This window comes from Salvelinus sp. IW2-2015, linkage group LG25, assembly GCF_002910315.2.
Source record: "Salvelinus sp. IW2-2015 linkage group LG25, ASM291031v2, whole genome shotgun sequence".
In the NCBI taxonomy this organism is placed as follows: Eukaryota; Metazoa; Chordata; class Actinopteri; order Salmoniformes; family Salmonidae; genus Salvelinus; species Salvelinus sp. IW2-2015.
The window spans coordinates 16773199-16917377 of record NC_036865.1 but is presented as its reverse complement, the minus strand read 5'-3'; the positions used below and the strand labels follow the sequence as shown (position 1 = coordinate 16917377).

The window sequence follows — 144179 nt, the reverse complement described above, 5'->3', positions numbered from 1 at the left end:
CCAAATACACATTCGTGCAGTCAAGGTTATTTTGCAGTCTTATCCCGTAAATCATTATCAGATTGAATAGGGCCCTGAGTGATGTCAAACACATCACCATCTATGACATCTGAAAATGACCTCTGCCACAACTCCAATATGAACTTCATGCTTGTGTTCAATATTACTCTGTTAAGCCTCTGTCTCAGCATAAAAGGTCTCTGTATAGATAGTTATTATCTCTGTAATGATGATTGCATTTCCAAATGAACAAGAGCTCCTCAGAATCGGCAATTATGTAATTACTAATCAACCCATGACTGGCCTCCTGATAACAAGCAACCAGCACCGAGTGGAAAATGTTAGCCCCTATGGTTCAAATGATATTAAAGAGCTTTAAGTGCATGATGTCTTGCTACCAATACCGATAAAGTACTTTTAGCATTATCTGGTTATACTAATGGTACCACTCAAGCTCTGGCTGAAGAGCAGTTGATAATAATAGCTACAGATGTAGGATCTTAATTTGATCACCCTGTTCCATGAGAATTTGTAGGGTATTGGAGGTTTTGAAAAAGCTTCTGATGTTTTGTAATTTTCCTCTTTGAAATTTCAGACTTGATTTTCCCTTACAAAAAATGTACCATCAACCCATACAAAAATGAACATGAATTATAATCTACATAATAAGTCACATTTACAGTTGCTGCAGGATTATTTTCCTGCTGTAGAAAACTGGCTCAAATTACGATCCTATGTTTGTAGTATTCCATGCGTCCTCATTGTTGCAGATGTTTGAAGTGTGTTCAATCTGCCATTCTACCATCAACATCCTACAATGCTTTGATGACCTCTGAAAACTGATGGAGGGCTTCCAAAGCAGAGGCTGTTATTTGAAATTCATGTCATTGATATGGAGATTATGTTCATCCGTATTAAATATGCATTCCAGATATTTGGGCCAAACTAACATTTTATTTGAAGTTGACCATGCTGTTATTGTGTCTTGTGTTATTCATAAGTTAGATAACTCTTATTGGGTGTTGTGTTGAAGAGAGGGTAAAAGGCCTCTTGTAATGAGTTGTCATGACGGTGACCCTTAATAACCTCTTAAGTGTTCCACGTTTGTCATGCTGAATGACCTTAGTTATGTGTTCCTTTTCCTAAATGGCTTGTCCTTAGTTCATATCCTATTATTGTCAGTCCAATAAATCCCATTTATGGAAAAGTATCAGAAAGGGTCTGATAGTTGGGGTCAAGGATTATTGGCCTAAAAGCAATTTGTTTGAAAGGTTTGGAGGTCGGATTGCATATTTTTTTTCAGGACAGATTCAGACATGCTTTTTGTACTTTTGTGTGCGTGTGCTTGCATATATACCTGTCAAATGTATATTTCCCAGTTGTACTGCATTTCCAGACATAATCAAATACATATACCATCATTCTTGAGTTTGCTCTTGCTTACTGACATCAGTGACTGAATGTGTTGCCTCACATTCTTAGCATTTCTTATTAGGTGAAGATCCATAGTGGATGAAGTCAGAGCCCACATCTGTTTATGCAGAAGCCCTGAGTGCATCCCCGCAGCCATCTCCCTCCTCCCTACATGGGTTATTCAGTTAATCAAGCCCTGGATTCGGAGATGCTGTCTGATACGAGCCACGGCATGAATAACATGTACTGTTTTGCATAAGGATTAAACAAACTGGACAAATAGTGCTGCAGCACATTTCGAGAAAGATCACACCTGGCATTTCCAATGCTAGGCTATATTCTCGCTGTTGCCTTTAGGGAGGGTGTCAGTGAGTTGTTAGTCTATAATGCTGATTTGTAGGCTATACATGTGGGCCTTTTAGGATGGATCTTTGTGTTTTGAATGAAGATTGAAGGCTTTTCTAAAGTCTGTTGTGTAGTTTGCAATGGGTGTGTGATGAAAAGAGATGCTTACAGATGGATTAACTCTGGGCTGTCTCCTCTACGGAATACATGTGTTATTAATGATCGTTTGTTTGCATCACAAGATGCTTTACCAATACTCCAATCTTCCAGTGTTTTATAGACTTTTCAAAATATCTGTTTATTGGACATATTCCAGCTAGTTCCACAAACTACTGTAGTATACTTAAGCAATAAGGCCCGAGGGGGTGTGATATATATTCAGCCGCAAAAGCATTAGTAAGGTTGGGCACTGATGCTGGTCAATTAGGTCTGGCTTGCAGTCTGCGTTCCAATTCATCCCAAACGTGTTCGATGGGGGTGAGGTTGGAACCACAGAATCGTCTAGAATGTCATTGTATGCTGTAGCGTTAAGATTTCCCTTCACTGGAACAAAGGGGAATAGCCCGAAACATAAAAAACAGCCCCAGACCCCTGGTAGCGTTCTCCTGGCATCTGCCAAATCCAGATTTGTCCGTCGGACTGCCAGATGGTGAAGCGTGATTCCTCACTCCAGAGAACACGTGTCCACTGCTCCAGAGTTCAATGGCAGTGATCTTTACACCACTCCAGCCAACGATTGGCATTGTGCATGGTGATCTTAGGCTTGTGTTCGGCTGCTCGCCATGGAAACCCCTTTCATGAAGCACCCAACGAACAGTTCTTGTGCTGACGTTGCTTCCAGAGACAGAGTGTTGCAACCGAGGACAGACGATGTGTGTAGTATAGTATTCTACAGTATACTAAGAAATTCTTTACTATACATTTTTATTTATTTCACCTTTATTTAACCAGGTAGGCAAGTTGAGAACAAGTTCTCATTTACAATTGCGACCTGGCCAAGATAAAGCAAAGCAGTTCAACACATACAACAACACAGAGTTACACATGGAATAAAACAAACATACAGTCAATAATACAGTAGAAAAATAAGTCTATATACAATGTGAGCAAGTGAGGTGAGATAAGGGAGGTGAAGGCAAAAAAAAGGCCATGGTGGCAAAGTAAATAAAATATAGCAAGTAAAACACTGGAATGGTAGATTTGCAGTGGAAGAATGTGCAAAGTAGAGATAGAAATAATGGGGTGCAAAGGAGCAAAATAAATAAATACAGTAGGGAAAGAGGTAGTTGTTTGGACTAAATTATAGATGGGCTATGTACAGGTGCAGTAATCTGTGAGCTGCTCTGACAGCTGGTGCTTAAAGCTAGTGAGGGAGATAAGTGTTTCCAGTTTCAGAGATTTTTGTAGTTCRTTCCAGTCATTGGCAGCAGAGAACTGGAAGGAGAGGCGGCCAAAGGAAGAATTGGTGTTGGGGGTGACCAGAGAGATATACCTGCTGGAGCGCGTGCTACAGGCGGGTGCTGCTATGGTGACCAGCGAGCTGAGATAAGGGGGGACTTTACCTAGCAGGGTCTTGTAGATGACCTGGAGCCAGTGGGTTTGGCGACGAGTATGAAGCGAGGGCCAGCCAACGAGAGCGTTGCAGGTCGCAGTGGTGTGTAGTATATGGGGCTTTGGTGACAAAACGGATGGCACTGTGATAGACTGCATCCAATTTATTGAGTAGGGTATTGGAGGCTATTTTGTAAATGGGACATACCGAAGCGAGGATCTGGTAGGATGGTCCAGTTTTTTACAAGGGTATGTTTGGCAGCATGCAGTGAAGGCATGCTTTGTTGCGGACTAGGAGGCCAATCTCCTAGACTTTAACTTTGGATTGGAGATGTTTGATGTGAGTCCTGGAAGGAGAGTTTTACAGTCTAACCAAGACACCTAGGTATTTGTGTTGTCCCATATTTCTTAAGTCAGAAGCCATCCAGAGTAGTGATTGGACAGGCGGGCAGTGCAGGCCAGCGATCGGTTGAAGAGCATGCATGTAGTTTTCTCGTATTTAAGAAGCAATTGGAGGCCACGGAAGGAGAGTTGTATGGCATTGAACGCTCACCTGGAGGGTTGTTAACACAGTATCCAAAAGAAGGGCCAGCAATATACAGCATGGTGTCGTCTGTGAGAGGTGGATCAAGAGACTCCACCAGCAGCAACGAAGCGACATCATGTGATGTATACAGAGAAGAGAGTCGGTTTCAAGAAGTAGTTGGTGAACCAGGCGAGGCCAAATCATTTGAGAAACCCAAGGCTGTTGAGTTGCGATGAGGATGTGGTGATTGGACAGGTCGAAAGCCTTGGGCCAGGTCAATGAATAACGGCTGCACAGTATTTTCTTATCGCTGGCGGTTAGAACCTTAAGGACTGAGAGCGCGTGGCTGAGGTGCACCCATGACCAGCTCTGAAACCAGATGCATAGCGGAGAAGGTATGTGGGATTACGAAATGGTCGGTAATCTGTTTGTTGACTTGGCCTTTCGAAGACCTTAGATAAGGCAGGGTATGGATAGATATAGGTCTGTACGCAGTTTTGGGTCAAGAAGTGTCCCCCCCTTTGAAGCAGGGGGAGTGATCCGTACTGCTTTCTCAATCTTTGGGAATCCTCATGACGACACGAAAGATGAGGTTGAAACAGGCTTAGTAATAGGGGTGGCAACAATTTCAGCAGATATTTTTAAGAAGAAAGGGGTCCAGATTGTCTAGCCGGGCTGATTTGTAGGGGGTCCACGAGATTTTGCAGCTCTTTCAGTTACATCAGCTGACTGGATTGGGAGAAGGAGAAGAAATGGGGAAGGCTTTGGGCGATAGCTGTGGGGGTGCAGTGCAAATTTGACCGGGGGTAGGGGTAGCCAGGTGGAAAGCATGGGCCAGCCCGGTAGAAAATGCTTATTGAAATTCTCAATTATAGTGGATTTATGCAGTGGTAAAGTTGTTTCCTAAATCTTCAGTGCAGTGGGCAGCTGGGAGTGAGATGTTCTATTTCTCCATGGCACTTACAGTGTCCCAGAATTTTTGAGTTTGTGTTGCAGGAAAGCAAATTTCTGCTTGAAAAAGTAGCCTTGGCTTTTTCTAACTGCCTGTGTATATTGGTTTCTAGCTTCCCTGCAAAGTTGCATTCAAAGGGGCTGTTCATGCTAATGCAGGTCAGGTCTGGAGAGAACCAAGGGCTATATCTGTTCCTGGTTCTACAATTTTCTTGATGGGGCATGCTTATTTAAGATGGTGAGGAAGGCAATTCAAAAAAATCGGACCTCTACTGACAGGGATGAGATCCATATCCTTCCAGGATACACGGCCAGGTCGATTAGAAAGGCCTGCCCTCGCTTAAGTGTTTTCAGGGAGCGTTTGAACAGTTGGATGAGTGGAGGTCGTTTGTACCGCTGACCAGTACGGCTGCGGAATGAGGCAGTGATCGCTGAGATCTTGGTTGAAAACAGCAGAGGTGTATTTAGAGGGCAAGTTGGTTAAGATGATATCTATGAGGGTGCCTGTGTTTACGGCTTTGGGGTTGTACCTGGTGGGTTCATTGATAATTTGTGTGAGATTGAGGGCATCAAGCTTAGATTGTAGGATGGCTGGGGTGTTAAGCATGTTCCAGTTTAGGTCGCCTAGCAGCACGAGCTCTGAAGATAGATGGGGGGCAATCAGTTCACATATGGTGTCCAGAGACTTGTTTTTAGAGAGGTGGATTTTTAAAAGTAGAAGTTCAAATTGTTTGGGTACAGACCTGGATAGTAGGACAGAACTCTGCAGGTTATCTTTGCAGTAGATTGCAACACCGCCCCCTTTGGCCGTTCTATCTTGTCTGAAAATGTTGTAATTAGGGATGAAAATGTCAGAATTGTTGGTGGTCTTCCTAAGCCAGGATTCAGACACGGCTAGAACATCCGGGTTGGCAGAGTGTGCTAAAGCAGTGAATAAAACAAACTTAGGGAGGAGGCTTCTAATGTTAACATGCATGAAACCAAGGCTATTACGGCTACAGAAGTCATCAAAAGAGAGCGCCTGGGGAATAGGAGTGGAGCTAGGCACTGCAGGGCCTGGATTCACCTCTACATCACCAGAGGAACAGAGGAGGAGTAGGATAAGGGTACGGCTAAAAGCTATGAGGATTGGTCGTCTAGAACGTCTAGAACAGAGAGTAAAAGGAAGTTTTTGGGGCGATAAAAAAGTTTCAAGGTATAATGTACAGACAAAGGTATGGTAGGATGTGAATACAGTGGAGGTAAACCTAGGTATTGAGTGATGATGAGAGAGATATTGTCTCTAGAAATATCATTGAAACCAGGTGATGTCATCGCATGTGTGGGTGGTGGAACTGAAAGGTTGGATAAGGTATAGTGAGCAGGGCTAGAGGCTCTACAGTGAAATAAGCCAATAAACACTATCCAGAACAGCAATGGACAAGGGATATTGACATTAAGGAGAGGCATGCTTAGTCGAGTGATCATAAGGGTCCAGTGAGTAGAGGTTGGTTGGGGTCACGGCGATTCAGACAGCTAGCCGGGCCATCGGTAGCAAGCTAGCATAGGATGGAGGTTGGTTTTTAGCCACCTCGTGCATTTCCGTCAGTAGATTAGTGGGGTTCCGTGTGGTAGAGGGGATCAATCCAATTGGCAAAATAGATATAGTTATAGCGACCCAAGAAAAATTGTCCGATAGACTTATTCAGATAGCAGCCGGTAAGACAGCTAATGATTAGCGGGCCGCAGATGGGCGTCCAGGTAACGTCGCGACGGAGGTGCCAGTTGGATAACTCCCTCGGGCAGACAACGTCGGTAGTCCAGTCGTGAAGGCCCGGTGGGGCTCCGCATTGGCAGTAAAACGGGTCCGGATAGGTGATTGTAGCCCAGGAGTGGCTGATGGAACTCTTCAGTTGGCTAGCTCCGGAATAATTGATGTTTGCTCCGGGATCGACGTAAGCCAATAGTCACACGGGTAGCAGCTAGCTAGCTGCGAAATCCAGGAGTAAATGTCCAGAGTTTGCGGTAGAAATCCGGGGATATGGAGAAAAATAGGTCCGGTATGTTCTGGTCTGAGTCGCGTTGTACAAAAGTGGCGATAGATTTTCGAGCTAAAGGAATAGCTGATGGTTAGATTGAAATACTAACGTTAGCCAGTAAACTGGCTAGATTCTGGTTAGCTTCTGGTTAGCTTCTGGTTAGCTTCTGGCTAGCTTCTGGTTAGCTTCTGGCTAGCTTCTATTGTGGATTTCAGATTTGAGGTAAATAATACTTTTTTTATTTATTTTTATTGGCGATGCGGGTTGCAGGAAAGTGTTTTGAAGTTGAGTTTTTGGAAAAGAAAATATATAAAAGATATGCGAAGAAAGGTGTAAATATATATATATATACGGGACACGACAAGACGAGGACAAAAGACGTCTGACTGCTATGCCGTCTTGGACATGATCGAGGGATACTACAGTGTGGAGTATAGTATTCCACAATATACTACAGTTTACTTCAGACTTCTTTAGAATTCTATAGTACTGTATTATTCTATAGTAACCTATAGTAATTTTTCATGTGGGGTGTTTTGATAATGAATTCTGACTCATTTTTTGCAAACCATATGGTGCAGTAGTGGAATGTCCTTACACGTGGCAACAGAAATGTAAGAATCTCCTTATCTTATATTAATTAAGCACATTAAGACCTACAATTACATTTCTATAAGAGTAGCTTGCAGAGACATATTTATGTAGGTAAAATAAAAGTCAAACATCAAGCGCTCTCCCCTTGGCAAATACTCTGTACTTCTATTCAACAAACTGTGTGTTGGAAAAGGAGGACACGTTAGTAATAGAATACTAGATTGTCATTTTCTGAGTTTGAAAGTCTATTTACCCCAAGTTGCAGGTTCATTTTAGACAATGACATGGTTCCATCTTTGCCCCGACTGTGTCCGATCGGTCGGGAGCCTACTTACGGTCATAATCACCAAATGGATTCATCTCATTTTGTAATTTGTATTTGATATGTTCACTCACCCTACTTTTATTGAAGTCATATTTTTTGCAGGCCTGATACAAACCCGTCTGAGATTGGCATTTTTGTGCTGTGTTATTGATAGCGGCTCAACATTATAGAAATTGGGTAATTTTGAAATCGCTTTGCCTGTGTATAAATATGTTATTTTGCCTTTAAGGAACTGAGGGGAACTCCAACACAAGCTTGAAAGTAAATTACATTCCCTGTGAAGGTTTGAAATCACAGCCAAGATGTTGTTTGTTTCTGTATATGGTTCTACGTTGCGTGTTTGGAGGTACGGTATGTTTTAATTTGTACTTTCCAGTTTCCAGCTCACCATACCACATCCTTGCCACATACCACTGTTCCTCTGCTTTCTCCCCATTGCCCTGATGCTCTCTCCCCTGCTGTACGTTGACATTGATAGCACAGCATGCCCTCTCTTGAATCGATAGCTCTCATTTCACACCTCCGCTGAGGAAATGAACACGGTTCTCAGACATGCCACTGCTCTTAATTGGATAACAACAATAATAATAATTTATAAAATGTATATTGCGCTTTTCACAATCTTAAAGCACTTTAAACAAAAAGCAAGAAAAAAGCAATACCTCATCATGAGTAGCCTAGTTATATTTAGCTAGATCAACCATTACCTCATCATTAGTAGCCTAGTTATATTTAGCTAGATCAACCAATACATCATCATTAGTAGCCTAGTTATATTTAGCTAGATCAACCATTACATCATCATTAGTAGCCTAGTTATATTTAGCTAGATCAACCAATACATCATCATTAGTAGCCTAGYTATAKTTAGCTAGATCAACCAATACATCATCATTAGTAGCCTAGYTATAKTTAGCTAGATCAACCAATACATCATCATTAGTAGCCTAGTTATATTTAGCTAGATCAACCAATACATCATCATTAGTAGCCTAGTTATATTTAGCTAGTGTGACGGCCCCTCCCCGCTCTGTCTACTGGGTTTTACTGTGCTTACTTCCTGCAGGAGATTGGTGGGTGGAGTAGGAGAGGTGGGTGGGGTTGTGAGGGTTGTCAGTGCTGATGGGGCACACCTGTGTTGCATAAAGCCGCTGTTTCCCCATTCAGCAAGAGATTCCTATCTCCATGCGTGACTTTGGCAGTTGACACCTAATTTACTGACCTTCAAGCCTCATCTGATTATTGGGGTGTGTTTACTTTATTTATGGAATTATTTAATTTTGTTATTCCTTTACTCAGTGTGTGGTTTCCCATTGTTTGTTACAATCTTGATCCAGGTTGTAACAAGTGGGCGCCCCCACTTGTAGTTTGGCTGAAAACTGTTGAACTTCTTGGAGAGGTATGCCACAGGATGTTCAATTTCCTGGCCATCTGACTGGAGCAGAACTGCCCCGGCCCCCACATTACTAGCATCCATCTGCAGCTGTACAACTAGAGGCACTACACCTGTACCCACATACACGTTTTGGAGAGGCCAGATCAGGGCAAGAGCCGCCTTCACCACAGAGTAGTTTGGCTGATAACTGTTGAACTTCTTGGAGAAGTATGCTACAGGACGCTCAATTTCCTGGCTGACTGCAGCAGAACTACCCCTGCCCCCACCTGCAGTGTAAAAGGTTGCCCCAACCGCGGAGCGGCCAACACAGGAGCAGAACTGAGAAGAGCTTTAACATCCTCAAAGGACCGTTGACATAATGGAGACCAGACAAAGTCAGAGTTTGCCTGAGCAACTGTGACATACCTTGGTGAAGTTGTTGGTCAGGGGGAAGTACGGCCGGGACGCGTTAATGTTTTGGCCATTGATCACTACCCACCTCCAACCACTAAAGATCTCCAATGTTTTTGTAAGAATTGTTTGACTGTGGCTGCACCCCTTACTGACTTGCTTAAGGCAAAGGCCCTCTTTGTCTGGTCTCCATTATGTCAAATCAAAAATCAAATCAAATTTTATTAGTCACATACACATGGTTAGCAGATGTTAATGCGAGTGTAGCGAAATGCTTGTGCTTCTAGTTCCGACAATGCAGTAATAACCAACAAGTAATCTAACCTAACAATTCCACAACTACTACCTTATACACACACACAAGTGTAAAGGGATAAAGAATATGTACATAAAGATATATGAATGAGTGGTGGTACAGAACGGCATGGCAAGATGCAGTAGGTGGTATAGAGTACGGTATATACATATGAGATGAGTACTGTAGGGTATGTAAACATAAAGTGGCATAGTTTAAGTGGCTAGTGGTACATGTAATTACATAAAGATGGCAAGATGCAGTAGATGATATAGAGTACAGTATATACATATGAGATGGGTAATGTAGGGTATGTTAAACATATATTAAGTGGCATTGTTTAAAGTGGCTAGTGGTACATTTTTCATAATTTCCATCAATTCCCAATTTTTAAAGTGGCTGGAGTTGAGTCAGTATGTTGGCAGCGGCCGCTAAATGTTAGTGGTGGTGTTTAACAGTCTGATGGCCTTGAGATAGAAGCTGTTTTTCAGTCTCTCGGTCCCCTGCTTTGATGCACCTGTACTGACCTCGCCTTCTGGATGATAGCGGGGTGAACAGGCAGTGGCTTGGGTGGTTGTTGTCCTTGATGATCTTTATGGCCTTCCTGTGACATCGGGTGGTGTAGGTGTCCTGGAGGGCAGGTAGTTTGCCCCGGTGGTGCGTTCTGCAGACCTCACTACCCTCTGGAGAGCTTACGGTTGTGGGCGGAGCAGTTGCCGTACCAGGCGGTGATACAGCCCGACAGGATGCTCTCGATTGTGCATCTGTAGAAGTTTGTGAGTGCTTTTGGTGACAAGCCGAATTTCTTCAGCCTCCTGAGGTTGAAGAGGCGCTGCTGCGCCTTCTTCACAACGCTGTCTGTGTGGGTGGACCAATTCAGTTTGTCCGTGATGTGTACACCGAGGAACTTAAAACTTTCCACCTTCTCCACTACTGACCCGTCGATGTGGATAGGGGGGTGCTCCCTCTGCTGTTTCCTGAAGTCCACAATCATCTCCTTTGTTTTGTTGACATTGAGTGTGAGGTTATTTTCCTGACCCCCACACTCCGAGGGCCCTCACCTCCTCCCTGTAGGCCGTCTCGTCGTTGTTGGTAATCAAGCCTACCACTGTAGTGTCATCCCAAACTTGATTATTGAGTTGGAGGCGTGCATGGCCACGCAGTCGTGGGTAAACAGGGAGTACAGGAGAGGGCTCAGAACGCACCCTTGTGGGGCCCAGTGTTGAGGATCAGCGGGGTGGAGATGTTGTTACCTACCCTCACCACCTGGGGGCGGCCCGTCAGGAAGTCCAGGACCCAGTTGCACAGGGCGGGGTCGAGACCCAGGGTCTCGAGCTTGATGACGAGTTTGGAGGGTACTATGGTGTTAAATGCTGAGCTGTAATCGATGAACAGCATTCTCACATGGGTATTCCTCTTGTCCAGATGGGTTAGGGCAGTGTGCAGTGTGGTTCCGATTGCGTCGTCTGTGGACTATTGGGTCGGTAAGCAATTGGAGTGGGTCTAGGGTGTCCGGTAGGTGGAGGTGATAGGTGTCTTTGACTAGTCTCTCAAAGCACTTCATGATGACGGAAGTGAGTGCTACGGGGCGGTAGTCGTTTAGCTCAGTTACCTTAGCTTTCTTGGGAACAGGAACAATGGTGGCCCTCTTGAAGCATGTGGGAACAGCAGACTGGGATAAGGATTGATTGAATATGTCCGTAAACACACCAGCCAGCTGGTCTGCGGCATGCTCTGAGGACGCGGCTGGGAATGCCGTCTGGGCCTGCAGCCTTGCGAGGGTTAACACGTTTAAATGTTTTACTCACCTCGGCTGCAGTGAAGGAGAGCCCGCAGGTTTTGGTAGGGGGCCGTGTCAGTGGCACTGTATTGTCCTCAAAGCGGGCAAAAAAGTTGTTTAGCCTGTCTGGGAGCAAGACATCCTGGTCCGCGACGGGCTGGTTTTCTTTTTGTAATCCGTGATTGACTGTAGACCCTGCCACATACTCTTGTGTCTGAGCTGTTGAATTGCGACTGATTTTGTCTCTGTACTGGGACTTAGCCTGTTTGATTGCCTTGCGGAGAGAATAGCTACACTGTTTGTATTTGGTCATGCTTCCGGTCACCTTGCCCTGGTAAAAGCAGTGGTTGCGCTTTCAGTTTCACGCGAATGCTGCCGTCAATCCACGGTTTCTGGTTTGGGAATGTTTTAATCGTTGCTGTGGGTACGACATCGTCAATGCACTTCCTAATGAACTCGCTCACCGAATCAGCATATTCGTCAATATTGTTGTTGGACGCAATGCGGAACATATTCCAATCCGCGTGATCGAAGCAGTCTTGAAGCGTGGATTCAGATTGGTCGGACCAGCGTTGAACAGACCTGAGCGCGGGAGCTTGTTGTTTTAGTTTCTGTTTGTAGGCTGGAATCAACAAAATGGAGTCGTGGTCAGCTTTTCCGAAAGGGGGGGGGGGAGGGCCTTATATGCGTCGCGGAAATTAGTATAACAATGATTCGGGTTTTTCCAGCCCTGGTAGCACAATCGAATGCTGATAGAATTTAGGGAGTTTTGTTTTTAGATTAGCCTTGTTAAAATCCCCAGCTACGATGAATGCAGCCTCAGGGGTGTGTGTTTCCAGTTTACAAAGAGTCAGATAAAGTTCGTTCAGGGCCATCGATGTGTCTGCTTGGGGGGAATATATACGGCTGTGATTATGATTGAAGAGAATTCCCTTGGTAGATAATGCGGTCGACATTTGATTGTGAGGAGTTCTAGATCAGGTGAACAGAATGACTTGAGTTCCTGTGTGTTGTTATGATGATCACACCACGTCTCGTTAATCATAAGGCATACCCCCCCGCCCCTCTTCTTACCAGAAAGATGTTTGTTTCTGTCGGCGCGATGCATGAAGAAACCAGCTGGCTGCACCGACTCCGTTAGCGTCTCTTGAGTTAGCCATGTTTCCGTGAAGCAGAGCACGTTGCAATCCCTGATGTCTCTCTGGAATGCTACCGTGCTCGGATTTCATCAACCTTATTGTCAAGAGACTGGACATTGGCGAGTAGTATGCTAGGGAGTGGAGCGCGATGTGCCCGTCTCCGAAGCCTGACCACGAGACCGCCTCGTTTGCCCCTTTTACGGCGTCGCACAGGGTCGCCGGCTGGGATCAGATCCATTGTATTGGGTGGAAGGCAAAACACTGGATCCGTTTCGGGAAAGTCATATTCCTGGTAGGAACGATGATGAGTTTGACTAATCGTATATTCAGTAGTTCCTCCCGACTGTATGTAATGAAACCTAAGATTACCTGGGGTACCGATGTAAGAAATAACACATAAAAAAACAAAATACTGCATATTTTCCAAGGAACGCGAAGCGAGGCGGCCATCTCTTTTCGGCGGTCCTTTGAGGATGTTAAAGCTGTTGAAAGGCACAGTCAACTTAGTGTATGTAAACTTCAGACACACTGTAATTGTGATACAGTGAATTATAAGTGAAATAATCTCTCTGTAAACAATTGTTGGAAAAATTACTTTTGTCATGCAGAAAGTAGATGTGCTAACCGACTTGCCAAAACTATAGTTTGTTAACAAGAAATTTGTGGAGTGGTTGAAAAACAAGTTTTAATTACTCCAACTTAAGTGTATGTAAACTTCCGACAACCCACTCACCTTTTTACACTCGATGCAGTGTCCGAACCAGAGGTTGGTGCGGTGGTGTCTGTACCTTCAAGCTTTACCCCTCGAGGTTCGTCATATTAATGGGGCGGACAATGTTTTGGCGGATGCCTTCCTGTTTAGTACTGTGTTATTCCATGACAACTTGGTCTCTCTTCTGGTCCTTTTCTTAATTTGCATCCAGGCACCATGGTTGCTGGAGGTGTGGGTTAAGTGGTGGACCTGGGTGGTTGGATTTCCAGGGAGTGAAAGTATGTTTGTTTTGTTTTTATTAAAACATTTTGGTTTTGTTTCAGGGGCATAGGAGGTCCATGTTTTTATGGGTGGGGGTGTGACTGTCCCTCCCTGCTCTGTCTATTTGGTTTTGCTGTGCTTACTTGCTGCAGGAGGTTGGTGGGCAGAGCTGGGAGGGTCGTCAGTGCTGATGGGGCATAAAGCCACTGTTTCCCCATTCAGCAAGAGATTCCTCTCTCCATGCATACCTTTGGTTGTGGCAGTTGACCCCTTTTTTTTAACTAGGCAAATCCATTAAGAACAAATTCTTATTTACATTGACTGCCTACCCCGGCCAAACCCGGACGACACTGGGCCAATTGTGCCTATGAGACTCTCAATCACAGCCAGATGTGATGCAGCCTGGATTCAAATGCCTTAGACCACTGCTCCACTCAGGAGCCCACTATATTTATGGAATAAATTACATTTGTTATTCCTTTACTTAGTGTGTGATTTCCCATTGTTACAATCTTGAGCCAGGTTGTAACACTAGATCAAGTGTAACGGTTTTCTTCCTGGGATGAAGGAGAGGACCAAAACGCAGCGCGGCTAGTGTTCAACATAATTTAATAAAGAATATGTGAACACTACAAACAACAAAACAATAAATGTGAAAACCGAAAACAGTCCTATCTGGTGCAGAACACAAAGACAGAAGACAACCACCCACAATCCCCAACACAAAACAAGCCACCTATATATGATTCTCAATCAGGGACAACGATTGACAGCTGCCTCTGATTGAGAACCATATCAGGCTGAACACAGAAACAGACAAACTAGACACACAACATAGAATGCCCACCCAGCTCACGTCCTGACCAACACTAAAACAAGCAAAACACATAAGCACTATGGTCAGGACGTGACATCAAGCAATACATCATGAGTAGCCTAGTTATATTTTGCTAGGTCAACCAATACATGAGTAGCTTAGTTATATTTGGCTAGGTCAACCAATACGTCACGAGTAGCCTAGCTATAGTTAGCTAGATCAACCAATAGAGTCCAAGTATTTGAGTGCATGCATCCTCCAAATATGGAGATGGACAATTCATGGCTTGATCAGAGGAAGGTGGTCAGGGAGACGGTTGAAGAGTCTTAAGTGATGCAATGAACCTTTTCAATTCACTGGCAGAAAGAGCCTTTATCAATGATGGTTCAAAGCTCCACACATGCGCTACAGAAACAGACCCACGTGATAATGTTTGGCCTTTGAAAGGTATGAATTTTCCAACATTTGCTTTTCACTCAGTCAAACCCTAAATTCTAGCTTCATAGATTTGCTACACCACTTACAAACTAAGATTGTTGCCGTAAACTGCAATGATTAGCTACGTAAGTCAGATGTGACCTCGCCACACATTGGGTTTCCTCAATGTTTATTTTTTTCTATCCAACAAAGCCCCTCTCCCCTCACGGAATATGAGCAGGATTGATGGCTTTATTTATCTAACATTTAGGAATTCAGTGAGGGCCTGTGGTCAATTCTCTCTGATTGGTGCAGTAAGTGTGATGCATGAGCAATGGGACTGTCTTAGTAATGAAATCTCTACCTGCGGGTGGCTAAGAAGGGGAGAGGGATCGATAGGGTTAGCCCACTTGAGTGATGTGGACGGGCCGTATAATGAACACATACAGTGCTGTGGGAATTTCCGACCGCTGCGGAGATGGAGCGTTGATTGCCTGTGTCACTCACCATTCCTGTACTAACCCCTGTAACCTGTACTGTCTTAAACTTCAGACCAGTTCAATATGACTGAGCTGAAGCAGTAGGTCTCAGCTGTTCAGGGTTGTCATATTTGAGTAACAGTACATGTCAGGCTATGTTGGCCATTGTATAATTCTTTAAGTGGCATATAACATCAATTTTGAATCTGTGTTGAGCAGATGAGCTGACTGCAGTCACTGCTCGGGTCACTTATTGTGTCATGTGCTGAACACTCAAATCAATTATACCCACTGAACTTAGGAAATGCTGCAACAGACACACTGTAAATATGTGTGCATATTTGTATGCGTACATTTCTGTCTGTGCTCCATTGGTTTATAAAAAACCCTCACTGCTGAACACAGGTATTTGCATACAATTGATTGAGCCCCACACGTTGCGCTGTGGCCCTGTGATGGTAGTAAAGCCTGTTTGTATTCAGATAAAATGTTATACATAATGTGATTAGTCTCCATGGAACTGGGAAAGAAATGTGCCTCATGCCATTATTAGGCTCTCTACTCAAATACTAATCTGGAATGGTTTATTTAGCACACAGCAACGCTTATTTTATTTTGGGGTTGTATTGTGTTGTTCTTGAACTGCTCTTGAGGTAAAAGTTAGCTGTTCCTTGCTCTCTGCGGTGTCTCAACCAACCTTATTATTGACCTACCTCCCAGCACGACATCTATCCTTTCATTTTGTTCTCTTTCCACGTTGTGGTCGGTTTCCCCATCAAACACATCAAGCCTGAATCCTAGCTACTGCATGTACACCGTTTCCTTTACCTCCACTAGGATGGACATCAACTCTAAAATCACAGAACAATTCTCTTGGTTTCGGTTTCCTGTTAATTTCCTGTTTATTGGTGCATTGGAACAAGCCCCCTACTGTTTCCAGGCCACAGTAGGGGGCTTAATAATCAAAGCTTGATGAGTTGGTTATTTGAATCAGCTGTGTACTGCTAGGACAAAATACTAAACGTGCACCCGGGGGAGGGGGCACATTTGGGAAACCCTTAGCTAGTTTGACATTTGGGTCTGGCTCTCACTCAAAGCCATATGTGGTGCTGTATTGCTATTATAAACTGGTTACCAACGTAATTAGAGCAGTAAGAATACATGTTTTGTCATACCCGTGGTATATGGTCTGATATACCACGGCTGTCAGCCAATCAGCATTCATAGTTTGAACCACCCAGTTTATAATGCAATTTACACAGCATCATGAATCTGCCTTGGGCCTGTGCTGGGTGTATGAGCAGGATACCTGTGAATCCTTAGTTACTAAGGATGAGCTGGATCGATAGTCAGCGGAGGCAGTCGAGGGTCAGGTGCCATTGTGCTTTAAATTCTATAGGAAAGATAATACAGGAATCCAGGCCTGATGATTTGGCTAAGGGACCTTGGTCTGAGGTCAACCACAAAGTGGAGATAGATGAGATTGCAGGTACTATGTATTCTGTGTTTTGCAGTGTTACAATGTACAGTATATCTCAACCATTTACTCTGTACTATGTCAGAATATTTACAACAATCATGACAAATGGATTATATTTTGCTCAGTTTGTGAAAGGTTCAGGAAATTGATACAATTCTAAGTGATATGCAGAACAGAACATACAGTATGATGGTTTTCACTCCAGATGAGAATGCAGAGACCCTCACTATCATTGAGGAAGAGCAGCAAGAAATCCCTCTGTCCTTCTACTTTACAATATCATGGGATTACAATGGGACTTTGACAACGTCCATGTCATTGGTATTCACTTACTCTCTCCCTCCCCATGTCTAAAAAGCTCCACCTAAGGCACGTTCATGACTCACAATTCCTTATAGTACTGTACATATATTTGTCAAGTACACAGCATTGAAGTGGGTTGGTTATAAAGCCATCCTAAGAGACATATACACTATATTAAACCCTTGAATATGAAGCAATGAGTCACTCGACATGTTATTTATAAAGAATACAGCACATGTAATAAATGGTATCCACTGCAACTCTGTTGTTACTGAATCATTGGAAGAATGTGAGCTTTTCTGTTCTGCTGACTGCTGATGACTGCATCCGTTAAAGTTTCCTCTCAAACAAGTCTTATCAATATTTAATTGCCTCTCTCCTTTGTCGAACACATCCGAAGTTCACCTCAAGTGCAGAGGACTTGTAGAGGATGTTATTAGCCTCCTTGACTACAAGTGTTCAATTATAGCAGTATATCATTACGTTAGTAACCTTTCTTCTCACTTTTTCAAAAACATGATTAAGATTATTTCCATTCATATAATCATAAAGCTTTTTCTATTCGAGCAGAGGGATTGATTATTCAACACTTTGACCAAAAATCACACGAAGATGTACCCTTACATTATAAGGCTTATAGAGAAAATGGATGCTAGTGTGCCAGTCAGCCAGAGTAAAAAGCTGTCCCTGCACCTTCTGTACATACAGAAACGCAAACCCGGGTCGCTGGCGTGAAAGGCAAACACCCTATGCATCGCGCCAATAGGGTTAACCCACTTGGTGGGAATTGTAATGTGGCTCCCATAGCGAGAGTCACAACAATACATAATCAGAGTGAGACTCAGACATGCAGCAGAGGACTGTGACTTCTACATTTGACTTTCAACCACGTCCTGTCGGTCAGAGAAATTTAGTCGTGTGAAGCCATTGACAATTAGCTCAGTGAACAGTGGAGAGTGAACTATTACACATTACTATTTGTTTGTGTACTGCAAAGTCACTGTGAGATTTTCAAGGTGTATTAGGCTCTAGAGAACAGATGCATAAAGCTGACTGTTTTTCCTGGAATCTGTTAAAAATATCCAACCATTTAATTTGCTCTTCCTCCGTAAGAGGGATACATTGAGCAGTTTTTAGACCAAAAAGTGAATAGTTCTACATTAACCTATTAAACTTATGACCTCGAGGTTAAAAGTTTGACACTGTTTCACTAGTCCCCTGACACCTGCACCACCAACTCGGTTCCAACATTTTGTAGTATGGCTATTAAAAAAGCACATTTTCGTGGCTTCAGGATAAGCCCTAATGAATTAATTTGTACACAATTTATAGACAAATGATTCAGTATTGACAAATCTATACACTTACTATAGATTGACTAACTAAGGATCCCCTTTTCCAACCATTTAGAGATGACACTGTTACATAAAGAGTTACCATCAGAATATGTTAAACCTCCTAAATGGCCTTTGTTGCCATGCAACAATAAATGACAGTACCAAGGAGGAGGGCTATAAAAAGATATTGGTATCCTGGGAGATGGACGAGGCGGTGGTCCTGACAGAGCTAGAGGGCCGCAGTGGAAATCCCCTGCAATGCTGATGAGGGTTTAGAAAGCAATAGCTCATATAATAGGGGGGATCCTGGGAGACTTATCCAAATCTCTCACTCATCTTCCTTTATTGCTGTTCACTGTGTCCTTCACACAGACATCCCCCACAGTGGGACGTCTCCCAGCAGACATTTCAAATTCAATACCCATTAATTTGATAACTTGAGGTTCCTGCTTAGTGAAAGTGACAGTTTGAGTGGGAACTTTTTAATGATCTATATATGACATGTGGACAATGTTCAACTTCAGTTCAAAGTTGACTGAAGTCTAGCTGTCTCCCAAATGTGTTGAATATTACAAACGTTCAACTTTTTGCTTTTATCAGAGAATTATACATTTTCAGCCTTTCTTAAAGACGCACGTCTACAGTGGTAGATTTTTATATATATATATATTTTTTCATATATAGTTAGATGAATCTTTGCTAGTCATATCCCCTGGAATAAAACATTCATGTATTTGACAATAAGCAATGAGTTTAAGATGATGAATGCTGTGAACTGTTTTTAGCCTAACAGTCCTGGCTATGTAATTATATCATTTTGGGCCTAATCAACATTATTTTGCATTTTTCTATAGCTCATTAGATGTTATAATGCCATTAATTACTCTTATTGCCACTGTAGATCTGCCCGATCCAATTACATTGTCCCTTGCATGAACAGTTTTATATTTTTAATTTTGTCATCCCTCAAATTTTCTCCACTAAAAAACATTGTCTTTTAATGATGACTCAACAGTGACTCAGCATAACTGGCATATGCTTTAGGCACCACGTAAACGTGCATTTTTTTCATACTCTGAATAATACAGAAATATTCTGTCGTCTTCAATTTCAATACCTCGGAGGGGAGGGGGAGATTGCAGTATCAGAAGTTTAAAAAATATTCACGGTCCTCCTCAATCCCTGGGACATTTGATGTGAGCAGACGCATTCTGTTCACTGATGTTCCATGAATCCTAAACAAGAGGGACAAGGAGATGAGGTGGGTGATCTGAAATGTTCCTCTGACTGACGCCCACTCCTTGTCGGGCTGCCTAGCCTACTTCCTCTGCTGCCTGTCAGCAATCTTGATCTCTACGTACCTGCCATGGTGCTGTCTCCCTCCCTTGGCACCGGTCTAATGATTTTGACAGAGCTGACAAAGGGGGGAGATGTTGAGAGAGAGTGAGAGGGCTAGAGAGGAGTTGAGAGGGCTAGATTAGAGAGGAGTTGAGAGGGAGAGGGCTAGGCTAGTGAGGAGTTGAGAGGGCTAGTGAGGGAGGGAGGGGGCTAGAGAGGAGTGAGTGAGTTGAAGTGAGATAGTGGAAGGCCCACACAACTCATTTGTACCTTGAGGCCCTTGTCTCATTTCACCATCTTACTCTCTCCTCGCTCTGTTGTTCTTTCTATCATTTCTGATATAAGCACCATACATGCTTGATTGATCAAATATATTGCTTTAATGATACCTAGAAGGAATTATGCTGGAAAGCACTAGCCAAGCATTAATTGTCTGTTGATTAACCATAATGTTTGTGCTAAATAGCAAGGAACACTGTTAATTTCATACCCTTTTTCTCATCAATCCCCTAATATGGTCAAATCAATAGCTACAAGTAATTAAACTATTTGCATGCACCACGTGACTTCAAATGACACAATCAAGTGTCACAGAGTGATTTGTGAAGCTAACCCAGAGTCAGTGTCTTAAAGTGATGACGTCAGCAAATACAGAGGCCTTTATCGAATAACAGCAAGTTCAATAAGGAGGGTGAAGAGTCTGGAAAGGACACACACATGAGATTCCAACCTGTCTTATGACATTTGAAAAGATTTCCCCAGGATTGGTTCCTATTGTAATGTAGTTTGAGTGGCCATGGTCATACTCTTTCTTACAATTGTATAGTAAGTGATAACATCCTGTATTGGGATTGGGAATAATCACATGCTGTGGTGTTCTATAGTGAGAATGTGTGCCTGGTATAGTAAATTGCTGATAAATGGGGATAATAGTAATGTGATACTAAGCTATTGATAAAACCATATGAAACATAAAACATTATGTTATCATTAGTTATCATTCTACAGCCATGTTATCACTGTATTAATATACAGCCTTGAAACTGAGGGATTCCTCAAATGTGTTTTTCAAACATGGTAAATATTATATGAGCTCATGCTGATTCAGAGAGAGAATAAAAATCCTCATCAGAAAGCGGTAAAAATGTGGTGAAATCATATCCTGAGGACAAAGGGAATAAGCTCTACTAGACCTAGAGTTATGAGGTAAAAAGTGTAACATAGAGAGACAGAGTGCTTAGTAAGGGGATTGCATCAGACTTTGAACACATTGGATGATCCCATCCCACACAATGTACTGAAATCACTGACCGAACCACAACCACTGATTTCTAAAGCTATAAATCTATGGGTATCCACTTGAAATGGAAAATCCTCTGAGCATTACGGTATAGTGTTCTACAGACAAGGCTCTATATTTAGAGACTGACATTTCAAATGTAACCCTCAAACTTTTAGATATCTATTTATCCTCCCTCTGTACAAATGCCAAATGACTCTAATTTCCTGCTCTACCACTGTGTGTGTGTGTGTGTGTGTGTGTGTGTGTGTGTGTGTGTGTGTGTGTGTGTGTGTGTGTGTGTGTGTGTGTGTGTGTGTGTGTGTGTGAGTGTGTGTGTGTGTCCTATTAAAGAGAAGTGGGCAGCCTACTGTTTAATGACGGGGACTTTTCGACCTTTGAACAGAAGAGGTTTCCTGTCTCCCTGAGGCTGCTGGGATTTCTCCCAGGGAAGACAGCCAGCCATAGCTGCAGCGATATAGATGTTTGTCAGTAAATAAATCAGTAAAGGTCAGATCCCATCCCAGCTCAGCACTGCAATTAGAGCTGAGCCCTGAACTCCAGGGTCTCCCCAGCAGCAGGGCAGGGGCGGGCGGCACGGCTCTGACCCCTCATTCTCCCAGTCCAACACCACGGGACCTGCTGTATAGTACAGAGGCTGTGTGGGAGGCAGATTGAATGGGATGCTTAAGCTTTGTTTTCGTGTTGTATTGTGACTGAGTATGAGAGATGTTGACAGACATATATTCCTTCATGTCCATTGTTTGACTTATGGATTGTTCTGATTCTCAGTCTCCAAGTCCCAACTGATATGACTCATTCATTAACAGCCCTGTTAGGGAGTTTGCTGTCTGACCATGTTTTTGTGTTCTCTGTTTTAAGCCTGCAACTTATTTTCCCTGCATTGCCTTAAACAAAGCCTTGATTGTATGCCTGGGTACCTACAGTAGACAGCTTAGCTAGCTGCAGACTGTACTGTATCAATAATTCAAAGAACAGGATTTACATCAACTGAATCAGAGGTCACTCTTCATCACTCTAGTGTTCCCTGATTGTGTGTGTGTGTGTGTGCGCGCGCACTGATGAATGTGTTGCACTGTATTGTGGGATCTCAAGGACACGGGAGCATTTGTGGTAGCTGCCCCTATGATGAACCTGTATTACACAACAGTGATGCTCAGATTCCACTTCTTCTGAGTACATACAGTAACAGTACTTCATCAGAATGATTAACTCAATTAAAAAAGATTGAGCCACTCTGTCTCTTCTCTTTGAATATTCATTTTGTTTCACATTGAGAGAATAATTACTCATTGATTACCCATGATTTTACGCCCAAACCGATCGTTACTGTGTAGTGAGAAGAAAGGGGGATTTTAAAGCACTGGGATGTCTGCAACTGAAGTTGCAGCAGCCTTCAATTTGGTTAGGGAATGGAATGCAAAGGCGACCTGTGTTAAATTCTCTTTTCCTATACTTTTTCAGGTTTTCACGCTGAAAATCACTTTTTTATTGTTGAAAAACAACAATAATTTGATGTTCTAAGTCCACAACAATGCTTAACTCACATCAGAAGGCCATATTTGAGGTCTGGGCAAAATAAGAATAAAATACATTCGGGGGGTGTAGTTTCCCTTCAATTCAATTGTGCACATAGCAAGAGACTGGCTACCCTCCCGACTGATAGAAATCATCATGATATCATTCTGCCAGGTAGGCCTACGTTTTAGTCAACATTTAATTGGGCAGGTTTTTTGGGAAAGCCTTTAGAAATGTTCATTCAAACAGCACATGATGACTGATTTTCAGACAAGCCTTCGGACCAAACTTTTTCAATACCTGGTTTGCATACCCATTGCTGCCTTAGTTAGAATTTACTGGTAGATAACTTATTTCCTACCTACTCTACCGCAGGGCCACTGTCCAAATAAAATATTGAAATATTAATAATTTATTTGACCGAAAAGCGTGCCGACAGAAAGACGCATCAATCTCAGATTAAAGCATCCCAGCGAGTGAAACAGTTCCCCTCTTTCTCAGTATGTGTATCTGATGCTGTCTGGACAAAAACAGTATTGTATACTACGCTGATACTCCAACACACACAAACACAAAATCGCAGCACACACATGCATATTTACGCCACACACACACACACACACACACACAGACATATTCACATTCCTTCACGCTCTTCACATTTGCTGCTGCTACTCTCTGTTTATTATCTATGCATAGTCACTTTACCGCTACCTACATATACATATTACCCCGACTAACCCATACCTCTGTACATTGACTAGGTACCGATACCCCTTGTACATAGCCTGGTTATTGTTATTTTATTGTGATACTATTTTCGCTGTAGTTTAGTTTATTTGGGACATTTTTCTTACTTTAAAACTCTGCATTGTTGGTTAAGGGCTCGTAAGTACACATTTCACGGTAAAGGTCTACACCTGTTGTATTCGGCACGTGACAAATGACATTTGATTTGATGTCATACTATTTCTGTCCAGACAGCATCAGCTACATGGGCTACATATACTGTAGTAAGACAGAGGGTTGCTGTTTTGCTCGCTTGGATGCTTTCTCCAGTGAGATAGTTTCAGATGAGAGGAAGAGGCGAAGCGAGAGGGCTCACTCTCGCCAAAATCTGTCCAGAAAAAGCCTAAGATTTTTTTTAATGGGCATAATGTGCAGACCTAAACTTGTCGGCTGCCTTCCCGCCTTTGGGAAGACTCCCATTGTTATGGCGGAGACATGTCAGTGAAAAGCATCTAAAAAAAAAAGCATCTAAAATATTTGTGAAGATAACGTGTCTTGAGTATAATTTTAAATGTTGAGACAAGAAGAAGGTGGAGGGGTGCGTGGCGAAGATATGGCATGTGTCTCGTCAGAATGCATGCACTCAGCTCACCAGAATGCGCTCAGCTGTCTCCCCAAGCAGCTCTCATGTCAGAATTAGATGTTCATCCATGTTTCGCAAATGTCAAATTTCTAAGTTGTTCCAAACATCAAATTTCTAAGTGGTTAAGGTTAGGCATTAACTCTGAATGGTTAAGGTTTGGAATAGGCTCAAAACAAAAATATGAAAAACAACTTTCTATCACTGAATTTGAACTTGCAACCAGAGGCAGATGCTTACACCCATCTGCCATTACAAAACCGAAACCTACTTGAAGGTAACACCGCTCACTGCTGCCACTAGTGACCAGTTTACACGTAATCTCCCAACGTCCTCAGACATGGATGGAAGTCGAATACTGATTTGTATCACTGACGTGTATCACGGGTGACCTTGCTGGTCTCCTGCCAATTCTTACACATTCATTTTTCATTGTTTGCCCTTTTGATTGTTCATTTTGATCAATTCCTCATTTACATACTGTATGTCACCAGTAAGCCTAGTAAATGTGCTGTTAATCCCTGTCATTTGGTTACATTCATTTCTGTTAATGCATGTAGGCCTATTCATTAATTACAGTCATTTAGCCTACGGCTCTCAATCTCGGAGTGGAAATGTTGTTTGCAGAGTTTACAACCTGCTACATTTGTGAGAAACAAGTTTTGGTTTATTTCATAACCATCATTTACAAGTTTAGTAAATGTTTTCATTGTTTTGATTGGAGAGCAATGAGAGCAATGAGGAATGTGAGCAATGAGCATGTGTCTGGTTTCTCTGTCCTGATAACATTGAGGGTAGCACGCATAGAAGTAGGCAAAGCGTGCCTGCTGCGAGCAAATTTAGGAAAGTGCCCATTTTGGGGATCTCTGATTTCTGATTGTCTAAACTCGCCACTCCATCACTAATAAGCTGAGCTTCTCAGTCATTTTATCTTCACCTCACACAGTAAGTCAACGAAGTCTGTTTTTTTAACATACATTGCAATCATAATAGTTCATCACAGTATTTGAAAAATCTTTCCAACACTCTCCAGCCTCGATAATCACCAAGACTCGGTGTGAAAGATGAAAATATCTTGATCTGATGATCCCATATATCCAGGGGAAAGTCGTAAACAGCTGTCTGTCTGGATCTGGGCCCAGAATAGGCTAGTTGATACAATGTTGCAAGTTCTCTGGCTACAGCTTCTGGCAGGACCCAGTTGATTGATTTGATACAATTTTGCACTTCACTAGCGATAGCTCAAGTCAAGACAGAAGGAAAGGGAGGCAGACAGGCAGAGTAGAGAGATGAATGCAGTTGAAAGAACATTCATTTTTGTCAAGGTATTTTCTACTGTTTTTATTTGTCGGCTTTAGGCCCATGTACACTGAACAAAAATATACACGTAACATGTAAAGTGTTGGTCCCATGTTTCATGAGCTGAAATAAAAGATCGCCAAAATTGTCCATATGCACAAAAAGCTTAATTTTGTGCACAAATTTGTTTACATCCCTGTCAGTGAGCATTTCTCCTTTGCCAAGATAACCCATCTACCTGACAGGTGTGGCATATCAAGAAGCTTATTAAACATCATGATCATTACACAGGTGCAACATGAATTGAATGTTAATTTCTCTACCATAAGCCTACGTTGTTTTAGAGATCTTGGCAGTGCATCCAACCGGCCTCACAACCGCAGACCACATGTAACCACGCCATCCTAGGATGTCCACATCTGTCTTCTTCACTTACAGGATCGTCTGAGACCAGCCACCCAGACAGCTGATGAAACTGTGGGTTTGCACAAACTGTCTTCCATGCTCATCTTCCTCACCTGACTGCACTTCAGCGTTTGGGATGCTCTGGATTGACGTGTAAGACAGCGTGTTCCAGTTCCCACCAATATCCAGCAACTTCACAGTCATTGAAGAGGAGTGGGACAACATTCCACAAGCCACAATCAACAGCTTGATCAACTCTATGCAAAGGAGATTGTCGCGCTGCATGAGGCAAATGGTGGTCACACCAGATACTGACTTGATTTTCTGATCCACGCCCCTACCTTTTTTTAAGGTATCTGTAGATTAGGGCCTAATGAATGTGTCACGACTTCCGCCGAAGTCGGTCCCTCTCCTTGTTTGGGCGGCGTTCGGCGGTCGACGTCACCAGCCTTCTAGCCATCGCCGATCCACTTTTTATTTTCCATTTGTTTTGTCCTTGTCTTACACACCTGGTTTCAATCCCCCAATTACTTGTTCATTATTTAACCCTCTGTTCCCCCATGTTTGTTTGTGAGTGATTGTTTATTGTATTGCGGTCTGTATTTGTGGCCTTGGATTTATTGACGTGTATTGTGATTAATGTACGCAATTCTACTCAACAATACTCATATCTGCTGTCCTGCGCCTGACTCATCTACACCAGCTACACACAGACGCATTACAGAATGTATTTCAAATGACTGATTTACTTATCAATTGTAACTCAGTCAAATCTTTGAAATTGTTGCATATTGCGTTTTACTTTTGTTCAGTATATTTTACTTAATTGACGATGGAAGTTATAGGCCTACTGCTGAATTGGCCTATAGGCTATCTATGAGTTCTATGCTCTAATTTCTTCAGCTGCTAATGGATCAGAGTGTATCAATGTGTCCATATCGCATAGGCTGGTACTCTCGCAATAGTTTCCTTTTAACTTTGAGTTTTATCATTTTAATTCAGATTTTTATGATTAACCACGTGACAATTATTTTATGAAAAGAAAGCGCTATTATTAAAAAGAAAACAAAAATGCGCACTTAAAAATAATCTCAACTGGCACGCAGATTGGTAGAAATGGTAAGATAAATTGAAAGCTTCCCCAAATTTCAAAATCTAAAGACACTTATGGAAATCAATGTCCGTCTACCAATCTTTTGTGAGCTGCCTGTCAGATATACAGTATTTGAAGTGCTTTGCGTTTGTGTAAGCTACTTTTTGCATGATTTCTCTATTGTACTACATAATTGATATGGCGTATACCTCCAATACTCTACTTTGTTACAAATCAGTGGGGATTAAGAAGTGAGTATACACAATTTCCACTGCAAAAAAAAAGTGGGTATACGGTGTATTCCTGCATATAGCCCCAACTACACCACTGAATATGAGATATATAGATACACACAGTGGCTTGCGAAAGCATTCACCCCTCTTGGTATTTTTCCTATTTTGTTGTCTTACAACCTGGAATTAAAATTGACTTTGGGGGGGGGTTGTATCATTTGGTTTACATAACATGCCTACCACTTTGAAGATGCAAAATATTTTTTATTGTGAAACAAACAAGAAATAAGACAAAAAAAACTTGAGCGTTCATAACTATTCACCCCCTCAAAGTCAATACTTTGTATAGCCACCTTTTGCAGAAATTACAGCTGCAAGTCTCTTGGGGTATGTCTCTATAAGCTTGGTACATCTAGCTACTGGGTTTTTTTGCCCATTCTTCTAAGAAAAACTGCTCCAGCTCCTTCAAGTTGGATGGGTTCCACTGGTGTACAGCAATCTTTAAGTCATACCACAGATTCTCAATTGGATTGAGGTCTGGGCTTTGACTAGGCAATTCCAAGACATTTAAATGTTTCCCCTTAAACCACTTGAGTGTTGCTTTAGCAGTATGCCTAGGATCATTGTTCTGCTGGAAGGTGAACCTTCGTCCCAGTCTCAAATCTCTGGAAGACTGAAATAGGTTTCTGTCAAGAATTTCCCTGTATTTAGCGCCATCCATCATTCCTTCAATTCTGACCAGTTTCCCAGTCCTGTTGATGAAAAACTGCTGTGGGGATGGTGTTCTCAGAGTGATGAGAGGTGCTGGGTTTGCACCAGATGTTGTGTTTTCCTTGATGGCCAAAAAGCTACATTTTAGTCTCATTTGACCAGAGTACCTTGTTCCATATGTTTGGGGAGTCTCCCACATGCCTTTTGGCAAACACCAAACGTGTTTGCTTATTTCTTTCTTTAAGCAATGACTTTTTTTCTGGCCACTCTTCCGTAAAGCCCAGCTTTGTGGAGTGCACGGCTTAAAGTGGTCCTATGGACAGATACTCCAATCTCCGCTATGTAGCATTGCAGCTCCTTCAGGGTTATCTTTGGTCTCTTTGTTGCCTCTCTGATGAATGCCTTGTGGGTGGCCCTCTGTTGGCAGGTTTGTTGTGGTGCCATATTCTTTCCATTTTTTAATAATGGATTTAATGGTGCTCCGTGGGATGTTCAAAGTTTGTGATATTTTTATAACCCAATCCTGATCCGTACTCCACAACTTTGTGCCTGACCTGTTTGGGGAGCTCCTGGTCTTTATGGTGCCGCTTGCTTGGTGTTGCCCCGTGCTTAGTGGTGTTGCAGACTCTGGGGCCTTTCAGAACAGGTGTATATATACTGAGATCATGTGACAGATCATGTGACACTTAGATTGCACACAGCCAGACTTTATTTAACTAATTATGTGACTTCTAAAGGTAATTGGTTGCACCAGATCTTATTTAGGGGCTTCATAGCAAAGGGGGTGAATACATATGCACGCACCACCATAAATTTTTTACAAGTTATTTTCATAATTTCACTTTACCAATTTGGACTATTTGGTGTATGTCCATTACATGAAATCCAAATAAAAATACATTTAAATTACAAGTTGTAATGCAACAAAATAGGAAAAACGTAAAGTGGGATGAATACTTTTGCAAGGCACTGTATATACAGTGTGTTATTAGTGTTGTTTTGTGCCTTGTTCTAATGCAGGGTTTACCATACTTGGTCCTGCTCTTATGTTCCTGCTCTAAACCCTGCTCTAATGTATTGATAGAATACTTGACATGACTGTACTGTATGTGCACTTTCAACGTAACAGAAGAACAACTAAATGATGGATAATGTAGCAGTTTGTGGGTGCAGTAAAATTACAAAATGAAGCTTTGGTGAGCAGTGATGTGAATTGCCATCTGTTGGATGAAGCCAGCCATGACATTATGTAAGCAAAAAATATGATGTCAATAACTAACTGCTGACATAGGTCACACTTGAGGCATCTGTAATTACAGATTTGTTTATCATGCCTGCTAATCATTGTCCTGTAAAGAATATAACCAATGTGGGCCTCCTGAGTGGCACAACGGTCTAAGGCACTGCATCGCAGTGCTTGAGGCATCACTAGAGACCTGGGTTCGATCGCAGGCTGTGTTGCAGCCGCCCGCGACTAGGAGACCAATGAGGCGGTGGACAATTGGCCCAGTATCGTACAGGTCAGGGGAGTGTTTGGCCGGCCGCGATGTCCTTGTCCCATCACGCTCTAGCGACTCCTTTTGGCGGGCCAGGCGCATGCACGCTGACTTCGATTGCCAGCTGTATAGTGTTTCCTCCGACACATTGGTGCGGCTGGCTTCCGGCTTAATCAAACAGTGGGTCAAGATGCAGTGCGGCTTGGCATGGTCATGTTCCTGAGTCCGTACGGGAGTTGCAGCGATGGTACAAGACTGCAAATACCAATTAGGGAGGAAAAGGGGTAAAACGTACAACAACATTTTTTAAGAATATAACCAATGCAAAGTTAATAACACTTGTTGGTGTATCGTGAAAGGTGTACAAGATAGCTTCACTAAATGGCCCTCAATAAGAAATTCTGGTTGCCACTTTACTTGTGACTACTGTCACACACCAGGGTCCTCACCCTCCCTACATTTCTCACTCTCACCCCTCCCTCTTATCCCCCATTCTTTTTTAACCTTTATTTAACTAGGCAAGTCAGTTAAGAACAAATTCTTATTTACAATGACGGCCTTCACCGGCCAAACCCGGACGACGCTGGGCCAATTGTGCTCCGTCCTAGGGGACTCCCAATCACGGCCGGTTGTGATACAGCCTGGAATCAAACCAGTGTCTGTAGTGATGCCTCAAGCATTGAAATTCAGTGCCTTAGACCGCTGTGCCACTCTGGAGCATAACACTTTAGTCACTTCCCTACATGTCAGATTATCACAGTATAATCATGGAAGGGATCTGGTACCAGCAAACCATTTAAAAAATACTTGTCACATTAAAATAATGATGGTTTCAAAGTCTACAACTGGATTTAAACAAGTTCAGAAAGACATCCAGATGACCCTAAATGTCACGGATCCCTCCGGAACTTTCATCACGCACACCTGTACTCTATTCCCACTGATTAGTATTTGTATATATGTGCCCTTTGATTTCCATTGGGGGGTCGATTATTGTTACAATGTCCGTTGGTGCGTGTGAGTACCTCTGCTGTGTGTTTTGGGCTTTCGTGCCCTTGTGATTGCGCAGATGATTACGGGTCTCGTCCTGTGTGTTAATCATTGTGCGCATGTGTATTTATTTGAGGTACTCCTCGCTCTTTTGTTTGGGTTTCAACCCTGTGTTTTGTGTATGTGTTTGTTTGGTCTTCGTCCCCATGCCTTTACACGGCACGCCGTAATTTGGGCTGAGTAAAAAATAATATTACGCATTCCTGCGCCTGTCTCCCGAATCATCCGTTGCAACATGACACAAAATTACATTTTCTGACACTGAATGTCATTTAAAATCCAGTTTCCTGACACTAAATATGTTGTTATATGTCATATAAAACACTCCTAAACCCAAAACATCTTCATATTAATCTCATAGCTGGCTGGATAAAACAACAAGTTAAACACACTCAAGAGGCAGTCTTCAGTTGGAAATGCACTGCTTCACTCCATAAAGAATTAATCTAGAATTGTTGAACCCACTGAAAGCACTGATGTATTTTGGCACTGATGATTATCAAAATAATAAATAAAGGGGACAACCTATTCCTTTTGACACAGAATTAGTTATCAATCAGTCAGGACAGAGCAGTGGGTTGAGGCAGTCCTGCAAGATTTACTTCCACTCAAAAATCACTGAATACACACATTGTCCTCATCCTCCACCTCTTCACATCCACCCCTCAGGTGAAGGTTGGCTTTAGACCCGCAGGATCTCTAGGCAGTTGTTGTAGCCGATGGCGATCCAGTCAGGCTGGGTGGAGGCCCACTGGACGTTGTTGATCTCCTCTGCTGTGCAGGCCAGAATAGGGTCCTTGATGGCCCTGGGCATTTGCTGGATATCCCATATCAGCGCCTGGTGGTCTTCAGCTGCAGTGCAGATGTGACAGGAGGAGTGGGGAGCCCAGGCGAATCCGTTGACACATGCCCAGTGATTGTTGAGGCGGGCCACCGGCGTGCAGGGAACATGCACGTCCAGAATCACAACCTCCATGACGTCCATAGCCATGGTGGCCAGGTAGTTGGGGTCCTGTTTGTTCCAGCAGAGGTGCAGTAGGGGGTGGTGCTGGGGGTCTTCATAGATGATGGCGCTGTGCTCCAGGTGCCGCTGGTCAAACATCCTTACTGAGCCGTCCGCTCCGACCGACGCAAACATGTCCCGACCACCGCCTGCGTGGCTGAACGCTATGCCATACACCTCTTTGTCATGAGCAATGAGCTGGGTCTTGACTTGGCGAGATACGAGGTTGACTTTGCTCAGTACCTGGCCAGTCTCCAACCCCACGATAATACAGGTGGTGTCAATGCTGGAGGTGCCCAGTAGATTAGGATCTACTTCATTCCAGTCAAACGAGGTGAATGGTGCACAGAAGTCAGAGTTCTTGTTGTTATTCAGCAAGCATTCCAAACGCGTCTCTGTGTCACTGATCCCCCAAATGCGCAGGTAGTCTCCGCTAGTGGCAAGCAGGTCTAGGTAAACACCCTTGCTGTCCGGGATCCACATGATCTTGGTGGTGGGGTAGAGGTGGTCAAAGGTGTTCCTGCAGGGGCCTCCCGGGTGGCGCAGTGGTCTAGGGCTGCGCCACCAGAGTCTCTGGGTTCACGCCCAGGCTCTGTCGCAGCCGGCCGCGACCGGGAGGTCCATGGGGCGACGCACAATTGGCATAGCGTCGTCCGGGTTAGGGAGGGTTTGGCCGGTAGGGATATCCTTGTCTCATCGCGCTCCAGCGACTCCTGTGGCGGGCTGGGCGCAGTGCACGCTAACCGAGAGGGCCAGGTGCACGGTGTTTCCTCCGACACATTGGTGCGGCTGGCTTCCGGGTTGGAGGCGCGCTGTGTTAAGAAGCAGTGCGGCTTGGTTGGGTTGTGCTTCGGAGGACGCATGGCTTTCGACCTTCGTCTCTCCCGAGCCCGTACGGGAGTTGTAGCGATGAGACAAGATAGTAATTACTAGCGATTGGATACCACGAAAATTGGGGAGAAAAGGGGATAAAATACAAAAAGAAAAAAAGAAAAAAATTAAAAAAGGTGTTCCTGCAGATGAACTCTAAACTCTCCTCCTCCAGACACACAATCTGCATCTTATTGTTATATTCTTCAACGTAACCTCCAAGGGCCAGGCGAAAGCGCTTGTCGGGACGAACGCACCAGTTCATTGCATACACCGTCCATGGCGGTTCGTGTTTGTAGATCTCTTTTTGCTTACAGTGGAGCGACATAGCTCAATAAACAAGCTGTTATATCAAATCCTTAGCTATAAAAAAAATACAACTGTTTCCTTGGAACAAAATATACCCCACGGCTCCTTAAAGACGTCTGAATTGAAGATTTGAACAGTTCAAATGACAGCTAGCTGTCAGACAGCTAGCAGTCATTAGTGGATGCTAGACTAGCCCAGTTAACACCATTAGCTAGCTAGTAGCATGTTGTACCGCGTGATAGCTACTTCTGTCACACAACGAAAGCGAAGTTTATGCTTAAATTTAGCTTCAAGACACCTGTTAGCTGACAGGCAATAGTCTGAAATTGCTATTTATTTGATTTTGACAATCTGGGTGAGTGAGCCTGCTTTCGAATTGGGTCCCCTGCTAGCTTTGACCCGACCCCGACTTCAAGCCTCAAAGTGGCCTGTAGGTCATTCCATGTGCTAGGGTCACAGTAACTAAAAGTAATCTTTCTGGACTCTGTGGAGACCCACGGAACCTCTACAACCAGCCAGTGTTGAGAGCGAGTTTGACGATGGCTGGATTTCCAATTAAGAAGTGAGGTGAGGTGAGGTAGTATGGGAGTTTCTAGAGAACTGCTTTATATACAAATAGCAGACAATGTTGGGCCCTTCTGGTAGTCAGACTCCCAGCCAACAGAGCTATATAAAAGGCAGTGTTGTGTACAAAAATTGTCTCCAGTGATAAAATGCAAGGCTTTTTATAGGACTATTGAGGCCTTTCAATTTCAAGAGAATAGCTAGCATTGCCATTGAAAAAAATATATATTATTAATGATATAATTTTTTCTTTAGTAGGCTAAATAAAACAGAAATGCAAGTCTCAACAGTCAAATAGGATGGCTGTAGGAGCAATAGCCCTTGATCCATTATTATCATTATTATTAGCAATAAGGTTTAAATGACCTTAAAACATGTTTAGGTCATTTTGTATAAAGCATTTATGTGCTCTATACTATGTAAAAAATAAATAAAAATAATGTATGTACAGGAAATGCAGTCTGTTAAAGATCTTCACAATAATGAATCATGGCCAAAAGGCCAAGTCCTCCATGGGAAATAAGTTCAGTAGCATAAATGGAGGTGAGAAAAGAAAAAACTAAAAGGAGTCTATTGTACACAGTAGTACAGTAAAAATAGTAGGGGAATAACCTTCAATTTATATTGCCATATTTAGCCCATATTATAGGGATGCAATGCTCTGTAGTCCCACAAGGAAACAGCCCCAGTCTGTTTGACACTTCAATACAGTGCCTTCTGAAAGTGTTCATACCCCTTGACTTATTCCACATTTTGTTGTGTTACAGCCTGAATTCAAAATGGATTACATTAATGACAAAGGAAAAACATGTTTCTAGAAATGTTTGCAAATTTATTGAGAATGAAATACAGAAATATATCGTATTTACATAAGTATTCACAGCCCTGAGTCAATACTTTGTAGAAGCACAGCACAGCGATTACAGCTTTCTGGGTAAGACTCGAGGAGCTTTCCATACTGTCACGCCCTGACCTTAGAGAGCCTTTTTATGTCTCTATTTGGTTTGGTCAGGGTGTGATTAGGGGTGGGCATTCTATGTTTTTGTATTCTATGATTTTGTATTTCTATGTTTTGGCCGGGTATGGTTCTCAATCATGGGAAGTTGACTTTGTTAGAGGCATCATAGCCTATGTTAAGCTTCACGGTCGTGTCATTGTTTTGTTGGTGACATTTACCTCAATAAACAGAAATGTACGCTCACCACGCTGCGCTTTGGTCTACTTCAGTCGACGGCCGTGACACATACCTGGATTGTGCAACATTTGCCCATTATTCTTTTAAAAATTCTTCAAGCTCAGTCAAATTGGTTGTTCATTGCTAGATAACCATTTTCAGGTCTTGCCCTAGATTTTCAAGTAGATTTTTCTTCTGTACAGGCTTCCTTCTTTTCACTCTGTCAATTAGGTTATTATTGTGCTGTAATACAACAATGTAGAAAAAGTAAAGGTGTGTGAATACTTTCTGAAGGCACTGTATATTGTCCATTGTTCATTTATTGGCGTGGTGTCATCCTTGTCTAAATGTCCTGGACAATAGGCAATATAATAATGAAGTCCAATGATCAGCAATAATAATAATAATTGTCCATAGGCTAGGCTGTGTGATTGTGCATGGATAGTATACCTGAATAATGAGCCAGTCAAATTGGGGTTAGCTTAGATCTGTCGGCTTGTCCCCTTGTGTGATGTGCTTCTCAAAGAAGTCTTGAGCCTCCTTGGCAGTGGAAATCGTGTGTGTTGTATTCTGGAAGATCAAGATGAGTATTGCTGAGTGGATGAAGCCGCATCTCAGATTTAGCTTGTTTCAGCAGTTCGGCACTCAGATCTGGGTAGATGCTGATCCTCTTCTCTGCATACATCAGAGCAGCCTGATTCTGCTGCGAGTTGAACAATTTGCTGTTTGACTTCAAAACTGTGGATTCGTACAATCCTACACGAGCTCTGTTGCGGAGAGGACCCATGTGGTGCGCAATGTTTATCAGTGGCATTGGACCCAGCTTCTCTTGCCCAAACAATTTATAGAAAAGATTGCTTATGAAGGAAATTGGGTTGACGCTTCCACACCAGGTTCAAGTCCTGTGACCTGCACATTGAATTTACGGGAATGATTTTCGAGTGATTGTTTTTTTTGGAGTCTGATTTCACTTTCTAGCTTAGTTCACGCTGTTTTCGCCCCTCTGACACATTGGCCGCTGGCTCCAAACTTTCTACTTTCGTTGAGTAGGAATCCACTTTAGAAGTGAGCAGTGCAAGATATTCATTTACCGTGTTTAATTGTAAGTCGAGGGAAGAGGTCATTTCCTCACAAATAATCTTTAGAATAGTAGTGGCCAACTCTTTCTGTTGTCGGGAGTCGCCATGTTGTCGGGAGTCGCCATGTTGTCGGGAGTCGCCATGTTGTCGGGAGTCGCCATGTTGTCGGGAGTCGCCATGTTGTCGGGAGTCGCCATTATGTCGGGAGTCGCCATGTTGTCGGGAGTCGCCATGTTCCCACTGGTGAATTGTGAATGGACAGAATATGCCAGCTGCTGGAACGAAATATACCTGCTATTGTTCCTTGTAATACAGTGAACATCCCACGCCTTAATATGGTGTTATAGGTTGACAATTATTTGAAAATCAGTATGTTAATTCATAGTTAGGGAGCGGTCGAAATTTACGCAATTGTTACCTGGAGGAAAATGGGGGTATTATGCTATCTCAATTTCAGTAAGCAGGAGGGTTTAGTATTTTTTTTTAATTTAGTCCAGGGGAGGGTCATGTAATTTGTAATCTATTAAATGTCATATTGCTCAGTGTTTGAAAATGAGTTGTTTATTATATCTCGATGTGTGCAGAGTGCTGCCCATCATCCCTGATTCTCTGCTGGGTGCTCAATATCAAGTGCGCGTAGTGTGGTCTCAGTCAAATGATCCATAGCCCATACCAGGGGTGTCAAAGTCATTCCATTGAGGGCCGAGTGTCTGCGGGTTTTTGGTTTTTCCTTTCAACTAAGACCTAGACAACCATGTGAGGAGAGTTCCTTACTAATTAGTGACCTTAATTCATCAATCAAGTACAATGGTGGAGCAAAAAGCTGCAGATACTCGGCCCTCCGTGGAATTCGTTTGACAACTCTGGACATCGAAGCCAGTTCCACTGCATTTTTTTCATTGTTCCCCTCTAATCATGGACTGATTTTAGACCTGGGACACCAGGTGTGTACAATTCATTATCAGGTAGAACAGAAAACCAGTAGTCTCCGGACCTCGTAGGGTATGCATTGAATATCCCTGGTATACTATAGGCCTAGGCTAGCATTTCCCAATCTTGGTTCTGGAGACCCCAAAGGGTGCACATTTAGATTTTTGCCCTAGCTCTACACAGCTCATTCAAATAATCAACTAATCATCAAGCTTTAATTATTTGAATCGGCTGTGTAGTACTAGGACAAAAAATAAAACCTGTACCCCTTGGGGTCCCCGGGACCGAGTTTGGGGAAAACTGGCCTAGGCTATATGAAGAGCATGCTCTCAGAAGCACAAGGCAAGTTATATTTCTAAGAAAATGTACTTTCTTCCCTATTTTTTTGCGCTGCTGGGATGGTGTTTTATAAAACTAGGCTACACTGCATTACACACTACATTGGATAGGCATTCCCAGTCAAGAGCCTCGGCCTGCCCTGCTCTTGCTGATGTAAACCCTTTTGTGCTGCTTAAAACTAATGACTGTGCTGTGTACTTCAGGAGGCGCGTCAAAGGCTTCTTCTGAAAATAATAGTTTTATTTGTCCAAAAATGCAATATCTGTGCGTGCGGTCTTGGCCTACAGGTGTCCTGTTCAGTTTGAGAGGGAAAGAGCGAAGATGAGAAGGAGAACAGAAGGTAAGCTATAACTGGAGGTAAACTATAATAGATTTTTATAAAAACTAGATGTTCTGTCACCCATAATGAAGCTATTTATCAGAGTTATTGACCTTAGAATAAGCCATATTTGAGTAATTTACGCAACTTACATTACTATGAAGTGGCAGCCGAGGAGATGGACAGAGCATGGGTGCTAAAAGTAATTTAAGAAGGACTAATTAATTTAAACAGTCTTCATTTTAATTTGACTTTAGGCTACTAACGAGGGCTTTGTGTTGGAGCCTATTTCTTCCTATTCAAGAAATAAGAGGTAGGCCTACCCGTTTGACAGACAAAATTGCAGTTTACTATCCATAGATTTTGTCAGCTAATTCCTTCGGTCACTAAGCATATATCCATGTCAGTGAAGGGCTTGGTGTGTTAAGTGAAAATTGAGGGTGTATGTGAGTAGTTGGCTTTTGTTAAACAAAATGTCTGAAAGCATAGCTTAAGGCCTAAGATTTAGAAGAAAAACCTGATTATATAAATCGATCTATATTGATGCTTTAGTCCGCAATGCTAGAAACAAGCTGTAAAATACCTGGGAAAGATGTGACTCTGATGCATATGGAATATCATAATCCTGGACTATCGGACCACCATTTTATTACGTTTGCAATCGCAACAAATAAGCTGCTCAGACCCCAAAGGCGCATCAAAAGTCGTGCTATAAATTCTCAGACAACACAAAGATTCCTTGATGCCCTTCCAGACTCCCTCTGCCTACCCAAGGACGTCAGAGGACAAAAATCAGTTAACCACCTAAATGAGGAACTCAATTTAACTTTGCGCAATACCCTAGATGCAGTTGCACACCTAAAAACTAAAAACATTTGTCATAAGAAACTAGCTCCCTGGTATACAGAATATGCCCGAGCTCTGAAGCAAGCTTCCAGAAAACTGGAACGGAAATGTCGCCACACCAAACTGGAAGTCTTCCGACTAGCTTGGAAAGACAGTACCGTGCAGTATCGAAGAGCCCTCACTGCTGCTCGATCATCCTATTTTTCCAACTTAATTGAGGAAAATAAGAACAATCCAACATTTATTTTTGACACTCGCAAAGCTAACTAAAAAGCAGCATTCCCCAAGTGAGGATGGTTTTCACTTCAGCAGTAATAAATTCATGAACTTCTTTGAGGAAAAGATCATGATCATCAGAAGGCAAATTACGGACTCCTCTATAAATCTGCGTATTCCTCCAAAGCTCAGCTGTCCTGAGTCTGCACAACTCTGCCAGGACCTAGGATCAAGAGAGACACTCAAGTGTTTTAGTACTATATCTCTTGACAGAATGATGAAAATAATCATGGCCTCTAAACCTTCAAGCTGCATACTGGACCCTATTCCAACTAAACTACTGAAAGAGCTGCTTCCTGTGCTTGGCCCTCCTATGTTGAACATAATAAACGGCTCTATCCACCGGATGTGTACCAAACTCACTAAAAGTGGCAGTAATAAAGCCTCTCTTGAAAAGCCAAATCTTGACCCAGAAAATATAAAAAACTATCGGCCTATATCAAATCTTCCATTCCTCTCAAAATATTTTGAAAAAGCTGTTGCGCATCAACTCACTGCCTTCCTGAAGACAAACAATGTATACGAAATGCTTCAGTCTGGTTTTAGACCCCATCATAGCACTGAGACTGCACTTGTGAAGGTGGTAAATGACGTTTTAATGGCGTCAGACCGAGGCTCTGCATCTGTCCTCGTGCTCCTAGACCTTAGTGCTGCTTTTGATACCATCGATCACCACATTCTTTTGGAGAGATTGGAAACCCAAATTGGTCTACACGGACAAGTTCTGGCCTGGTTTAGATCTTATCTGTCGGATAGATATCAGTTTGTCTCTGTGAATGGTTTGTCCTCTGACAAATCAACTGTAAATTTCGGTGTTCCTCAAGGTTCCGTTTTAGGACCACTATTGTTTTCACTATATATATTTTACCTCTTGGGGATGTCATTCGAAAACATAATGTTAACATTCACTGCTATGCGGATGACACACAGCTGTACATTTCAATAAAACAAGGTGAAGCCCCAAAATTGCCTTCGCTAGAAGTCTGTGTGTCAGACATAAGGAAGTGGATGGCTGCAAACTTTCTACTTTTAAACTCGGACAAAACAGAGATGCTTGTTCTAGGTCTCAAGAAACAGAGATCTTCTGTTGGATCTGAAATGTAATCTTGATGGTTGTACAGTTGTCTTAAATAAAACTGTTCTGGACTTTGGGACTGTGAAGAGACCTCTGGTGGCATGTCTTATGGGGTATGCATGGGTGTCCGAGCTGTGTGCCAGTAGTTCAAACAGACGGTTCAGTGCATTCAACATGTCCATACCTCTCACAAATACAAGTAGTGAGGAAGTCATTATCTCATCCACTTTGAGTCAGGAGAGATTGACATGCATATGTTGACGAACATATCAAGACTGTTTCAAGGACAGCTTTTTTCCATCTACGTAACATTGCAAAAATCAGAAACTTTCTGTCCAAAAAGGATGCAGAAAAATTAATCCATGCTTTTGTTACTTCTAGGTTCGACTACTGCAATGCTCTACTTTCCGGCTACCCGGATAAAGCACTAAATAAACTTCAGTTAGTGCTAAATACGGCTGCTAGAATCCTGACTAGAACCAAAAAATGTGATCATATTACTCCAGTGCTAGCCTCCCTACACTGGCTTCCTGTTAAGGCAAGGGCTGATTTCAAGGTTTTACTGCTAACCTACAAAGCATTACATGGGCTTGCTTCTACCTATCTTTCCGATTTGGTCCTGCCGTACATACCTACACGTACGCTACGGTCACAAGACGCARGCCTCCTAATTGTCCCTAGAATTTCTAAGCAAACAGCTGGAGGCAGGGCTTTTTCCTATAGAGCTCCATTTTTATGGAATGGTCTGCCTACCCATGTGAGAGACGCAGAGTCGGTCTCAACCTTTAAGTCTTTACTGAAGACTCATCTCTTCAGTGGGTCATATGATTGAGTGTAGTCTGGCCCAGGAGTGTGAAGGTGAACGGAAAGGCTCTGGAGCAACGAACCGCCCTTGCTGTCTCTGCCTGGCGGTTCTCCTCTCTCCACTGGGATTCTCTGCCTCTAACACTATTACAGGGGCTGAGTCACTGGCTTACTGGTGCTCTTTCATGCCGCCCCTAGGAGGGGTGCGTCACTTAAGTGGGTTGAGTCTGGGTTGGCGCCCCCACTTGGGTTGTGCCGTGGCGGAGATCTTTGTGGGCTATACTCGGCCTTGTCTCAGGATGGTAAGTTGGTGGTTGAAGATATCCCTCTAGTGGTGTGGGGGCTGTGCTTTGGCAAAGTGGGTGGGGTTATATCCTTCCTGTTTGGCCCTGTCCGGGGGTATCATCGGATGGGGCAACAGTGTCTCCTGATCCCTCCTGTCTCAGCCTCCAGTATTTATGCTGCAGTAGTTTATGTGTCGGGGGTCTAGGTCAGTTTTGTTATATCTGGAGTACTTCTCCTGTCTTATCCGGTGTCCTGTGTGAATTTAAGTATGCTCGCTCTAATTTTCTCTTTCTCTCTTTCTTTCTCTCTCTCGGAGGACCTGAGCCCTAGGACCATGCCTCAGGACTACCTGGCATGATGACTCCTTGTTGTCCCCAGTCCACCTGGCCGTGCTGGCTGTTCCAGTTTCAACTGTTCTGCCTATGGAACCCTGACCTGTTCACCGGACGTGCTACCTGTCCCAGACCTGCTGTTTTCAACTCTCTAAGACAGCAGGAGCGGTAGAGATACTCTTAATGATCGGCTATGAAAAGCCAACTAATATTTACTCCTGAGGTGCTGACTTGCTGCACCCTCGACAACTACTGTGATTATTATTATTTGACCATGCTGGTCATTTATGAACATTTGAACATCTTGGCCATGTTCTGTTATAATCTCCACCCGGCACAGCCAGAAGAGGACTGGCCACCCCTCAAAGCCTGGTTCCTCTCTAGGTTTCTTCCTAGGTTTTGGCCTTTCTAGGGAGTTTTTTTCCTAGCCACCGTGCTTCTACACCTGCATTGCTTGCTGTTTGGGGTTTTAGGCTGGGTTTCTGTACAGCACTTTGAGATATCAGCTGATGGAAGAAGGGCTATATAAATGCATTTGATTTGATTTGATTTTTGCTTTGTGTCTATGACATTCAGAAGAGCGCATTTCAACAACACATTAACAACAGCACTTCAATAACATGCCTATACATTTTGCATTTAGGCAATATAAAATGTAATTTTAAAAAGTATTACTACAGACATTTTACAGTGCCTTTAAATGTACTTTTAGAAACAGGAATTTGACCAGTCTTTGGTTTGCAGGGTTTGTTTGCTCTTATATTCCCATGCCCTAATGAGTCAACATATCTATTTTGTAACAACAATATAATGGAATAAATTAGAACATGAAAGTTTCCAAGATTTAAAAAAAGGGCTGTAGCATGCGCTTATTCATTGTCATGCTCTGTTTGGTATTACAAAATATTCTGCTCATCTTCAGTCATGTGAAGTAGAATTGTATGAAATGCATTTATAAAAGGACTCACAAATAAAATGATAGATTCGTGAAGTCCGTTTATTATAATGGAAATCTTTTCACCTACCCTTGTCTGCGAATCCACAACCTTCTGGCTGTTTTGCCATGTAATACTTACAAAATGAAGAACAGTTTGTAAAACTGCGTATCTAAGGTTTCTAGTCTGTCTTAAGAGTGAGGGTAAACGGTAGGCATGTTCTCTGCTGTCCACTTATTTTGGGGTATAGGGGAGAGTTGTTTTAGTTTTTTTTCAAGTATATATATTTTACTGAAGGGAGTGCCATCCATTTTAATTTCAGAGAGTTCCAATTTTTTCCAGGTATCCCCGTTATAAATAATGTACAGTCCCTTATTTTGATAAATAAAACCACGAGAATGCCACGAGTTTCAATGCATGCCACCGGAACCGGAAACTTATGCCACTTTTAAAACATGTTTTTGTTATACTATTTTAATATTGAATACTACATTGTTGGGAAGGGCTTGCAAATTAAACATTTCACTGTACTTGTGACAAAGTCGAAACCAAATGTAGAACGGTAGAACTGTTCCCCTCAATGGTTTAGACTTACCCAGCGACAGTAGTTGATGGATGTGATGATTACATCCCTCTATCATTTCACTTGGGGACAGTCCCTGTTCTTAATCATTGAGAGAAGAGAGAACCAGAGTAGAGACTCTCTCGCTCTTAACTAATCATGTTTTATCTCTCTTTGGACAAGCACAGGACTAAGCCAGTAAAATGGAGAGCGGCACAGATACACTACATCACCAAATGTACTGTATGTTGACACCCCTTCAAATTAGTGGATTCGGCTATTTCAGCCACACCCATTTCTGACAGTATATAAAAATCGAGCACACAGCCATACAATCTCCACAGACAAACATTGGCAATATAATGGCCTTACTGAAGAGCTCAGTGTCTTTCAACGTGGCACCCTCATAGGATGCCACCTTTCAAACAAGTCAGTTTGTCAAATTTCTGCCCTGCTAGAGCTCCCCGGTTAACTGTAAATGCTGTTATTGTGAAGTGGAAACGTCTAGGAGCAACAACGGCTCAACCGCAAAGTGGTAGGTCAGACAAGCTCACAGAACGGGAATGGAGATCCAAACTGCCTCTGGAAGCAACGTCAGCACAAAAACTGTTCGTCGGGAGCTTCATGAAATGGGTTTCCATGGCTGAGCAGCCTCACACAAGTCTAAGATCACCATGTGCAATGCCAAGTGTCAGCTAGAGTGGTGTAATGCTTTCAGCCATTGAACTCTGGAGCAGTGGAAATTATGAGTGATGAATTACGCTTCACCATCTGGCAGTCCAATGGACGAATCTGGGTTTAGCGGATGCCAGGAGAACGCTTCCTGCCGAATGCATAGTGCCAACTGTAAAGTTTGGTGGATGAGGAATAATGGTCTGGGAGCTGTTTTTCATGGTTCGGGCTAGGCCCCTTAGTTCCAGTGAAGGGAAATCTTAAAGCTACAGCATACAATGACGTTCTAGATGATTCTGTTCTTCCAACTTTGTGGAAACAGTTTGGGGAAGGCTCCTCCTGTTTAAGGATCTCAATGACCCTGTGCACAAAGCGAGGTCCATACAGAAATTGTTTGACGAGATTGGTGTGGAAGAATTTGACTGGCCTGCACAGAGCCCTGACCTCAAACCCATCGAACACCTTTGGGATGAATTGGAACACCGACTGCGAGCCAGGCCTAATCACCCAACATCAGTGTCCAACCTCACTAATACTCTTGTGCCTAAATGGAAGCAAGTCCTCGCAGCAATGTTCCAACATGTAATGGAAAGCTTTCCCAGAAGAGTGAAGGCTGTAATAGCAGCAAAGGGGGACCAACTCCATATTAATGATTCATGTCCATAATTTTGGAATGAGATGTTCGACGAGCAGGTGTCCACATACTTTTGGTCATGTAGTGTAAATAACTTGCATGATAGGCCAGAGTTATTTAATGGGAACATATGTTTCCCCTGTTAGACTGACATCACATCATTCTCCAGTTCTCTGACGGGAGAAACAGACTCGCTGCAGATGGTCAACGTGCTTCCGGTCATCATTACCAAGGCCCAAGTTTAGAATGTTCTAGATTGAAGGTGTGCACTACATTACCTGCTATTGCTGTTGGAACATGGGAATTGTGATGTGCCAGGTAGAGTGAGTTAAAAGGCTTACGTAGGTACATGCCAGTGCTTGTTAACCGAGATGATAAAGCAGGATGTGTTTGCATGAGTGTAAGGGTAACCTTTAGATTCTCATTGCCATAGATTGCCTCTACAGACAGTGAGGCAGTGGACATTGATCAACCTGCACATTGTGCAACAAACAGAGACAATTGCAAAAAAAAAAAAACATTATCACTCCCATAGATGGGCCGGGTGGAAATACTTCTCTTTTTTCTCTCTTCCTCCACGCAGTTGAAAAGATGAATCTCTCTATTCAGCACACTCAAATTCCATTCTTCCTCCCAGTGTAATGCAAAAACCAAAGGCCATTCATCAAGTCTTTGCATTGCACTGTACTTGTGATACTACTCATCAACTATACATACTCACGGGTCAATACAACCTACCATTTCCTGGCTGTAACACTCACATCAGAGCTTGCTTCTATTTCCACTCCATTCTGCTCTGCTGTCAAGATTCCCAGTTTCATTAACAATACTGGAGTTATGTATTTACTGTGTCTAGAGTCTAGACATTGGCAGGAATCTGCAGTTTTGCTCTCTGTAAATAATATTGATTCAATATTGGATACTGCTGATACCGCTTCAGAAATCTCAAAATGTTTGCATTCCATCATTGTTCATTCCAGATAAGGTTTGATAAACAACAATTTGGTGATTTAGCCCTCAAAACCGCCAGGTTGTCATTGATGCCAAATCAAACAGAAACATTCACATCCCCTCAATGTTTGAGTTACTTGTACCAATACCCATGCAAGTTCATTTGACATAAAAGAATCTCCTCTTATCTATGCCTGTACCCCCCTAACAGATACACTGAAAGTTAATCCATCTGGGTAAACAATGGTTTTGGCCTTCACCCATCAACGTTGTTCCCAATCTCAAAGCAATACATTTTCTGTGATGTAATCTAGCCCACTTCACCTCAGTACACAAGGGGTGTGGGTAGGCCTAATGGTACTCGCTGTAAGCCAAATTATATGTTCTGTATTATTGCCTCCTATTTGGCTGTTTAGTGATGTATCTACAGTTTATCAGTGTGTTTAGTGTTGTTGCAGTACCAGTTTAAAGGGGTTGAAGCTGAAACCTTGCTGGCAAAAGATTTCACTGCGAGCCAAAAGAAAGAGTTTGCGATTTCCATGTATTTTTCTGACTGAAAGTTTCACCCTCTCTCTACAGTATGTGACAGTTGTAAGCGGAGGCTCCGATGTTGTATTTGCTCTTTAATCTGAAACAGTGGAACAGCTCATGGGTGGTATTAAAGGGCTGTATAAAACCAGAGTGTAGTGAGTCATCTGCAGTATGACCCCCTTCGGCTTGTCCTTATCCATTCACATCATGTCTTACCAGCCACACCTGAACGGAGAGCGAGCGAGGTGTTTTAACCTGTTCAGGAATAATGGCTTGATCTTCCAGATGGGTGTGTGGCTATACCCGGATTTAATACATTTCCCTGAGAGCGCCATGAACAATAACCTAGTAATGTTGCATAGTGCCAGAAAGATACAAATCTCACCTTTCTGGTAAAAAAATATATATAATAATTAAACACAACAATGAACAGGCTGTTGTAACAATGTAGGCAGACAATAAAGCCATATAAGGAGTCAATACAGCTCTATGCTAAAAGATTGAATAAAGAACTCAAATATTGTGCTGTAGGTAGTGCACAGGTTGTAGTACAACCTTTAAGGTATTACAATGGTCTGATTACATTGTATCCTGATTTCAAATCAATTTATATTTGTCATATGCTTTGTAAACAACAGATGTAGACTAACAGTGAAATGCTTACTTACGGCCCTTCCCAACAATGCTGAGAAAAAAAGAGAAATAATAGAAAAATAATATCACAAGGAATAGATGCACAATGAGTAACAGAGTACCAGTACAGAGACTATGTGCAGGGGTACGAGGTAGATATGTACATATAAGTAGGAATAAAGTGACAAGGAAACAGGATAGATAATAAACAGTAGCAGCAGCGTATGTGATGAGTTAAAAGTTTGTGCAAAAATTGTCAATGCAGATAGTTAAATAGTTAACCAATTGCTACCTGGACTACCTCTTTAGCGGTCTTATGGTTTGTGGGTAGAAGCTGTTCAGGGTCCTGTTGGTTCCAGACTTTTTGCATCAGTACTGTTTGTCGTGCGGTAGCAGAGGGAACAGTCTATGACTTCGGTGGCTGTAGTCTTTGACCATTTTTAGGGCCTTCCTCTGACACCGCCCCTGAATGGCAAGGAGCTCGGCCTCAGTAATGTACAGGGCAGTACACACTACCCTCTTTAGCGCTTTGTGGTCGGATGCCTAGCATTTGCCATACCAAGCAGTGATGCAGCCAGTCAAGATACTCTTAATGGTGAAGCTGTATAACTTTTTGAGGATCTGAGGGCCCATGACAAATCTTTTCAACCTCCTGAGGGGGAAGAGGCGTTGTCGTGCGGACTAAATCACCAAACTGTTGTTCAATGCAAAACACATTAAAACAACACAAAATAAACTTCCATTCTCTATCTTCATAAAGATATTCTTGCATACACCTCTCAAATCAAGGATTACGAATACAATTGTGACTATAGAGCAATGTTTTCTTTTATACCATTTTTTTTTTTACTTATGTGCTACATTGTTGAAAACAAACAATGACTGACATTATTTCAAGTAATAAAACATTCCTCTGGAACAGACTAGACATATAAGAATCTGAAGTAATCCGAATCCATTCTACTCCAAATGAATAATTTGAACAGGACCTGCCTTTGGTACAATTCCTTGACAGTTTTGAGTGGTGTTATTAAGGCTTGCTGTGTACACACAGAGGAGAAGGCACCCAATGTTTCTCTTCAGTCAGCGTGGCATGACTGCTTAGAAGCCTTTTAATGGCTCTGGCAATTTTCAGTCATTATGTTTCCCTCTTTTGTGAGTGTATTGAATATTTATCAATCTCTGTGTTTCTTAAATTAACATGAAGGAAACACAGAACACTCAAGTAGGATGCCCCAGAGATACACCTCCAACAAACCTATGGGCATTTCCATGTAAAAGGACCCATGAGCACCAACATGTGAAGTTCATAGGAGTATATCAAGTTGGGTGTCAAATGAAAGCTAAGTATACATATCTGTGAAATGAAGGCATAGGTGCATTTTTCTAACATTTTCCATCTTCAATTTTTTTTGCATAAGTCAAAGCTTTGATTTCTGGATAAACAGATGGAAAAGAAAACATCTACCAGAAAAAGTCTTAATAGGTATCATAAATAGATCACACAATAATGTTGATGCAAAGACCCCTGCCAACTAATATCAACACTTATATTGCATTTTACCTTGTGTAAGTTTAAGAAATATTGCCTTCCACTTGTAATTCTGTTACCAAAAAGCCACATATCTTCAAAATATTTGATAATTTCTCACCCTCATGAGGGAGGATATTGAAAGTTAACAGAAGTAACAAGTAATGGTAGACCTACTAATCAGTTAGTGATTTTACTGATATCTGTTTTGTTTATAAATTACTGAGTGATTAAAACTCATAATTGTGTTACAAAATCAGTAATGGAATTACTGCAACTGAATGGGTCACTTGCTACTCTCCTCCCTTCCACTGGCATACTGTTATGTTCAGCTGATAATGGTTTTCTTCCTCTTTCTGTCTTCTGGTGGCCAAAGCAAGAGAAAACCGTCTGAGTCTCTCCCTCTCTCTCGCGCTGCCTTTCTTTCTCTCCAGTTAATGTCACCTCTCCCAGCTCTTACTCACACCTACCCATGAGCCCCTTCTCTTTCCATTTATTTTAACCAGCATCCTCACCCACTGAGCACCGACACCAGACGCCCATGGACGCTGAAAAATAGTTGAAATCTGGTCAGTCCACCCTGGACTTGATATTAATGTCCACATACGGACCAGACTGGACCAAATCTGAATCTATCATAGACGTACAGAACCAGTCAAAAGTTTGGACACACCTAATCATTCCAGGGTATTTCTTTATTTTTACTATTTTCTACATTGTAGAATAATAGTGAAGACATCAAAACTATGAAATAACACACATAGAATCATGTAGTAACTAAAAAAGTGTTAAACAAATCAAAATATATTTTAGATTCTTCAAAGTAGCCACCCTTTGCCTTGATGACAGCTTTGCACACGCTTGGCATTCTGGGGATTTGAGTATGTCATTTTAGGCGGAAATTGAAAAAAAGGGTACGATCCTTAACATTTTTGAATGACTACCTCATCTGTACCCTATACACACAATTATCTGTAAGGTCCCTCAGTCGAGCAGTGAATTTAAAACACTGATTCAACAACAAAGACCAGGGAGATTTTCCAATGCCTCGCAAAGAAGAGCACCTATTGGTAGATGGGTAAAATTGAACAAAAAACATACATTGAATATCCCTTTGAGCATGGTGAAGTATAAATACACCTAGTCACTACAAAGATACAAGTGTCCTTTCTAACTCAGTTGCCGGAGAGGAAGAAAACCACTCAGGGATTTCAACATGTATGAGAGAACTGAGGATGGATCAACCACATTGTAGTTACTCCACAATACTAACCTAAATGACTGAGTGAAAATAAGGAAGCCTGTACAGATAAAAAAATATGCCAAAACATGCATCCTGTTTACAATAAGCCACTAAAGTAAAATTGCAAGAAAATGTGGCAAAGAAAGGAACTTTATATCCTCAATACAAAGTGTTATGTTTGGGGCAAATCTAACAAAACCCATCACTGAGTACCACTCTTCATATTTTCAGGCATGTTGGTGGCTGCATCATGTTATGGGTATGCTTTTCATCGGCAAGGACTAGGGAGTTTAAAATAAATTAAAATAAATGTAATACAGCTAAGCACAGGCAAAATCCTAGAGGAACCTGGTTCATTTTGCTATCCAACATATTCTGAGTCACAAATTCACCTTTCAGCAGGATAATAACCTTAAACACAAGACCAAATATACACTGGAGTTGCTTACAAAGACAACATTGAATTGAATGTTCCTGAGTGGCCTAGTTAGTTTTGATGTAATCGGCTTGAAACTCTATGGCAAGACTTGAAAATGGCTGTCTAGCAATGCTCAACAACCAACTTGACAGAGCTAGAAGAATAAATAAATAAATAAAAAAGTAAATATTATACAGCCCAGGTGTGCAAAGCTCTTAAAAGATTTACCCAGAAAGACTCACAGCTGTAATAGCTGCCAAAGGTGATTCTACCATGTATTAACTCAGAGGTGTGAATACTTATGTAAATGAGATGTATTTCATTTTCAATACATATGCTAAAATTTATAAAACCATGTTTTCACTTTGTCATTATGGAGTATTGTGTGTAGATTGGTGATTCAGGCTGTAACATAACAAAAATGTGGAGTAAGTCAAAGAGTATGAAAACTTTCTGTAGGCATTGTATTTCAAGGCCCAATATCTGCCCTGTTTCCCCCCAACTCTTACTAACCCTAAAATATAGTCAAATAAGCAGTGGACTTAAAATATAGGCAACAAACATGAGCTGGTAGATTTGCATACATAACTTTATGCCCTGATATATGATTTATGATGATAGTGGAGAAACAATGATGTGAATCCATGGTTGTAATGTTGTGTGGTTTTGGAGTCAGAAACTATGCTTCAAATGCTATGTATGAATACCCTCTCTTATTTAACTGTGCTTTTTAAAAATGTAAAAATTAACTGGTCTAATATACCTTATCTTTGTGCCTAATGTACCCTATCTTTATATTGATGAAGACAGATACTGAAAGATGTTGTTTTCCCCTTACCATTGGTGATTCATGAATGATTATGATGCCATAGCCTCATCACCTTTTAGCACCCTCAGTCAGTTTCCTGTTGCCATGAGATGCAGCCTACATGAATAGTTAAGTATACACATAACAAAAAGGTGAAGCCGTTGCCAGAGTCTGACATGACGCAACCTGCAGAGAGACATCAATGGACGGTTACAATAGAATCGCCTGAGCACGCTATCATAGTGTCATGGCTGCCAATCTAGCTACATAGAATCAACCACGTGATCACATTCAATACATACAGTCCAGTACAGCAGTCCTTTGAAATTAAGTTATTTTATGTCAAATACGGAAATGTCACTTTCGCAGTTATGTAGTGAACACATTCAGCTACTGAATAAACTATGTCGAAGCTAGCTAATGTATCTAGCTTCCGAGAAAACCTACTAACAAGGGACGAGTGTCACTTTTCTCGTTGACAACAAAATCATACCTTGGTCTGCTTATTCTGATTTAACATCATGTTAATGACCATTACAAAGAACACTCTCGTTTTTCCATCCTGTCTGCAATTAATGTCCAGTGAAAGATATTTTCAAAACCCCCAAATATCGTATTTTCAGCCATTGTTACTGGTAAAAAAAAATGCTAAGGCAAACATTTAATTTAGGAACGGGGAGCATAGAAATAGTGCACATAGAACGGATCTAACGCTTCTCAGACTCACTTTCAATGAAAATGACAGATCTATAACTCGCATTCTATGGGAATTTGGTTGGATCGCCCAAAAAGCTACATACTGCGCCTTTAATTCAAATTAAAATGTGTTTATGAATATCACACAGTTGAAAGGCACTTGCACAGAAGTTGAAAAGTTAATCATCATCCTGGCATGGAGCTCAAGGACAGCCGAATGGAACCACTGTGAATTTGCACAGACCACTAAGCCAAAGATAACCAAATGTGAAATGGGTCACGCTTCTTACAGTTTTTTCACCTCCAGGTTCCAAGTGGGAAAATTGAATTTGTGTGTACCAAAAGGGGCAGTGCAGTCAAAAATGTAATTTCCATGTGTTCGATTTTTCCACACTGAGGTTGGAATAATATTGTGAAAATTGTGATAATGCACTTTTAACAGTAAGAGCTGTTTGAAAAGACCGCCTGAAATTTCATCTTGTTTGGCTGGGTGGGGTTTTGGACCATGCGATAAATTAGTTAATAGACCAATAACAAAGAGTTTGCCCTCTGCTCTGCCAATAACAGCTCATTTTCAGGTTACACATCCCTCCTATTAGGATCCTACAGTTAGGCCCCTCTCTCAGACCACTCCCAGACAGTCCTAGCAAAATTCTTGATTGAGAAAATGCATTTTACTAAAAAGCTATTTTGTTTCTTTTTGATCATTTTAATTGAAAGCAATCACAGTAAGGTACTTCATTGTTACTCAGAAATCATTTGATATTAGGATATTAACTGCTACATTGGACCTTTAATGCAAGATCACTCCTGGTTTCAGGAACGAAAAGCAGTCATTTTCATAAGAGGATGTGCCAATTGGAAAGGTCAGAAGTGTCTATAGAAAACAAATTAAGCCAGTAATGGTCATTCCTCAAGCCTTCCACAGACACATAAAAACTAGCTGCCTGTCGGAATCCTGATGATCAGCTCGGAGACAAATAAAATACAGGCACCTGGTTTTTAACAGCTCATCTTATACTACATTGATCAAATCACACTGTCATACAGATCTTTCGAGTTTAAGAGTTCTTCATTTGTCGATAGATTATACAGCAGGAGTTACGCTTCCGCATGCAGGAAACCTACATTTCAGAACCAGAGATATACAGAATATCATTATCTAAGTGTCACAACAACAATGTTCCCACACCCCCAAATAATCTTTGCCCGCAGACAGTCACCAAGTGCCTCTCACATTTATTTATTATATTTTAGAATTCGTTAACTATGTGACAAGACTGTTTACTATCAGAGAAAGTGTTCACTGGCCCCTGTCCTGCTTGGCGATCTCAAGGTCGTCAATGGCTGTGTGTGAAGCTGTTTGTTAGGGGGATTATGGACAGCGCTCAGCTCTAATGAAGGCCTCTGATGAGGAGGTTGCATTGTCTCCCAACCACAGATCACACGCTGTCATTTGCATTTTTATGGGTGCCCAAACGCATCGCCAACGGAATTTCCTTTCTGATTTGTTGATCTATGTGCACTATTGTGCATGTGTGTGTGTGTGTGTGTGTGTGTGTGTGTGTGTGTGTGTGTGTGTGTGTGTGTGTGTGTGTGTGTGTGTGTGAGAGAGAGAGAGAGAGACAGAGAGAGAAATACAAGATGGATTAGTGTGTGATCCTGCCTAAAAATAGATATTTGTCTTAGTAAAATGCATGTATAATCAAATGTGTAGGGATCTGTGCACAAAAATATGACAATACAGTGCATTCGGAAAATATGCAGACCCCTTCGCCTTACGTTACAGCCTATTCTACAATGAAATACATTTTTTTAAATCCTCATCAATTTACACACAATACCGCATAATGACAGAGAAAACAGGTTTTTAGAAATTTTTGCAAATTTATGTAAAAAAAAAGAAATTGTTACCTTATTGTAAATAAGTATTCAGTTTCCATTGATCATCCTTGATGTCTACAACTTAATTGGAGTCCACCTGTGGTAAATTCAATTGATTGGACATGGTTTGGAAAAGCACACACCTGTCTATTTAAGGTCCCACCATTGACAGTGCATGTCAGTGCAAAAACCAAGCTATGAGGTCTAAGGAATTGTCCGAATAGCGCTGAGACAGGATTGTGTCGATGCACACATCTGGGGAAGGGTACCAACATTTTTCTGCAGCATTGAAGGTCCCCAAGAAAACAGTGGCCTCCATCATTCTTAAATGGAAGAAGTTTGGAACCACCAAGACTCTTCCTACAGCTGGCACCCGGCCAAACTGAGCAATCGGGGAGAAGTGCCTTGGTCAGAGAGGTGACCAAGAATCCGATGGTCACTCTGACAGAGCTCCAGAGTTCGTCTGTGGAGATGGGAGAATGTTCTAGAAGGACAACCATCTCTGCAACACTCAACCAATCAGGCCTTTAAGACCAGACTGAAGCCACTCCTCAGTAAAAGGCACATGACAGGCTGCTTGGAGTTTGCCTAAAGGCACCTAAAGGACTCACAGACCATGAGAAACCAGATTCTTTGGTCTGATGAAACCAAGATTGAACTCTTTGGCCTGAATGCCAAGTGTCACGTCTGGAGGAAACCTGGCATCATCCCTACGGTGAAGCATGGTGGTGGCAGCATCATGCTGTGGGGATGTTTTACAGCGGCAGGGATTGGTAGACTAGTCAGGATTGAGGGAAAGATGAACGGAGCAAAGTACAGAGATCCTTGATGAAAACCTGCTCCAGAGCGCTCAGGACCTCAGACTGGGGCGAATGTTCACCTTCCAACAGGACAACGACCCTAAGCACACAGCCAAGAAAACACAGGACTGGCTTCGGGACAAGTCTCTGAATGTCCTTGAGTGGCCTATCCAGAGCCCGGACTTAAACCTGGTCGGACATCTCTGGAGAGATCTGAAAATAGCTGTGCAGCGACGCTGCCCATCTAACCTGACGGAGCTTGAAAGGATCTTCAGAGAAGAATGTGAAAAACTCCCCAAATACAGGTGTGCCAAGCTTGTAGTGTCATACCCAAGACGACTCAACACGGTAATTGCTGCCAAAGGTGCTTCAACAAAGTACTGAGTAAAGGGTCTGAATACCTATATAAATGCAACATCTCTGTTTTGAATTTTTTATACATTTGCAAAAATGACCAAAAACCTGTTTTTGCTTTCTCATTATGGTGTATTGTGTGTAGATTGATGAGAGGAAAAAACAATTTAATACATTTTAGAATAAGGCTGTAACGTCACAAAATGTAGAAAAAGTCAAGAGGTCTGAATACTTTCCGAATACACTGTATATCTATCTACTTTATCATTCACATGGTTAACTAGCAAATATATTTGTTTTCCCCTCGCATCTAGCCTGATGAAGCTAGCCAGTTGATAGTGGCTAGGATGAATGTCAGAGGCCAGCTAGCTAACGCAATAGTGGCTGTCAATGCAATGACTGGTCTGGAGTTTGTCTGTAATGTATTATTATATTTCATATGATAAACAAACTACTGTCAAGGCTTTTCACAAAAAAAGAGACAATTACCTTCAAGATCATTTTGGTTTTATTTACCTCATCCTCTTGCTCATGTGGGCAGCTACTTCCTGAGATTTGATTGATGGAACTATCCAGCCAATGGTTTTGGCAGTGGGTATGAATTGGTCAGGAGTAAAAGGTCCTGCCCCCCGAGCTGCATAAAGCCAATTTTAACTTGCAAATCTATTTCTACAAACTCTCACAACTTTCTACAAATGATTTCTACGAATCTGTTGGTAACGTGGCAACAGAGACAGAACATGAAGCGTGCTCAGATTCAAAATTTGCAAGTGTATTTTTGATTCACAGCAGAATATTCATAGACGTAAATGGCCTAAATTCTGAAAATAAATTGCTCTTACAAATCCTATTGAATCTATTCAAATGTGAAGTTACAAGTTTGCAACGGTTGTTAAATTTCACACATCATGATACAAGCTTGCAAAATGAAATTACACATTTGCGAATCGTACTAGCAACCACGAATCTCAATGTGCGGCCACTAAATTCAAAATACAAACTCACATAGTTCTGTCATCATTATAATCCTATAGAAATGTAACAAACCTAAGCTGAAGTATTTAATATGTTGAATCATCATAATTATGTTGAAATGTCCACCTTGCATCGTGTCACGATCGTCAAAGGGACTGAGAGAGGACCAAGGCGCAGCGCGTGGAAAGTACATCTTCTTTTTATTTAAAGGAAAAAACAAACCAACAAAACAGACGACCGTGAAGCTATACAAACATAAGTGCTGACACAACACTTCGACATAGACAATTCCCCACAAACAGCTAAAGCCTATGGTTGCCTTAAATATGGCTCCCAATCAGAGACAACAATAACCAGCTGTCTCTAATTGAGACCCAATTCAGGCAACCATAGACTTTCCTAGATACCTACACTCAACCATAGACACAGCTAGACTTCTATACTAAACATAACCCAACTACTCTAATAAACCCCCTAAACCTTACAACCACCCTAGACACTACAAAAAACACATACATTCCCCATGTCACACCTGACCTACTAAAATAATTAAGAAAACAAGAATACTAAGGCCAGGGCGTGACATAACCCCCCCTTAAGGTGCGAACTCCGGGCGCACCAGCACATAGTCTAGGGGAGGGTCTGGGTGGGCGTCCGTCCACGGCGGCGGCTCCGGCACTGGTCGTGGTCCCCACCCCACAATAGTCACTACCCGCTTACGTAGCCTCCTCCAAATGGCCACCCTCCACATTAACCCCACTGGATTAAGGGGCAGCACCGGACTAAGGGGCAGCACCGGACTAAGGGGCAGCCCCGGGACTAAGGGGCAGCCCGGACTAAGGGGCAGCACGATAGGAGCCGACTAAGGGGCCACCGGACTAAGGGCAGCACCAGGATAGGGGCAGCACAGGATAAGGGCAGCACCAGGATAAGGGGCAGCACCAGATAAGGGGCAGCACCAGGATAAGGGGCCGCACCAGGATAAGGGGCAGACCAGGATAAGGGGCAGCACCCAGGATAAGGGCGCACCAGATAGGGGAGCACCAGGATAAGGGAGCACCAGGATAGGGCGCACCAGGATAGAGGGGCAGCTCCGGACTGAGGACGGCACTCCGGACTGAGGGACGGCAGCTCCGGACTGAGGGACGGAGCTCCGGACTGAAGGGACGGCAGCTCCGGACTGAGGGACGGCAGCTCCGGACTGAGGGACGGCAGCTCCGGACTGAGGGAACGGCAGCTCCGGACTGAGGGACGGCAGCTCCGGATGAGGGACGATCCTGGCTGGATGACTGCTGCTGGCGGATCTTGGCTGGACGGCTCTGGCGGATCCTGGCTGGACGGCTCATGGCTGGCTGACGGATCTGGCTGCTCATGGCTGGCTGACGGATCTGGCTCCTCATGGCTGGCTGACGGATATGGCTCCTCATGGCTGGCTGACGGCTTCTGGCAGATCCTGTCTGGTTGGCGGCTCTGGCAGATCTGTCTGGTTGGCGGCTCTGGCAGATCTGTCTGGTTGCGGCTCTGGCAGATCCTGTCTGGTTGGCGGCTCTGCAGATCCTGTCTGGTTGGCGGCTCTGGCAGATCCTGTCTGGTTGGCGGCTCTGGCAGATCTGTCTGGTTGGCGGCTGCAGATCTGTCTGGTTGGCGGCTCTGGCAGATCCTGACTGACGAATGGCTCTAGCGGCTGTGACTGACTAACGGCTCTGACGGCTCGGACAGACGGGCGGCTCTAATGGCTCGGGACAGACGATGGTCAACGGCGCTGGGAGACGGATGGCTCAGACGGCGCTGGGAGGACGGAGGCTCAGATGGCGCTGGGAGAGGATGGCTCAGATGGCGCTGGAGACGGATGGCTCAGATGGGCTGGGAGACGGATGGCTCAGATGGCGCTGGGGAGACGGATGGCTCAGATGGCGCTGGGGAGACGGATGGCTCAGATGGCGCTGGGGAGACGGATGGCTCAGATGGCGCTGGGGAACGGATGGCTCAGATGGCGCTGGGGAGACGGTGGCTCAGATGGCGCTGGGGAGACGGATGGCTCTCTGGCCGGAATAGGCGCACTGTAGGCCTGGTGCGTGGGCCGGAACTGGTGGTACAGGCTGGGGAACGCATCTCAGGGCTATGCGGGAGCAGCAACAGGATGCACAGGACTCTGGAGACGCAAGGAGGCTTGGTGCGTGGTGCCGGAATTGGTGGTACGGGCTGGAGACACGCACCATAGGACGAGTGCGTGGAGGAGGAACAGGGCTCTGGAGACACACTGGAAGCCTGGTGCGTGGTGTAGGCACTGGTGGAACTGGACTGGGGAGGGAGGTGGCGCCAGAAATACCGGACCGTGCAGGGTACTGGTTCCCTTGAGCACGAGCCTGCCCAACCTTACCTGGTTGAATGCTCCCCGTCGCCCTAACCGTGCGGGGAGGTGGAATAACCGCACCGGGCTATGTAGGCGAACCGGGGAACACATGCGCTCTACTGCGTAACACGGTGTTCGCCCGTACTCCCGCTCTCCACGGTTAGCCTGGGAAGTGGGCGCAGGTCTCCTACTGCCCTCGGCCCACTACCTCTAAGCCCACACCAAGAATTTTTTTGGGCTGACTCACAGGCTTCCTACGCTCGTCGTGCCTGCCTCCATTCGCCGGTATCCTCCTCACACTGAGCCAGAGAATCCCAGGCTGGCTCCGGCACTCGCCTGGGTCGATCGCCCACTGTCGATCTCCTCCCACGTAGTGTAGTCAATATTATGCTCCATTTATTCCTCCTTGCGCTGCTCCTGTTGCCGCTTTTCACGCTGCTTGATCCCGCATTGGTGGGGAATTCTGTCACGATCGTCAAAGGGACTGAGAGAGGACCAGGTGCAGCGCGTGGAAAGTACATCTTCTTTTTATTTAAAGGAAAAAACAAACCAACAAAACAGACGACCGTGAAGCTATACAAACATAAGTGCTGACACAAAACACTTCGACATAGACAATTCCCCACAAACAGCTAAAGCCTATGGTTGCCTTAAATATGGCTCCCAATCAGAGACAACAATAACCAGCTGTCTCTAATTGAGACCCAATTCAGGCAACCATAGACTTTCCTAGATACCTACACTCAACCATAGACACAGCTAGACTTCTATACTAAACATAAACCCAACTACTCTAATAAACCCCCTAAACCTTACAACCACCCTAGACACTACAAAAAACACATACATTCCCCATGTCACACCCTGACCTAACTAAAATAATTAAGAAAACAAAGAATACTAAGGCCAGGGCGTGACACATCGATTAAGGTTCAAAATGTTATGGCCCCCCTAAACTGGGTCTGTGTCCCACCTTGGCCACCACATTCAAATATACCCACACTGTGAAAGTTAAGAAAGCACTTTGTCATCAAGCACAGTAACTCATGTCTGATCTGGCATTTGTGCCGACATAAAGCTAAAGAAGAGGGATTCGGTGACAATGGTCACTTCAGAACAACTTGTCTTAGCACCCTACTTCTGAATACTTTCATTGTGCATTACAAGTGAGCGTGGGCATTATATATACTGTAGCTCGGCTAAATATTTGAGGTCTTTAAACAACAGTTAATTCTACCAAAAAGCAATCAGTTTTGGACCACTGGTTTGTTTCTTTGCTGAGGCCAAAACATGCAGCATGTGTCATTGTGCCTTTTATATCACACATAAAAATGTAAAGCAAATTGAATTTGCAATCTCCTACACTGAAAACACTCCCCTTTAGAAATAAAAAAAAATAGATATAACTCAGGGGTTATTTGGGAGTGTAGTCTATTTAGCTACATTCCATATGTGTTATTTCATAGTTTTGATGTCTTCACTATTATTCTACAATGTAAAAAATAGTAAAAATAAAGACAAACCCTTGAATGAGTAGGTGTGTCCAAACTCTTGACTGGTAATGTATGTCCCTCTCAAAAGGTCTCCTGGACCCTTAGGGGAGTGGATGTACTCCATTGCATCTCAACCCTTTCTAGACCATGTCTTTCTCTACTGTAGTGATATTTCCACAGAGCCAAAGTGCTGTGTCACTGTGATGACAGTGTGAATGTCTCCACAAAAGTCTGAATCTTTCAAATTTGCGTCTAACTGTTTATGATGGGTAGGGCTGTGACAGTCATGGGATTTTGGATGATGTTAATTAGCCAGCCAAATGACCGCTGTCTCATTAATAATGTTTGAATATCCTCCTTTCCTCCGCTCCTGACTGCATCTGCTGCCATAGAAATATAATGAATTGAACGGAGGTCCCCATTCAAGTCAATGAAGACATAATGGGTGTACTGGCAGCCATTGCGAATGTACCCATAGGAGCAAAGCAGGAAGTAAAAGCAGGAAGTGTACCCATCCATATGTGCTGTGATTTGTTGATTCAACTCAACTGACATTACAAAAAATACATTCCATTGCATGTGCCAGATTTGTTAACAATTTGAATTAACATTCTACATTACTACGGAGATTATTGCCTCACAATACCAGTCAGCCATTGCCGTGTACCCATGAGTTTAACAGTCAAATTTCCAGGGTTAGAAGTTCCAAACCTATTATTTTAATCATTTGCTACAACCCCTTGCTTGTTTAGGGAGAGCAAAGTTTCATCATGTTGTTAAGAGTCCATATTGCAGAAAGGATTCAACCGCACGAATACCCGGCAGTCCCATCTTCAGTCAGCTGTTTTTTTACGGTTATGATCGTTATTATTATTTTCATGGTCTTCATCCATAACCGTTAGTTATACAGTAATTGTGTCAGCCGGGGATAACGTTACAACCCTTTGACTTTTACCAGTACCAAGGTTTGCCACTGTAAATAACTGTGTGAAGGATTACAAGTTTCTTACACTACATTATATTGGGATCATCGGTTAATGTTGTGCGTTCAGAGCAGGGGTGTTGATTCTCTGGCCGTCATTGACATTAATTAGTTCATCACAAGTAAGAGATGGAATTAGAGTTGTAATTATATGGAATCAGCTGACATTGTGGCTCTCAGAAACTAGAGCTGAGGACATCAGACAGACGAAAGCCATAATAGTGTCACACAAATGTTGACCTCTACTAAATGCTGCATTGACATGGTATTATACAAAATACTCAGGGGAATCCCTATGCAATTCCTTACATCATCAAAATACATTATCAAAATGAGGAACCTACTTATCACAAGGTTCTCAAATAAGTAGTGCTTACTTATACTGAACATACTGTTGAAAAACAGTTTTACTAGGTTAACACTGCCCTCGTCTGGCACATGTTATGTACTACAGACAAAATCATTCTGATGCCCTGAATGAATGTTGAATTTGTCAGCCATTAGACAGGTACAACATCAATCATTCCAAGTCTGATATAGCACATATTTCAAACTGATCTGGATGTATAATACTTCCACTCCCTGTCATTCATCTCCATTGCTGTCATATTGTTATGTTTTTGTCTCTGCCTGAGATTGGTAGGTGGGTAGGTAGATATGCTGAATTGAAACCAGACAACCTGGAATGAACTCCTGGTATCAGAATGACCCCGAGAAGAGCACCTTGATTGGCTGCAGACTACTAGAGAATCGTTCTATGACATTGGAGTCTCAATGGTTTGTGTTATCCCTTATTGCATAAAGGCCTACAGCAAATTAGGTTTAGTACTAATCTAACTCTAATACAAAACTGTGCAGCTGTATTCATCGACCTGGCCAAGGCTTTCGACTCTGTCAATCACCACATTCTTATTGGCAGACTCAACAGCCTTGGTTTCTCAAATGACTGCCTCACCTGATTCACCAACTACTTCTCAGATAGAGTTCAGTTTGTCAAATCGGAGGGCCTGTTATCCGGACCTCTGGCAGTCTCTATGGAGGTGCCACAGGGTTCAATTCTCGGGCCGACTCTTTTCTCTGTATACATCAATGATGTATTGGATGCAGTCTATCACAGTGCCATTCGTTTTGTCACCAAAGCCGCATATACTACCCACCACTCCAACCTGTACGCTCTCGTTAGCTGGCCCTCGCTTCATATTCGTCGCCAAACCCACTGGCTCCAGGTCATCTATAAGTCTTTGCTAGGTAAAGCCCCGCCTTATCTCAGCTCACTGGTCACCATAGCAGCACCCACCCGTAGCACGCACTCCAGCAGGTATCTTTCACTGGTCACCCCCAAAGCCAATTCCTGCTCTGGTCCCATCTGTAAATAGCCCATCGAACTACCTCATCCCCATAAAAAAAAATGTTTTATTTTTTTGCTCCTTTGCACCCCAGTATCTCTACTTGCACATTCATCTTTTGCACATAAGTGATTAATTGCTAAATTGTAATTATTTCGCCACTATAGCCTATTTATTGCCTACCTCCCTTATCTTACCTCATATATAGACTTTTTCTCTATTGTGTTATTGACTGTATGTTTCTATATTCCATGTGTAACTCTGTTGTTTGTGTTGCACTGCTTTGCTTTATCTTGGCCAGGTCGCAGTTGTGAATGAGAACTTGTTCTCAACTAGCCTACCTGGTTAAATAAAGGTGAAATAAAATAACAAATAAATAAAAATGTAAACAACAACAAAAAACAGTCTAAAAACAGACCACAACAAAGCATTCATTTGACCTGGCATTTCACAATAGCATCTACTATCCATCAAGTGTTAATTGGGAGGTGTTGTGGCAACTGGTGTTGGGACAAACTCAACATGATGGCTTAATTCCTAACCGGACATGAAGAGAGTGAGGGTGTAACACCAACCTACTTGTGGTCTGACCTCAAAGTGTCCATTTGATTAAGGCAGCAAACTGTGTCTATGTCTGAGGGGGAGTCCCGAATTAGGAGTCGGGTTGAAGTTTCAGTCTCTGTATCAGTGTTTGAATAACTGCTCTGCTGCTTGATAGTAAGCATTGAATCTGTTATTTTCTGTTGGCATTATGAAGGTTATTTGGTGCCATAGATATGTGCTCTCCACCTTTTCATACAGACTTATATCCTGGATTTAAAGATGGTTGATTTGTGCATAAAAAACGAACATACAAGAATCTACAGTTAAGTTATGATGTACAGAATCTCTCTGCATTAAGATTCTAGGGGACTTCGGGTGAAATTGTTGCTTCCGTACAACTAAGAAAATGATTCTCTAAAAAGGGATCATGCATTTATACATTTGGATTGGAGCAATTTCATGCTCCACCCTCTCACTCAGGTTTAAAAGCATATTAACCGCATATCAGCATTACGCATAATTACTGAACTCCTCTGATTCTGTGAATATTCATAGAATGACTGCTTTTCAAGCAGCACGCAATTGCAAAATGATACTAATGATGCAGTGGGTGAAACTTAATCTCCCCAGTTTCAGTAAGATTCATCTGGAATGTTAAATATGAGTAAGGATGAGAATATTCAATATGAGAAAATCATGGTTGGTATGGTTTAAATTAGGCCTATACAATTTGAGAAGGAAGTGTAGGCCTGCAACGTCATCCATTTCACTTATATTTGCCACCAAGCAGATTGAAACATGCATAAGCTACTTATGCATTAGTTACTTGCCCACAGGCTCATGACCAATGTAAATTGACTAAGTATTAGGCCTCTGATGTAGGCTACATAAATAAAGTGTGTGTGTGTGTGCCTGTGATGACGGCCATCATCATGTGACTGTAGTGCACCATTTTCTCTACTCTGTGTAAGCTACACTTTACACTGAAAACATTTTGTTGAGTGTTTTGCAGCGTTTTACCGGCTAATATTTAGTTAATTTGGCTACATTTTTGCATAGATTTTTCAAACGCTTTTTGCAACTAATATGAGCAAACTGCGATTTGCAACATTATGTCTCAGCCATATCCTTTGTAGCCCATTACAGTAATGTTTTTGTTGATATAGGCCTAATTGCATTTGAGTCATTTGAGTTACCATTCCAGTTTTCAAGAAAAAAATCTTACCTGTATCATTACCTTGTTCGCCAGAGGTAATTTCCTTGGCGTGCACTCCCAGAAGAGCGTGGGTAGTAGTTTGGGAATAGATGCGGAGTCAATGGAACACAGACGCAGATGTTCCATTGACCAGATTGGCGCACAGTCAACAAATCTGATCTAGCGAAGTAGATATTTGTCAAATCTGTCATGATTTATGTATTGGAACTGGCCCAGAACTTCCGCCTAAAATGACATGCCCAAATCTAACTGTCTGTAGCTCAGGACCTGAAGCAAGGATATGTATATTCTTGATACCGTTTGAAGGAAACACTTTTTGTGGAATTAATGTAGGAGAATATAACACATTAGATATAGTAAAAGATAATACAAACAAAAAAACATGTGTTTTCAATTTTATTTTAATCTTAGAAATGCAAGAGAAAGGCCATTCAATCAGATACGAGTTTAGGTATAATTTAGAGTCTGACTGATCCTGTGAAGCATTACATTACTATACTATATTTTGTATCAAGTCTGCCAGGAGCATGCCCAAATGTGCCGAATTGGTCAATTGATATATGTGACTCACCACCTGGATTCGGTCTTATGTAGCAAAATTTGAAATGTTTTTTGTTTTACATTGGATAAAAGTAGAGACTCAGAGCTACAAAATGATATATCCCACACAGCATTTTTGAGGAACAATGGGAAAGTAATCCTACTTTGAAAGTTGATACACTTGTAAACTCACTTTTGAGAAAAGGGCATTTGAATATTTTGGTACATACTGGAGAGCTCTCCTTTGTCTACACCCATTCAGCATTGTTCAGATCCTCTTAAGACATCCCCAACCATCTCTTTGAGGATTCACATAAACAGTGAGTAGTGTAGTAAAGAATAAGACTAAAAGTGGTAGTTGCCTACAATAAGGAAAAATTCCAGGTAAATGGAAAGTGTCCAGATTAAAATTACCCAGATACACTTGTCGAAATTGATGGGTCATGTGAAAGAAATGCTATAACCCAGAGTGGTGGAAAAAGTACTAAATTGTCATACTTGAGTAAAAGTATAAAACATTTCAAATTCCTTATATTAAACCAGACGGCACAATTGTTTTTATTATTTTTTATTATTGACAGATAGCCAGGGGCACAATGTACTTAAGTATCAAAAGTTAAAGTACAAATATAACCCATTTCAAATTCCTTATATTAAGAAAACCAGATGGCACAATTGAATTATTTTTAATTTTTATTGATGGATAGCCAGGGGCACGCTCCAACACTCAGACATCATTTACAAATGAAGCATTTGTGTTTAGTGAGTCTGCCAGATCAGAGGCAGTAGGGATGACCAGGGATGTTCTGTTGATAAGTGAGAGAATTGGACAATTTACCTGTCAAAATGTAACGAGTACTTTTGGGTGTCAAGGAAAATGTATGTAGTAAAAAGTACATTATTTTCTTTACAAATGTAGTGAAAAGTTTCAAAAAATAAAAATAGTAAAGTAATGTACAGATACCACAAAAAACTACTTATGTAGCACTTTGAAGTATTTTTACACCACTGCCCAAATGCCTTCACACCATTTACATTTACATTTAAGTCATTTAGCAGACGCTCTTATCCAGAGCGACTTACAAATTGGAAAGTTCATACATATTCATCCTGGTCCCCCCGTGGGGAATGAACCCACAACCCTGGCGTTGCAAGCGCCATGCTCTACCAACTGAGCCACACGGGACCGGGACACCAGTACATTAGCATGCTTTATATACTGTTACACATGCACTTATCACATAGTATTCCAAACATAAGTTAAGGCCATGCAACCTGAGTTGAAACCTGAGTGGGTTGTTTTTTTGCACATGTACAGTATATAAACAGATGCATGCACCATATATTTATGTGGTGGACACTTGATACGGTCACATGATATTGTTGTGGTATACATAACACAAAATCATGTTACGACCAAACATATCAATATTCATTTTATATATCAATATTTTGCTAAGTGGAGGGTCTCTACAGAAGGTGTAAACGGTACAGCCAAATGGTTACTTGCATTGTAGCAATATCAGAAATAGTGTCAATATATATCAAATATACAGTATGTACAAGAACAATATCAATAACGATATCAGTGATAGACGAGGTAGTTATATGCATACAATCAGGGGTAAAGTGGTTGAGCAGCAGGATAAAAACAAATAGTAGCAGCAACATATGGCGTGTGTGTGTGTTAGGAGAGAGTCATGTGAATAGAGGCACTGCAGATAGTGCTGATGACTGGTCCGTCCAAACCACGCATGAACAAGGGAATCTATATTCGGCGAGCCTGTTTCTGTTCTGCCCTTGTTTTTGGTGCAGGGCATGTGATCTTGTCCCTGATCTTGTCAAAAATATAGTTTGACTAGCTGTGTCCAGTCCAGGTGGCGCTATGGGAGGAAGGATGTCAGCGTTGCGCAGCAGCTGAAACCTGGTGCCGACAGTCCAAAAGCTCCTTGACGACAACACCAGGCTACAAAGCATGAAAGCTGTAAAACAGGGAATAACAAAACAAAAAATCAGGAGACATTACAATCCTGCACAACATCAATTCATCTCCCAAGTTTAGATAAGAATAACCTCATACAATGAAAATAATTTTTTACCTGAAGTGCTGGTACTGCTTGATCTGTGGCAGCGGCCTGAAGTACGGAGTCAGGTGTTGTTGACAGCCATAGCTTTCCACCAGCACCGTGCCATCCTCCAGTCCAACCAACTGTGTGATATTGACCCCGTCACAGTGCTGTCCTTCACAACACCAGCAATCTCAGACAAAGTGTTCACTCTGGTCTTTCTGATGTGCTGCTTGATGAGGCCGAAGCACCAGTTAGGGGGCAAACTTGGTGTGGCCTGTGATCAGAAAGTGAAGGTCCGGTCCACCAGGCACAATACCAGAGCACAAACGTGTTCTTGTTTTGGCCACTGCAGTTATCACATTTCAGGTCCACATGTGTTTCCCCAACTCAATACTTGCATGCATAGTTGATGACTCCGCTGCTGCCTTTGCTTGCTTGTGCCAGCTCTCTTTTTGATGACTGTATGGCTGGTGGATTAGAGTCAGGCATGTTCTACTAATTGAAGCTGAAAGACAAATTCCAGATACAAATATTTTAGCATTATTATACAAATAGATGTGAAATGGCATTCTGAGATATGACTACACACAGTTCATACAAGTAATGTTAGCTACTGTAGCTAACATCTAACCTCAGCTGGCTAGCTAACAGCAAGCATTAACTAGCAATACAAACTGATTGTCATAGCTATCTAAAGTTAACCAATAGGTTCAATGTTAGCTAGTTAGCTAGCTAACATTAGGCTATAAAATGGTATTCTGAGAAAACATCACTAACGTCACACACACCTCATACACTTAAGTTAATGTTAGCTAGCAAGCCAGCTACCTAACCTCAGCTCACATTAGCTAGCTAACAGCAAGCTGGAGTCTTTTGTTTAGACATGTCACGTTGACATTAGCTAGCTAAAACATGAACTATAATCCCAATCCATAGAGTAGCGTTACTAGCAATACAAACTGATTGTCATAGCAAGCTAAAGTTAGGTTCAAATAATGTTAGGTTCAATGTTAGTTAGCAAGCCAGCCATACATCAAACTCCAGCTCGCTAGCTAACAGCAAGCTTTAGCCTGCAATGAAAACAACTTTCTGACCAAATTAGAAATGCATATTATCTGTAGCTAGATTCTTACCTGTATACATGGATGAAAGCTTCACGGCATGCTGCAACCCCTTTAATCAGACATCCTGTGTTTCCGTTTAGTTTGCACAGCTTGTTTGGCCTGTGTTCCACTGATTTCAAAATGTGTTATTTTCAGGGTGGGAGAGAGTCAGCATTGCATGGCAGACAGCAGGGATCCAAACTGTAGATCCCAGTTCCTACATTTAAATATAACAATTGATTTTATCAAACAAAACTATGCTACATTTTATCTCTGGGACCCTCAGGATGACAAATCAGGCCTCTGAATGTAAGTACATTATTTATCTTGCAGTGATAAAAGTGTTTTGTTGTTGTGCACTCTCCTCAAGCAATAGCATGGTATTTTGTCACTGTAATAGCTACTGTAAATTCGACACTGCAGTTAGATTAACAAGAATTTCAGTTTTCTGCCCATTTAAGACATGTCTATATCCTGGAAAGTTGTCTGTTACTTACAACGTCATTCTAGTCACATTAGCGCACAAATGTCCCGGTTTAGGGACACCGATCCCGTTTATGTCCAATTTGGATATATTTGCCTGTTTTCACTGCAGAACAATGAATGGAATTAATGAATGAATATTTTTCTATTCGTGTCAAATTGCCAATTAGCAACCCATCCCTTATGGGATTAATTGACACATAAACAAACATTACAATAATTCACTATGGTAATTAAATGATCATTCTTCTTCCGGTGTTCTCTATATTGCACATCGCATAAAAAGTGAAAAAAGGGTCAAAATCAATACATAATAGTAAATAAGGTTATCCAAACAATATTAACATCCCTAGAGCAGTAAAATAATATACATGCATACATACACACACACAGATACACACACTGTATGTATACATACATACATACATACATACATACATACATACATACATACATACATACATACATACATACATACATACATACATACATACATACATACATACATACATACATACATACATACATACACAAATTAGCTTTCGTATGTACATGGAAGGTAAAAAAAATTAAATACCAAGATACATAAAGAACAAACTCTCAGCTTTAGGCACATACAGCAGATTTAAACGGTGTCAGCACTGACAACTCAGTACTCAACTAACGCCTCTCCCTTTGGGTCAACGTCAACAGCTGAAGGTGGAACAGAGGACAGCAAATGAGGGAATCATATTCATGTGCAAAACCAAACAAACAGGAAGTGCATACATATAAATACAGAAAAAAGGAAACAGAAGTCATTTGAACCCAGTCTGGTAAGAGAAGATTCATGTAGAAGTTGTCCCTTTCAGGTTTAGAAGAAGTGACTGCTAAATGCTAATGTAAAGGATGTCACGCTGCTTGCTTAGTGAGTGCCAGTCGGCACCAAGCAGAAAGCTAGCTAATCGCTGGTGCAAGTGGGGACAGTTCAGGCACACACATCCCCATGTGCTACATTCACCCCTCAAACTTACTCGACAGCAAAACCAGCGCAACTGTAGATCTGAGTCCTGCAATTCTACGTATTTTGACATGGCTTAGGCCTATGACCAGGGTGGGACATTCTTTATAAAAACCACAGTTTAGGTGTATTCAGGATTCTTGGAACATTAAATTAACACACAAAATGTGACTACTTTTAGATTTTTGGGGAATTAAATTTAAAATATGCTAATATTTTTTAGGTGGTTTGACACTTTACTCAAACAGTAATGAAATAAGACAGGCAAATGGGAGTAACAGTGTGGAGGTTGGAAGCAGGGACTGATCCCGGTTCTCAGGTGGAAATTATGCCATACGTGCCGGGGAGTGTTACCACTACCTCAAGGCTCTGCACAAGAAATAGCTCTGCTAGTATTAATGGTTGTTGGCAGTGGGTAACAAAATCATAGATTGCAGTCTCCTTGGCCATAGACTGCTTGCAAAGTAAGGACACAAGCATTTTGTAAGAAAATCCTGCTTGCTCCCCAGGAGGGTTGGCCACGCCTGATCTATGTTTCCCAAGTACTAGGTGTTTGAAAATGTTCTTGTTCATGTTCATTTCTCTAAATCACCTAACCTTCAAGAAAAATATAATGAATATCAATATTCAGGTGGTTCATGCCTACTAGTTGAAGATCCTTTGCCATGATCTTACTCTACATAGACAAAATATGATGTGTTTATGAGTTGTGAGTCCCCTTACCACCTAGCATGTGCACAATACTAAAATGTCAAATTATTTGATTCTAGGAGCATTTAATATCCAATGCTTATTTGTATGACTTATTCAAAACTGTCCATGAACGGCTGCAAAAATAAATTTATGATGTCAAAATTGTGAAGAAGTGGAATAATAAAATAAGTGTGGGGAATAACAGGAATGTTCTTGCTGACAAGCACACTAATTACCATATATTTTAGCCCATTGTTAAGAATGAAATTGTTCCACTGATCAGACTAAATAAAGTAAATAAAAATTAAAATCTCCTGATGACAAGATGACAATCTGCATCTCACTCTAACCAAATAATTGTTATATTTATTGTCCCCCCTCTAAAAACGTATACTTTTGGGTTAGACAAAATTATGTTCATTGTTACAAATCACGTCACCCTACCAAACTTCCCTGCTAATACATACAGTAGGTCTCTGTCTGCTGCCTTTTTTGTTGTCTCAGCATAAATGCCAATCACTAAACAAGGGGACAAATTTACACATTTATTTAACCTTCATTGAACTAGACAAGTCAGTTAAGAGCAAATTCTTATTTACAATGATGGCCTACCCCGGCCAACTGTGCGCCGCCCTATGGGACTCCCAATCAAAGCGGAATGTGATGCAGCCTGGATTCAAACCAGGTACTACACCTCTTGTACTAAAATGCAGTGTCTTAGACCGCTGCGCCACTCGGGAGCCCCTAAATGCAAGTGTGGATTAAATCGACTTTAGTACATGCTGTCAAAAGGCTGCATTCTTCAACAGGGACGGGTGTAACAGCAACCTAATTTTGTTGACAACGTTGTACATAAAACTACGGAAGTCCAGAGAGGTCATATAAAAAAAGATATATTCCTTGTTATGTTTGCTTGCATGTGATTGACTGTGGTCTTGGGGGTGGCACACAGCCTGGGAGACAGTGCTGCATGTCAGGCATGTTCACTGCTTAGATGCCCCATGAGGGCTTAGTTACCCCATGAGCTCTTAGCTCAAGGTAAGGGACATTTAACTTGCTAACATTCTAACGTACAATATAAACGGATAAAGAGCTCCAAACACAAATGAAAGCATGATGTTAGCATGAAATGTACCATCCCTAAGTGTGGCAATCAATAAACGTATGCACTGATCGACCGTGGCCTCTGCTGCCTCAGCCATACTGTCAATCTATCATCAATAAGCCCACTCCTATTTATAGTTTATCTCGTGATCTCGACAAAACAACTTTTGTTATGTTGTGATCATGAGAAATAATTTGATCTTGACATAACGAGGGAATCATTTTTAAAATTCATGTCCTCTCTGGACTTCCGTATAAAACAGTGCTAATGTGCTACTCTTTGTACAGTTTTATAAACTCAGCGGAGAATATTCTCTCACTCCATTCAGCTCCTCTGTAGTCTTGAGGGGCATTTCTTTAAAACATGCATCCAATCCCCTTGCTCCCTTGCATAACTAGACCAATCATATGCTTCAATGTGCCATGACTGACAGTGCTGTGGCATGACAGGACAATGATAGACGTTCCGCTCTGGATATTTATTACATTTCAGGTGCAGATGCTCTGTTTCAAAACGATTTGGAGCACAGTTGAAAAGTTAATGAGCTTACTATAAAATGGACTAAAAGCAGGACATTTCAATGCGTGAGATATAAGAGGTGTGCCGTGAGAGCGTGAGAAGAGGGTCAATCTCCCAATGCGGGAGAGTTGGCAGCTCTGCTACTTAGCCTACCTGATGCAACCTGTTTACAGAATGGGGATAGTAGGCCTACAGAGTACCACAGTAGAAGTCATAATATCCATAAAACCGAAAGGTCAAACAGGGAAATGGTTCCAAAAACATTTCTCCAATAAGAGATTTTAGAAACAATTAAAATAAGGGCTGTGTTTCGTGTAGACTTACCCTGGTGTGATGTTTTGATAACCGTGTAAACCACTCTATGCAATTGAGATTGCAATTGACGTATGCAATTGAGATTCTCCCACAGTAGACCTATCGTGTGTGTGTGTGTGTGTGTGTGATGTGGGGTGGTGTTGTGTGTGTGTGTGTGTGTGTGTGTGTGTGTGTGTGTGTGTGTGTGTGTGTGTGTGTGTGTGTGTGTGTGTGTGTGTGTGTGTGTGTGTGTGTGTGTGTGTGTGTCAAATCAAATATAATTGTATTGGTCACTTACGCTTACACATACTGTATTTTTGTTAATGCTATCACAGGTGCAGCGAAATGCTTATGTTTCTAGCTCCAATAGTGCAGTATTACCTAACAATACACACATATAAATAAAAAAATATCAGTACGAGCAAGTCTGAGTCCGGAATAAAATGAGAAAAAAAATACAAATATATATACAGTATATACAGTACCAGTCAAAGGTTTGTACACACTTACTCATTCAAGGGCTTTTCTTTATTTATATACAGTATATATATATTCCGGACTCGGACATTGCTCATTCTAATATTTATTTAAAAAAATGTGTATTGTTAGGTATTAATGCACTGTTGGAGCTAGACAAATAATAATTTCGCTGCACCTGCGATAGCATAGGCAAAATACACTACATGACCAAAAGTATGTGGACACCTGCTTGTCTAACATCTCATTCCAAAATCATGGGAATGAATATTGAGTTGGTTCCCCTTTTGCTGCTATAACAGCCTCCACTTTACTGGGAAGGATTTCCACTAGATGTTGCTGCGGGGGACCAACTGCTGCTTGCTTCCATTCAGCCACAAGCATTAGTGAGGTCGGGCACTGATGTTGGGCCATTAGGCTTGGCTCGCAGTAGGCATTCCAATTCACCCCAAAGAGGTCAGGGCTTTGTGAAGGCCATTCGAGTTCTTCCACACCAATCTTGGCAAACCATTTCTATATGGACCTCGCTTTGTGCACGGGGGCATTGTCATGCTGAAACAGGAAAAGGCCTTACCCAAAATGTTGCCACAAAGTTGGAAGCACAGAATCGTCTAGACTGTCATTGTATGCTCGAACTAAAGGGGCTACAGTAGCCCAAACCATGAAAAACAGTCTCAGACCGGTATTACTCCTCCATCAAACTTTACAGTTGGCACTATGTATTCGGGCAGGTAGTGTTCTCCTGTCATCCGCCAAACCCAGATTTGTCTGTCAGATGGTGAAGCGTGATTCATCAGTCCAGAGAACGTATTTCCACTGCTCCAGAGTCCAATCGCAGCCAGCTTTACACCACTCCAACCAAAGTTTGGCATTGCGCATGATGATCTTAGGCTTGTGTGCGGCTGCGGAAATCCATTTCATGAAGCTCCTGACTAACAGCTCTTGTGCTGACTTTGCTGTTTGGAACTCGGGAGTGTTGCAACCGAGGACAGACAATTTTACTCGCTACATGCTTCAGCACTCGACGTTCCCTTTCTGTGAGCTTGTGTGGCCTACCACTTTGCGGCTGAGCTGTTGTTGCTCCTAGACATTTCCACTTCACAATAACAGCACTTACAGTTGCCCGGGGCAGCTCTAGCAGGGCAGATATTTGACGAATGGACTTGCTGGAAAGGTGGCATTCTATGACGGTACCATTTTCAAAGTCACTAAGCTCTTCAGTAAGGCACACTACTGCCAATGTTTGTCTATGGAGATTGCATGGTTGTTTGCTCTATTTTATTCACCTGTCAGCAACAGATGTGGCTGAAATAGCTAAATCCACTAATTTGAAGGGGTGACCACATACTTTTGTATATATTTTTTTATTTTACCAGGCAAGTCAGTTAAGGACAAATTCTTATTTACAATGCCAGACTACCGCGCCAAACCTTAACCCGGACAACGCTGGGCCAGTTGGGAATCCAAATCACAGCCGGTTGGGATACAGCCTGGATTCGAACCAGGGTTTGTAGTGACGCCTCTAGCACTGAGATGCAGTGCCTTAGACCGATGCGCCACTCGGGAGCCCCATATATAGTGTATGTGTAAGCCTATGTGACCAATAAAATGTGATTTGACACACACACTGTAGGCCTACTGTGGGAGAACCTAAATTGCATTCTCCTCGCATCCTCTCTCCTCACCTCCTTCTCAAACTCCATTGTAGGAGAAGATCAGAAGGGAGGGAATGGCTTCCTCATCCAATCGGTTTTGAGAAGGAGGCGATTGGATGATGGTGTGTGTGTGTGTGTATGTGTGTTGCATAGTTGCTCTCGATTTAAGTAGGCCTAATCCTACCAGCAGATGGCTCTGTTGATACTGTAGTATAGGTTTTGTATGAGAACTGGATGACAACATTAATTATCCTTGAATAAACTTGATGTAGGCTAATAATTAAGTGTGTAGCCTTAATTACTTATTAATATACAAAAACTTTAGATAGGCCTTTACATAAAACAAAAACGACACATTTAGGCTACCAAAATAATAATCTCATTTTAATTTGCTTCACTTTGGGCTAGGCCCGTGTGCCTTGTGCCGGTTTATAATATATTTATTACACTTATGCTGGTACTCGTGCGATATCACTTCAAAGCGTAAGGCAAGGTGGTTACAGCAAAAATACTTAATCATAGAGATTATCATGGAACATCCAAGATCCTATCAACATCAGAAATGTGGATGATGCGATGCTCTGCTGCGGTGCTCATTTACAGATTAATGTATGCACCCCGGGGAGGGACTAGTTCGCTCGTATTTGTAACGTAGGGACTGTCATAAGACTTCTCTATCGGCCGAATAGCAAGATAAATCCTCTCCTAAGAGGTTTGTGTCATGGAAGATAGGCTACATTTTAATATCCACTTCTCATAAACACCAGTGAATAAAAACATTAACAGAGCTTTTATTTTCTCAGACAAGAAACCATATCATTCCTCAAGACGCCGCGAGATCACATTTCCTACATCTACGGTAAGAATGCCTCTGCTTTGATGATGCCACTGTTATTCATATGCCAGCCTGAGCCTCGTTAGCATAAAACCAATTGAAATTGTATTATTGAGATATCACTCTAATGTAGGCTATCCATAGCCCACCCAATCATGTTTGACAATTAAATCCGTGTCAACGAGCTCTGTAAATAGGCCTACCGCATTAAGGCTAACGTTATATGGCAAATGTCAAAACATGTATTATCAGATTGTCCATGTAGCCTAGGTATATTGTGTGCTATCTTCGAATGCAACGTGAATCAATCGATATGTTGCATACCGCTGTTCCTTAAATTGGCATGAGACAGAGGTTACCCCATGTAGGCAACGCCTACACACAGCCATACAGTAGCAGCCTACGCTACAGTAAATGTGGGTTAGTGGAGCAAGCCCGCGCCGCTTGCTCCCACCAAGAATATTCACAAATGCATTCATTGATAACGTTTGATAACTGTGAATCTAAACATTTTTAAATGGCACATTTCTGAGCCTTCAGTAGCTCATATTCACCAGCAGTAGACTCTCACAACCAGGGCCGGCTCCAGGCATAATCAGTCTCTTTGGGCCCCCGCAACTCAGTTTGGGTCTCAATTTACAGTTGAGCGTTAGAATAGGAGAGTACACAAAGTTCAAGTTCAGAATTTGGTTGTGCATCAGAAGTTGTACTCTTGTTTTGTCAGCTGCTGACAGTCGCTCAATTAGCCATGTCAGCTATCCATTTTTAGATTGGTTAGTTAGTCTAGCCAATTATCTACACTTTTAGTAAACATGCCCTAATACCGACCGGGCACACAGGGCACATGCCCAGGAGCCCTGACATCCAGGGGGTCCCCATTTTGATTTTGTGAGTTATCTCACTCAGATATCATTAATATGGCATAAGTCGTGGCAAAATGTGTAGAATTGCAGGAAATTTGCTTTAAAACTGCAAAAATGTCTCTCAACCCGATGGCAAAATATGTACAATTGCAGGAAATTAACTTTAAAATGTACATTTTTCTCTCCGCTGTCAAGGGGGGGACCACAAAAATATTTGCCCGCTTGGTGGGAGGGCCTCTCAACCAAATATTGCTTAGGGCCCCCAAAAGGCTAGAGCCAGCCCTGCTCACACCTTCAGTGAAGGAGGTTGAGGTTAGTCCACCTGGTCTAGACAGAGTTGTGAAGGCGTGAGGAGCAGAGAACACATTAATGCATATTTATTAGTAGGCTATCGAATACCGCAGGTTGCCTAATGTCTAGCTGTGCGTCTAAAAATGTGCTTGATACTGTAATTGTTCGGGGTGCAGTAGATATGTTATTGTCAAATAAGTATTATACAAATGATTACTCTTAATTTTTATTGTCAGTTAAGAACAAATTCTTATTTAGAATGACGGCCTACACCGGCCAAACCCGGACAACGCTGGCTGGGACAATTGTGCGCCACCCTATGGGACTCCCAATCACGGCCGAATGTAATACAGCCAGGATTCGAACCAGGGTGTCTGTAGTGACACCTCTAGCACTGAGATGCAGTGCCTTTGACCACTGCGACACTCAGGACCCCCAAGTACATAATACATAAGGACATGGAATTGTGTAAATACTTCAGCAATAACTTGTGCTCAACTCTGCATATGTTTATGTGTGCTCATCAGTGAGGTAATATTGACTTTTCCATCTTGTGCATAACAGGAGCCTGCATTTAGCCTATCAGACAGCTTTCGGGGGGATTGATTGATTGAATGAGTGAGTGAGTGGATTTGTTTGCATATCTTTCTAAAAATCCGTTCCTCTTAACAAAGGCACATAATTGAAAGGATATACCATATGCAACGAGTAATTGCTCTGTGTAATGTAAGGAAAACTCTATTAGCCTGTATAACAGTAAATAGACTATGCGGCCACATTTGGCAGTAATTGGTCCATTATTTGACGTAGGCCTAGCATTCAAATGAATCAATGTTCTCACGCATGAATTATAGATGTTGTTCATTCACAATATCAGTGTAATGTCCTTCAGCACTATCCCTGATCAAATGACCCAATAAAGCTAGATAATTTTAGACTGATATACAGACGCTTTATCCAGAAGTCTATGAATAATATATTGGCTGTGATCTTCTTTCTCGACCTGGAAATATGTGGGATGGGATTAGATACAATGTGTTGCTCAAATGGAGATGATTAATTTCATAATTACTTTTTTTTCCCATGTCCTGATTCACAGTCCGGGGGTTGGTAATCACTTCAATAACAGTCTTGCAGGTTTGTCTTTTGCTCAATTGCAATCCAGTTAGGCTGCGTTTAGACAGGCAGCCCAGATCTGATAGTTTGTTTTTGCTAATTGATCTTTTGACCAATCAGATCAGCTCTGAAAATGTGATTGGAGCCTTAAATACTTTATCTGAGACATTTCAAACAAATGGCATAATACGTGTATTTTGTGGTGAACTTGGACCTTTGCAAATGCATACTATTCCCATGGAGTAACAACAATACCCTTTATGCTTTTGCTTGGACAAAAGATTTTACCAACTGGTTTGGTATCTCCTCAGCATTCAATATACTATGTCTACTCTTACAAGAAAGCAGAAGGAAAGGCTGATTGAAACAGCTTAGCAGACGTGTCTATTGGTTTGAGTTTCCTCAAAATGGTTTAGCATTGAGTAAGCCTACCGTGTCTTCAGAAAGTATTCACACCCTTTGACTTTTTCCATATTTTGTTATGTTACAGCCTGAATTTAAAATTTATTAAATTGAGATTTGGTGTCACTGGCCGACACACAATACCCAATCATGTCAAAGTGCAATTATGTTTTTAGACATTTATACAAATGAATTTAAAATTAAAAGCTTGAGTCAATAAGTATTCAACCCCTTTGTTATGGCAAGCCTAAAAATGTGCTTAAGAATTCACATAATAAGTTGCATGGACTCACTCTGTGTGCAATAATATTGTTTAACATGATTTTTTAATGACTACCTCATCTCTGTACCCCACACATACAATTACCTGTACGGTCCCTCAGTCGAGCAGTGCATTTCAACCACTAAGAACAGGGAGGTTTTCCAGTGCCTTGTAAAGAAGGGCACCTATTGGTAGATGGGTAAAAATAAAAAAGCAGACATTGAATATCCCTTTGAGCATTCTGAAGTTATTCATTAAACTTTAGAGGGTGTATCAATACACCCAATCACTACATAGATCCTAACTCAGTTGCCAGAGAGGAAGGAAACTGCTCAGGGATTTCACCATGAGGCAAATGGTGACTTTAAAACTTAGAGTTTAATGGCTGTGATAGGAGATAACTGAGGATGGATCAACAATATTGTAATTACTCTACAATATTAACCTAAATGACAGAGTGAAAAGAAGGAAAATATCCCAAAACATGCATCCTATTTGCAATAAGGCGCTAAAGTAAAACTGTTTTAAAAAATGGCAAAGAAATTAACTTTATGTCCTGAATACAAGGTGTTATGTTTGGGGCAAATCCAACACAACACATCACTGAGTACTACTTCATATTTTCAAGCATAGTGGTGGCTGCATCATGTTATGGGTATGCTTGTCATCGGCAAGGACTAGGGAGTTTTTTAGGATAAAAAAATGGAATAGAGCTAAGCACAGGCAAAATCCTAAAGGAAAACTTGGTTCGGTCTGCTTTCCAACAGCCACTGGGAGACAAATTCATCTTTCAGCAGGACAATAACCTAAAACACAAGGCCAAAATTACCCTGGGGTTGCTTACCAAGACAACATTGAATGTTCCTGAGTGGCCTAGTTACAGTTTAGACTTAAATCAGCTTGAAAATCTATGGCAAGACTTGAAAATGGCTGCCTAGTAAAGATCAACAACAAACGTGACAGAGTTTGAAGAATAAAACAAATAATAATGTGCAAATATTGTACAATCCAGGTGTGCAAATTTCTTAGACTTACCCGAAACACTCACAGCTGTAATCGCTGCCAAAGGTGATTCTAACATGTATTGACTCACGGCTGTGAATACTTACAGTTGAAGTCGGAAGTTTACATACACTCAGGTTGGAAGCATTAAGCATTATTTTTCAACCACTCCACAAATTTCTTGTTAACAAACTATAGTTTTGGCAAGTCGGTTAGGACATCTACTTTGTGCATGACACAAGTAATTGTTTACAGACAGATTATTTCACTTATAATTCACTGTATCACAATTCCAGTAGTTCAGAAGTTTACATACACTAAGTTGACTGTGCCTTTAAACAGCATGGAAAATTCCAGAAAATTATGTCATGGCTTTAGAAGCTACTGATAGGCTAATTGACATCATTTGAGCCAATTGGAGGTGTACCTGTGGATGTATTTCAAGGCCTACCTTCAAACTCAGTGCCTCTTTGCTTGACATCATGGTAAAATCCAAAGAAATCAGCCAAGACCTCAGAAAAAACATTGTAGACCTCCACAAGTCTGGTTCATCCTTGGGAGCAATTTCCAAATGCCTGAAGGTACCACGTTCATCTATACAAACAATAGTATGCAGTATCAACACCATGGGACCACGCAGTCGTCATACCGCTCAGGAAGGAGGCACATTCTGTCTCCTAGAGATTAACGTACTTTGGGGTGAAAAGTGCAAATGAATCCCAGAACAACAGCAAAGGACCTTGTGAAGATGCTGGAGGAAATAGGTCCAAAAGTATCTACAGTGAGGGAAAAAAGTATTTGATCCCCTGCTGATTTTGTACGTTTGCCCACTGACAAAGAAATTATCAGTCTAAATTTTAATGGTAGGTTATTTGAACAGTGAGAGACAGAATAACAACAAAAATATCCAGAAAAATGCATGTCAAAAATGTTATAAATTGATTTGCATTTTAATGAGGGAAATAAGTATTTGACCCTTCTCAATCAAAAAGATTTCTGGCTCCCAGGTGTCTTTCATACAGTAACGAACGAGATTAGGACACACTCTTAAAGGGAGTGCTCCTAATCTCAGTTTCTTACCTGTATAAAAAGACACCTGTCCACAGAAGCAATCAATCAATCAGATTCCAAACTCTCCACCATGGCCAAGACCAAAGAGCTCTCCAAGGATGTCAGGACAAGATTGTAGACCTACACAAGGCTGGAATGGGCTACAAGGACCATCGCCAAGCAGCTGGTGAGAAGGTGACAACAGTTTCTTGATTATTCGCAAATGGAAGAAACACAAAAAACTGTCAATCTCCCTCACCTGGGGCTCCATGCAAGATCTCACCTCGTGGAGTTGCAATGATCATGAGAACGGTGAGGAATCAGCCCAAACTACACAGGAGGATCTTGTCAATGATCTCAAGGCAGCTGGGACCATAGTCATCAAGAAAACAATTGGTAACACACTATGCCGTGAAGGACTGAAATCCTGCACGCCCGCAAGGTCCCCCTGCTCAAGAAAGCACATATACATGCCCGTCTGAAGTTTGCCAAATGAACATCTGAATGATTCAGAGGACAACTGGGTGAACGTGTTGTGGTCAGATGAGACCAAAATTGAGTCTTTTGGCAATCAACCCAACTTGCCGTGTTTGGAGGAGGGAGAATGCTGCCTATGACCCCAAGAAACCATCCCCACCGTCAAACATGGAGGTGAAAACATTATGCTTTGGGGGTGTTTTCTGCTAAAGGGACAGGACAACTTCACCGCATCAAAGGGACGATGGACGGGGCCATGACCGTCAAATCTTGGGAAAAACCTCCTTCCCTCAGCCAGGGTATTGAAAAGGGTCGGGGATTATTCCAGCATGGCAATGACCCAAAACACACGGCCAAGGCAACAAAGGAGTGGCTCAAGAAGAAGCACATTAAGTCCCGAAGTGCCTAGCCAGTCTCCAGACCTTAATCCCATAGAAAATCTTGGAGGAGCTGAAGGTTCGCAGTTGCCAAACGTCCCTCGAAACCTTAATGACTTGAAGAAAGATCCTGCAAAGAGGAGTGGACAAAATCCTCCTGAGATGTGTGCAAACCTGTTGGCCAACTACAAGAAAACGTCTGACCTCTTGATTGCCAACAAGGGTTTTGCCACAAGTACTAAGTCATGTTTTGCAGAGGGTCAAATACTTATTTCCCTCATTAAAATGCAAATCAATTCAAACATTTTTTGACATGCGTTTTCTGGATTTTTTTGTTGATATTCTGTCTCTCACTGTTCAAATAAACCTACCATTAAAATTATAGACTGATCATTTCTTTGTCAGTGGGCAAACGTACAAAATCAGCAGGGGATCAAATACTTTTTTCCCTCACTGTATATTCACAGTAAAACGAGTCTATATCGACATAACCTGAAAGGCCACTCAGCAAAGAACAAAGCCACTGTTCCAAAACGCCATAAAAAGCCAGACTACGGTTTGTAACTGCACATGGGACAAAAGATCGTACTTTTGGAGAAATGTCCTATGGTCTGATAAACAGAAATAGAACTGTTTGCCATAATGACCATCGTTATGTTTGGAGGAAAAGGGGAGGCTTGCAAAACCGAAGAACACCATCCCAACAGTGAAGCATTGGGGTGCAGCATCATGTTGTGGGGGTGCTTTGTTGTAGGAGGACGGGTGCACTTCACATAATAGATGGCGTCATGAGGACGGTAAATTATGTGATATATTGAAGCAACATCCAAGACATCAGTCAGGAAGTTAAAGCTTGGTCGCAAATGGGTCTTCCAAATGGACAATGACCCAAGCATACTTCCAAATTGTGGCAAAATGGCTTAAGGACAACAAAAGTCAAGTATTGGAGTGGCATCACAAAGCCCTGACCTCAATCCTAGAGAACATTTGTGGGCAGAACTGAAAAAGCGTGTGCGAGCAATGAGGCCTACAAACCTGACTCAGTTACACCAGCTCTGTCAGAAGGAATGGGCCAAAATTCACCCAACTTATTGGGAAGCTTGTGGAAGGCTACCGAAACATTTGACCCAAGTTAAAACAATTTAAAGGCAATGCTACCAAATACTAATTGAGTGTATGTAAACTTCTGACCCACTGGAAATGTGATGAAAGAAATAAAAGCTGAAATAAATCACTCTCTGCTWTTATTCTGACATTTCACATTCTTAAAATAAAGTGGTGATCCTAACTGACCTAAGACAGGGAATTTTTACTAGGATTAAATGTCAGGAATTGTGAAAAACTGAGTTTAAATGTATTTGGCTAAGGTGTATGTAAACTTCCGACTTCAACTGTATGTAAATTGTATATTTCTGGCGGTGGGGTGCTTTGGATAACTACTGGCTGTATGCGAACGAGTGATGTGCGTTTGGACCAATACTGGCTGTATCCAAGGCTCAGCCAATCATTCACATATAAATAGAATGCAGCATGCGACTGAAGAGAGAACAAACAATCAATTTGCTAGTTACAGCATCAGCGCGCATTCTGGAAAGTGGAGAGTGGAAAGGCAGTTTGCCAGTTTAAATCTGTTTAGGCGCATAAACCGCTAGCGGGACACCTACGCCAACATCCGGTGAAATTGCAGAGTGCGAAATTCAAAATACAAAAATCGTAATATTAAACATTCATGAAAATACAAGTGTCATAAATAATTTAAAAGCTTAACTTCTTGTTAATCCAACCGCGTTGTCAGATTTAAAAAAAGGCTTTACGGGGAAAGCATACCGTACGATTATCTGAGGACAGCGCCGCACATCAAAATACTTTTTACAATGTGCACAGGCGTCACAAAATCACAAATAGCGATTAAATAAATCACTTACCTTTGAAGATCTTCCTCTGTTTGCAATCCCAAGGGTCCCAGCTACACAATGAAACGTTGTTTTGTTCGATAAAGTCCTTCTTTATATCCAAAAAGTCTGTTTAGTTGGTGCCAATGATCTCAGTAATCCACTTGTTCAACATGCATACAAACAAATCCAAAAAGTTACCGGTAAAGTTCGTCCAAACAAGTCAAACGATGTTTCTAATTAATCCCCAGGTACTTTAATATCTAAATAAACGATAATATTTAAGACGGAGAATAGTATGTTCAATAGGGAAGATAAATAACGAAGTGAGCGCAACTCATTCACGCGCCAACAAGACTACTTTTCTAATGAGAGACACCTTGTAGTTTGTCCAACTACTTGCTCATTTTTCAAAAACAAGCCTGAAACCCTTTCTAAAGACTGTTGACATCAAGTGGAAGCCATAAGAACTGCAATCTGGGTCCTATCTATTTGTATTTCCCATAGGCTAGCACTGAAATGGCCTGTGACCTAAAAAAAAAAAAAACTGGATGGATTTCGCCTGCCATATCAGTTATGTTATAGTCACAGACATTCTCTTAACCATTTTAGAAACTTCAGAGTGTGTTCTATCCAATGCTACCAAGTATATGCATATCCTAGCTTCTGGGCCTGAGTAACAGGCAGTTTACTTTGGGCACGTCAGTCATCCGAAATTCCGAACAATAACCAGTCTCCCAAAGAAGCAGCAGCGAGTCCCCTGAACAATACTGAAGAGGTAGGTGAGAAGCCTGACCACGGAGACGGGGGTGAGAAGGTGATGAAGCCTACCTCATGAGCTGTAACCGAAAAACAACTGGCATTTGTAAAGTTTGAGGTGAGGGAGAAAGTGTGGTGGAACAAGTATTATTAGCATTGTTAAGTATCTTCCTAGCTGGATCGAATTCTCCGTTAGCTTGTCAGAGAAATGTTGAGCAACATTAGCCAACGTTACAACATCAGATGAGCTAATGCTAGTAACCTAATACTCTAATTCGCTATAGTATTAACTGGTATACGACTCCTTGCTGTTCCTCAAGTTATAACGCGTTAGTTGCTTACTGGACCCTGGCAATCTGTGTGAAATGTTAACTAGCTAACGAACTAACTACTATCTGTGAACTAATGTTTTTCCTCTACAGTATGTGGTTAATTTTCAGAATGAGAGAATTAGGTGAAAATGAGGCTTTGCTTGTTAAACAAGTAGATTCAGAGATCAAGTGTAGCTGGAGCTGGGCCTGGCTTTGGCTTAAGCTGGATGTCACTATAGAGTTGAAAGGAACACCACACACTTTCCCTCTTTCTCACTTTTTCAATACAGTGGATGAAAAGGTGAATACTCTCTGCCTGAAAGAGATCAATTATGCCAACAAAGGTTATCATTCTCTGCTGGCACATTGTAGAACAGATGTCCACAGGCAGAACGTGTACAATGTAATAATGTGCAGTGTAGCCCAAATATATATATTTTTTTTGTTTAACTTGACAATAACCCGTGTGTGATTGAGGGGGGATTATTACATTTTTACTCGGTGAACGTAATTTTTTTTTTTGTAACACAACAAAATGTGGAATAAATCAAGGAGTATTAATACTTTCTGAAGGCACTGTATACACTTCCTCTTTTTGACTCAAGTAACCAGTGACCACATTAAGGCTGAACCATCAGCTACACCCATGCATGAGTATGTCAAATGTTTTAAAAAGGGGTTTCCTGTCTTCATCTCCTTTTCTTTATCGGCACCAATTTGACAACACAGAATAGGTTAAATACATGTGTAGTTGAATGAATCCCTTGTTGCTCTTATCTTGAGAGTAAAGGTATCATTACTCGTTGTTTACTACAGTTTGTTCATACACTGAAACACATACAGAACACGCCCATGGTTGCACAGAGTTGTTATATGAATTTCAAGATCCACTTCCATGCTCTGACATTGTTTGCCAAAAAAATTCAGATTGCAATCTGTCTGAAGAATAATTCAATGGTTGCCATAGATGTGCAATTATATTACAGCTATAAAATCTCTTCCTGCTGCCTTTACAGTCCCATCAGGCATGAGGCTGGACAATAGAGCATTAGGGTTGGATGGATGAAAAAGGTATGGTAGGGGAGGATGAGAGGGAGAGATTAGATGAGAGGAAGTGGATATCGATGAATTGGCCATCTCTAAGGAGAATGAGTCTAGAGAGAGGTCAAACAAGCCATTTTCCATGCTAATCTGAAATGGGAATTGGCTGTAAACTCAATCAATCAATCAAATGTATTCCATGATATGTTGTCAGTGTTATCAGATTTACAGACAATAACACTAGGGAGGACACTGGGAATCATGTTGACATCACTGTGTTTGCAAATGGCAGAAAATAAACACAGAGGCTACCTCATCCATCTGTCATTATTCGTATTTTGTGTTTCAGTCATTCAAATCTTTGCAAAGATTGAGTTGCATAGTATTGGCAGGAAGTGTTAAGGTGGCTCGCTTATATCAAAATTGATTAATTGTCAAGGAAAATTGACCTTTTTATTTTTAACTGCCCTGTATACCCAAAGGCAAATATTGCAGACCATACGTATTGAGTGACGCTTGCAAACCACCCTGGTATGTGTTCTTCTAAAGCTGACATAGGGGGTGCATCTGAGCTTATTGCTACTTTCAATCTGTCTTTGAGCGGCTGGTAATTACAATTGGGAGGATAAAGTTAAGAGGCTCTAGAATGTTGTTACGCATTTGATTTAGTCTGCCTTGCGTCATTGAAATAAGATGCTCCTGTCGATTAGGAGGCCTGTTGGCGTGAGGGAAAGAAGAGGGAGAGAAACCTTGTGTGCACTTGTATGCATGTGCATAGGCTACATCTGTTTATGGGGGAGTGAAAACATGACACGTTGAAGTATCAACCTCAATGTGCATTTTACAATGCATTAGTCACCCTGGAGCAAACCAAGTTGATGAGGTACGCCTGGCCTTGCACTGTCCCTGTGGTATAAGCCGTGGGAGGAGGTTGGCTTGCCAAAGGAACACACAACAAAGTTTCCCTGTTGTCATAATGATACATTGTGTGGGAATGGATTTGCTCCATTTGCTCCATGTTCCTTATATGGATTGTGGGACTGGGATGTGTTGGTGATACCAACCCTATATCCTCTGGTATAATAAATGGACCTTGCCATAACATTACTGTAATAGACAGTTAGTAGCAGCATCACAGTGAGGGGCAAGGTCATCAACAGGATGACCACCGTCAAGTCGTGATTTCATGTTGTGTGTTTTACATCAGATATCGTTCAACAACTTGATGTGTGCTGATCTGACTCAGTGGAGAGGATGTTCATTAATAGGGGATGCCAGTGGTTTCAGTGAGTAAATGACGGGGGAGAGAAGGAAATGTCTATTCACTTTAATGAGCCCGTCTGCATCATAACACGAAGAGCTGTTTAGCAGTCATGAATCCCAACTGTGAGAAGCTAACTTGGAACATTAGAGACTGAAACTGTAAAGTGTGTTTCATGATTATGACACTAGTTACCATGCATTTCTGTTCAAGTTGAAACCCACATTGTAGGATGATTTGTTCAATCAATCAATCAATCAATCAATTTTATTTTATATAGCCCTTCGTACATCAGCTAATATCTCGAAGTGCTGTACAGACACCCAGCCTAAAACCCCAAACAGCTAGTAATGCAGGTGTAGAAGCACGGTGGCTAGGAAAAACTCCCTAGAAAGGCCAAAACCTAGGAAGAAACCTAGAGAGGAACCAGGCTATGAGGGGTGGCCAGTCCTCTTCTGGCTGTGCCGGGTGGAGATTATAACAGAAACTATGCCAAGATGTTCAAAAGTTCATAAGTGACAAGCATGGTCAAATAATAATCATGAATAATTTTCAGTTGGCTTTTCATAGCCGACATCAAGAGTTGAAAACAACAGGTCTGGACAGGTGGCGGTTCCATAACCGCAGGCAGAACAGCTGAAACTGGAATAGCAGCAAGGCCAGGCGGACTGGGGACAGCAAGGAGTCACCACGGGCGGCAGTCCCGACGCATGGTCCTCGGGCCCAGGGCCTCCGAGAGGAAGAAGAGAGAAGGAGAAAATTAGAGAGAGCCAAGATTTTCAAAATGTTCATAAATGACAAGCATGGTCAAATAATAATCAGGAATAAATCTCAGTTGGCTTTTCATAGCCGATCATTAAGAGTTGAAAACAGCAGGTCTGGGACAGGTAGGGGTTCCGTAACCACAGGCAGAACAGTTGAAACTGGAATAGCAGCAAGGCCAGGCGGACTGGGACAGCAAGGTGTCATCATGCCCGGTAGTCCTGACGTATGGTCCTAGGCTCAGGTTCTCAGAGAGAAAGAGAGAACGAGAGAATTAGAGAGACATACTTAAATTCACACAGGACACTGGATAAGACAGGAGAAGTACTCCAGGTAACCAACTGACCCTAGCCCCCGACACAAACTACTGCAGGCATAAATACTGGAGGCTGAGACAGGAGCGGTCAGGAGACACTGTGGCCCATCCGAAGAACCCCCCGGACAGGGCCAAATAGGAAGGATATAACCCACCCACTTTGCCAAAGCACAGCCCCCGCAACACTAGAGGGAAATCCTCAAACACCAACTTACAATCCTGAGACAAGGCCGAGTATAGCCCACAAAGGTCTCCACCACAGCACAAACCAGGGGGGGCGCCAACCCAGACAGGAAGATCACGTCAGTAACTCAACCCAATCAAGTGACGCACCCCTCCTAGGGACGCATGAAAGAGCACCAGCAAGCCAGTGACTCAGCCCCTGTAACAAGGGTTAGAGGCAGAGAATCCAGTGGAGAGAGGGAACCGGCCTGGCAGAGACAGCAAGGGCGGTTCGTTGCTCCAGAGCCTTTCCGTTCACCTTCACACTCCTGGGCCAGACTACACTCAATCATATGACCTACTGAAGAGATAAGTCTTCAGTAAAGACTTAAAGGTTGAGACCGAGTCTGCGTCTCTCACATGGGTAGGCAGACTGTTCCATAAAAATGGAGATCTATAGGAGAAAGCCCTGCCTCCCGCTGTTTGCTTAGAAATTCTAGGGACAATTAGGAGGCCTGCGTCTTGTGACCGTAGCGTACGTATTGGTATGTACGGCAGGACCAACTCGGAAAGATAGGTAGGAGCAAGCCCATGTAACGCTTTATAGGTTAACAGTAAAACCTTGAAATCAGCCCTTGCCTTAAGAGAAGCCAGTGTAGGGAAGCTAGCACTGGAGTAATATGATCAAATTTCTTGGTTCTAGTCAGGATTCTAGCAGCCGTATTTAGCACTAACTGAAGTTTATTAGTGCTTTATCCGGGTAGCCGGAAAGTAGAGCATTGCAGTTAGTCTAACTAGATAGATAACAAATGCATGGATTAATTTTTCTGCATCATTTTTGGACTGAAATTTCTGATTTTTGCAATGTTACGTAGATGAAAAAAGCTGTCTTGAAACAGTCTTGATATGTTCGTCAAAAGAGAGATCAGGGTCAAGAGTAACGCCGAGGTCCTTCACAGTTTATTTGAGACGACTTTACAACCATCAAGATGAATTGTCAGATTTAACAGAAGATCTCTTTGTTTCTTGGGACCTAGAACAAGCATCTCTGTTTTGTCCGAGTTTAAAAGTAGAAAGTTTTCAGCCATCCACTTCCTTATGTCTGAAACACAGGCTTCTAGCGAGGGCAATTTTTGGGGCTTCACCATGTTTCATTGAAATGTACAGCTGTGTGTCATCCGCATAGCAGTGAAAGTTAACATTATGTTTTCGATAAACATCCCCAAGAGGTAAAATATATAGTGAAAACAATAGTGGTCCTAAAACGGAACCTTGAGGAACACCCAATGTACAGTTGATTTGTCAGAGGACAGACCATTCACAGAGACAAACTGATATCTTTCCGACAGGTAAGATCTAAACCAGGCCAGAACTTGTCCGTGTAGACCAATTTGGGTTTCCAGTCTCTCCAAAAGAATGTGGTGATCGATGGTGTCAAAGCAGCACTAAGGTCTAGTAGCACGAGGACAGATGCAGAGCCTCGGTCTGACCCATTAAAGGTCATTTACCACCTTCACAAGTGCAGTCCAGTGCTATGATGGGGTCTAAAACCAGACTGAAGCATTTCGTATACATTATTTGTCTTCAGAAAGGCAGTGAGTTGCTGCGCAACAGCTTTTTCTAAAATCTTTGAGAGGAATGGAAGATTCAGTATAGGCCGATAGTTTTTTTATATTTTCCGGGTCAAGGTTTGGCTTTTTCAAGAGAGGCTTTATCACTGCCACTTTTAGTGAGTTTGGTACACATCCGGTGGATAGAGAGCTGTTTATTATGTTCAACATAGGAGGGCCAAGCACAGGAAGCAGCTCCTTCAGCAGTTTAGTAGGAATAGGATCCAGTATTGCAGCTTGAAGGTTTAGAGGCCATGATTATTTTCATCATTGTGTCAAGAGATATAGTACTAAAACACTTAAGTGTCTCTCCCGATCCAGCCCTCGCAGAGCTGTGCAGATCCAGGACAGCTAAGCCCTGGAGGAAACGCAGATTCAAAGAGGAGTCCGTAATTTGCTTTCTAATGTCATGATCTTTTCCTCAAAGAAGTTCATGAATTTATTACTGCTGAAGTGAAAGCCATCCTCTCTTGGGAATGCTGCTTTTTAGTTAGTTTCGCAACAGTATCAAAAAAAGAATTTTGGATTGTTCTTATTTTCCTCGATTAAGTTGGAAAAGTAGGATGATCGAGCAGCAGTGAGGGCTCTTCGGTACTGCACGGTACTGTCTTTCCAAGCTAGTCGGAAGACTTCCAGTTTGGTGTGTGGCGCCATTTCCGTTCCAATTTCTGGAAGCTTGCTTCAAAGCTCGGGTATTTTCTGTTATACCAGGGAGCTAGTTTCTTATGACAAATTTTTTCGTTTTTAGGGGTGCAACTGCATCTAGGGTATTGCGCAAGGTTAAATTGAGTTCCTCAGTTAGGTGGTTAACTGATTTTTTGTCCTCTGACGTCCTTGGGTAGGCAGAAGGAGTCTGGAAGGGCATCAAGGAATTTTTGTGTTGTCTGGAATTTATAGCACGACTTTTGATGCTCCTTGGTTGGGGTCTGAGCAGATTATTTGTTGCAATTGCAAACGTAATAAAATGGTGGTCCGATAGTCCAGGATTATGTGGAAAAACATTAAGATCTACAACATTTATTCCATGGGACAAAACTAGGTCCAGAGTATGACTGTGGCAGTGAGTAGGTCCAGAGACATGTTGGACAAAACCCACTGAGTCGATAATGGCTCCGAAAGACTTTTGGAGTGGGTCTGTGGACTTCTCCATGTGAATATTAAAATCACCAAAAATTAGAATATGATCTGCTATGACTACAAGGTCTGATAAGAATTCAGGAAACTCAGAGAGGAACGCTGTATATGCCCAGGAGGCCTGTAAACAGTAGCTATAAAAAGTGATTGAGTAGACTGCATAGATTTCATGACTAGAAGCTCAAAAGACGAAAAATGCCATTTTTTTTTTTGTAAATTGAAATTTGCTATCGTAAATGTTAGCAACACCTCCGCCTTTGCGGGATGCACGGGGGATATGGTCACTAGTGTAACCAGGAGGTGAGGCCTCATTTAACACAGTAAAATTCATCAGGCTTAAGCCATGTTTCAGTCAGGCCAATCACATCAAGATTATGATCAGTGATTAGTTCATTGACTATGACTGCCTTTGAAGTGAGGGATCTAACATTAAGTAACCCTATTTTGAGATGTGAGGTATCACGATCTCTTTCAATGATGGCAGGAATGGAGAGGTCTTTATCCTAATAAGATTGCTAAGGCGAAACACCGCCATGTTTAGTTTTGCCAACCTAGGTCGAGGCACAGACACAGTCTCAATGGGTATGGCTGAGCTGACTACACTGACTGTGCTATTGTGCAGACTCCACTAAGCTGGCAGGTTGGCTAACAGCCTGCTGCCTGGCCTGCACCCTATTTCATTGTGGGGCTAGAGGAGTTAGACCCTATCTATGTTGGTAGATAAGATGAGAGCACCCCTCCAGCTAGGATGGAGTCCGTCACTCCTCCAGCAGGTCAGGCTTGGTCCTGTTTGTGGGTGAGGCCCAGAAAGAGGGCCATTATCTACAAATTTCTATCTTTTGGGAGGGGCAGAAAACAGTTTTCAACCAGCGATTGAGTGCTGAGACTCTGCTGTAGAGCTCGTCACTCCCCTAACTGGGAGGGGGCCAGAGACAATTACTCGATGCCGACACATCTTTCTAGCTGATTTACACGCTGAAGCTATGTTGCACTTGGTGACCTCTGACTGTTTCATCCTAACATCGTTGGTGCCGACGTGGATAAACAATATCTCTATACTCTTCACACTCGCCAGATTTAGCTTTAGCCAGCACCATCTTTAGATTAGCCTTAACGTCGGTAGCCCTGCCCCCTGGTAAACAGTGTATGATCGCTGGGTGATTCGCTTTAAGTCTAATACTGCGGGGTAATGGAGTCGCCAATGACTAGGGTTTTCAATTTGTCAGAGCTAATGGTGGGAGCCTTCGGCGTCTCAGACCCCGTAACGGGAGAGTAGAGACAAGAGAAGACTCAGACTCAGACTCCGACTCGCTACATAATGGGGAGAACGGTTGAAAGTTTCTGTCCGGCTGAATGAGCGAACACCGGTTGAGCATTCCAACAGCATTTCCCTCCAGAAGCCATGAGAAAGTTGTCCGGCTGCGGGGACTGTGCGGGGGGATTTATACTAACGTTACTATCTGTACTTACTGGTGGCACAGACGCTGTTCTTCCTTTCCTACACTGAAATTACCCTTGGCCTAACGATTGCGTCTGAAGCTGGGCTTGTTAGCACAGCTATTCTCGCCGTAAGGCGATCGTTCTCCTGTATATTATGAGTACAGCGACTGCAATTAGAAGACATCATGTTAATGTTACTACTTAGCTTCGGCTGTTGAAGGTGTTGACGAACCATGTCCAGATAAAGCGTCCGGAGTGAAAAAGTTGAATGAGGGAAAAAAGTTGCGATGGAAAAAAAACAAAAAATATAAACGGTAATTAAAAACAAAAACAAAACAAAAAAACGTAAAGTTGGCAGCTAGCAAAGTAAAGTTGGCAGCAAAACGCACAGCAACAAAACGCACAGCAACACGTCTGCAGATTCAACAGGAAGTGACGCAAACAACACTGTGTCCGTATCGTCTGTTATGTGTGAGGAGTAATTTGTTCAGTTGTTATGCTAATTATCATGTTTTCCTTTTCCTGGTCCTGCCTTGGCTGTGGCCTAGAAGTGTCATTTTTGGTCCGCTGAAACTCAAGGGTGGGGATCTCTGGAGTCAGCGGTTGAGGTTTGCTCTTCCATCCACACTCTAACTCAATCACAGTCATTCATGACATGATATGCAATATCTGTGATGATAAATATGTATACCGTTAGCATTTAAAATGCACACATCCACTTTGCAAAAACTCCACAAACTTCTCCACACATCCACTTTGCAAAAACTCCACAAACTTCTCCACACATCCGTGTTCAGTATCTCTCTTGAATCGGCAGACCACAACTACAGATGTTAGTAGCTTATGTTATGACAAGGAATGTTAGACACCTTTCATTTACTGTAAAATACAGGTTCAGATTTGTCCTCATACATGTACTGGGATGAGGAGAATCTGAACCTGTATTTTACAGTAAATTACTGTGTAACTTGTTTATTTGCATGTCACAAATTCTGCTTGGTAACTGCTACTCCATTTTTGCTGTCAATCTTCATTACCATTTCACAGGATGGAATTATATACACGCATCAATCAATATCGCAGTTCTTATCTTGTCATTGAGGTTTGGACCATGAGTAAAATAGCAAATCAAATCAAATGTTATTTGTCACATGCGCCGAATACAACAGGTGTTGACCTTACAGTGAAATGCTTACTTACAAGCCCTTAACCAACAATGCAGTTTTAAGAAAAATGGCTACAAAAAAATGAAATAAAAGGTACAACTAATTAAAGAGCAGCAGTAAAATAACAATGGCGAAGAAATATACAGGGTAGAGATCGCCCGATTATGATTTTTCAACGCCGATACTGATACTGATATATATATTTGTAATATATATCAGTATTTGTAATAATGACAACTACAACAATACTGAATACCGGCTCTGGCAGCTCCGGACTGACGGGAGGCTCTGGCAGCTCCGGACTGACGGGCGGCTCTGGCAGCTCTGGACAGGAGGGCGGCTCTGGCAGCTCCGGACTGACGGGCGGCCCTGGCAGCTCCGGACTTGAGAGAGAACCTGGAGGGAGGAGACGGAGAGACAGCCTGGTGCGTGGGGCTGCCACAGGCCCCACCAGGCTGGGGAGACCTACAGAAGGCCTGGTGCGTAGAGGAGGCACCGGATAGACCGGGCTGTGGGGGAGCACTGGAGCCCTGGTGCGCAGCCTTGGCACCACTCCTCCAGGCTGAATGCCCACTTTAGCCCGGCCCCTCCAGAGTGCAGGCACAGGTCGAACCGGGCTGTGGGGGAGCACTGGAGATCTGGTGCATACCACTCGCACCTCTCCCTTAGGCTCAATGCACACATTCGCCCGGCATGGGCGGAGCGCAGGCATAGGGCGAACTGCACCCTCCCAGCGCCCCGGAGACACAGTACACAAAGCCGGCGCAGGATACCCTGGGCCGAAACGGCGTACCGGAGACCAAACACGCTGAGCTGGCACAATCCGCCCTGGCTGGATGCCCACTCTCGCATGGCACTTGCGGGGGGCTGGCCTATAGCGCTCCGGGCTATGAGCGCGTACTGGTGACACCGTGCGCTTCACCGCATAACACGGTGCCTGACCAGTACTAAGCTTCTTCCGGTAAGCACGGGGAGTTGGCTCAGGTCTATCGCCTGACTCCGCCAATCTCCCCGTGTTTTTGGGGGGGCTGCCTCTCGTGCCTGTTGCGCTGCCTTACCTCATATCGCCGCCGCTCAGCTTTAGCTGCCTCCAGTTCTTCTTTGGGGCGGCGATATTCCCCAGCCTGTGCCCAGGGTCCCTTGCCGTCCAATATCTCCTCCCATGTCCATTTCTCCAGATAGCGCTGCTCCTCCTTACCACGCTGCTTGGTCCTTTTTTGGTGGGTAGTTCTGTAACGATCGTCGTCTTCTTCAGATGAGGAATAGGAAGGATCGGACCAAAACGCAGCGTGGTAAGTGTCCATGTTAATTTGAATAAATAAACTGAACACTGCAATAACAAAATAACAAAAGTGAAAAAACGAAAATCGAAACAGTCCTGTCAGGTGAAACAAAGACAAAACAGAAAACAACTACCCACAAACACAGGTGGGAACAGGCTACCTAAGTATGGTTCTCAATCAGAGACAATGATAGACAGCTGCCTCTGATTGGGAACCATACCAGGCCAAACACAGAAATACAAAAAATAGAACAAAACATAGAATGCCCACCCCAACTCACGCCCTGACCAAACCAAAATAGAGACATAAAAAAGGAACTAAGGTCAGGATGTGACACACTATAGTATTGCCAGCCTAATCTCGTGAGTTGATAGGCTTGAAGTCATAAACAGCGCATTGCTAAGAGATGCTGGCAAACACAGTAAAGTGCTGTTTGAATGAATGCTTACGAGCCTGCTGCTGCCTACCACCGCTCAGTCAGACTGCTCTATCAAATATCAAATCATAGACTTAATTATAATATAATAAACACACAGAAATACGAGCCTTTGGTCATTAATATGGTAAAATCCAGAAACTATCATTTCGAAAACAAAATGTTTATTCTTTCAGTGAAATACAGAACCGTTCCGTATTTTAACGAACGAGTGGCAACCCAAAGTCTAAATATTGCTGTTACATTGCACAACCTTCAATGTTATGACATAATTATGTAACATTTTGGCAAATTAATTACAGTCTTTGTTAGGAAGAAATGGTCTTCACAGTTCGCAATGAGCCAGGCGGCCCAAACTGCTGCATATACTCTGACTCTGCTTGCACTGAACGCAGGAGAAGTGACAATTTCCCTAGTTAATATTGCCTGCTAACATGCATTTATTTTAACAAAATATGCAGGTTAAAAAAAATATATACTTCTGTGTATTGATTTTAAGAAAGGCATTGATGTTTATGGTTAGGTACATTTGTGCAACGATTGCGCTTTTTTCGCGAATGAGCTTTTGTTAAATCATCAACCGTTTGGCGAAGTTGAAGTAGGCTGTGATTCGATGATAAATTTAACAGGCACTGCATTGATTTTATGCAAAACAGGACAAGCTAGTTAACCTAGTAATATCATCAACCATGTGTAGTTAACTAGTGATTATGTTAAGATTGATTGTTTTTTATAAGATAAGTTTAATGCTGGTGAGCAACTTTCATTGGCTCCTTCCAGCCACAGGTCCTTTTGATGCTGCATTCGCGTAACAGGTGGTCAGCCTGCCACGCAGTGTCTTCGTGGATTGCAATGTAATTGGCAATAATCGGCGTCCAAAAAGGCCGATTACAGATTGATAATTAATCGGCCATGCAAATAGTTTGGGTAGCCATTTGATTAGAAGTTCAGGAGTCTTATGGCTTGGGGGTAGAAGCTGTTTAGAAGCCTCTAGGTTACCAAATTATGGTAACCTCTCTAAGTATACTTTATGCCACGTTCTTGATCAAGCTAGAGGTTCAGAAATGTGAGCATGTAATATATTAATATTACATGAGAGTATATCACAAAAGTATGGAAGCATGTGACTTGCATAAACACTTACCATAAGATCAGCAGTTCTCTGTGAACCTATAGCCTGATTTCCTATTCTGCTTTCCAGAAGCGTATGGACAATTGCACATGGAATAGCACTTTTAACTCTTACTTCAACTAGCAAGACACTTCCCATAAAATAAAACAGAATCGTATGTCATTAGCTAAGAAGGCTATAATGCCTTTTTAATCCATCACCGGCATGTAAAATGTCACCATTATTCAGAAATATTTCCTAACAGATATTTTGGCTGCTATGTGTAGGCTACGCATGGCTTGTGCACTACTTAATGCTGCGTGTTTGTGAGTATGAATTAATAATTGAGTCACAGAGGAGTGCTGCATGATGACTGCCACATGTCCTCTCTCTTTGTCAATGGGCAAATGTATTCATTATTTTGGGCTATAGCACATGCCTACTGTACACTGTAAAACTTTTCCCTGTAAATTTACAGCAGTATACTGGCAGCAGAGTTGCCAGCTAAATACTGTAATTTTGCTTTATAGCAGGGATGCTGTAAAATGATTTACAGTGAAAAAACTGTGCTGTATTATACAATATAGCATTATATTGTAAATGAATGAGCATACAGAAATGCAGCCACACAGCTATATTATATAATTACAGTAATTTGCTGGCAACTCTGCTGCCAGTATAATGCTATGATATCTTGTTGATGTCACCTGTTAAATCCACTTCAATCAGTTTATACAGTATACGAAGGGGAATTGACAGGTTAAAGAAGGATTTTTAAGCCTTGAGACAATTGAAACATGGATGCATATGTGTGCCATTCAGAGAGTGAATGGGCAAGACCAAATATTTAAGTGCCTTTGAATGGGGTATGGTAGTAGGTGCCATGCGCACCGGTTTGAGTGTGTCAAGAACTGCAATGCTGCTGTGTTTTTCATGCACAACAGTTTCCTGTGTGTATAAAGAATGGTTCACCGCCCAAGGAACATCCAGCCAACTTGACACAACTGTGGGAAGCATTGAAGTCAACATGGGCCAGCATCAATGTTCCCTCCAATGTTTTGGGGGCCCTGAGCAAATTTTAGGTATTGTGAGCGGAAACTTGAATGTTGTGAGAAGACAGTAGCCAATAGGCTATTCTGGCTATTTGAGCATAATATAGGCCTACCAACAAAACCAATGGAGCAAATCCCATAACATTTTCACATGGAAAAAGCTTTTGATTTCAATAATATATCCTACAGTAGCCAGTATGTGATGTTCAACGCAGGCCTACATTGCATGAGACTTTTAAAAACCTTTTTACATTATGAAGGGCTTGACATTAATTCATGTTTTTTTTTACTGGTCTGTAACACCACGGGCCAAATAGGTGACTGTAACAAATGTGCACACTCACAGCTCTGCGCTCTGATCTGAACGGATCTGAAAAACGTATTCACTCACTGGTGATTGAAAGACCGTTAGTGGGCTAACCCAGCCAATAGGATTCTACTCTGTTGCGCTCTGGCTCTGCCTAGAACAAAATCACAGACTTAATCTTGCAACAGAAATATCTAATTTACTTAAGTATCCACCATAAGTATTTACATAGACACACCTTTGTCAGCAATTACAGCTATGAGTCTTTATGGGTAAATCTCTAAGAGCTTTCCACACCTGGATTGTTAAAAATCCTTCAACCTCTGGTTGTTGATCATTGCTCGACAACCATTTTCAGGTCTTGCCATAGATTTCAAGTAGATTTAAGTTAAAACTGTAACTCGCCCACTCAGAAACATGCACTGTCTTCTTAGTAAGCAACTTCAGTGTAGATTTGGCCTGGTCTTTTAGGCTGTTCTGCCTTACCAAGCAAAAAGACAGTAATTCCTCATAGCGTGGAACTGAGAAAATGGCTTTTATTTACCTTGGTTTCACAGTAACTTTACACAGTTACTACTAACATGACCCCAATTTTCTCCAAAACACAGTACAATAGAGGCAGGATTAAACATGATTGAACATGTATTTAGTGTAGCAAAAATGACATTAGCTCATTTTCGACCAAATGAGCAGTTACTGCAGTTTTGCTTGGTCGGGCAGTATTGTCCTGCTGAAAGGTGAATTCATCTCCCAAGTGTCTGGTGGGAAGCAGACTGAACCAGGTCTTCCTCTAGGATTGTGCCTGTTCTTAACTCCCCATGTCCTTAACGTTTACAAGCATATGCATACCTGTCACGTTCCTGACCTGTTTTCTGTTGTTTTTGTATGTGTTTAGTTGGTTGTATGTGTTTAGTTGGTCAGGGCGTGAGTTGGGGTGGGCATTCTAATGTTTTGTGTTTCTATGTTTAGGTCGTTGGTAATTAGCCTTATATGGTTTCTCAATCAGGACAGGTGTTTGACGTTTCTCTGATTGAGAACCATATAAAGGTAGGCTGTTCCACTGTTTTGTTTGTGGGTGGTTGTCTTCCGTGTCTGTATGTTTGTGTTCGTACCACACGGGACTGTAGCGTTTGTTCGTTCGTTTGTTGTAGTCTGTACCTGTTCTGCGTTCTTCGTGTTATATGTAAGTTCTCATGGTTTAGGTCAGTCTACGTTCGTTTTGTTATTTTGTAATCATTCCAAGTGTTTGTGTTGTTTTCGGCAGTTAATAAATTCATTATGTTTCAAACCCGCTGCATTTTGGTCTGATCACTACTCCTCCTTTCTTCCGAAGAGGAGGAGGACAACCGTTACAGAAACCACGCACCAATCCAGGACAAGCAGCGGCAGCAGGAGAGGCTGAATTATTTGGAGAAATGGACATGGAGGACGACTAGAGGCAAGGACCCTGGGCACAGCCAGGAGAATATCGCCGCCAAAGAGGAGCTGGAGGCAGCTAAAGCTGAGAGGCGGCGATATGAGGAGGCAGCACGGAAACAAGGCTGGAAGCCGTAAGTCAAACCCAAAATTCTTGGGGGGGGCTCTCGGGAAGTGTAGTTGGGTCAGTCAGGAGACGTGAGCCAACTCCTCCTGCTTACCGTAAGGAGCCGGTGAGGGCGGAGTTGGAGGTGAGTGACGCAGAGACAGTAAAGGAGTTAATGGAGAAATTGGAGGGAGAGAGTTATGAGGGATGTACTGGTTTGGTGCTTTAGGCACGGCATCCGTCCGACTGAACGTGTTGGTGAGTTGATGTCACCGGGTTACGCTGCTCCATACTCGTCCTGAGGTGCGTGCTAGCCGTCTGGTTAAGACAGTGCCTACACCACGACCAAGCCTCCTGTGCGTCCTGTTACTGCTCCCCGCACTAGCCCTGTGGTGCGTGTCTCCAGCCCAGTACCACCAGTGCTGATACCACGCACCAAGCCTCCTGTGCGTATCCAGAGCCCTGTTCCTCCTCCACGCACTCTCCCTGTGGTGCGTGTCTCCAGCCGTGCCTACAGTTCCGGCAACACGCATCAAGCTTCCTGTGCGTCTCCAGAGCCCTGTACGCACTGTTCCTTCTCCCGTACTCGCGCTGATGTGCGTGCCCTCAGCCCGGTACACCAGTGCCGGTACCACGCCCCAGGCCTATAGTAGCGCTTGAGAGTCCAGTGTGCCCTGTTGTTTGTTCGCGCACTAGCCTGATGGTGCGTGTCATTAGCCCGGTACCTCCAGTTCCGGCACCACGCACTAGGCATACAGTGCGCCTCAGCCGGCCAGAGTCTGCCGTTCATGAGTCAACCACAGAGATAAGAACGAAAAGAGCCTCGCACCCTCCCCACCACTCTTCGATTCTCCATTTCTCCAACCTCTCCCCTGTCAATATTCCTCTCCCGTGTTCGGGTAAATTGCATCTGCCCAACGGGCGTGAACTGACGCCCTCGGTGGCTCTTGCGATCCGTTGACAGCTGCCGTCTGCTCCAGCGGAAGCCTGACTGCCAGATCTGCTCAGAGGGGCGCGTAGAACTGCGCGCGTCTGGCCCAGTGGAGCTGCCCATGCCAGCTACTGCGGCAAACGCGTCTGACCTGTCGTCTTGCAAGCGCGCATGACTGCCCGTCTGTACTGAGCTTTCAAACGCGGCCCGTCTGTACTGAGCACTTATGGGCGGAAGAGCAGCATACCGTCTGCCATGAGCTTCGAGCCACTTCCGCAGACCAGGAGCCGCTAGATGCATTCCGCCAGAACAGGAAGGCCGCTAGAAGCCTTCGCCACGGAGGACACGCTAGAGGCCTTTCCGCCAGAAAGGATCGAGCCAGAGCCTTCACGCCAGCAGGGATCAGCCAGAGGCCTTCCGCCAGACTAGGATCAGCCAGAGCCTTCCCAGAAGGATATCAGCCAGAGGCTTTCCGTCAGATTCAAAGGATCACCAAGAGCCTTCCGCCAGACAGGATCAGCCAGAGCCTTCCGCCAGACATGAGCACCAAGAGCCTTCCGCAGCCATGAGCAGTGCCAGAGCCTTCCGCTAGCCATGAGCAGCCAGAGCCTTCCGCTAGCCATGAGCAGCCAGAGCCTTCCGCTAGCCATCGAGCTGCAGAGCCGCCAGCCAGCCAGGACTGCCAGAGCCGCATGCCAGCCAGGAGCTGGCCAGAGGCCGCCAGCCAGCCAGAGCTGCCAGAGCCGCCAGCCAGCCAGGAGCTGCCAGAGCCTTCCCGCCAGACAGGATCAGCCAGAGCCTTCCGCCAGACAGGACAGCCAGAGCCTTCCGCCAGACAGGATGCAGCCAGAGCTTCCGCTAGCCATGAGCAGCCAGAGCCTTCCGCTAGCCATGAGCAGCCAGAGCCTTCCGCTAGCCATGAGCCGCAGCCAGCCAGGAGCTGCCAGAGCCGCCAGCGCAGGAGCTGCCAGAGCCAGCCAGCCAGGAGCTGCAAGAGCCGCCAGCAGCCAGGAGCTGCCAGAAGCCGCCAGCCAGCACCAGGAGCTGCCAGGGTCCGCCAGCCAGCCAGGAGCTGCCAGGGAGCTTCGCCTAGAAGTGCCAGACTTCCGCCAGACAGGATCAGCCAGAGCTTCCGCCAGACAGGATCAGCCAGAGCCTTCCGCAGCGGATCAGCCAGAGCCTTCCGCCAGACGGAGTCAGCCAGAGCTTCGCCAGACAAGGTCAGCCAGAGCTTCCGCCAGACAGGATCAGCTCAGAGCCTTCCTCCAGACAATAGATCAGCAGGCCCCCAGACATACGCACGCAGATGCTTACGCAGCCATGAAGCGCCCGAGCCTTCTCGCTAGCAGAGCGCCAAGCCTCCTAGCCATGATGCACCAGAGCCTTCCGCTAGCCCATGAGTTGCCTAGAGCGCGAGCCACAGCTAGGAGCTGCCATGAGCCGCCAGCCTAGGCTTCAGGCTGCCAGAGCTCTCGCCAGCCAAGCGCAGGCAGAGCTAGGAAGCCGCGCAGAGTCAGACTGAGCCAGAGAGCATTTAGCCAGAGCCCATCCAGAGTGATCAGCGGCGATTCGGTCAGACAGCATCACGCCAACGATTGTCGCCAGAAGATCCACCAATTCGCAGCCATCGAGCTAGCCATGAGAGAAAGCAGAAGCTTACCGGCAGCCAAGTTGTACTAGCCACGAGACAATTCACGCTGGCTTCCGTAGACCAGATGCCCCGCGAGGGAGGCGGTGCAAGCCGCCAACGGCGCCAGAGCCAGGAGCTGCCAGAGCGCCAGCCAGCCAGGAGCTGCCAGAGCCGCCAGCCGCCAGGAGCTGCAGAGCCGCCAGCCAGCCAGGAGCTGCCAGAGCGCCAGCCAGCCAGCAGGAGCTGCAGGCGTCGCCAGCAGCCAGGCTGCCGAGCCTTCGCCAGACGGATCAGCAGAGCCTTCCGCCAGACAGGATCAGCCAGAGCTTCCGCCAGACAGGATCAGCCAGGAAGCCTTCCGCAGACAGGATCAGCAGAGCTGCCGCTAGCCATGAGCAGCCAGAGCCTTCCGCTAGCCATGAGCAGCCAGAGCCTTCGCTAGCCATGAGCCGCACAGCCAGTGCAGAGGCCGCAGCGCGAGCTGCCAGAGCAGCAGCCACGCCGCCAGACGCAGCCGCCAGGAGCTGCCAGAGCCGCAGCAGCCAGCCAGGAGCTGCCAGGGTCGCCAGCCAGCCAGGAGCTGCCAGGGTCGCCAGCCAGCCAGGAGCTGCCAGGGTCGCCAGCCAGCCAGGAGCTGCCAGGGTCGCCAGCCAGCCAGGAGCTGCCAGGGTCGCCAGCCAGCCAGGAGCTGCCAGGGTCGCAGCCAGCCAGGATCCGCCAAGAGCCGCCAGCCAGCAGGATCCGCCAGAGCCGCCAGCCAGCCAGGATCCGCCAGAGCCGCAGCCAGCCAGGCTCTCCAGAGCCAGCAGCCAGATCCGCAGCCAGTCCGGTGCTGCCTTCAGTATGAGCTGCCTTCAGTCATGAGCTGCCCTTCAGTCAGAGCTGCCTTTCAGTCATGAGCTGCCTTTCAGTCATGAGCTGCCTTTCAGTCATGAGCTGCCCTACATCATGAGCTGCCTACAGTCATGAGCTGCCCTACAGTCATGAGCTGCCCTAACAGTCATGAGCTGCCCTACAGTCATGAGCTGCCCTACAGTCATGAGCTGCCCTACAGTCATGAGCTGCCTACAGTCATGAGCTGCCCTACAGTCATGAGCTGCCCTACATGTCCGGAGCTGCCCTATAGTCGGAGCTGCCCTATAGTCCGGAGCTGCCACTCAGTCCGGAGCTGCCACTAGTCCAGAGTTGCCCCTCTGTCCTGAGCTACCCTCTGTCCTGAGCTACCCCTCTGTCAAGCGCTACCTCTCTGTTTGAGCTACCTCTTGTTCTGAGCTACCTCTCTGTCCTGAGCTACCTCTCTGTCCTGAGCTACCTCTCTGTCCTGAATTATCTAGGGGGACCGGTGTGAAGGTTCCTAGACCAGGGTTGGGGCGAGGATCGCCACTCGGAGGACGCTAAGGGAGGGGACAAAAATAATGGTGGAGTGGTGTCCTCGTCCTGCGCCGGAGCCGCAACCGGGACAGATGCCCCCAGACCCTCCCCTTGACTTTTTAGGGGTGCGCCCGGAGTTCGCACCTTGAGGGGGGGGGTTCTGTCACGTTCCTGACCTGTTTTCTGTTGTTTTTGTATGTGTTTAGTTGGTTGTATGTGTTTAGTTGGTCAGGGCGTGAGTTGGGGTGGGCATTCTATGTTTTGTGTTTCTATGTTTAGGTCATTGGGTAATTAGCCTTATATGGTTCTCAATCAGGGACAGGTGTTTGACGTTTCCTCTGATTGAGAACCATATAAAGGTAGGCTGTTCACACTGTTTGTTTGTGGGTGGTTGTCTTCCGTGTCTGTATGTTTGTTCGTACCACACGGGACTGTAGCGTTTGTTCGTTCGTTTGTTRTAGTCTGTACCTGTTCCTGCGTTCTTCGTGTTATATGTAAGTTCTCATGGTTTAGGTCAGTCTACGTTCGTTTTGTTATTTTGTAATCATTCCAAGTGTTTGTTTTCGTGTTCGTTTTCGGCAGTTAATAAATTCATTATGTTTTCAAAACCCGCTGCATTTTGGTCTGATCACTACTCCTCCTCTTCTTCCGAAGAGGAGGAGGACAACCGTTACAATACCATGATGCAGCCACCACTATTCTTGATATGGAGAGTGGTACTCAGTAATGTGTTGTATTGGACGCTTAGCATATAGGACAAAAAGTGAATTGCTTTGCCACATTTTTTGCAATATTACTTTAGGGCCTTGCTTCAAACTGGATGCATGTTTTGCAATATTTGTATACTGTACAGGCTTCCTTCTTTTCACTCTGTCAGTTAGGTTAATATTATATTATAATTACAATGTTGTTGATCCATCCTCAGTTTTCTCTTATCCCAGTCATTCAACTCTGTAACTGTTTTAAAGTCACCATTGGCCTCATGGTGAAATCCTTGAGCGGTTTCCTTCCTATCTGACAACTGAGTTAGGAAGGACGCCTGGATCTTTGTAGTGACTGGGTGTATTGATACACCATCCAAAGTGTCATTTATAACTTCAGCATCTTCAAAAGGACATTCAATGTCAGATTTTTTTATTTTACCCATCTACTAATAGGTGCACTTCTTTGCAAGGCATTGGAAAACCTCTCTGGTCTTTGTGGTTGGATCTGTGTTTGAAATTCACTGCTCAACTGAGGGACCTTACAGATAATTGTATGTCCATGCAACTTTTTGTTTGACTTGTTAAGCAAATTTTTACTCCTGAACTTATTTAGGCTTGCTATAACAAAGGAGTTGAAAACTCATTGACTCAAGACATTTCAGCTTTTCATTTTTAATCAATTTGTAAACATTTCGAAGAACAGAATTCCACTTTGACATTATGGGGTATTGTGTGTAGGCCGGTGACCAAAGAAATCGATTTAATCCATTTTGAATTCAGACTGTAACAACAAAATGTTGAAAAAGTCAAGGGGTGTGAATACTTTCTGAAGGCACTGTGTATACACATGAATATTTGGTCTTTAATATCACTTGCACTTCTAGAGGAATGAAAAACTATCTGACTTCTAGAGGCCTTAACAAACGCTTCCAAAGTTGCCGTGACTACAGGGCAAAACAGACCAAGGACATTGCAAATAGACGTGTTAGCTGCCGAAAACGATGTGCACGCTTCAATGGGGCAGAAGGCCGTGTGTTTTGATTTTTGAATGGCAAGATCGGGCCAGATAGCTAGCAACAATGACAAGAAGCTGCCATGTGAGGAATCGTGGGTGGCTCGTTTCGGCTAGTTTTATCTTGACCATGATAACATGTCTTGTTTTCAGGTGTTTTGACTGATGTCATGTCTATGCTAATATAGCTAAAATTCGCTATCTCAGGGGTCTTCAACCTTTTCCTGCCCAGGGACTCCCTCCCAGGTAAACCGGCGACCTAGGGACCCCCATCATACATTAGCAAAACATTTTTTTCACATGTCTTGTCATCAGGTGAATGATAATTTCAAGGAGTAATCAACATTTTAAAATGAATTGATTTGGTAGATAGTTTTTCATTATTTTGAACTCACCACATTATAATTGGATGAGGAAGTGTAACTCTAACATAGCCTATTAGCTAGACTGTTAGCCCCAAACACATTTTCACTTAGAGCAGCTGTTTAGCTGGTTAATCATAGGTTAGCCATGTGTTGGCAAAAATTTACTGTATGTTCAAGTCAAGAAAGCTTACCAGCAGCTAGCCTCTTAGCTACGGGAGACATGTATAACGTTACACATTGATCTGTAGAGATCTCTCAGAGCGAAGAGGCTAACCAACAATCAGAGGCACTTGCCGCACTCGGGCGTCATGCACCAATTATTTTAGAGGTGGCACGAAGTACGTGAGGATGAAGCGAGGGTGTTTGGAGATTTTTTAATTTTCAAAAACCTGAAACAGCACTTTCCTGCAATCTAAAGCCACAATCATTATGACTAATTCTATGTAAAAAAAAACAACATATTTTTCTGCATAGGTTATCTAAGCATACCTATTTACCTGTTCAATTGTGATTTTAATGAGGGTGTCATTCGGATTGTTATAAATCACACAGTATTAATCTGCAGGTAAAGTTAACCAACCAGCTAGCTAACAGTAGGCTTTAAATAGCAATGCAAATGAATTTCTGACAAAATGAGATACGATTTATAACATTAGCTGGCGTTAGATACCAAGCAACTAACATTAGCTAGCTAGCTAGCTAGCTATGTTTAATGTTGGCTAGCTAACATTAGCTAGCCAGTCAGTTAACATTAGCTATCTTGCTAACAGTAGGCTTTAACTAGCAATGCAAATAACATTGTAACAAAATTAAATACAAATATTATCTGTACACGAAGCTAATGTTAGCTGTATACGTGAATTCTTCCCCAGCAGACTGGAACTCATTTGATTAAGGAAAATGACCTCTGTCTGCTCAGCTTTTATCATGTTTTTCCTTGCTTGTTATTGTTCATCTACAATTTCGTTTTTCACAGTCTTGTATGGAGTGTGTCAGTAATTACTATATTTGTGACTTTCAGTGCTGTTGTACTTGTTTGAAAAACTCACTTATTTGTCATGGGGCAATCCTTTTTATGTAATTATGTTGCCATTCCAAAAACTCAACTCACAGAAAGTAAAATCACACCCATCTTTTTCTGTGGGGGGTCCAGGGAGATTATCTATGCTTTGGCTATCCAGAGTATTTCATTAATTGTTAGAAACATCCTTTGTCATGGTATAGAAACAGACATGCACAACAGACACAATGTTGTAATGTGTATATTTAAATCCTTAGGACATATACAAGGACCTCATCGTGATTTTTAGTAATGTTGCTAAAATGTTTATTTCATGTGTTCAATGTTTCAATGTTTATTTCATTTATTTCATACATTTCATTTATGTTGTAGTCTCATCAGTAAACTGGTCAGATTAAGATATGGACTTAATCCACACTGCTTCAATTAGAAAAATGTATACTTAAGGCCAAAAAATGATTACATTAAGAATATGTAGATTTATTAGTTTATATATTTTTGTTCTGCGATTAGTCAGTGTACAAAGATGGGAAACATTCAGCCAGGGTCAATCCACTTAAAACCATTTTAAGAATATAAAGTAAGTTTTATGTTTTCATACATTGAAGAATGTAAACAGCTGTCTTATGTTGTGTAGCTAAATATAGTGCATTCGGAAAGTATTCAGACCCCTTGACTTTTTCCACATTTTGTTACGTTACATCCTTATTCTAAGATGTATTAAATATATTAAAATCCTCAGCAATCTACACACAATACCCCATAATAACAAAGCAAAAACACGTTTTCAGAAATGTTTGCACATTTTTCAAAATAAAAACAGATATACCTTATTTACATAAGTATTCAGACCCTTTGCTATGAGACTCGAAATTGAGCTCAGGTGCATCCTGTTTCCATTGATCATCCTTGAGATGTTTTTACAACTTGATTGGAGTCTACCTGTGGTAAATTCAATTGATTGGACATGATTTGGAAAGGCACACACCTGTCTATATAAGGTCCCACATTTGACAGTGCATGTCAGAACAAAAACCAAGCCATGAGGTCGAAGGAATTGTCCGTAGAGCTTTGAGACAGGATTCTGCCGAGGCACAGCTCGGGAAAGGTACTAAAAAATGTCTGCAACATTGAAGGTCCCCAAGAACATTGTGGCCTCCATCATTCTTAAATATAAGTTTGGAACCAACAAGACTCTTCCTAGAGCTTGGGAGGTGACCAAGAACCTGATGGTCAGTCTGACAGAGCTCTAGAGTTCCTCTGTGGAGATGGGAGAACCTTCCAGAAGGACAACCATCTCTGCAGCACTCCACCAATCAGTCTTTTATGGTAGAGTGGCCAGACGGAAGCCAATCCTCAGTAAAAGGCACATGAAAGCCCGCTTGGAGTTTGCCAACATGCACCTAAAGACTCTCAGACCATGAGAAACAAGATTCTCTGGTCTGATGAAACCAAGACTGAACTCAATGGCCTGAATGCCAAGCGTCACATCTGGAGGAAACCTGGCACTATCCCTACGGTGAAGCATGGTGGTGGCAGCGTCATGCTGTGGGGGTGGTTTTCAGTGGGAGGGACTGGGACACTAGTCAGGATCAAGGCAAAGATGAACAGAGCAAAGGACAGAGATCCTTGATGAAAACCTGCTCCAGAACACTCAGGGCCTCAGACTGGGGCAAAGGTTCACCTTCCAACAGAACAACGACCCTAAGCACACAGCCAATACAATGCAGGATAGGTATATTCAGGAGGTACCAAGTCTCTGAATGTCCATGAGTGGCCCAGCCAAAGCCCAGACTTGAACCCAATCGAACATCTCTGGAGAGACCTGAAAATAGCTGTGCAGTGACGCACCAACCTGAAGTGACGCTCCCATCCAACCTGACAGAGCTTGAGAGTATCTGCAGAGAAGAATGGGAGAAACTCCCTAAATACAGGTGTGCCAAGCTTGTAACATCATACCCAAAAAGACTTGAGGCTTTAATGGCTGCCAAAGGTGCTTCAAGTTCTGAGTAAAGTACTGAGTAAAGGATCTGAATACTTATGTAAATGTGATATTTCAGTTTTTATATTTAATACATTAGCAAACATTTCTACAAACTTGTTTTTGCTTTGTCATTATGGGGTATTGTGTGCAGATTGCTGAGGATTTTATTTATTTATTCAATTTAACAAATTTTGGATAAAGTCAAGGGGTCTGAATACTTTCCGAAGGTCCTGTATGTGTTTAGTCTGACTCAATCAAATCAAGAAGGCCAATGAATAGTGAATTGTACTTAAACACAATATTGTGTTTTCAACTATTGTGCAATGTAATTTTTGTTTACTGATTCAAACCAATGGATGAGAACCTGGGACAGAAAATAAGTTTATATTGGGTACTATCAACTGGGATAAGTAACTGTTTTTAGCAGCTTTGGAATATGAGAAACCTTATCATGTAACCCAATATAAGCTTATTTTCTGTCCCAGTTTCTCATCCATTGGTTTGAATCAGTAAACAAAAATTACATTGCACAATATTCCCACCTCGGGTTGCAAAGGGATGGAATTTTTACTGGAAACTGTCTAAGTTTACCAGTAAACTACCGGAACTTTGGTATCTTTCATGATTTTATGGAATTTTTCATCTCATACCAGCCACTAGGTGACACTGGCTACATAGCATATAATAAAGTAGGTTTTCATATGATTTACAATTTTAAAGATGCACTATGCAGAAATGGCTTCCCCATTTCCTGGTTGCTAAAATTCTAATAGTTCGCCTAATTTCCATTCATGTGACAAACCAAACAAGTATTGTGTAGAGAGCAATGCTCCCTCTAAGCCGTGCACCTCCTCCAGGACTGCCACGCAGAAGAAATGCCAGGCTGCACAGATACCCAAGAGATTGAACTTCACTGAGTTCGCCCCATATGTTTTTACTATATAGATTTAAAAAAAAATCTGTGATCAAATAAACATTATATCAGCCCCTTTTCAATGCAACAAACCAAAACAAATCTAACTTTGCAGGATTTAGTCTGTTTTGTTGTAGGCAAAGCCAGAGCGCAATGGAGTAGAATTCTATTAGGAGCTGTCTTTCAATCACAAGCAAGTGAATGTGGTTCTCAGATCAGTTCCGGTCAGAGTGCAGAGCTGCAAGTGTGCACATTTGTTGACATTAGATCAGCAATGGGGAGTTACTCCTTCATACTGTATCTCAGTGCTTGAGACGTCACTACAGACACCGTTGTTCGAATCCAGGCTGTATCACAACCGGCCGTGATTTGGAGTCCCATAGGTTGGCGCACAATTGCCGCAGTGTTGTCCGGGTTTGGCTGATGTAGGCCGACATTGTAAATAAGAATTTGTTCTTAACTGACTTGCCTAGTTAAATAAAGGTTAAATATAAAAACAAAAAAAATATAAAAAAACAAGCAGAAAGCAGATGAATGCCTAGCTTGAGCCGTCTATGGCACATGCTCCCTTCTCATGCTTACAATCAATGTTCACTGGAAAAGATTCTTGAACATTCTAAGTCCTGCATACTCCCCTCCAACCAGGCATGCTTTGTCAACCAACTTGTTGCAGTCAGAACATGTCAGTGCAAGAAAAGGTCAATGTCACTATTGACAAGGCAGAATGTGTTGCTGTGATAGATGCTCCAATGTATGTGGGGAAGGTATTATCGATGACATTTTCTGCACTCCCCAGCCAGTGTTTTACAAAAGCATTGACACAAAAATCAACAGACACATAAGCAAATTCATTGCAGATGAGCTGATAAGTATGTTTTGCCGTAGTTACAGACAATGTGGTAAATATGAAAGCAGCATGGAGAAAAGTCGAAGAAGCCTTCCCTCACATCACTCCAATTTGCTGTGCAGCACATGGTCTCAATCTTCTCCTGGGAGACATCATGGGCCTGGAAACCATGCAGACCCTGTACAATAAAGCCTACAAAGTAGTGAAATATGTCAAAGGGAAATGGATGGCCTCAGCAATGTTTAGAGAAAAACAGTGTGAAAACCAGAATAACACCTCTCTCAAACTGCCCTGCAAAACCAGATAGGGCTCCTCTGTAATAACGTGCACAAGCCTTCTAGAAGGGAAAGTGTCCCTGCAAGATATGGCCATCTCAGAGTCCATAGAAATTAATTCTACCATCAAGAAGACATTCCTTGAAGATGTGTTTTGGGAGCATGTTGGCAACTACCTGACCTTACTCACTCCAATTGCGTCTGCCATTAACCAGGTGGAGGGAGATGGGGCAGTCTGGTCAGATGTTTAATGGCTCTTCACAGATCTGCGTGAGCAGATTGGTGCTGCACTGACAACGTCTTTGCTGGATGAAGCCGAAGACGAGGCAGAAGATTGACAAAAGGCAAGACTTCTGCACCAAGCTCATCCATGCAGCTTTTTGCTAAATCCAAAATGTGCCAGAAAGCCTCCAATCCTATCTGCGGAGCAGATAATGTCAGCATACGAAATGACTTCAGTCATGGCACACCACCTTCAGCTGGATGAGGGAAAGGTTCTGGGGAGTTTGGCCAAATTCAGGACGTAGGATGGCTTGTGGAAAGATGATGGTATTTGGACTTCTGCTGAACACATCAATGTGTCAACCTGGTAAAAGATACTCTGCAGCTTTGAAGCCTTGTCCTCCATTGCCTCAGTCATACTGCAGATACCACCTACATCTGCTGCATCAGAGTGCAATTGGTCACTCTATGGGATTGCGCACACCAAGGTAATCTTAGTTTTTATAATGAATTGATGATGTGCTGGTTTTATTGTCACTGTATTTGTGTATTTATTTGTGTTCTATGTATTGTACGCATCTTTTCTTGGTGTCCAATAGGCTGACCAACGAAAGGGTCCAGCAAATGGTGGCATTTCGTTCCAATCTGAAACTGTTTGAGCCAATAAAACGTCACAACACAAGATGAATGTGACTCAAAAGAATATACACTTGAAAGTGACTCAGAAGAATATACGTACACTTGAAAGTGACAAAAGATACACTTGAAAGTGAATCGGAAGGAAATAAGGATGACAGAGGCCAATCCCCCGAGTACTAATGTCTGGAAAGGAGAATGTAATAACAAAGTAAAGCCCTGAATATATTTAATTTAATTTAAGATTATTTTCAACAAGAAAAGCCACCATTTCCATATATCAGAAATACCTGTATACTGTATTTCTAAAAGCTATTTTTATTTTACTATGTGAATATATCTTTGTTGCAAATGTTGTGGCTGCACTGGTGGCAGTAGTTAAAACTCATGATGTTCTATGTGATCTATCTACTCATGGACAAGATGGACACAGATGTAAATAATGTGAACAAAATATGAATACATTTATTTTTTAAAGGATTCAAATATAAATTACCAAAGTTACAAAAGATTGCCATCAAGTCCATGTGAATTATCAAAGTTACTGAATATTCCGGTAGCTTTGGTAAACAACCGGTAGCTTTGCAACCCTAGTCCCACCCTTGTTCCTAGAGGCCCCATTCACCCATCATGGCTCTGTATGAGTGGGCTTCTCCAACTGGGATCACTAATTCACCTCTGCTCTGACTCAGTGGCCGGTCACTAAACAATCTGGCTTTGTGTCTCCACCTGTGGGTAGAGGAACCCTGTGTTGGGAGAGAGGGAGTATGTGGGCACTCAGAGCCATGTTCTCTCCTTCATACATGGCTAGAGCCATAGAGTAACGGCACAGTCAAGGCTTTGTTTTGGGCACTCAGATTCCAAAATGCTACAATGTGTAGCAATACTTAGCTTTTTAGACCACATTGGAATGAAACACTGCCAATTCAAAATATGTATAGAATTGGATATGTTTTGTCTATGCCATGCCAATCACAGTATTGTAAAGGTGTTAGTCTTGGCTATTTTGAATATTTTTTGTGAGTATTTATTGTCTCTATTGTTGAGAGTTAACATAACGGTTTGTATATTCCTCACACTTTTCCTCTGAATTTCTGTCCGTGGGTGGGATTAGATTGGTATGCTTAACAATTAATAGCTCTTGAAATTGACATGTATTCCTTTGCCATGCTGTGTGGGCTAGATTAAAGTGGTTTATCACAGTCCAAACAAAGAAACAGAATAACACACACACACAAACACACACACACACAAACATACACACACACACACACGTGTGAACACTCTACACCGCTTCTCTCTTTCTCTCGCTTTACCACCCTTCCTTCTCTCTTACCCACAAAGTCTAGAATAGTACAATCTCTCTCTCTCCAGTACAGTTCACTCAAGTAGACAGACTCCCACTCCTTCTGTACACAGGAAGTAGCTTCATTAGTTTGTTCATCCCTTATACTTTTCCTCTGTCAGGCCCAAACAATGAACAGGAGAAAAATCCCTATGACTAACAAGCAAACAGAGTGGAGTCCAGGTCATGACTTTATTCATTTAATTCCCTGGTCTTTTTAAAGCTACTTTCAATGTACTATTTCTGGGGTTGTCACCATGGTGAGGAAGTAATAGAGCTTTCTATAGCCCCTTTAAAAGCAGCAACCATGCTATTAACTGGGATCTAACCTTTTTTTCTTGTCTTTCTTCAGGTGGTATGCATTTATGTAGGTCACTGAACTCCAGCCTACTTTACTCTGTGACATGACCTAAAACCCTGAAGTCCCCTGAAACCCAGCTACTGGACCTTAGCTACAGGAATAGTGTGTCCTGATCATATCTACTACTCTCCCACCAGACCCTGTACCTCCTGAGACAATGTGAATGTGGACTGGGTTGTGGGTACAGAATCCCAAGGGGCCAGTCAGGAAGAGAATCAGACCTTCTGGCTGCTATGGACTATTGGATTAACTCCTACTGAATCCGGTCAGCTCTGCTTTTAAACTGTGAGTAACCCCTGAGTCGATTTCATTTCAACTCAGGCAATTTAGGACATCAATCTAAATGCATTATTTTAATGTAAAGGGACCCTTGTTTTCAATTAGGATTTCAATTCAATTCCTGAATTGACTTTGTTGACCCTGACCATGCTCCCGACATAATGATTAGTGATGTATAGGAGATTACGAAAATAAGATTATGTCACAGCTTCAATATTAATGCATATTATGCTGTGATGACTTGTATGGATGGATGCTTAGCGCATGTTGGCTGAAAACAAAGCCCATAACCGAGAGGCTCAATACAGTATTCTTCTGAACAGACAAATATTCAACCTTCCTTCATACCACAACAACAGAAATATAGCCGTTCATTACGACAATGGATTTCATCGAGTTCTGAAGCGTGGAGTGGTGATCCAGATTTTTATCTGTAGCATGGCCTGCTACTTGCCAGTGAAGCCACCCTTCGCTTTAGTACTGTTTCTGTTTGTCTAATAGGGAAGTTTCTCATTATAGCTGCTAATACATAGCTTCTGAAGCCTCTCATCTCTCCTCTCATCCTCCCCTCTTTTTACTCGCTCCACTGACATGTATTTGTTCTCCAGGTCCAGTGTCTCCTCTAACAGACAGCCATGCTTCTGTGGTTGCTCTCCACTGTCTTTGTTCTCTCTCTCCTTGTAAAAAAAACAAACATTTTGTGTGTCATCCATCTTTAATCCCTGAAGCAAAGATGCTGCTTTTAGGTTTTATTGATTCATGAAGAAACCTGAACTTCAATGGATGTGGGTTGGGATGTCACATAAAGATGAATGTTTTCTCTTTGTTTCCTAAGACAAAGGGTACACTAGTCTAGCCTGTCTGATGGAATCTCTTTGAAATTGGAGATAAGGAAAGAGTTCAAGGGCAGTAAATGGATTGCTATATTTTGGGTGCCTTTTTTATGCTTGGATCAAATTTTGCAATCCCTGTATGCTTGTATCACCATGTCCATTGGTAAAGAACATACACAGAACATATTTATATGCCTGTGGGTACAGTATCCATTGTCATCTGACATTGGAACCCATAAAATATGTTTTAATAATTTATAAATCATGATGTTTTTAATCTAAGGTTCACTCATCACAATGTGCTCTTCAGCTGGGTTCATTTGGATTAATGTCAGGCCGTAAACCATATTGTACCTATAGCCACTTCATGTCAGGGTGGATATTGTGGTCACGGTCATGTGCAATTCCGAATTCAATGCATCCTGTTTGTCAGATGAATGCTCCGTTCAGTTATCCATGCAATCCTGTGTGTGTGTGTGTGTGTGTGTGTGTGTGTGTGTGTGGTGTGGTGTGTGTGTGTGTGTGTGTGTGTGTGTGTGTGTGTGTGTGTGTGTGTGTGTGTGTGTGTGTGTGCGTGTGCGTGTGCGTGTGTGTGTGTGCAGATGTGCAGATGTGCAATAGCTTTTCAGGGCTTCCTGGAGTAAAGTAATGATGCAAAATAGGATTTTCCACTCAGGGTTATGGCTGGGATTAATATTTACCCACCTATAACCATCAGTGTTGCTGACGGTCAAACTAGATCAGAGGGGATTCATCACATTTAAACAGTTACTTTCACATCATTTGAAGCACATACTGTACATTTGGCCACAGTACAAATTTACATAAACAATTTTGGCACAGTTTAGTGGTGAATCAAGTGAATGAAGCCAGTCATTGGCTGTCCAGAACGAATTAAATGAAATGTGACTAAAATATGAACGAATGTTCTGGGTGATTCCATGCCAGGAAGGCCCGAAAATATTGTTTTGGAAATTATCACTTATCAAACATGCTTCCTCTCAAGTTTCTATGCTTTTATTTGTATTGCAAACCATTTTTGAGAAAATCGTGATGAAAGTGGCAATTTTAGGCCCTTTTTAAAACCTATACACACGCCTCCAATGTAAGACCCTATGATCTTTGAACCGTACATGATACAGACAACATCATTGTGTCATTATACTCCATATAGTGTGCGCTAAAATATGGAGTATGTCTGGATTCTGAAATACAATTTTTCACATTAATTTATTCAACATAAAAACAATATACTCTACAAGTACATCACATTTCCAGAGTGGGTGCACTGCTAATTTTGCAGTTATGATACATTTTATGAGCACCACCAACACAGTGAATGGAAAAATTGATTCAAAGGGTACTTACACCCTCTGCTGGTGATTTGCTGAATGTGATTGGTTAATGACCCACTGTAAATTTCTATGTATAAAAATAATAAAAATAAGCTAAATCTAAAAAAGATATATATTAAAGAATAAGGCACAAGAGGTGCTATGTAATGAATACAGTCACAGGTAAATGGTGCTGTTTGCATCAGGCCAGTCAATCCATTTACCTTACTGTATTAACTATATAGCACTGACTTGCATGCCTTATTGCTTTTATAAAACTGTTACCAACATATTAAAATAACAATGATTTACATATTTTCAGTAGAACCGTTATTTGGATAAGTTCATTCATACAATTTCATCCTTCTACCCGAAGTAGTCGGGACAAAAATCTGGTTGTCAGTTTTTTTGGTTATGTTGCTATGCAAATCCAATCAAATCAAATCAAAGTTTATTGGTCGCGTACACAGTTTAGTAGGTGTTATAGCGGTGCAGCGAACTGCTTATGTTACTAGCTCCTAACAATGCAGTCAAATGGCAAACAGCTCAAATGTAAACAGAAATACAAAAAAGGAAGGCAATAAAGCAAGAAAGGCAGGACAAATCCAATGAACAACCCAAATAACACTGTAGCAGTATCAAAAATGCAATCTATCCATATATATACTGGGGAAATGTACACAAGATAAACTAAGAATGATATGTACAGCAGTAGATATATTAGAGTGAGCTATGTCAAGAATCCAGTATATAAATAATTATGCGGTGCATAAACAGTGTAAATACAATACAATGTACTGTAGTAGAAATATTAGAATAAGTTATTTTGCTCAGATTTCCTCAGAATAACTGTTTTTCTCAGATGTCCTTTATTAAAGTCCCCAGCTACAATAAATGCAGCCTCAGGATATGTGGTTTCAAGTTTGCAGATAGTCCAGTTCCTTGAGAGCCGTTGCGTGTCTGCTTGGGTAGGGAATGCAGGCTGACTATTCAGGCTGACTAACGTTCTTGTCATTTAAAAGCTCGCCAACTTAGAATGACAGTAAACTAGCCGCATTTACTTGGACATATCCATAATAATGACATTGATGCGTGATTTTGCCTGGCTCAGAAAAAGTTAAGGTCTCGTCGGGACAACGGTCACTCTGTGGTACAGGGGAGATTGCATTTCAAAAGTGAAACATTGTTTCTGAGTTCGAACAGGCAGACAGACAGCAAGGCTTATTTTAACCCCCATTTATACAAACCAAATGGTAGCCTAGAAGCAAAGGGAATTAAAGATGCACTATGCAGAAATCGCTCCACCATTTCCTGGTTGCTAAAATTGTAATAGTTCGCCTTTCAGTTTGTGACAAAACAAGCAAGTATAGGGTAGATAATCATTGTACCATCTAAACTGATGTGAAATATATTTTCCATAACCAAAAATAGTGTATTTTCAGCTGTTTGAAGCTGATGTACAAAACCGAAAGTAAAAGACGCAAAAACGAAACTTAAGAACGGGCAGTATAGAAATAGCGCGCATCTATGTGAATTTGGTCATCATCCAAAAAAGTACATATTGCAGTTTTAATGTGCAAATTGAGATAATTCAAGAGGTGATTCCAACAGCAACATGAACTAGATTATATTGTTATGGAGGTGCAGTGATAATTCAGATGGAACTGTTAGCAGGCATATGTGTGCCTGTGTTGCAAATACAGCATGGTTTGGAATGCTGCTCGTCCACTCAGCATTCAGGATCCAAACAACCCATTTTTCGAATCAAATGTCAAAGACATTTCTTTTGGAAAAGTTGTATTATTACATTTCCTTTAAAAACGGCTCATATATATTTTTGTACATCATTTAGACACATAACTGAATTAAAGCATAAAACACAGCATTTGAATATTACATTTAAATGTGTTAAAAAGTACATGTTAAAGACAATAGAAACAACCATGAATAAAAGTACTTTTCTTTGTAAATACCTCAAATCTATAGAAGCCATTTAAAATGTGTACAACTGATTTAACAAAAGTAAAACATTTTTAAGACATGAAAACATGTTTTTTTTAAAGTCACATTGTTAAAAAGCTGTCTTTGGTTCTTTGAACAGGAGCGGGGTGGTGGTTATCAAACTCGCCTCTTCCTGCTCTTCCGAATCAATTACTGTCCTTCGGGGCCCAGAGGAGATCCCTCCCCTAGGCGCAACGCCCTGGGCGCCGCAGCACTGTCAGGCCGTGGCCGCCGGGACCTTGGGTGTTGTGGAGGACCCTTTGCTTGGGGTCGAGGCCCCCTTTCTTCTGTACCACCCCAGGGCTTCCGTGGCTACCATGGACACTGCCTGGGGGGTGCTCTCTACTCGTTTCGCTACCAGCAGGTTGCGGGAGGACCACAGTGCTTCCTTCAGACACGTGAGGGTGGGCCAGAGCTTGGTGAAGGCCTTTTATGGAATAGGCCTTCGGCCCACCCCATACAGCACGAGCTGGGGCGTTAGATCCTCCCCTGCTGGCAGACACGGGGAGATCAGGGGGCCTGCTTCCTTCCACAGCTCCCTGGCGGCTCTGCACTCCCAGAGCAAGTGCCTCACCGACTCCTCTTGGTCTCAGCCTGGTCGGGGCACGCGGATATCCTCGCCATGCCCCGGGAGTGCATAACGGCCCTGACCGGGAGGATCTTGTGGGCGACCATATATATATATACATACATACATACATACATACATACATACATACATACATACATACATACATACATACATACATACATACATACATAATACATATATTTGTTTTATACCTCTTCTACATAGAAATTGACATTATAGGTCATTAACCAATCACAAGCAGAGGGAGTAAGTTACCTTTGAATCTATTTTCCCATTCACTGTCTTGGTGGTGCTCATAACTACTATCATAACTGCAAAATTAGCAGTGTAACCACTCTGGAAATGTAATGTCCTTGTAGAGTATATTGTTTAAAACAATGTCTATAAAATGTTTTATTTTGAATAAATTAATGTAATAAAATTGTATTTCAGAATCCAGACCTACTCCATATTTTAGAGCACAGTATACAGAGTATAATGACACAATGATGTTGTCTGTATCATGTACGGTTAACAGATCAGGAGGCATGTGTATAGGTTTAAAAAGGGCCACTTTCATCATGATTTTCTCTGAATTGGTTTGTGATAGAAATGTAAAAAGCATGACAAGCATCATTCCTCCCAATGAAGTTTCTATGTGAGAATTGCCAGAACAATCTGAGATAACCCAAAACAATGTGGGCCTTCCTGGCGTGGAATCACCCTTCTTGTTCATTGGCTCTAATGGACAGGAAGGAAAAACCTCTCAAATCTGAAAGCTCCTGTACAGTACGTATCCAGTTGGAATGGAATACATACTTTTAACTGCACATCTCTGCTTTAATTAATAATACAAATAAATTAAAAGGTTACAAGTCTTCTGTAGGGAAAGAGCATGCTATTTTTAATGGCAAGCATTTTTCTCAGGGTCTGTCATGCTCACTTAGGTTTGCGTGTAAGAGTTGAGGTGAGACCGAGCTGTTCCTTTTTTGGATGCAGCTGTCATCAGTTTCTCCACATCCTGCATCTTTCTTATAAATACCATTCATTTATTGAGTTACTTTATGATATTGAGTTTTGCAACTTTCTCTTTTTGGTTTTGATGCATTGTTGTAGATATATACATCTATTCATATTTAATGAATTACATTATGTATTAATAACATTACCTGCATGGAGAAATCCTTGTTAGGTAAATGCATTTTTGAATATGGTAATAACATATCATGCAATGCTTGAGAATTGCTACTGCAGCATGCTAAATACCATTGAGGCAGTCTCATTGAGTTTGGGAGCTTTTATAATCAGCAATAATAATTACATTGTAGTTCTGGGTCCAACTCTTAACATACTTTTGATAGCACTGAGAAGGACTGCTGAGTTGAAGGATTTAAATTAAGTAGCTTTGCCCTCCTTCTTTCCCAGTTATCCTGCCATAGCCCAAACCTGTTTCATAACAGGGCAGAATTCAATCAAACATGCACTCTGGAAAACAAAGACTGCAGTGCGGGAAGGAAACCTAAATGTGCCTAAACCGTGTGATATACAGTGTTAGGCTGTATAGGAATGGCAGAATCATTGATGCCTTCATGGTTAATGTTGTGTGTAGCCCAGTATGGTGGAATGCCAACACTGTGAGTGAATGTGTTTTTGCCCAGTGGAGTTCTGCAGGGAGCAGGTGTTGACACTGTCAGCTTGTTAACACTGGGGAGAGATTGGGCACCTTCAACACAGTGTGGCACATATGCAGTACATGCCCCTTGGCTTTGAACATATGTGTGTGTGTGGAGGGGGTGAGATTGAGAGAGGCGTATGTGTTTCCAAGAAGTCACGAGTTAGGCCTTTCAGGATGACCCACTTCTAGTGAAGCTACTAGATTTGAAGTATGAATGATGAGGTCTATGCCAAACAGCTTTTTCTAAGGCTAAGGAGACATGTAATATAAAGTGATGCTCTCTAGTCTGCGCATGGATAAAACACTGGGCAATAACTGTTCTCGTATATAATACATTGCATTTAAATAGATTTGCCCAGGAGTGAGGGAATTAAAGACAGACTGCTAGGAAGATACAGAGAGGTAGAAATGCATAGTTTGGGATAGAGATGCAATGCAGGTAATAGTGATGAAATAGAGAAAATAAAGCCATGATGACAGGACAGCTATCAGCTTGAAGGAATCAGTGTATTAAGAAAGAGTGAAGATTCTTGGCTCAATATGGCTCAAAACAGATGGCCTTGTTCTCTCAGCTTCTGTCCATTGACATGAGTGATCCTTTTTTTTCTCTCAGACCCCGTGTTTCATATATTAAACTCTCCATTTTCAGTTAAAGTGCCTATGTATCCTTGTAGTTGCTTCACGCTACATAGTGCTACTCAATGGGACCAGGAGTTTCCTCATTCCTCTTCCTTCAGATGGATCGTTCTGCAAAAATGATATTTTTCTCTCTGTTTTCACTGTTTCTCACTCCCCCTATCCAAGCACTTCTCATTGCTATGTCTCTCTGTGTGAGACTGCAGTGTGAGATTCACATCCCTTGAGCTTGTTTAGCTCCTCTCCAGTCTGTCTAGGACTACAGGGGATCTGATTTCTGCCGTCTATGAGATAGTGCTTCCTGTTACCTTGATATGTGTATTTTAGGGATGTGAGATCCGAGGTGATGCACCATACTGCTAAGTGGACATGCTAGGACAGGACAAGAAATGGATAGGATACAAGGAGTTACACAATCATACGGACAGAGGGCCTGCCATCATTCCCTTATTTTCACAGACAGCACTGTCATCACCAGGCCAGGATTTGTTTGTGTCGTGGGCGCCCTCTAGTGGAATTAATGAAGCATCACAGCTTCTGCATTCTCTTACAGTATTATGTATTCACTCATGTTCTGTTTATCTCCACAGTCACAATGGTGTTGTTTCTGATTGCAACTACAATAACCTTGAATAACTCCTTTCATGAGAACCAGACTTCAGGTAACTAACTCCCGCACGAATAGTGAATTAAACAGAACAATCAGCATTAATTAACTTGATCATAACTTTAAACAATTGGTAGACCAATAGCTCAATTATCTATTAAAATGGTTACATGTAAATATTGACAACACTTTTTGTATATGTAGTATACAAAATAATGTTTGTATCTTTGTTTCCCAGAAAACCCCACCCCCCAGGGTGCCCATGTCCTTCCCTCTACGCTGATCTCTCTTCTTCTCATCATCATCATTCTCCTGACAGTATACTTCCTAAGGTAACAAACAACACTGGATGGCTTCACCCCACCCCCACCGTTTTCTTATCAGCCCAGCCTACCCCCACTCTCTCTGTGTGTGTGTGTGTGTGTGTGTGTGTGTGTGTGTGTGTGTGTGTGTGTGTGTGTGTGTGTGTGTGTGTGTGTGTGTGTGTGTGTGTGTGTGTGCGTGTGCGTTGGCGTGCGTGCGTGCGTGCGTGCGTGCGTGCGTGCGTGCGTGCGTGCGTGCGTGTGTGCTCCAACAGCTGCTCTACCAGTTAAACAGAAAACAAATGGCTAGCTGGGTCAGATCAGACCATGCTCTCACCCATTCACTCACTCTGTTAACTCCTCTCTCAGTGGTGAGGATACTATCTGCTTCTCATGAGAAAGAACAGCTTTCAGTTCAGATGGTGGGTTTCTATTTCTACTGACTTGTTGAGCTGAAATATAATTTTTCTGGGGTTAGGGTCAGATAACGTTTTTGTTTCGTTTCCATTTTCTGTTCTCTCTCACCCTCTGGTTAGGTTTAGAAACCACAGGAAGGCTCTTGTCTCTCAGAAGACTCCAAATGGCTTCTTGGAAGATCAAGGTATGTCTCGACTTCATTATGTTGCACATTGCCACGTACATCTTACGTATACAATATTGCATTTGAACCATTGAGTATGTGTTGTGGGATGTGATGCGAGTCTTAGGTTGTGTGTGTACAGTAGTCCTTTTTGAAATTCCATACTGATTGAATCTGTGCTCTAGATAAGTCATCACAATCAAAACAGAAAGTCAAGTCTATTCTGTAGAGATATCCTACGCTGTTGGCGTATGCTGGTATTGAGAGCTGTCAAGACATGAACCGACAAGTCTAAATAATAATATGATTCACAGTCTTCATTGCCACAGTTGAAGCAAAATACCTTGTAATTAATGTAACTTTCACATGTAAAGTACAATGTTGAGTAAGTAAGTGAATTGTGAGTGAAGAATTGAAGACCCAGACAGTTGTTTATATACATCTCCTGTATGAGGTCACCCTCCTTATGGTCACCTCATCATTTTTTACATTTTAGTCATTTAGCAGATGCTCTTAACCAGGGCGACTTGCAGTTGTCACCTGCGTGTAATGAGGTGATCTAGTTCTGTCTCTAAAAAGAGAGAGGCAGAACTTTATTTATTTTTTCACAATTCTTGTACTGAATGTAAAAACATTGACGTTCCAATGTTTTTGTTTCACACAGGAGAGCAGACAGTGGTCCTCCTCCCACGATCCCCCTCTCCATCCAAGAGGTACTTCCCCATCCCCCTGGACTCGCTGGAGGACGAGGTCCGAATACGCTCGGCAGACGACTGCAAGCTTTTTAGAGAGGAGTTCAATGTAGGTTCCTTTTCAAACAACACATAGTGCTTACAGTAGTAATGTGATACCTTCATAGTGTGATACCTAATAATGTAATGAAGAGTTCATACTTCTTTATGCTATTACATATTATGCTGCATGTCTGAAGGCTTCATGACTGGCTTAGTTTGAACCCCTGTGTTCGTGTTTGTGTTGTGTCTGTATAGTCACTGACCTGTGGCTACCACCATGGCTCCTTTGAGGAGGCTAGCAGGGAGATCAACAGGGACAAGAACAGATATCCAAACATCCTACCATGTGAGTGATGGAATTGTTATGGGAATACATTTTGTAACCATTAAACCCACTTAAAGGGCAATTCCGCTACTTTTCAACTTCCTATTCATTGTCTCAAAAACATACATGAAAACGGCGCGTTTCTATGGTATTTCTGGTTAAAAAGAATAAGAAAGCTCCTAAAAAATGCTTATCTGTGACATCACATGGTAGGATTAAAAGTAAGAACAGGGATTTTTCAAAACCTGCAATGCATTTCTAGCCAGCGGGAGGTTATTTCCTTGCTGATGTCATCGAGTAGAACTTTTTAACTTGAAACTTTTTTCTACAAAACTTCGAAATGCGCCATTTTCAAATATGTAGACACTGTTATTGTGCTAGAGATAATGAAAATTACGTTGAAAATTGTGGAATTGACCTTTAAGAGTAGATTGAACTTTTTTGAGATAAAGCAGTTTGATAACATAATGAAATAATTTTAAATAGGCGTACTTATTTTCCTAGTACAATTTTGTCTCTTTCTTACATTTTCAACAGATGACCATTCCAGAGTGTTGTTAACGCAAATAGATGGGCATTCTTGTACGGACTACATAAATGCCTCATACATAGATGTGAGTTGTTGATATTTACTCTGTATTTCGTTCTGTCCCATTATGGATAATTTAAATGCGTCCAGTATAACTTCCTTTCTCACTACGATCTAATAAACTCAGCAAAACACCTTTTTGTTTTTCACCAGGGTTATAAAGAGAAGAACAAATTAATTGCAGCTCAAGGTGAATATAACTTTGTACAACCATTTTGTGCAAAATACTGTACTACTAGAGGATTACTGAATGGAAAAAAAACGTATTTTATGTAAGCATATAATTTTTCTAGCACCATAGGCCTATTGTATAACTAGTATGTCCACTTACATCTATGTAGTAAGTGTCACTCTCTTTTCCATAGGCCCAATGCACGACACAGTGGCTGACTTCTGGCGGATGATTTGGGAACAGAAGACTGCTACTATAGTGATGCTCACTAACCTGAAAGAGAGAAAAGAGGTGAGTTTCTCTTCTCTCACTTTGGCTGCTCCATTATCTGCGTATACAACCAGTAAAGAATCTTCAGATTTGCTAATGGGCTCTCATGTTAGATGTTCTTAAGGGCCTTTGCTAGGCTCTTTCTTGTCTTCTCACACCTCAAGGTCATGAGTATAATTGATTTGACCCTCTCCTAACTTTCCCAATCCATACAATGTGTCACCCCAAATTACTTGGCATCACATTTTATTGAACCTCAAGGGGCTGATCAATAAAGAACAAAACAGGGGGTTTAGCTCCACCAAACAGAGATGGGGGATCGATAACTAAATAATTGTTGATAAAGTTGTCCAAGGCTTGATTATAATTACTCTCATTAACGGTCTAGAAGATCAGAGTGATGAACTTATTGACTGACAGACAATCACCTATGTCCACGTTTATCACCTATAAATAGAGTTTCTGGTCACTAATATGAATTCCCATAAAAGTCTCTGTCATTCATATTGGTCAACTATAGTTTGTATTTTTTTTGCTTTGCTGAATGTCAATTTTTCCTCTCTTCAGGACAAGTGTTACCAGTACTGGCCAGACCAGGGCTGTTGGATGTATGGGAATGTGAGGGTGGCAGTGGAGGACTTTACTGTACTGGTGGACTACACCATCCGCAAGTTCTGTGTACAATATGTAAGTATCATTGTATGTGCCTACATGACAACCCTGCACAGGATCCCTCACTTTGAAATACACGATGTGTGAAACCCTGTGACATTTACAGTATATTTTTCTAAACGATTGATGTCTTTTCCTGTTGTTGTAAACAGCAGGGGAATGATGGCCCAAGGGCCCCCCGCTTGGTCACCCAGCTCCACTTCACCAGCTGGCCAGACTTTGGGGTGCCCTTCTCCCCTATCGGCATGCTCAAGTTCCTCAAGAAGGTGAAGACAGTCAACCCGTCCTCTGCAGGACCCATCGTGGTGCACTGCAGGTACTGAACCAGGGGAGGAGACTGGGGATTCTAACTGGAAAAGCTCGTCTACAAGCTGTACTCAATGAAGGCTATAGTAGTTAATTTAGTTCCTTATGACATGTATAACTTAACACAATCGTAGTGTCAAATTGACCTATCGTGGTGTCTAAAAAAGTATGCCAACCCTCTTCCCTTTATTTTGTATTGGTATGGCTGGAATTTCAAAGCACATGTCATGTAATATGAAACCACCACATCACTGAAGTCAGAGACGTGCAGGAACAACTGTTGAAACAGGTGTTGGTATTGGGGCTTTGCTTTCTGAATGGGCCTCATTGATTGGTCTCCAACACCCTAAGCTGGCATCCCTGACTGCTGTCTGTGTCACTGGCCCTTAAAACACTATGGATCTTGTTGGCTTGTGGACATGTAGCAATTTAGAATATTGGTTGTAGACGTAGCAATTTTTAATATCGCTTGTGGACATGTTTCAATTTATCATTTTTATGCCATATCACAATCAACATTCCTGTGGAAAACTCAGCCACAGAAATACAGTGCATTTGCTTTGAATTGAATCATCAAACTTTCCTCGGAGGTCTATAACAGTGTACGGGTCACTCTTCTCTCCTGTCCCTTGTCTTTCCCTAGTGCTGGGGTAGGTAGGACTGGGACGTTCATCGTCATAGACGCCATGATTGACATGATGCATGTAGAGAAGAGGCTGGATGTCTTTGGGTTTGTGACCAGAATACGGGAGCAGCGCTCTCAGCTCGTCCAGACCGATGTAAGTGTTCTCTGACAGTTCAATGTTTTAATGCAGCACAAACAAGCAAAGATGCCTCATTTACCCTATCTCTCTCTGTCTCCCGTTCAGATGCAGTACTCATTCATCTACCACGCTCTGTTGGAGTATTATATGTATGGGGACACAGAGCTGGATGTGTCCTCTCTGGAAGGCCACCTGCAGAAACTCCACAACACCAGAACACCCCTTGACAAGCTGGGCCTAGAGGAAGAGTTCAGGGTAAGTCCCAGTCACACAATTTTCTCTCTTTTTCTAAGTTGTCTCCCAGTTCTAGTCACATTTAAATGACGGTAGCCATCTCTCTCAAGTAGTCCTAATTTCACCCCATATCCTCTCCTCAGAAACTGACCAATGTACGCATAATGAAGGAGAACATGAGGACTGGAAACCTTCCTGCAAACATGAAGAAGAACCGTGTGCTTCAGATTATTCCATGTAAGGAATACTCTAACACTCTTAACTTTTCAGTAATACGTCACAACCCTACCACCATCAAACTCTTAGTGTTGTATCAAATATTATACATTTTAAACTCTCTGAAGTAGTTTTACTTTTGGAATGAATTTACTGTAGTTAAATGACACAAATGACACATGTAATTAAACTATTGTTGAAAATAAAGTAAGTTAGGTTATTTGCTTGAACACAGATGACTTCAACCGGGTTATATTATCAATGAAAAGGGGCCAAGAGTTCACAGACTACATCAATGCATCATTTATCGATGTAAGTATTTACTGAGCACATTTTAAGACTTAAGTCCTAACTTTCTCCAGAGCCCTTTATGTAAGTATATGATGCGCTAAACAGTATGTTATTTTCCAGGGATACAGACAGAAGGACTACTTCATCGCTACCCAGGGTCCCCTGTCTCACACGGTGGAGGATTTCTGGAGGATGGTGTGGGAGTACAGGTGTCACTCTATCGTCATGCTCACTGAACTCAAGGAGAGGGAACAGGTACAGATCCCACTGTGGCAAGAGTTAACTGCAACATAATCATTAAAAGCTGTGTTTTACTTTAGTAACAGTCATCAAAATTGTTCAAAGGTTGAAAATACAATTCTAATAAAAGCAACAGCTGGACAATGGATGAAGATACTCCAAACTTTTGAATGTTTTTAAATCCATCAGATATTGACAGAAATATAGCACATAAAACATTGTACTAGCACAGACAAATAATTAATGGAGTTCAGCTATTTTGATTAATGTAAAAATGCTTTTCTAATGCACTCATATGTGACCGACCACCTTGATTCGGTCTTACAGTGGTTCCTCCTTTAAAAGTTGTGTCATACTGCAGCACACCTTGCAGGCTGCTGCAGCATTCTGTGGCACATTATTTAATTGTCAGCCATTTTTTCGGTAAAATGCAAGTTAGTGCTAATTTGACCACTAGAGGGCATCTTTGAGAAGCATTTTATAGTCTTCCATATTGGCATTACCGGAGATTTTTAAACCTTTTTTGTAATAACATAGTATATGGGATTGATTTTAAGAAATTTGGCTTCATTAATTTGATTAATATTATGGTGTTTCTATCCCGAGAAAAAAAAATTAAGCGAAAATATGGCGCTGTACAACGTGACGGTCAGGGGTAGGCTACAGCATAAGAGGAATGGAGGATTCTAAATTGTTTGCCTTCATTAGACAACTTTGTTCCAATATTTCTGTAAATCAGTGATATTCATTCCCATAGTAATTCATTATGGATCCATAACTACATCCACATCTGCATTTTGAAAGTATTTTTATCATGATTTATTATTTAACCTCTGGGATATGTGGGACTAGCGTCCCACCGGCCAACATCCAGTGAAAATGCAGAGCGCCAAATTCAAATAAATTACTATAAAAATTTTACTTCCATGAAATCACACATGCAATACACCAAATTAAAGCTACACCTGTTGTGAATCCAGCCAACATGTCAGATTTCATAAAGGCTTTACTGCGAAAGCAAACGATGCTATTATCTGAGGACAGCACCCCAGTAAACAAACAGACAATCCTATTTCAACCCTCCAGGCGCAACACAAAACGCAGAAATAAAGATATAATTCATGCCATACCTTTGACGAGCTTCTTCTGTTGGCACTTCTTCTGTTGGTCCTTTTGTTCGATTAATTCCATCGATATATATCCAAAATGTAAATTTATTTGGCGCGTTTGATCCAGAAAAACACCGGTTCCAACTTGCGCAACGTACCTACAAAATATCTCATAAGTTACCTGTAAGCTTTGTCCAATAATTTCAAACTACTTTTGTAATACAACTTCAGATATTTTTTTACGTAAATAATCGATCAAATTTAAGACGGGATGATCTGTGTTCAATACTGGAGGAAAACAAAGTGTAGCTAGCTTTCAGGTCACGCGCCTCTAACAAAGAGTACACTTCCCTCGAGCCTCATTCTGAACAGTGCTACTTCTTCATTTCTCAAAGGAAAAACCTCAACCAATTTCTAACGACTGTTGACATCCAGTGGAAGCGATAGGAACTGCAAGAAGGTCCCTTAGAAATCTGGATTCCCAATGAAAACCCATTGAAAAGAGAGTGACCTCAACATTCTTTAAATTCTGAATGGTTTGTCCTCGGGGTTTCGCCTGCCAAATAAGTTCTGTTATACTCACAGACATGATTCAAACAGTTTTAGAAACTTCAGAGTGTTTTCTATCCAAATATACTAATAATATGCATGTCTTAGCTTCTGGGCCTGAGTAGCAGGCAGTTTACTTTGGACATGATTTTCATCCGGACGTGAAAATACTGACACCTATCCCAGAGAAGTTAACGAAAGCATAAAGATGCTGATGAAGAAATACAGTACTGTGCAGTATATGCTTTTACATTTGGATAATAAAGCATTTAAAGCATTTTGAAGATATAAGCCACCTGCATTTGTTTATTAGGCTACTGTGCAGTCTGACAAGTAAACATAGCCTACAATACATACTGTAGTAAACATGGGAAAGTGCCTAATTCCTTACATAAGGGAGAGCAGGCCATGTCTGTACTAGAGAATACGGGCACACGGGAGACTGGTGTTCAATTCCCTGACAGGGAGGAAGGAGTAGGCTGTCCTTGTAAATAAGAATTTGTTCTTAACTTCTCTGCGCTACGGATCCCTTTAGCGGGATCATTTTCCTAAACAACTTATAAATTACTAAAAATATATATAATCATGCAATCACAAGTGAAATATACCAAAACATAGCTTAGCTTGTTGTTAATCCACCTATCTTGTCAGATTTTGAAAATATGCTTTGCAGCGAAGCAATCCAAGCTTTTGTGAGTGTATCAATCAATGCTAGAACAGCTAGCCCCAAATTAGCATGGTCACGAAAGTCAGAAAAGCAATAAAATTAATCGCTTACCTTTGATAATCTTCGGATGTTTGCACTCACGAGACTCCCAGTTACACAATAAATGTTCTTATTGTTCGATAAATATTACTTTTATAACAAAAAAGCGCCATTTGTGTTGCGCGTTATGTTCAGAAAACTACAGCCTCGTTCCGGTCCTGAAAGGCAGAAGAAAATTCCCAAACGTATCAGATTCAAAAATATTACACCGAGGCCTGTACTCTGGAGCAGGATCGATTTGGAGGTGGAGGGTCCATCATGGTCTGGGGCAGTGTGTCACAGCATCATCGGACCGAGCTTGTTGTCATTGCAGGCAATCTCAACGCTGTGCGCTACAGGGAAGACATCCTCCTCCCTTATGTGGTACCCTTCCTGCAGGCTCATCCTGACATGACCCTCCAGCACGACAATGCCACCAGCCATACTGCTCGTTCTGTGCATGATGTCCTGCAAGACAGGAATGTCTGTGTTCTGCCATGGCCAGCGAAGAGCCCGGATCTCGATCCCATTGAGCATGTCTGGGACCTGTTGGATCGGAGGGTGAGGGCTAGGGCCATTCCCCCCAGAAATGTCCGGGATCTTGCAGGTGCCTTGGTGGAAGAGTGGGGTAACATCTCACAGCAAGAACTGGCAAATCTGGTGCAGTCCGTGAGGAGGAGATGCACTGCAGTACTTAATGTACTGTAATGTAATGTGTTCAGTTTATGTCAGTTGTTGAATCTTGTTATGTTCATACAAATATTTACACATGTTAAGTTTGCTGAAAATAAACGCAGTTGACAGTGAGAGGACGTTTCTTTTTTTGCTGAGTTGATATATATATATATTTATTTTTTCCCCCTCAGAACATTAACCATGTGTAGGTAGATACGTGTGTAGGTAGATGTGGAAAGGTAGATACAAATTATTTGTTGCAAGTTGGTTGGGGGGGGGTTCACACCTAGCTCGGCTATTAGTATTAGACAATTCTTTAGTAAAGGAGGTTGAATAGTCTATTGTTCAGCTAATAGCCCATCCTAGAAGCGTTGTTAGCAGCATTCACAGCCTGCTACGCTTGTGAAAAACGAATAATAATACTTTTCCCCCTTTCCACTTGTTAAAGATTCCAATTCATAGTGTTTTTAGCCACAATCGGCCCCAACCCCAATTAATACATTTGYGCACAGTCGATAGTGTGCTGGACTTCGGGCTAGAATGTTGAGGGTGCGAAACCTGCTCCCGGCTTGTTTCATTACATTATTATGCCGTTCTCAGAGCAAATACCCTGGATTGTTACTCCCATCTCGTTCCTTGCCCTCTTCCATGCGTCATTCTCAGCCTGAGTGGCTTGCTTGTGGGCGTGCTGGCAGGATATGGCAGCACCTTCGGTGGTGCGTCAAGAATTCAGCATAGCATGTTTGTATGAAGGTCTGGTTATTCACGGGCAAATAGTAATATGCTCTAAACAGCTCTGGTGACAAACACAATTTGCTGCCCTGTTTTCAATCATCCACATGGCTGGGAGAACCTCCTCAGATTAATGCAGATGAAGGGAGTTAGATATGCATAAGAAGTGTAGTGTACTGTTTTTTTCTGTATATATGAATTACAAATCAGCCTTTACTTAAATCATGTTTCCAGTCTATTGCATAATTACAATGTGTAATCATTGATGTCCCAGGAGCAGGAGTGGTAAACACTGTTGAAGTGTATAATTACCCGTTCCTGTAGGTTCATGCTCTACAACATTCGCAGAGTACGACCCTGCCTCACGCAGGAAGCGGCGCAGGTCCTAATCCAGGCACTTGTCATCTCCCGTCTGGATTACTGCAACTCGCTGTTGGCTGGGCTCCCTGCCTGTGCCATTAAACCCCTACAACTCATCCAGAACGCCGCAGCCCGTCTGGTGTTCAACTTTCCCAAGTTCTCTCACGTCACCCCGCTCCTCCGCTCTCTCCACTGGCTTCCAGTTGAAGCTCGCATCCGCTACAAGACCATGGTGCTTGCCTACGGAGCTGTGAGGGGAACGACACCTCCGTACCTTCAGGCTCTGATCAGGCCCTACACCCAAACAAGGGCACTGCGTTCATCCACCTCTGGCCTGCTCGCCTCCCTACCTCTGAGGAAGTACAGTTCCCGCTCAGCCCAGTCAAAATCTGTTCGCTGCTCTGGCACCCCAATGGTGGAACAAACTCCCTCACGACGCCAGGTCAGCGGAGTCAATCACCACCTTCCGGAGACACCTGAAACCCCACCTCTTTAAGGAATACCTAGGATAGGATAAAGTAATCCTTCTAACCCCCCCCCCCCTTAAAAGAGTTAGATGCACTATTGTAAAGTGGTTGTTCCACTGGATATCATAAGGTGAATGCACCAATTTGTAAGTCGCTCTGGATAAGAGCGTCTGCTAAATGACTTAAATGTAAATGTAAATGTAATTGTAATACATACATGCAGACACAGCATCATTCAAAGAATGGAGTTTGATACACCTGGTATTGGATATGACTGAAAAAAAACGTGCTAAATAGTGATTTTCGTAAATTAACTTTATGACAAAAGAATATGCACAATCATTTGCCTCTACATGAACTAACATATTCCTCTCAATTTTACATTTTTTGCTTGACTCATTATGACGTTATAATTACTTACATTTGCTTCCACCGTAATGATTTTATCAGACATCTTTGCTGAAGAAAGTCACCAGCAACGGGTGGTATAACGTCAAATTCGTCCTTGTAACCACTCTATATGATTTGTCATATAAAAACCTTGGGACCCAAATGCATAATGAGTGCTCTAACTCTCCCCTGCGATGGTCTGGAGCAATGAAGCTGTGACGCTGGGTACCTCTAAGTCCCGCGGCGTAAGCTCGCAACTTTTAAAGGAGGAACAACATGTAGCAACATTTTAAAGTGTTTTTTACATTGGATAAAAGCAGAGACACAAAGCTACAAAATGGAATATTATACATTGCATTTGAGGAACAATGGCAAAGTAATTCTGCTTTGAAAGTTGCGAAACCTGTTACCTCACTTTTGAAAAAATGGCCTTTGAATATTTTGGTACCTACTGGAGAGCTTTTCTTTGTCTACACCCATTCAGCATCGTTCACACCCTCTTAACCTTTAGCCCCCACCCAAACTCTAACCATTTTACTCGCCCTAGCAGAACTGGTTAGGCTGTTTTCATGTTGGTGACTAACTGTGCTGCTGGTAACAATTTAATAATAAAACAATTGCTGACATTTACTGACACCGGCCATTCATCAGTTATTCTGCGCTCTGGCACACTCAGATGAGAGTGCTCTGAAATCGGAGTAGATGGCCAGACTGAATTTACGAACGCAGCTGAAATGGTTACTTGTATAGTGGAGTCTTTTGTTAAGACATGTAGGTAGCTAGCTAGCTAAACAATTAACCATAATCACAACTCATGACGTTACTACCCTGCATGAATCTGCAGGTAGCTAACCAACGTTTATCAACAGTTGTCGCAGTGACATTCTATTGAAATGGATACTTGCATAGTGGAGTCTTTTGTTAAGACATGTAGCTTGCTAGTTAGCTAAACAGTGGACCATAATTTCAACTCATGACATTACTGCATGAATCTGCAGATAGCTAACCAACCAGGTTCAACGTTAGCTAGCTCACATTAGGCTATAACTAGCGAAGCAAATAGCTCTGAGATATGAATAATAAGATCATATACGTAACGTTAGCTAGCAAGCTAGCCAGCTAACTAATGTTAGCTATCTAACAGTACACTTTAACTTGAAATAACAACCAGTTTCTGTCAAAATTAGAAACGTGTAATATCTGAAAATGTATCTAGCTAGACTATCTTATCCGTATACATCATGGATGGATGCGTCTACTGTCGGATGCCATAGTTGCCCTTAGTTTGAAGATGTAATCCGGAGAACGGTGTTTTCTCCATCTCCTTAGCTATCATACTCGAATTCCACTGATTTCAAAACTCAGTCTTCCAGAAAGTGGAGAGCAACACTTATGCAATTTTACTACGCAATACATTTTTTAAACGCCGCGTTAGACAGGATTACCTACACATACTGACCAGCTCAAATAGAGCGTGCTATATGGCAGACCAATCCAAACTCATCTCTCGGCATGTCCAGCCCACTTATTACCTCAGCCAATCATGGCTAGCGGGAAGGTTGTTGACTTTTTTTGTGTCTAAACCAACAAGGCTCTTCATTTAACTATTTTATTCGTATTTACAAGTTTGTTGTTAAGGCACATGAAAGTTCATGTGTTCGAGAATGCATTTCTGCCAAAAAACGTATTTGGATCACATATATACATTTTCTTAGTATATCAGGTATTTTGTTTTGTACTTTGTGATAAAATAAAGAATTATATGTGCCTCATTTGCATATAGACTGAGTATACCAAACATTAGGAACACCTTCCTAAAATAGAGTTGCACCACCCCTTTTGCCCTCAGAACAGCTTCAATTCTTTGGGGCATGAACTCTACAAGGTGTCGAAAGCGTTCCACAGGGATGCTGATCCATGTTGACTGCAATACTTCCCACAGTTGTGTCAAGTTGGCTGGATGTCCTTTGGGTGGTGAACCATTCTTGATACACATGGGAAACTGTTGAGTGTGAAAAACCCAGCAGTTTTGCAGTTCTTGACACACTTCTTGGCTCCCGAGTGGCGCAGCAGTCTAAGGCACTGTATCTATATCTATGCAAGAGGCGTCACTACAGACCCTGGTTCGATTCCAGGCTGTATCACAACCGGCAGTGATTGGCCCAGCTTCGTCCAGTTTAGGATTTGGCCGTGGTAGGCTGTCATTGTAAATAATAATTTGTTCTTAACTGACTTGCCTAGTTAAATAAAGTTTTGTTTTTAAACTACACTGATTGAAGTGGATTTAACAAGTGACATCAACAAGTGATAATAGCATTATACCGGCAGCAGAGTTCCCACCAAATTACTGTGACATCAATAAGGGATCATAGCTTTCACCTGGATGAATCTATTCAGTCTATATCATGGAAAGAGCAGGTATTCTTAATGTTTTGTACACTCAATGCATATTTCCACACTGAGGTTGGAATAATACTTTGAAATTATGAAAATTATGATAATGCCCTTTTAGTGTAAAAGCTGTCTGAAAAGGCCACCTGAAATTTCTGTCTATTTTGGTGAGATGGAGTTTTGGCCTTCCTGGTGACATCACCAGGTGGTAAATTAGTTAATAGACTAATAAGAAAGAGTTCCAAACCTCTCTGCCAATAACAGCTAGTTTCCAGTTTTCCCCTCCCCACTCAGACCACTCCAAGACAGTCCTAACAAAATTCTTGCTTGAGAAATTGCTCTTTGTTAAGATGCTATTTTTGTTTCTTTTTGACCATTTTAATTGAAAACAATCACACTAAGGTACTTAATTCTTAACCAGAAATTATTTGATATTGGGATAAAAATGACTGTGCTGCCTTCAGTTCGAATTAACACCAGCCCTGGTATAGAGGAACAGAGAGACTGTATAAATGTAGGTCCATTATCATTACCTTTTCTTTAAACCATTATAATTTCTACACAGTTTTGATGTGTTATTTGTCATTTAAATGTAGATTGAGGTCGTTTTTCCCACCCGTGGGCCGTATGTTTGACACACCTGCCTTTCATCAATCTGTCACTTTCCCCAGGACAAGTGTTTCCAGTACTGGCCAGCAGAGGGCACTGTGACATTTGGAGACTACACTTTGGAGCTGAAGGGGGATGCACTATGTGACACTTTCACTCTGAAGGACATGGTGCTCACATATGGACCAGTGAGTTTCCTTCACATAAACAAGCTACCTGATGTGCATTTTAAATATATTATTTGTGATGTAAGTCATTTTTGTCCTTGTGGATGAGTGGGTTTGGTCCTCTAATCAATGGCTTTCTATTATCTCAATTTGTGTCTTATCTTGAGCATGTCAAGTTCATGTTATGTTTATTTTTCATTATCAGGTATACTAATGTATGTAATGATGAAAACACATGTTCCCAATCACCAGGAAAAGCAGTCACGGCACGTCAGGCACTTTCATTTCCACGGCTGGCCTGAGATCGGAATACCGGCAGAGGGAAAAGGAATGATCGACATCATTGCTTCAGTGCAGAGACAGCAACAACAGTCTGGAAACCACCCTATTATAGTACACTGCAGGTAAGGAACAGGTACTGTTAGCACAAACCAAATCTGGGAGCCGCAAAACACTCCCATTACTCTTTCAACTGACCTTTTTTTCTGACATAAAATATTAGGATCATACCAAACACAAAATTATGTTTCAAAGAATATAGATTACTTTTTACATTTTTGGCACTCTGTAATATCCGTTTCAATACATTATACAGTACATATAGCCTTTGTAGACTCTGTTTTATAGCCCAACTCTTTATAAAGACTTTGCTGTGAAAGCTATGATCAGAACGTACATAGCTCCAGGTGAAGTACTTCTAATGCAGCACGGCCCGCTGGGATTGATCCAATCCACTGATTCACAGTCAATTAAAACCTCTCAAAGTGAAATCTCCTACGACTCCTGCTTTGATTAATCTGATAGAATGAGCTAACGACAGGAAATGGTGTCTTCACTCTCTCTCATATTCATTCATCAGGGCCTGTCTAAAGAGGGGCTTTTTAAAGCTTTTTCTCCTCCGCTGGGAATGGGGGCTTGCCCATTACAACCCCCCTCTCTCCTCTACCTCTCTCGCCGGCATTGTAAGCACTGACTCAATCCAAAGAGACTGAGAGAGCTACCAGACGCGCGTTAGTGTTAGCGTTATTAGTACTATTAGTCAAAGGTCACCTTTTCTTCAGCAAATGTTTTTCAATACAAATGGGAAAGACTGGGGTAAGCGGTAGGGTTCACAGTATAGCCCTATGACTAGGGGAATTGGAGACTAGGAAGCTATAGATCCATCAACTCTACTGTTAGAGATCTCTCCTATCAACCACCAACTAGACAGCTTACCTGTGTTGTTGAGCACTAAGGAAATCCAGCAGTGTAAAGACATAATATGTTGTAAATTCGGTGCATTGCTTTGGCGCTCAATGAAGTGCAATCAGCATGATGGAGAACTGGTAGACCCCTGACAGTGTACGGAATGTAGTATACTCCCTTGACTCACGTTCAGTTCTAAGCACATATTAAAGGCCCTCTAATGGTAGTTACTGGGCTTTAGAGCAAGCGTATCTGTAGCTGTAGATGCTGATGGTTCTGTCCTGGGTTTATTTCTCAGTGCTGGTGCGGGTCGGACCGGTACATTCATCGCCCTGAGTAACATTCTGGAGCGGGTGAAAGCAGAGGGCCTACTGGACGTGTTTCAGACAGTCAAGAGCTTACGCATGAAGAGACCACACATGGTTCAGACTGTGGTAGGTATTATATATTGTTGTATAAACACATTGTTTTTCATGGTAGGATACCATTTAGTCATAGAGATTCAATGCATGAGATAGAGGTGAAATACATTCAAATTATCTTCAAAAGATTGACAATGATGCTTTATTCAAATATTGGTTTGCCAACTGTATTTCAAGTGATTTATGATCATGTTGTTCGTTATTTTTGTCGTTTCAGGAACAATATGACTTCTGCTACAGAGTGGTTCAAGATTTTGTTGACATTTTCTCAGACTATGCCAATTTTAAATGACAATATCTGCTATATACCCATGTATATTTCCATGTAACATATGCAATTTTGTCAGAACCTTCTTTTCTAAGCTCTTTCAAGCTCTTTTTACACTTTGCACTTACCCACAATACTTAAACATATTGTACCATATTTTATTATACATGTAACTGCTAAAATAAGGAAATGAGGGATACAAAGTATATTGAAAGCAGGTACATCCACACAGGTGTGGTTACTGAGTTAATTAAGCAATTAACATCCCATCATGTTTAGGGCCATGTATATTCATCCATTATTTTGGCTACTATGGCTATGCCCCCATAGGATGACAATGCCCCCATCCACAGGGCATGAGTTGTCACTGAATGGTATGATGAGCATGAAAATGATGTAAACCATATGCTATGGCCGTCTCAGTCACCAGATCTCAACCCAATTGAACTTATGTGAGATTCTGGAGCGGCACCTAAGACAGCGGCACCTGAGACAGCGTTTTCCACCACCATCAACAAAACACCAAATTATCCACCTCTGGCCTGCTCGCCTCCCTACCTCTGAGGAAGTACAGTTCCCGCTCAGCCCAGTCAAAACTGTTCGCTGCTCTGGCACCCCAATGGTGGAACAAACTCCCTCACGACGCCAGGTCAGCGGAGTCAATCACCACCTTCCGGAGACACCTGAAACCCCACCTCTTTAAGGAATACCTAGGATAGGATAAAGTAATCCTTCTAACCCCCCCCCTTAAAAGAGTTAGATGCACTATTGTAAAGTGGTTGTTCCACTGGATATCATAAGGTGAATGCACCAATTTGTAAGTCGGTCTGGATAAGAGCGTCTGCTAAATGACTTAAATGTAAATGTAAAATTATGGAATTTCTTGTGGAAGAATGGTGTCGTTCCAGACACTTGTAGAATCTATGCCAAGGTCCATTGAAGCTGTTCTGGCTCGTGGAGGCCCAACACCCTATTAAGACACTTTATGTTGGTGTTTCCTTTATTTTGGCAGTTACCTGTATATGTTTGCTTGTCTGTCTGTTTGTTAAAAAGAGCCCAAATGAACATTTATTATTATCTCTATTTAGTCACGGACGTTTCAACTAGCTTTGTCTCCTCAGCATTTGTATGTCAAATGTTTTGAATTGAAAACGTAAGGCCAAAACCGGTGTGAAGGGTTTAATTGAATAGGTTCTCGGACTCAAGACAATACTGAAATGTATGTTAATATGTACATACTGTGTGTATTAATTAACTTATGCATATAATCTTTTTCTATTTATATAATGTAGAATTTTATGTACATTTTGAGTTTTACTGATAGTCTATGCTAAAAAAATGACCATGAGATTGCCTTTCGTTGCCTGTGGTCTGTACTGTAGCCATGGCACATACTGTAGAACTCCTGCTGTTGTAAAAATACACAACCTGTCATGAGAGTTTGTGACAAGTGACTTAACAAATGAACATTCAGTATTTGGTGTGTATGTTGTCTGTTTCATCATAACAGTCTATTGAGTATCCAATGGAAAACAATCAATTTGGACAACTTTGAATTGCCATCTGTTTCAAACAGCAATTTTGATCTGACCTCACTAACAAATGGCTGTTCATATGGACACGGTTGTAATAACTTTTGTACAACTTTTTTTTAAACTATATTGGACCTACCATTTCAGCATTTGCATGTTTGAATGAAACAGTGCCATACAAAGATTAGAAAAATGTTCTGATCAAGTTAAAATTGTCACCAAGTGACTTCAACTTCAATATACACAAAATGTGTATTGAATGTATAGAGTTCTCAACTAGAAAAGTGTAATTTAGAGCCAGGCAGCAATTTTCCACTTGGTAAGTATTTATAGCCACAGTGCTCTCATATCACTAAATAACTGGGTTATTGATAATAGTAATTGATTCATGGAAGTTTCAGGAAGATATTTTATTGAATTTCATTGTGCTGTAGTTTACTGTGAAATCTATATTTTAGCAATGGTCATAAATAAATAGAATTTAAATTCAAATTACCTGGTTACCCAGTTATTAAGTGTTAAGGCACTCCACAGGGCTATCCTTTTCATGCCAAAGGTACATTTATGGATTCATAGCCTGTTAGGTAAAGATACAAGTGTAAGGATTATGTAATCACATAAGGGTCAGAACATTTAGAATCAGTCTTGTGTACAGAGTATGAAATTGAGGCATAATGTAGCGCTCAAGCATCTTGTTCCTGTATATCTCTTGTCATAAGTCTGTATGGAGTTAACATTTAATTTGTAAAATCTGTCCGCAATAAATGCATTGAAAATAAACAAATTTGCCATTAATTTCTGAATATTTGTAAAAGATACAAAACATGGGTATCAAAGTCACTTTTTTTGTTGACCAGCAGATATTGTTTCATTTACAAACATTACATATTTTAGAATATGTACACTACCGTTCAAGTTTGGGGTCACTTAGAAATGTCCTTGTTTTTGAAAGAAAAGCACATTTAAAGTCCATTAAAATAACATCAAATTGATCAGAAATACAGTGTAGACATTGTTAATGTTGTACTACCGTTGAACGGTAGTGTTCACTGACTTCACCTCTTAACACATTACAAATATGTTTGTTTCCATCAAATGCAGTTTGAAGCTTATGCACTAAGCAGGTGCTGTTAGTGACATTTAGTGTCCATTAGGCACTTAGTGTTTCACACCTGTGGAGAAGGGATTCTAATCCTGATGACACAGACTGTTCCATGTCTAACGACCCTATAAAAGGGACTCATGATTATTCCCACCACAGTGTAGGAAGGAATACACAGAACGGAGAAAGTATGTGATTCATATAAATATATTTGAAATTGTTAACTAATGTGCATTTGTGGGTAGTTCATATATACTGTACAATGTGCATATTCAATAGGTAATCATTGCAAGATGATCGCAAGCTTATGTTTGATGTGAAAATACATTTTTGACTATCACATTTAGCTGGTATTTGACTAGCTTTCTTTCCAGCTCCCATGGATCTTAGCAACAGAACGGTCGTGCAGGTGGTGGTGTTGGCGTTGGTAGCTCAGGTCACGCTCTCTCAGCACTGGTCGTATGGCTGGCTACCTGGAGGGAAGAGAAGTGTTGGGGAGCTGGAGGCCACCATCAAGGCAAGTACTATTTACCTCTACCTGTAACTACTGTAAGCAGCTATGTCTACATGTACATACTGTACATGTAATTGTCCTTTAAGGAAATCTACTATGTCTTGAAAAGCTGTGAACATTTAAATATAGCATTTATAGGGATAGTTTGTGTGGAATATTTGTTCAAGAGGCCTTTTCAAGAGTACATAGGCAATGTATATTAATTAAACTCTGTAAGGGTGTTGCATAAAGGGTATATGGGTAATAGCATTACAAATTCCTCCTACATATTGCTATTCTAGATGATGGACACAGGAGATGTAGTGGCTCTTCCTGAGGAGACAAGTGCCCATGTCTCAGAGAGACTGAGACCATATGATGTAGTAAGTAGTCATATTAATTTATTAGGTTAGATATTGTATTCATTGTATTCCTAATGGTTTCATCTGAAGATGCTAAATTGTCTCCTTGTAAAATATGTTGTAAACAATATACCAAAGTATCTGAAATAAATGTTTAGATGAGAGTATTGGCTGACAAATGGAAATGTTCCCTGAATTTAGCGAAGTGATACCTATAAATGTAGGGAGACAATGTTGCTCATGTCTGACACATCAGTATAATATAGATATACAACATAAAGTAGACTTCTGAAGTTAACGCTTTGATTTCCCTAGATATTGAAGAAATGGATGCCCCATAAATAAAGAACTGTGAGACCATTATTCACAAAAGAAGCAAGAAGACAACATCAAGCAGACATTCAGCATCACTATCAACATCAATGATGGAGCATTCAACTACAGTTCTGTCCATTTCCAACAAACATCACATTTAGATTGATGTTTATTTACTTGAAGTATAACACTTTAACCTTCTGTAAAATTGTAATAAAGAGTGATTCAAAAAGAGAAGTATCTTTGTATGTCTATTGAACGTCCTTACAATACAGGAGCTTAAGTGTCCTATCCAAATTTCAATTAATCAATTCGTGATCCATCCAAATTTTTAGGTGGAGTTGACAGACCATGAATTGATTATTACCATACATTTGCTTTCTATGACCGACAAGCATGATCAACTTGTGATACAACAATCTTAGCATGACAACAGCTGGTAATTAAGTCCATTTATAAAACATCTATGGTGTCATTAGATTGAAACAGGGGTTTATGTCCCTTTTGTAATTAGATTATAGATTATTGCTTGTCAGTCATGCATAATTTCAAAGAGAAAATCCACAATACCAGGACATTTGTTTCACCTCAAATTTCTGTGAGAGTATGTCACTTGTTGAATAATTTAATTTTGCATAGTTAAAAATAATTCTGAAATGTCATGAGGGTTGACATGTTTTGCCAGGACCATAGGCATCACAAAAAGAAAATGTGTTAAAACTTTCATGTCGTTCAATAAATTGCTGTTAATTATAAAAATTGGAATTGCATATCAGGCAAGGAAAGGAATTAGCAGGGGCATATGTTTTAAAGAGAACTAATTTCTGGCAAAGCCCCACAGACAGGGTACCGTACTAATCGCGTAGTGTATTAGGGGCCCATGATTCATGAACTGTACTGACACGAGGGACACCCTACACTGTTAGCATGTGGTTGTGATGCACACCAATGAACCCAGACCACTGGTACTTTTGGGAAAAGGTGAACCGTAAAAGCATATAGAATTATAAAAAAATGAAACCACTTTCCATTGAACTTTCAGAACAATGGTTCTTCATTTGTGATACCTCACATTGTTAGTTTAATATTCATGGTTCAATTTGCATAATGCAATACTTTTCTTTGATGGGGAAAGACTTATTTATTTTACTTTAAAGCATACTTTACTCATTTTTGCTGCTGGAGAACATGCTCCAACTATTGCAACTAAACACATCTATGATTTTGCTGGTTATAGTGGTTATGCCTCTTTTGCTTGTGTGATTCTTGGTTTATGTTTCTCCAGCTCATATATTTTAGTTTTTTTCATAATTTTTCACTCAATTAACACAGAACCGGTTCATGAGGCAGGTTAGTGGTAAATATATGTGGTTAATATATGTTTAGGTCTACCCACACATTCATTGTATAGTGTTCCAGTTGTAAGCACCACCTTCTTAAATCCCCCTTGCCATCTTTTGTTTGAAAATATAACTTTCTTTTCCAGTTTAATTGCACATCTTTTAATGCATTTTTATTTCATTTTTTTAGCTGGTATCTATGTTTCCAAATTTGATTTAACCTCACTTTCTCCTTCCCAGACCCCCTGGTGGATATTCACTTTGTTTACCTCAAATTAAACTTCATATTGTTTACAACCTCTTAGTCCCTGAACATTTTATAGCATTTTGGATTTATTTATTAATTTATTTGTGGTAATGATTGGAGTGTTGGGATTCATTTCAATGTTGCCCTCATCTGCATGAAAATTATATAATTAACTTTTGATTAACCAGCTCGGCAGAGTTTGCTCCCCTATGCACACTGGTGAATGGTACCCACCGCATTCTAATGACTGTTTTCCAATTGAGTGGTGACCTTTTCATCAAAGACCTGCAACCGGAGTTAAACAACAGTGGCAAATAATCATAGTGGAGACAATGGTAGAGGCCGGCAGGCTAGGATGTCATCTTTAAATATAACAACAGAGATGAAAGCAACCTTATTGGGCTTTAGTGATGGTGGCGGAAAGCCAAGTGCTTGTTGGTTGGCCATTGTTCAAGCTTTGGAGGTCACATCCATTGGCGCATTGAGAGGGAAAGGACAGGAAGGTAGAATGGTGCATTGTTACTTGTCCTCGCTCGGAGGGAATACTATTATCAAGGGCAATACATTTTGATTCTTTGTGCCATTTATTAATCTTCAAAACAATACTTTTTTTTGATAATAGCTTCAGGAAAAAAAGAGTCTGAAAACCCGTCCATCCAAGGCTAAAGCATTTCATTGAAGTGCATCCGTCAATCAAGTACATCCAACAAACATCCATCATTTCATAATCAGTTTAGATGATTATCTACAGTATAACATATTGTCTCAATATGCTATTTTCATACATTCATCATTTAGACCAGTTAAGATTGAGTGTATGATAAAGTTGTACTCCATAGTAGGTGACTTATTATTATGTCTCTTATTATTAACAGCTTGGTGAATTTCCCATGAGGTAACTGTGAGAAGGAATATGAACTGAAGTTCCATGTGGGTAGTAGGCTACTATGTTCCCGCAGGCTATAGAGAGAAGCAAAGTCAGTCTTCAGAAAGAGTTTAAATGCCAGGGAGGTCGTGATACTTCAGAGGGTACTTAAAGGCATTTTAGCATCTCATAGTCAGGATATCCATCAAGGAACTTGGGATGACAAGGTTATTTGGTGGTATGAGGACTTTGTGAGATCATTAGCCTATTTGATGAGACAGTCTATATTATTTGGCATTTCAACTATGACAGCGGTGCTGAAAAAATTAGAATAATGATTATGTTATTGTTATACTTTGGACTGTGAACAACGAAGCACCATTGCGATAATATAGTTACTATGCCCCCCCCCCCCCCCAAAAAAAAAAATTGCTCAATGAATGAAAATGGTTTCATAATATGCCACATATTTATGTTAACGTTTTGTCATATCCACATTTCCCCACATGGTGACACTCTTGAGCTGTCCGATTATAAATCTGGTCTACACCTCATCCAGCACTTCAATCATACAAGTTGAACATTCCTCAAAATCAAACAAAGAATTCAATCAAACGGCTGTTACTTCAACCGATTGCAACATGCATGTTGTATATGTTGTTGAAAACATGAAGAATACACACTTTATATACAAAAGTATGTGGACACCACATCTAATTAGTGGATTCAGCTATTTCAGCCACTCCCATGGCTGACAGGTTTATAAAATCGAGCACAAAGCCAAAAATGGGCAGTTCAATGGCCTTACAGAATAGCTTAGTGACTTTAAACGTTGCAACGTCATAGGATACCACCTTTCCAATAAGTCATTTTGTCAAATTCATGCCCTGCTAGTGCTGCCCCGGTCAACTGTAAGTGCTGTTATCGTGAAGTGAAAATGTCTGGGAGCAACAACTGCGCCGCTGCGAAGTGGTAGGCCACACAAGCTCACAGAACTGGACCGCCGAGTGCTGAAGCGCATAGAAATTGTCTGTCCTCGGTAGCAACACTCACTACTGAGTTCCAAACTGCCTCTGGAAGCAACGTCAGTACAAGAACTATTCGTCGGGAGCTTCATGAAATGGGTTTCCATGGCGGAGCAGCCGCACACAAACCTAAGATCACTATGTGCAATGCCAAGTGTCAGTTGGAATGGTGTAAAGCTCTCCGCCATTAGACTCTGGAGCAGTGGAAATGCATTCTCTGGAGTGATGAAACACACTTCACCATCTGTCAGTCCGATGGACGATTCTGGGTTTGACGGATGCCAGGAGAACGCTACCTGCCCCAATGCATAATGCCAACTGTAAAGTTTGGTGGAGGAGGAATAATGGTCTGGGGGCTGTTTTTCATGGTTCAGGCTAGGGCCCTTAGTTCCAGTAAAGGGACATCTTAACGCTATTCTAGACGATTCTGTGCTTCCAACTTTGTGGCAACAGTTTGGGGAAGGACCTTTCCTGTTTCAGCATGACAATGCCACCGTGCACAAAGTGAGGTCCATACAGAAATGGTTTGTCGAGATCGGTATAGAAGAACTTGACTGGCCTGCACAGAGCCCTGACCTCAACCCCATCGAACACCTTTGGGATGAATTGGAACGCTGACTGCGAGCCAGGCCTAATCACCCAACATCAGTGCCCGACCTCACTAATGCTCTTGTGGCTGAATGGAAACAAGTCCCAGCTGTAATGTTTCAACATCTAGTGGAAAGCCTCCCTGGAAGAGTGGAGGCTGTTAAGGCAGCAAAGGTGGGAGCAACTCCATATTAATGCTCATGATTTTGGAATGAGATTTTCAACGAGTAGCTGTCCACATACTTCTGGTCATGTAGTGTATTTTTTATTGTTGAGGTAGGGTTGCACTCCGCTTGCAATCCGTTTGAGCGGCACATGCTGCTGTTTTCACAGAAGGATTTGCTAGGCTGAACAAAAGTACATAAAATACGTACTGTAAATACACATTTCATTTCTTAGTTACTGTAACGACAGGCATTTGCTACAAGAGGAATTTTCTACGGTATACGGCAGTTATTACACTAGACTAGGCTCCTTTATCCTTCTATGCTGGCAGGGAACCTTCCTGTTGAGAACCGAGTTCTATCCTTTGATCACAGAACAGTGTTAAAGCACTGGGAGAAGGAGTAGGTATGAAATATGAATGAATACAGCTGTGTTCTGATGGATATGTCTCAAAGTACCCCAGTAAGGCACTGCTAAAGGCAAGGAAATCTGTGTTTCGGAAATATTATCTTACCAGTGTGTTTCTTTCAACCATCCTAATGTGTGGTAGTTTTCAATGTATGTTAGCATTGTTTTGTTTGCACATACAGTGCAGTGCCTTATTCTAAAACTGATCAAATATTTTTTTCCCTCATCAATCTCCTCATCACTATACCCCATAATGACAAAGTGAAAACTGTTTTTTGAAATGTTTGCAAATGTATTACAAATAAAAAACAGAAGTACCTTTCTCAGAACCTTTGCTATGAGACTTGAAATTGAGCTCAGGTGCATCCTGTTTCCATTAATAATCCTTGAGATTTTTCTTTGACTTGATTGGAGTCCACCTGTGGTAAATTCAATTGATTGGACATGATTTGGAAAGGATCACACCTGTCTATATAAGGTCCCACAGCTGACAGTGCATGTCAGAGAAAAAAAACAAGCCATGAGGCACAAATCTGGGGGAGGGTACCAAGAAATTTCTGCAGCACTGAAGATTCCCAAAAACACAGTGGCCTCCATCATTCTTAAATGGAAGAAGTTTGGAACCACCAAGACTCTTCCTAGATCTGGCCACCCAGCCAAACTGAGCAATCAGTGGAGAAGGACCTTGGTCAGGGAGCTGACCCTGAAACCCAAAGGTCACACTGATAGAGCAGGAGAACCTTCTAGAAGGACAACCATCTTTTTTTACCTTTATTTAACTAGGCAAGTCAGTTGAGAAAAAAATCTTATTTACAATGACAGCCTAGTGGGTTAACTGCCTTGTTCAGAAAATCAGAGTTTTACCTTGTCAGCTCAGGGATTCAATCAATCAACCTTTCGGTTACTCGCCCAACACTCTAACTACTAGGCTACCTGCCACCCCTGAAGCACTCCACCAACCAGACGGAAGCCACTCCTCAGTAAAAGGCACGCCAGCCCGCTGACTTGCCTAGTTAAATAAAGATTACATTCAAAAAGTTTGTCTAGTATTGTCATGTAGTTTATTGTCTAGTATTGTCCGGTATTTTATTGTCTACTATTGTTTTGGAGTATTGTTTTACATTTTAGTTTTTTTTGTTTGAAATCTCTTTTAGACAAATGGAATAGGAGTTTTAAGAACAAGCTGTAGTGCCAGAGTTCCTATATATGGTATGAGATCACTTAACAGCGGATGAGGTGTTTGAGGCGTTGTCACCACCGTGTGCAGCTTTTCATTTCCTAATGCCCATTAGAAGCTGTGACTCATTGGAGGGTATAAGTTAATAATGTACTGTAGAACTGTTGATGTAATCTGAATTAAGGGGGATATCATCATCACATTAACTTTTTGGAATGAAACATTAGTATATTCTGGTGACCTCGTACTTTTGAGACATATCCTTCTCTTGTTGCCCACTCTTTCATCTTTTCATCTTGAAATGCCAGCCTTTGGACCAGAGATTAGATAATGTCCCTGTACTGTTAGAGGGAAGCTCTGTGCCTGGCTTGATTACCCTTACTGACTGTGTGGCTGCCCCCATGCCAGGGCCAAACCACGCTTAGATCCTTTCAGAGATGGGTCATAACAGTAACAGTACTTACGTGATAATTTGGGTACACCAATTCCCATGACCCACCACATCTAACACTGGGCCCATGCCATAAACCTTCCTCCCAAGACTCTTCCACCTACGCTGGCCTCTATGGCATGTCCCCTAAGTATGTTTTAGCCCGTCGCTACACAGCAATTAGCAGTATATTGCAAGCTGTGAGGGAAGACAGAATCCCTGTCCACGTTTCAACTCCAGATCACGAGTCTCCAACCCGACTTCAAGGCAAGCCATGCAATTAGCCACATAATGATAATGTGTTATAGTGGAACAAAGATGGGGGGAAACCGTGCTGGGGTGAGGGCGAGGGGGATGCTAATAGGGGAGGGGGATATGGAGACAAAATGAATGGGATTATCAAACATACAGTATGCAGTGATGAATTACATTCTGGCCTCTAATTATCCATTCCTTTTATGTGTGGACCAACAGTGTGTTTTTTGTATACTAGCCATCTGTGGCCATTGGTCTTCAGATAGCAAGCACA

General features: G+C 42.1%; 3 protein-coding genes and 1 long non-coding RNA gene across 9 annotated transcripts; 2 read left to right on the top strand and 2 right to left on the bottom strand.

The window, feature by feature from the left end:
- Positions 1 to 30965: 30965 nt before the first annotated feature.
- On the bottom strand, positions 30966 to 32560 carry LOC111952034 (DDB1- and CUL4-associated factor 7-like). Its single transcript, XM_023970470.2, has 2 exons — positions 32362 to 32560; positions 30966 to 31874 (listed from the first exon to the last, which is right to left on the bottom strand). Exons 1-2 carry the CDS (start codon positions 32540 to 32542, stop codon positions 31024 to 31026), a joined length of 1032 nt encoding a protein of 343 aa, XP_023826238.1. The 5' UTR covers positions 32543 to 32560; the 3' UTR covers positions 30966 to 31023.
- Positions 32561 to 63362: 30802 nt separating this feature from the next.
- Positions 63363 to 65217, bottom strand: LOC139022975 (uncharacterized). Its single transcript, XR_011474042.1, has 3 exons — positions 64746 to 65217; positions 63834 to 64628; positions 63363 to 63666 (listed from the first exon to the last, which is right to left on the bottom strand). It is a non-coding gene; the product is annotated as an uncharacterized lncRNA (long non-coding RNA).
- A 7453-nt stretch (positions 65218 to 72670) lies between these two features.
- On the top strand, positions 72671 to 135417 carry LOC111952072 (protein tyrosine phosphatase receptor type E). Of its 6 annotated transcripts, none has more exons than XM_023970544.2 (22): positions 72685 to 72756; positions 72848 to 72903; positions 110039 to 110186; positions 117821 to 117892; positions 118076 to 118169; positions 118676 to 118740; positions 119384 to 119520; positions 119709 to 119799; positions 120316 to 120392; positions 120521 to 120557; positions 120733 to 120830; positions 121377 to 121496; positions 121634 to 121797; positions 122431 to 122566; positions 122657 to 122806; positions 122929 to 123022; positions 123237 to 123313; positions 123413 to 123547; positions 131622 to 131747; positions 131979 to 132130; positions 133210 to 133345; positions 133551 to 135417. In XM_023970544.2, the coding sequence occupies exons 4-22, from the start codon at positions 117826 to 117828 to the stop codon at positions 133623 to 133625; spliced, it is 2031 nt and encodes a 676-aa protein (XP_023826312.1). In that variant the 5' UTR covers positions 72685 to 72756; positions 72848 to 72903; positions 110039 to 110186; positions 117821 to 117825; the 3' UTR covers positions 133626 to 135417. The 6 variants fall into 6 exon arrangements, with proteins under 6 accessions (XP_023826309.1, XP_023826308.1, XP_070291060.1 ...); XM_023970543.2 differs by having other exon boundaries at positions 109893 to 110186; XM_023970541.2 differs by having other exon boundaries at positions 72671 to 72903.
- A 683-nt stretch (positions 135418 to 136100) lies between these two features.
- gnrh3 (gonadotropin-releasing hormone 3) lies at positions 136101 to 137631 on the top strand. The gene is made up of 4 exons (XM_023970347.2): positions 136101 to 136423; positions 136610 to 136752; positions 137031 to 137111; positions 137406 to 137631. Exons 1-4 carry the CDS (start codon positions 136348 to 136350, stop codon positions 137433 to 137435), a joined length of 330 nt encoding a protein of 109 aa, XP_023826115.1. The 5' UTR covers positions 136101 to 136347; the 3' UTR covers positions 137436 to 137631.
- Positions 137632 to 144179: the final 6548 nt, after the last annotated feature.

Bases quoted from the DNA above. Each gene is read 5' to 3' on its own strand.
- gnrh3 (XM_023970347.2), top strand. From the start codon at position 136,348: ATGTCTAACGACCCTATAAAAGGGACTCATGATTATTCCCACCACAGT. The intron at 136,753-137,030 runs GCAAGTACTATT...TTGCTATTCTAG, and splicing joins AGCTGGAGGCCACCATCAAG to ATGATGGACACAGGAGATGT. The intron at 137,112-137,405 runs GTAAGTAGTCAT...TGATTTCCCTAG, and splicing joins GACTGAGACCATATGATGTA to ATATTGAAGAAATGGATGCC.
- LOC111952072 (XM_023970541.2), top strand. From the start codon at position 117,826: ATGGTGTTGTTTCTGATTGCAACTACAATAACCTTGAATAACTCCTTT. The intron at 122,807-122,928 runs GTAAGTCCCAGT...TCCTCTCCTCAG, and splicing joins GCCTAGAGGAAGAGTTCAGG to AAACTGACCAATGTACGCAT. The intron at 123,314-123,412 runs GTAAGTATTTAC...GTTATTTTCCAG, and splicing joins TCAATGCATCATTTATCGAT to GGATACAGACAGAAGGACTA.
- LOC111952034 (XM_023970470.2), bottom strand. From the start codon at position 32,542: ATGTCGCTCCACTGTAAGCAAAAAGAGATCTACAAACACGAACCGCCA. The intron at 31,875-32,361 runs GCAGGAACACCT...GCCACCCGGGAG, and splicing joins GGAGAGTTTAGAGTTCATCT to GCCCCTGCAGGAACACCTTT.